This window comes from Felis catus, chromosome A1 (genome assembly GCF_018350175.1).
Source record: "Felis catus isolate Fca126 chromosome A1, F.catus_Fca126_mat1.0, whole genome shotgun sequence".
Classification (NCBI taxonomy): Eukaryota; Metazoa; Chordata; class Mammalia; order Carnivora; family Felidae; genus Felis; species Felis catus.
The window spans coordinates 150,725,542-150,869,720 of NC_058368.1; the positions used below are offsets into that span (position 1 = coordinate 150,725,542).

Below are 144,179 nucleotides of genomic sequence, written 5' to 3' on the forward strand. Positions count from 1 at the left end.
CGTAGGGTAGTTCTATTTTTCATTTTTTGAGGAATCTCCATACTGTTTTCCAGAGCAGCTGCACCAGTTTGCATTCCCACCAACAGTGCAAGAGTTTTCCTGTTTCTCCACATCCTCACCAGCATCTGTTGTTGCCTGAGTTGTTAATGTTAGCCACTCTGACCAGTATGAGGTGGTATCTCATGGTGGTTTTGATTTGTATTTCCTGATGATGAGTGACATTGAGCATCTTTTCATGTGTCTGTTGGCCATCTGGATGTCTTTGGAAAAGTGTCTATTCATGTCTTCTGCCCATTTCTTCACTAGATTATTTGTTTTTGGGTGTTGAGTTTGGTAAGTTCTTCATAGATTTTGGATACTAACCCTTTATCTGATTTGCCATTTGCAAATATCTTTTCCCATTCCATTGATTGCCTTTTAGTTTTGCTGATTGTTTCCTTTACAGTGCAGAACTTTTTGTCCTGATGAGGTCCCAATAGTTCATTTTTGCTTTTAATTCCCTTGCCTTTGGAAACATGTTGAAGGAGAACTTGCTGTGGCTGAAGTCAAAGAGGTTGTTGCCTGTTTTCTCCTCTGGGGTTTTGATGGTTTCTTGTCACACATTAGGTCTTTCATCCATTTTGAGTTTATTTTTGTATATGGTGTAAGAAAGTGGTCCAGTTTCATTCTTCTGCATGTTGCTGTCCAGTTCTCCTAGCACCATTTGCTAAAGAGACTGTCTTTTTCCCATTGGATGATATTTCTTGCTTTGACAAAGATTAACTGGCTATACATCTGTGGGTCCAGCTCTAGGTTCTCTATTCTATTCCATTGATCTATGTGTCTGTTTTTGTGCCAGTACCATACTGTGTTGATGATTACAGCTTTGTAGTAGAGGCTAAAGTCTGGGATTGTGATGTCTCCTGCTTTGGTTTTCTTTTTCAACATTATTTTGGCTATTTGGGGTCTTTTGTGGTTCTATACAAATTTAAGGATTGTTTGTTCTAGCTTTGAGAAGAATGTCAGTGCAATTTTAATTGGCATTGCATTGAATGTGTAGATTGCTTTTGGTAGTATTGACATTTTAACAATATTTATTCTTCCAATCCATGAGCATGGAATGTTTTTCCATTTCTTTGTGTCTTCTTCAATTTCTTTCATAAGTTTTCTGTAGTTTTCAGCAAACAGATCTTTTACATCTTTGGTTAGGTTTGTTCCTAGCTATTTTATGTTCTTGGTGCAATTGCAATGGGATCAATTTCTTTATTTCTCTTTCTGTTGCTTCATTATTGGTCTATAGACATTCAACCAATTTCTGTACATTGATTTTGTATCCTGCGACTTTGCTGAATTCATGTATCAGTTATAGCAGTTTTTTAGTGGAGTCTTTTGGGTTTTCCATGTGGAGTACCATGTAATCTGCAGAAAGGGGAAGTTTGACTTCTTTGCCAATTTGGATGCTTTTATTTCCTTTTGTTGTCTGCTGAGACTAGGACTTCCAACACGATGTTAAACAATAGTGGTGAAATCATGTTCCTGATATCAGGGGGAAGGCTCTCAGTTTTTCCCCAATGAGGATGATATTAGCTATGGGCTTTTAATATATGGCTTTTATGAGTTAAAGTATGTTCCTTCTATCCTGACTTCCTTGAGGGCTTTTATTAAGAAAGGATGCTGTATTTTGTCAAATGTTTTTTTCTGCATCTATTGACAGGATCATATGGTTCTTATCCTTTCTTTTATTAATGTGATGTATCACATTGATTGATTTGCGAATACTGAACCAGCCCTGCAGCCCAGGAATGAATCCCACTTGATCATGGTGAATAATTCTTTTTATATGCTGTTGAATTCGATTTGTTAGTATCTTGTTGAGAATTTTTGCATCCATGTTCATCAGGGATATTGGCCTGTAATTCTCCTTCTTTGTGGGGTCTCTTTCTGGTTTGGGAATTAAGGTAATGCCAGAAATAAACAATACAGAATCCAAAAAAAAAAAAAAAAACAGTAGAACAGATCAATGAAACTAACAGGTGGTTTTTTGAAAAAAAAATCAACAAAATTGATAAACCCTTAGCCAGACTTCTAAGAAAGAGAGAGGACCCAAATAGATAAAATCACAAATAAAATTGGACATATCACAACCAACCCCTCAGAAATACAAACAATTATCAGAGAATACTATGAAAAATTATATGCCAACAAACTGGACAACCTGGAAGAAATGGACAAATTCTTAGACACCCACACACTACCAAAACTCAAATGGGAAGGAATAGAAAATTTGAACTGACCCATAACTAGCGAAGAAATTGAATCAGGTATCAAAAATCTCCCAACAAATAAGAGTCCTGGGCCAGATGGCTTCCCAGGGGAATTCTAGCAGACATTTAAAGCAGAGTTAATACCTATCCTTCTCAAGCTGTTCCAAAAAATAGAAATGGAAGAAAAGCTTCTGGATTCATGGTATATCTATTTATTTTAATTTAATTTTATTTTTTAAGTGTTTTTTTTAAAGTTTATTCATTTTTCGGAGAAAGAGAGAGACAGAGCGTGAGCATGAGAGGGGCAGAGAGAGAGGGAGACACAGAATCCGAAGCAGGCTCCAGGCTCTGAGCTGTCAGCACAGAGCCTGAAGCGGGGTTCAAACTTACAGACCGTGAGATCATGTCCTGAGCTCAAGTGGGATGCTCAACCGACTGAGCCACCCAGGCACCCCTATATCTATTTACTTTCAAATGTTTATTTATTTTTGAGAGAGAGAGAAAGAGCATAAGCAGGGGAGGGGCAAAGAGAAAGGTGGACAGAAGATCTGAAGGAGAATCTGAACTGATAGGCTGACAGCAGCAAGCTTGATGGAAAGCCTGAACTCACACACCATGAGATCATAACCTGAGCCAAAGTCAGACACTTAACCAAATGAGCCACTCAGGTGACCCTGGAAAAGCTGATATTACTTTACTGCTCAAATAATTTATCTTTGTATTGTAGGATTTAAAAAGATAAAATACTGCAAAAAATAAAATCAAATCGAAATATTTGCCACAACCTCATAACAGTTAAACACATCCTCTTCTCCTCCTCCATCATCTCCCTTTTACTTTTACAGTGTATCCTCTAAAAAGTAACTATGGTTTTTTTTTTTTTAAGTTTCATTTGAGAGAGAGACAGAATAAGCACACACACACACACACACACACACACACACACACGAGCAATAGAGGGAGGGGCAGAAGGAGGGAGGGAAAGAGAGAATCCCAAGCAGCCTCCACACTGCCAGCACAAAGCCTTATGTGGGCCTCCAACTCACAATCCATGAGACCATGACTTGAGCTAAAATCAAGAGTCAGATGCTTAAACGACTGAGCCACCCAGGTGCCCCTAAAAAGTCATTATGTTTTATGTATTGATAGTAGAATACCTTAGGATGAATGATTTGATTTCAGCATCAGGAAAAAAAAAGAGGTAAAAATTGAAGAAAGAATTTTGTTAATAAAACACATTCCCTAAAATTTTATTCCAATCTTAATTAGATTTAACACAATTTTACAAAGGATTCATACCTCACAAAAATATGTTTATATATGTTTGAGGTGAAAGTGGTAAAGCTGTAAACGTAAGAACAATAGAAGGCATTCTGTCTGAAAGAATATCTCGCATTAGCACATTTGATTAAGGCTAAAATATCTGTTATATTTTGACCAGAGGAAATCTTTTCTTACAATTACCGAGAACTACGAGCATTATACATAAAAACTTCCTTATACCAGTCTCTCTATTTCATTGCCTTAGTCACTAAATTAAGGTTGTTAAAAAAAAAATTCCATTCATTTCCTTCAAACACCTCTTTCTTAAGTTAACCAAGAATTATCTATGCCATGCTGTCTCTAACTCAGGGATTAAGAGCTACTTAGCTTTTGCTAACTGTATTTTATTCCTGTGTACTTTTCACTGATTACTAAATTTTATATGTAAGCCAAATCTTTACCTTATATCCTTAGGAAAGTGAGGAAAAAAGAATCCAGGGAGTGCTTCATAAAATAGATGAAATAGACTCATACCAAGACATATCACTGTAAAATTTTAGTACCCTGGAAATGGTGTTCTATACAGAAAAAAATAGGCCACATAACAAGAATCAAAAATCAAAACAGTTGCACACTTCTCACAGAAGAGAGGAAGTTCAAGGCCAATTGGGGTTCACCTTCAAAATTGTGAAGAAAAATTACTTCCAAGCTAAAATTCTAAACCAAGAAAATTTTCATCAAGATTTGGGGTAGGATAAATAAATTTCAGCCAGGCACATTCTAAGAAATGTATTTTCCATGTTCCCTTTGCTCAGGAAGCTATTGAAGTTTGAGTTCTACCAAAATGAGGGAGTAAACCAAGAAAGAACTGCCAAACCGAAACAGTATTTCCAGCCTAACAGAGGGATGACGTTAATAACCATGATGCTCAGAAAGGGAGATCTCAGGATGAAAAATACAGGTAGGGAGGATAACCCAACCATACTGGAATATGGCAGAGGCTTTGTAAGAAACTCCATTGGGAAGATGAAAGTGATGGAATATCTGATAGATTTGAGCATTTTGAGAGATTTAGATAACTTGTGAAAAGTTTGCATGGAATCATTGATAAATAAATGGAAAATTAAGCAAATAAGAAAAGGCAATTATTAGTTCTAACTAACAGAGTTAAGCAGTAAAGGAAAAGTAATCATGATTTCCCTTCCTGGCTCAGGTGGGAATAATGTTTAAATTACAGTTGTGGGGTTTTTCAAAAAAAAATTTTAAGTTTATTCATTTTGAGTGTGACAGAGACAGGGTGAGCAGGGGAGGGGCAGAAAGAGAGGGAAAGAGAGAGAATCCCAAACAGGCTCTGCACTGTCAGCACAGAACCCAACAAGGGGCTTGTGCTCACAAAACCATGAGATCATGACCTGAGTTGAAATCAAGCGTCAGACACTTAACAGATTGAGCCACCTAGGCACCCCTTATATTTGTATAGCAATTCAAGCTCTCTTTTAGTTATTGTTTCTGTGGTGTCTCTGTTTTCTATTATTTTACTTCCAACGTATTTGTATCTTTGTGAAGTGTGTTTCTTTATATGGCACATGGTTAATTTTTGAACCATTGTGCCAATCTTTGTCTTTTGATCAGAAAATTTAATACATGTACATTTAATGTAATTACTGATAAGGTAGGATTTATGTCTACCACTTTGATATTTGTTTTTTATGTCTTCTTTGTTACTTTATTCCTCCACTACTCCCTTTAATTTGTATCTTTAAATAGATTTTTTTAGGGGGTGCCTGGGTGGCTCAGTCGGTTAAGCGTCCGACTTCGGCTCAGGTCATGATCTCACGGTCCATGGGTTCAAGCCCTGCGTCGGGCTCTGTGCTGACAGCTCAGAGCCTGGAGCCTGTTTCAGATTCTGTGTGTCTCCCTCTTTCTCTGACCCTCCCCTGTTCACGCTCTCTCTTTCTCTGTCTCAAAAATAAATAAATGTTAAAAAAAATTTTTTTAAAAAAATAGATTTTCTTAGTATACCATTTTAATTCACTTGTCATTTATTTTATTTTATTTTATTTTGAGTTATTTTATTTTATTTTATTTTATTTTATTTTGAGTTGTTTTATTAGTGGTTGCCCTTAGGATTCCAATAAACAACTTAATCTAATTTGGATTAACATCAATTTAAGTTTTTATTAAGTTTTTTAAATTAAGTTTTTAATTTTAATTCCAGTATAGTTAATAAATAGTGTTCTGTAAGTTTCAAGTGTACAATATAGTGATGCAACAATTCTAAACATTAGTCAGTGCTCATCATGATAAGTGCATTTTTAATCCTCATCATGTATTTCACCCACCCTCCATCCACCTTCCCTCTGGTAACCATCAATTTGTTCTCTATAGTTAAGAATATGTTTCTTGGTTTGTCTCTCCCTTTTTTTCTTTGCTCATATGTTTTGTTTCTAAAATTCTACATATGAGTGAAATCACAGATTTGTCTTCCTTTGATTTATTTCACAGTATTATATCATCTAGATCCACCCATGTTGTTGCAAATGGCAACATCACATTCTTTATGGCTGAATAATACTTCATATGTATATGAATATATATATATATATACACACACACACACACACACACACACACATACACACACACACACACACACACACACACCATATCTTCTTTATCCATTCCTCTTTTTTTGGACACTTGAGCTGCTTCCATAGTTTAGCTATTGTAAATAATGCTGCAATGAACATAGGGGTGTATATATCCTTTTAAATTAATGTTTTTGTATTTTTTGGTAGTAGTGTGATCACTGGATCATAGGGTAGTTCTATATTTAACTCCATACTGTTTTCCACAGTGGCTGCAAGTTTTTATTCCCACCAACAGTGCACAAGGGTTCCTTTTTCTCCACATCCTCACCAACATTTGTTGTTACATGTGTCTTTTATTTTTGCCATCTTGACAGGTGTGAGGTGATATCTCACTGTGGTTTTCATTTGCATTTCCCTGATGATGAGTGATATTGAGCATCTTTTCATGTGTCTGTTGGCTATCTGGACGTCTTCTGTGGAAAAAGGTCTGTTCGTGTCCTCTGCCCATTTTAATATTGGGTTATTTGTTTTTTCGGTGTTGAGCTGTAGAAGTTCTTTATAAATTTTGAATACTAACCCTTTATCAGTTATATATATGTCAGTTGCAAATATCTTCTCCTGTTTAGTAGCTGTCTTTTAGTTTTGTTGATTATTTCCTTCACTGGCAGAAGCTTTTTATTTTGATGTGGTCCCAATAGTTTATTTTTGCTTTTATTTCCCTTGCTTCAGGAGACATATCTAGAAAAATGTTGCTATGGCCAATGTCAGAGAAACTACTGCCTATGCTCTCTTCTAGGATTTTTATGGTTTCACATTTCATATTTAGATCTTTAATCCAGTTTGAGTTCATTTTTGTGTATGGTGAAAGAAAATGGTCCAGTTTCATTTTTTTGCTTGTAGCTGTCCAGCATTCCAATATCATTTTTTGAAGACATTATCAATTTCTCATGATATATTCATTCCTCCTTTAATTGACCATATAATTGCAGGTTCATTTCTGGGTTTTTATTCTATCCCATTGCTCTGTGTGTCTATTTTTATAGCAGTACCATACTGTTTTGATTACTACAGCTTTGTAATATAATTTGAAGTCTGGAATTGTAATACCTCCAGTTTTATTTCTCTTTTTCAATATGACTTTGGCTATTTGGGTTCTTTTGTTGTTCCATACAAATTTTAGGATTGTTCTACTTCTGTGGAAAATGCTGTTGGCATTTTGATAGGGATTGCATTAAATCTGTAGATTGCTTTGGGTAGTATATACATTTTAACAATATTTGTTCTTCCATACCATGAGCATGGAATGTCTTTCCATTTCTTTACATCATCTTGAATACCAATTTAATTTCAATAGTACACAAAAACTTTGCACCTTGTTGATGTACAGCTTTGCAACTTCTTAGATGTACAGCTCTGTTCCTTCTTCCCTTCTTTGTGCTTTTATTGTTATATAAATTACATTTTTATACATTTATTGCTTTTAGTAGTTGTGTTTTAAGTCAGAAAAAAGAAAAGGACTACAAACAAAAATATATTTGTTTTTTCATATTTATTTATGTAGTTATCTTTATAAGTCTTTGTTTCTTTGTGTGAACTTGAGTTACTGTCTAGTGTCCTTTCATTTCAGCCTTGAATACTCTTTTTATTATTTCTTGTAGTTTAGTCTTTGTATTCACAGATACTTCTAGTTTTTTTCTGGTAATGTCAGTTGTGTCTTCATTTTTGAAGGATAGTATTGCTATATATAAAATTCTTAAATGACAGTCTTTTTTATTCAGCACTTTAAATATGTAATCCCTCTGGCTTCCATCATTTCCTGTGAGAAATCAGATATCTTATTGAAGATCCCTTGAAATGATGAGTTCTTTTTTCCTTGAATTCAAGATTCTCATTTTGTCTCTTTGACAATTTGACTACGTTATATCTATGTGTGCATCAATTTGAGTTTATCCTACTTGGCATCTGATGAGCTTCTTAGATGTATAGACTATTGTTTTTCAAATTGAAGATGTGTCTGGTCATTACTTCTTCATATCTACCCTCTGCTTCTTTATCTTCCTCCTCTTCTTCTGAAACATATGTTAGATGCCTGATGGTGTCTCATGGGTCTCTTAGGCTCTATTAATTTAGACATGATTTCCTTTAGTTCTTTAAACATATTTATAATAGGTGATTTATTTTTTATTTTTTTTTAATTTTGTCATGTTTGTTTATTTTTGAGAGACAGAGAGAGACAGCGCGTGCATGGGGGAGGGGCACCCAGAGAAGGAGACACAGAATCGAAGCAGGTTCCAGGCTCTAAACTGTCAGCACAGAGCCTGATGCGGGACTCAAACTCACAGACTGCAAGATCATGACCTGAGCTAAAGTCAGACGTTTAACCAACTGAGCCACCTGGGTGTCCCTATAATAGGTGATTTAAAGTTCTTCTCTAGTAGAAGTTAATTTAGTAGTTAATTTCTATTAACTATTTTTCTCCCTATGTATAAGGCCATGTTTGCTGTGGGTTTTTTGAATGCCTCATAATTTTAATTGAAATGTGGATATTTAAAAATATATAATGTGGCAATTCTGGAAGTCAGATACCTACCCCCTCCAGGGCTTATTATGATTGCTAAGTTTTGTTTTGTTTTGTTGCTCTTTTTTGTTGTTTTTAATGACTTCTGTGTACTAATTCTGTGAAGTCTATATAACTTGTTCTGTTTTTGTTACTTATGTCACTCCTTGGTTATCTTTGTAGTCAGCTGATGTTTGGACACAGATTTCCTTGAGTGCTTGAACTAATAAGTCTTCTATCTTTTGTTTATGGTTTCTATATGTATATTGGGACTCTGACAGTTTACCATCCTGCCTTCGCCTTCACTTCTTGATTGCACAGGCCCTCTTGGTTACACAGAGGTGAGAAAGAAGGGTTTTCTCACTTTTGTTTTGTTTTTTTTCTGGACATGTATATAGTCCTGCACAGGCATGGCCCTCTAGAATCCCAGAAATATGTTGGTGCTTTTCAAATTCCCCTATTAACATCTCATTTCCCAGATATTCTTTTAAAGTCTTTTGGCCATCATCTTGTTTGCCTCAACTGGTATTCCTGCCTCAAATAGCTTCAAAGTTAAACAATTTACTGTGATGGTTTTTGATAGGCACCCTGAGAATAGGGCTCTGACTGCTTGAACAAGCTCAAAGTCTAGTCAAATAATGACAAGTGCTATGAGTAAGGATTTTCTAGCAAATTCCAGATTTGTCAAATAGTGACAATTTTGGGGGATGGAACATTTTAAGGAGCTTCAAACCTGGTCAGCCCCCTTCAGTGTCTGCTAGGCTTCTGGGTTTCAAGGAGACTGTGGAGCTGTCAAGAGAAGGATGGGAATAGGGCAAGTTTAAATACTGACTGTTGTAACCAAGTTTCAGCAGTTTTTCTCGAATAAAAACTCCTTGGATTCTTTAAAATTAACTTTCAAAGTTCTAAAAAAGTTGATTTTGATAATTTTTGCCTATGTTCTCACTACTCTTAGGGAGGAGTGAATTTTTAGAGGTCCTTAACTCCGCCATTCTGGAGGTCTCACTCCCCCAGTAGTATTTAAATGATAAGGTAAACATTGTTGTTTTAACCAAAATTACATCGTATTGGCAGAATGGGGGTTGGGAAATAAAGGTTTGAAGGGTGCTTTCATGTGATATAAGCCAGGGTAGAGAGAAAATTAAATCTTCATCTTTTTCAGTGGGAATTTAAGAGAAAATGCCCAAACTAAAAATCAGAAGTTCGCATTTCAACAGTATCATTTAGAGACAATGCAAGGAAACACTAAATTAATCAGCTTAAGTCCTTTTCTCCCTGGCTGCTTGAAGCTTGGCTGCCATCATGAATGACATGGTAACTATTCAGACCAGAAAGTTCTCGACCAACTGACTACTTCAACAGAAACTACTTCAGCCACTGATATTCTTCATCCTGGAAAGTCAACAGTACCTAAGATAGAAATTTGGGAAAAACCAGTCAAAATTTACAAGACCATATGAGATGTTATCTTTGTATTTGGATTCAGAAGCCATGTTGGTGATGGCAAGACAACTGGTTTTGGCATGATTTATATGGTTCCTTGGGTAAAAAAACAAAACAAACAAAAAAAAACCCCACAGACTTGCAAGGACTATATAAGAAGAAAAAGATCTCAAGAAAACAGCAAAGGAATGCAAGAACAGAATGAAGAAAATCAGGGGAACTGCAAAAGCCAATGCTGGTGCTGGCAAAAAGTGAGTTAGAGACTGGACAACAGAAGGAGTAAAAGATTCTGCAGTGACTTTCTCTGTGGCGACTGTGAAGGTTTTTTTATGAGGGGATTTATAAACCAAGAATATTAGAGTAAACAAAAAGGGGGACCTGGGTGGTTCAGTCAACTGAGCATCTGACTTCAGCTCAGGTCATGATCTTGGTGTTCATGAGTTTGAGCCCCACTGCTATCTAGCAGTTGTCAGCACAGAGCCTCCTTCAGATCCTCTGTCATCCTCTCTCTCTCTGCCCCTCCCCTGCTTGTGGTCTCTCTCTCTCTCAAAAATAAACACTTATGAATGAATGAATGAATGAATGAATAAATAAATAAAGTAATCAGCTTGAAAAGGTAAAAGAGGTTGCATTTTAGAGGCTAGCATGCAGGCATGAGATACATCACCAGCAATCTGTTCAGTGCTACTGCTGATGCTTCAGTTAGATCACCTGATGTCATATGTATCATTACAGGCCACAGAGAAAAGGTTTTGATGATGATGGGGAAGTGCCTGGTGAGCTCCATGACAAGAATCATGTCATTGTGGCATTCTGCCTAATCCACTTCTGAGGATTGGTTCAGTGTTCACTCCTGGTTCCTTGTGTTGCACAAAGAAGTAACCCCCAAAGTTCCTTGCCTCATGCCTTAAAAGAAAGAGCCTTTTACCTCCTTCCCCTGGGCTCATCTCTGGTGCCAATGAAGTGCAAGAATCCACTGGATCTACCCAGTACCCATGTGCCCTCAGAAGCTTATTGCTTCGTAGGTCTTGCAAAGTACAGCTTGCTAGTAGGCAAGTGCCATTAGCATAGAACCACTCACAGGCTGACTGTGTGCTCTGTGGCTTAAACTTTAGATGTTACCACTGCATTCCTAGATTCTGGCTTCCCCAGTAGCTGCTTGGACAGACTAGATGGCACAATCTGAAAATGCTGAGGAGTTGATATTTAGTGAAGTAAACTTGACCATTCTTTGACAAGAACTGTAAGATAACTTCTTCATTGTTCCTATGACTTCTCTGAAGACAATCCCATAAAGCCAAGCAATCTGCTGCACTTACCACAAAGCCAAGACCAGCTAGGTAATGAACACCCTGCTAATCATTCCTCATGTTTCACTCCTTTACTTTATTTTTTCCTACTAGATTCCTAGGATTGCATTACAAAAAGATATATAGAATATAAGTTTTTCCCTTGAACCCTGTTATCTAGGGATCCCAAACAAGGAGATTGTGGTTTTTTCTTAACATGTCTATAAAACTATTATTCTTTGTACAGTGGGGACATACATAATGTTGATTAAAAGAGAATCTTAATATTAAAGAAAAAATGGGAGAGGAAAAAAGATACTAGAGAGTGTGCTGCATCTAAATGAGAAAGTAACCCAGAAAGAAGATAATTGATTCAAAACACATGGAATTGATCAGAAGAGCAGTCCTAGAAAGGTAACTGAGGCATGGCTCTAGAGTAGAGCAAGAAAATGGAGGTCTACAGGAGGGAGGTCAGGAAAATGACTTTTAAAACTGTGTACATTTATTACTTTCATTGTGTTTAAGCTAATTAAAATAGGTGGATCATTTCCAGATGTTTGCTGAACTATATGGTATAATTCTAGAATTGGGCAGTGGCATGCAAAAGTACAAGACAAGTGGCCAACAGAGAGCCATAGTGAGCATGGCAGGGCCTTCTAAGGAGAAGCAGAGCAGCATGCAGTGCGTCAGTATGAGTTGGAGCAAAACCATCACCAGGTTCAGAATTAACTATAGATCAGAGGTTCATGGACAGATTGGAAATTGATGGGTAGTGTTTCAGGGCTCAGACAGTGAAGCTTGACATAGACTAAGTTGCCACAAAGAGCTGAGATGGACCAGACAGGTTCCCCGGCAAATGTTTTGAGTACCAGAAAGTCAGGGATCTAATTAAGATTAAAAATGGATCAGGAATTTAGGCAAGGAATCAAATAACAGGAACACAACACCCTTGACAAAAACAAGCAAACAAAACAAAATTTGGCATTCTAAAGATATTGTGACTCAGGTCAGGGACTATTTCTGAACATAGGAACCAGCCGCCTTTATTATCTACCTTGAAGCTTTCAGCTGGAGTCCTTGAGGGTAGGTTAGATCTCTTGACTGGAGTGGGGAATGAGGAAGCAGCATTTCTGGTATAATATAAATCATATCTTAGTGATGTATGTCATAAACTTTCAATAAAATGGCACAGTTAACATTTTATGTGTTTGATAAATTGAAGCTGGTATTCCTTCCATCTCCAGAAGTGTATAAGTCACTATTTTGAGCCAGAAGGAATAAAAAAAACCCATTTTCTTTTGGGATATTTTTCTAGAACTGATGGCCTCTACAACAATAATCAAAATTGCTTTCCCACATAGTTTTATAAGGGACACAGTGGAGGGTGGCAAACCTTTATCTAATCTAAATCACCCCTTCTGGATGTGAATGTTATTCGTATGCAGAAGTAGAAGAATAATCTCTATTGTGACCTCTCTTCTCTTGTCCCAATTCATTCATCCATGGAAATGATGGTCAGAAATGGATTCTTAGATCAGTTGTCCATCTTCACAGGGAAGTTTAAGTAATTAAGAACTTAAGACTTAAGTACACCTCTAAAACATTCTAAAACTCTACAAGGGATCAGGGCTATAAGGTAAACAGGGCATAGTGACTGCCCTCAGGAAGCTCACATTCTAGTGAAGAATGGAGGCAAGAATACAACCCTGTTCCTCACTGTGATGAGTGCTCTAATTAGGATAAGGACATAACGTTTTAGAATCCCTGTGGGGAGTGTCTAACCTAATCTTAGGGATAGGAAAGCTTTTTGGAGTAGATTTTATTCAAAAGGGTTATTGCAATCAGGGGAAGGTGACTGTTGCAATAGGGAGAATATGTAGACTATAAGATCTTAAAGTTTATGCAGTATTTTTTTTCTTTTTATAGGGATGGGGGAAAAAGCTAGAAGGAATCAGGTATGGGATAGTGGGATGAGTTAAGTATCATCAGACAATTATCAGGGAAGGTCTTTTCTTACAATCAGCTGATCATGTGGAGAAGTTGTTAAGGAGGGTTGTTTTGCCCCAAAGCCCAAGGGTGAGCCCAAAGTTCTGCATATAGCAGAAGAAGAGAAGCCTGACTAAAGTTTGTCAAGTGAAGCATTTTGTACAGATTGGCCAGTGGGGACACACAGTTCAGCTAGTCATTTAAGAAGCAAAGATCAAGAAGAGGAGGGTCTGTCTCTAGCCTTGTCATAGGTAAACAAGGAGGGCGTCTAAGAAGAAGAAGACTGGCTCTTTGCAGTAAGCCTTTTCCTGGAGCACAAAAGAATTGGAGTTGGGGGATTTATTGTATCTTTTTCTAGGAGTAGAAGGCTCAGGTAAAGTTCAATATTATCAATGCCTGAACTGATACTATTAAGCATCAGGGGAAATTTGAGATGGGGGAGCAGCCTTGAGTCAGGATAAACATGGCATATTAGAGGCATATGACAAATTGGTGCAGTTGACCTTGGAAGTAGGAAATTGAAGTCTACTGCAGTAATTCAGAAAGAAATGTTCACTTGAATTAAGGAGTGGTAGTCAAGTGCCCAGATAAATGTTGGCCTATAAGATGGAGTAAGCTGTTGTAAAGGGAAATCTAGGCAATGTTAGCTAAAAAACAACCAAAGATTTACTAAGGAAGACTGCACCTCAGTTGAGAAAGCAGCCAAAGGAGTAATCAGATCAAGAGGGTGGACGCTCCGCTCGATCTGAAATAAGATATCAGATCTTTATATCCAGAAGGCCAAGAGGCAGAACTACATAAAACAAATCTATTTTCTGGGCAATGATTTTTTTCGATATGATTCCTAAAGCACAGGCAACAAAATAAAAAAAAAAATGACAAATGGTTAAAAGCCTCTGCACAGCAAAAGAAACAGTCAACAAAGTGAAAAGGCATCCCACTGAATGGGGAAAAATACTTGCAAACCATACATCTGATAAGGTGTTAAAGTCCAAAATATATAAGGAACGCATACAATTCAAGAACAACAACAACAACAAAAACCCCTAGTAATCCATTTAAAAAGTGAGCAAAAAAGTGAATAGACATTCTCAAATGAAGACACGCAAATGGTCAACAGGTATATGGAAGATTGTTCATCATCAGGGAAATGCAAATCGAAACCACAATGAGACATCGCCTCACACCCACTAAAATGGGTACTATCAAAAAGACAAAAGAACAAATGTTGGCAAGGATGTGAAGAAAAAAGAACCCTATTCACTGTTGGTAGGAATGAGAATTAGTACTCATATTGTAGAAAACAGTATGAAGGTTCCTCAAAAAAATTAAAAATAGAACTACCATACAATGAAGCAATCCCATTTCTAGGTATATATCCAAAGGAAATACAATCAGTAGCCAGAAGAGATATTATCTGCACTCTCAAGTTCATTGCAGTATTATTCACATTAGCTGTGATACAGAAATAAACTAAACAGCTACCTACAGATGAAGGGAAAAAGAAAATGTGACATATACATACTATGGAATATTATTCAGCCTTAAAAAAGAAAGAAATCCAGTCATTTGTGACAACATGAATGAACCTGGAGGGTACTGTGATAGATGAAAGAAACACAGAAAGACACTGTATGATGTCACATGTATGTAGAATCTAAACAAGTTGAATGTTCAGAAACAGACAGTAGAATGGTGGTTGTGAGGGGTAGGGGAAATGGGGAGATGTTAGCCAAAGGGTTCAAAGTTTCAGTTATGCAGGATGAATAAGTTCTGAAGATCTAGCTTATATCTAGCTTATAGTCATAATGACTATAGTTAACAATGATCATATTGTCACTTCAATTTTGCTAAGATCTTAAATGTTCTCACCACACACACAAAAATAACTACGTGAAGTGATGGATATGTTAATTAGCTTGCTTGTGCTAATCATTTCACAATGTATACATACACTAAAACATCATGTTGTACACTGTAAATATACTTAGTTTTATTTGTCAGTTATACTTTGATAAAACTGGAAGATAAGTTTTTTTTTTAATGTTGTAGACCTACTTTAAGGTAATTAGATGACTATGAACCCACTGTAATTTGTCATCCTTCACCACCATGTTCACATTCTCAGTATCAACAGCTTTGAATTAAGCAATGCAGTCACTGTTAGTCACATTTGAAGACTTAGCTAAGTTAATATAACCAGTACTAATCCAGAGCCTTAAGTACATAACTCATGCTAGAGCCAAAATGATACTGTAACTAAGAAATGAAACTCCATCTTACTGGAACTTCCACAAAATCAGGACCACATTTCTTCCAAATAACAAATAAAATGAATTATTTGCCAAAATCTGTTTAACATAGTCATTGTCAACAAATATTAATATTAAGCCTGTAGAGTTTCGTGAGATATAGGGTTTTTGGTATTTGTTTGTTTCCTTATTTATTTCCTTTTTGTATTGATGAAATTAATTGGGAAACTCTCTTAACATTGGATAGATTTTGCAAATGCTAGAGTCTCTAATAGTAATCTTTTTAATAGACTTTTTCTCTTCCATTCGTCCATCCAGCAGTTAGTGAGTAATTATGATATGCCAGGAAATGTGCTGGGTCCCAGGAATATAAAAATGAACAAAACAAGGCTCTACACTTAAGGATTTCATATTAATGAAAAGGACAATCATCCATACAGTTATAATACATTATATACGTATCATGTACTAATTTACAAACTATGATGTGAGCTCATACATTCCCTAAAATCTCATTCAGCCCCAGGCTTGTTTTGTATGGCTGGGGAGTTAAAAATGTTCTTTACTTAAGGATAAGAACAAACTGAGGGGTTGATGGAGGGAGGCGGGTGGCAGATGGGCTAGATGGGTAATGGGTATTAAGGAGGGCACTTGTGATGGGCATTGGGTGTTGTATGTAAGTGATGAATCACTGAATATTCCTAAAACCAATATTGCATTGTATTTTAACTAAATAGAATTTAGATAACAATTTAAAAAGAAAAAAAATGTTCTTTACATTTTTAAGGGTTTCTTTAAAAAATAAATAATGACAAAGAATATGAAACAGATACTTCATGTGCCCACAAAAGCTAAAATATTTAGATGTTACAGAAAAGTCTGCTGACCTGTGCTCTAGACCAGTGATTCTTAAATGAAGATTTTCCTCAAAATTATATGTGAACTTTATTAGTTGTTGTTAAATACACATGGTGGATGGGATCCTGGCATTGGTATTTTTACTACAATCGGGTGATTCTCATGGGTTGAGAAGCTTTGCTCCATACACTTTGCCTAAGACAGTTTTCAGAACATTGACATGGGTTTATAGAGACTCTTAGTGAGGACTTTTTAAAAATAACACAGTTTACACAAAGAATATACCCAAAGAATATTCCTTTTACTTTATTTTGCATGATTTAGTGGAATAGCCCCTACCTCTTATATAATAACATTTTAAATTAATATATAACATTTAAATTAATACTCTTCTTTGAAAGGCAGAACACACATTCACATCTGTTATATAATTTGATCTTAATAACAATATGGCTTAGAATTACTGCTTTACAGATTAAAAAAACTAAGGTTTAGAGAAGTCAAGTGCTCAAGGTCATATAGGGCTTCTGATTCCTACTTCATTGTTCTTTCTCAACACTGTCTCCTACTTACTTTTTCTGATTCCCCATTGAAATAGACTACACAGTCTATTCTTACTACCCAGTAGCAAAATTTCATTACATTCCATAAATCTGTTAGCTAAAGCACGTAATTCCTGTTTAACTTGAGAGCCTGTATGTCTTAAGGCAGACTTGTGTTACAATAATTCCTCTAATTTGCAAGCACTTTTTCACATATATTATGTACTTGAAATAAACTAGAAGCTAACTCCTACTCGGGTATAAATGGAGAAAAAAGTATCTCTCTAGAGCATTATTCAACACAAAGCTCATGAAATAATTTGCAGAGGCACAAGGTTCATCCTGCCTAAGCAAATTAAACAATTTTGTTAACCCTGATGTCTTTTGTTAGAAGTAAAATTTATGATAACTGTATTGGCTCTGCACTACATAGCACCCAGAAGTCTTTGCTCTCAGCTAGAGCTATTTTTACCCTAGGATATTGATATTCTTCTACTTAAAAAATATTCCAACTAAAAATAAATATAAATGCCACATTCTTCGAATATGCAAAACTCAAACAATGGAAAAATAATCAAAGAATTATTTACAAATATTTTGGATGTTTTCTTCCTTCTTTCCATGAGTCTTTTTATTTTGGACCAATCATTATATTCAGAAAATATCGGAAGAGAGATAATTCAAACACATCCCTTATTAGATTGTGTATTTGTCAGTCTCATTGATAATTATTGATGTTAGAAATGAAAGAGTAATGCATTTTAACCCCATACTGGCATAACTTGGGAGGATATTCAATACTGCTCTATAGGTAGTATGATATCCATCTTGCTGTCCAAGGTGGGAAAGGGGGGGTGGTTAGTTAGGAATAAATTTAGAAATTCATGCCAAAGCAGACAGTGGAAAATAGAATTCTATAACATCCACTGTGTGCAGAACACAAAGGCCAGTTATCAGAGGATTCTGAGCACACTTTTTAAAAATAGGCTTTAGGGGCACCTGGGTGGCTCAGTCAGTTGGACGTCCCACTTCGGCTCAGGTCATGATCTCAAGGTTCACGAGTTTGAGCCCTACGTCGGGCTGTGTTCTGACAGCCCAGAGCCTGGAGCCTGCTTGGGATTCTGTGTCTCCCTTTCTTTCTGCCCCTCCCCCAGCTTGTTCTCTCTCTCTCAAAAATAAATAAACATTAAAAAATACACTTCATTTTTAGAGCAGTTTTATATTTACAGAAAAATTGTAAAAGTATACTCCTCCCCTCCCTTCACTGTTTCCCCTATTATTAACACCTTGCAAAGGTGCGGTACATCTATTACAACAGTTAAAACCCATACAGATACATTACTGAATGCAGTATCTGGAGACAACAAGTTCAAGTATGTAAAAAAGAAAAGCTATTTGGGGCTAGTGAGTAATTAATAATAGGCATTTTGAAAATAATATTGGAAGAAGTAAAATATTATAAAGAGTTTGCTTATTCAAATGAAAGGGAATGAGATAGGGTTTTCTGGGTGCTTCTAAGAAAGAAGTTTCTTCACTTTTCTGTGGTAGCTTCCAAAAGCTAGCCTCTCTTTCTACAGTCATTTTGCCACCACAAAAGAAACTTTAAAAAAAATTTTTTTAATGTTTATTTATTTTTGAGAGAGAGTGAGAGAGAGAGAGAGAGAGAGAGTGAGAGAGAGAGAGAGAGCAGGGAGGCAGGGAGGTGCAGAAAGAGAGACAGAGACCTAGAATCCAAAGCCAGCTCCAGGTTCTGAGCTGTTAGCACAGAGCCTGACACAGGGCTCAGACACACATACCATGAGATCATGACCTGAGCCAAAGTCTGATGCTTAACCGACTGAGCCACCCAGTCACCCCAAAAAAGAAACTATCTTTAGGATGAAGATGACAATGTAGAAGGCAGAGAAGAGAGAACAAAATAAAACAAACTTCGTTTTGATATCCTGGAGTCACTGAATCAAACCAGTACTAAAACCCACAATTACTCTACAATCAGGTGAGCCAATAAATCCTCTTTACTATTGAAGTTAGTTTCAGTTGAATTTTCATTACTTGCAATAGGAAGAATTATAAATGATGTTGTATTAAATTATATTTAAGATAACCGCAGGATTGTGTTGTTTTTCTTCAGTGTTCCCATCAGACACTGTTATGGATGGATATGCAGACCAGGTGGGTGTTTACCTGACTGCTACAACCAAGATTCTGCAAACTGGTGGCAAACTAGGTAGACTGCAACTCATGTGCCAAAATTTCTTCCCTAATGGTTTTCATTTCTGCCTGGGAGTAGCTGTACTCACACAGGGTTGTTAGCTGAGCTGGGAAAGATCACCATGTCTGAGGGCACATTAGGAATGTGACCAAGGGCCCAAGATGCAAGGATATTTTGAACACTCTTCACCCCCACTTAACCTCACAAAATATATGAAAGAAGAGTGCTCATTGCCTAAATAATTTGGTACAAAAAGCTGAGGTGAACACATACAATGTGATACTTTTTTTGTAGAGTTAAAAACAAAATAAAAACATGGTTTTAACTAGTATTTACAAATGCATTGAACATACAAAGGAAACTAAAGGAATTATGACACAGGAGGTAGAAGGAGGGCTATTCCAGTTGGGAGATGGGTTGGTAGAGACCCACAAGGTTAATCACAAGTTTTCTGAATGGTCCTAACTTTGGTGTTGAGGAGGTATTCGCAAGAGGCTTATTACTTTATTGAAAATACAACACAAAACAAAGCATGAATTAAACGATAAAACTTTGAAAAACTACAGGGTAAATTTGTATAAAATATGTCAATATTTTTTGTTTCCCTTCTAGACTTAGAAAACATCAGAAAACTCAATAACAAAGGCCTAAGTCGGAGACCTACTTCCAAAGAACTTTTCAAATGACTTGTCATTTTGTGGTGTAACTCTGCTTTCTTTACCTACAGTTAAGGACCTTTGGTCTGCCTCTTTGCTTAAGGGTGAATGGGACAAGTAATGGTTAATAAAGTTAGGTTGGTTGAATCAAATCTACTCCTTTCTTTCCTGCTCTCTTGTCTCCCAGGGTGCCTAGGAATATATTTTCAGTGATACTTCACATTGCTCAGGCTTCCATAGCAAAATACCATAGACTGGGTGGTTTAAACAACAGAAATATATTTTCTCACAGTTTTGGAGGCTGGGAAGCCCAAGAATACTGTGCCAGCATGTTTGGTTTCTGGTGAGGACCTTATTTCTTCCTTGCAGACAACCACCTTCTTGATGTGTCCTCACATGGAGGAGAGTGAGAGCTCTCTGGTGTCTTTTCCTCTTATTAAGACACCAGTCCCATTGGATCAGGGCCTGCTCTCTGACTTCATCTAACCTTAATTACTTCCATAACAGCCCTATCTACAAATGCAGTCACATTTGGGGTTAGGGTTTTAAGTTGTAAATGTGGGTGGGACATAAACACTTAATATGTAACAGTGACCAATTCCCTGAAATCCTTTTTTCCCCCCTTGGGAAAACTACTTATCTGGTTATCTTAGTCCTTTAAGTTACAAGTATAAATAGCTTCTTCCTATTTTCATATACAAAGTCAGAGAACATTTTGAGAACAGCAGATTATCAGAATGAAGAATATGCTTGGGTCTCTCTGCCAATCTGGCCACCCTGGAGGTGACGCATAGATGTTGGTGTTGGTGGTCAGATGCTCTGCCCGTAGGTACAGACAGGGTCTATGAGGCAAAGACTCAAATAGAAACAGAATCTACAAAAAAAAAACTGTAACCACAAACCAAAGTCCACTTATCCACACATCTGCATGTGAGGATAGTAATCAATGTCAATAATATTTTCTTTTAATGTAACAGATAACTATATATGTACATTTGTACATACATACAAAGACATACACTTAGTCTGTTTCAGAAATCATTAATTTTCTCTTCAACTAATCACTCTTTCTCTGGCACCAAAATACCAAACCCCCTTTTATGAGGTACTAAGGCCCAAACAGGTTTTCCAAAACCCGATTTTTAGCGTTGTACTAAAATCTCATGTCTGAATATTCATAAAGTAACTTTCTGCATTTTAGGCAAGCAAATGGCAGGCTTGGGACTTATCTTTTGATAACCAAGTATGAAAATTACTCTCTCCATTTCATTTGTGAAATAGCTACTGTTCCTGTAAAGCTAACTTTTAATTTACTTATCAATGGTGAAGCCATTTTTCTATTCTGAATTAAGAATAAAGTTGTTGAACAAAAAAGGTGGATTCTTGCTGAGAAACGTAGGATGTACAGGAAAAACCTGCAGTGTGTTATGACTTCGTTTAACAACTAAATACTAACACAGTTTCAACAATAACTCTCATTAGAGGACTTTGCTTCTTTTGAAATACATATGAGAGGTTTGGATACTTTTCATATATAGCATTTGGGTTGGTTATTTTATTTCAAAAAATATTTACAGTTCAGGTACATTCAAATCCTTTAAAACCAGTATTTGAGAATGACAATAAAAATTTAATTAAGTTAAATGTAGACTATTTTCTCACTCGTGGCCTGCATCTATCAAAGTCTTAGCATGAATATGAGAACTTAAGATTGAGAGAACTGTTCTAGATATGTAATGGAGAAACTTTAAAGTCCTTTTCTGTACGTCTAGTTAATAGATGTGAACAATAGACTCATACCTGCAGCGCATGAATGGGGAAAGCGGCTTGTGCAGGGTGCAGGAACAGTATCACCGAAGGTCTTATGGGTCAGAAATGGAATTTTAAAATTACTCCACTGCTTCACAAGGAACCTGTATAAAGAATAAAGTCAGTACAATGTGCTCTGAGGCTAGGGAGCGAGTTAACCACCTGGTGGCAACTGCCTTCAAAAGCGGTGCAGAAGTGTTCTCGCTCTCTAATGTATTCCAAGGTTGGGGCATGGCATCCCCACCTACTGATCCTCAATTCTGATGAAAATACAACCAAAGGACTTTGCTGACCCTGAAACCGGCTTCTTTGGGTGGCCCCCAAGGTTAAAGTGGAAGGTTAAAGAAGTTCTAAGGCTAGACACCCATAAATAACGACTTGGGCCTCACAACTCAGCATTTTTGCAAACTGCGGCAGGCTGTCTTTGGTTTCTTAAGCCAGCGACAACTTTAGGCACCCTTAGTTTATGGAAATTGTCATAACCTCACCTCTAACTGACAATTGAGAATGGCTGAAATGGAATAGCACGATTATTTTTAAGGAGGTCAACTCTCTGTTTAACTCTGGGGGATCTCTTGTTCCTAACTCGTAAATTAGTAGTTATGTGTTAACACAAAAAGTGATTTAGAAAGGTCCTCCTTCACTAATAGGATTTGCTCAAATGCTTTACTTATGCCACACTGTAACAGTTAGTGCTTCAGTGGGGGTTAAGTAGGAATATTTGAAATTTTTCAGTGATTAACAAATCAAAGCCATTAAAGATTTTGGTTGTTTTTTGTGTATTTCTTGCTTTCAGGATTAGTATTAAATGGAAGGAATAAGATCCCTTTTAACTTGGAGGCAAGACTGAATTGATCTGATATGGACTGACTAAGGAAAAGATTTTTAGATACATCTCAATATACTGAAAATAAGATTAAGAAGAGGAATTTAAATTTCTTAAAAGGATGAAAAAATTTATATTTGCCTGGTAGTCATTATAAAATTATCCTCAGAGCAAAAATTTCAGGAAATAAACTATTTCATAAGAGTAACCATTAGTTACTAGTAAAATGAATAGCATAATCTAGTTTCTGGCAAAAGAGGCTAAGGCAGTTGGTATTTTCATGGGAAACTACTCATTTCTGGATTACAATTGAGTTTGGAGAGACCTTTGAAAAAGCAAAGTGCTTTCAACCATGCCTCGGTGTGTTATTTTGATTAAAAAAATAGCCCCTCAGGTAAAATTTAAATATACTTTCCAAAAAGTCATGTTATATGTTTTCTAGCAAATTCAAATAATTGCTCAGAAGTACACTCATCAGTTTTAGCAATTATTAGTAATAATGGCGATTAAATATATTTATATGAACAATGAGCACAATTATTTCCCTTTAAAATTTACTTTGTAATCAAGCAAGCATACTCTCCACCTGATAAACTGTGCACTGGTGAGTGAACATTTTTTCATTTAATATCCTTATTCGCATTTTTCTTGATGCTTATTTGTATATTTCTATTGATATAATAGTTTGCAAGAAAAAGAGCTCATGTCTGTGCCTGAAGGTGGAATCTTATGAATATGCAAATAATGTTTTGATGTGATGAAGTTTTTCTTTGGAATGGAATTGTGCCTCTTAAGTGATATTGAATATTAGCCATAGCTTAGGAAGGACATAAACCACGTGAAGACTTGAGGTTTTAAAGAAAAAAATATTTGAGAAATAGTTATAAAATTTCTAGTTATAAAATGCTGCATTGTTGAAGCTGGTCTTACTTTTGGTTAATGCTTTGTTGTAAAAAAAAATAACTCCATTTAATTTTTATCGTAGAGAGGGTTAGTGAACCAGTAATATGCAAAGATGTATGGATTATCTACCCTGTATGTTATAGTGCACTTCTTAAAATGCAAATTCGGGGGCACATCTATTAATAGTTTTAATTTAACTGGTATAGAGGCACCTGGGTGGCTCAGGTCATGATCTTGCAGTTTGTGAGTTTGAGTCCTGCATCAGGCCCTGCACTGACAGTGAGGAGCCTGCTTGGGATTCTCTTTCTCTGCCTCTCCCCTACTTGTGTGCGCTCTCTCTCAAAATAAATCAATAAACTTTTTAAAATATTTTTTTAATTAAAAAAAAATAAAAATTTAAAAACCTTAACTGGTATAACATAACCAGATGGTTTTTAAATGGCTTCTTTGATGAAATCTGCAGAATAAACTAGCTTTTCATGGTATGTTGTACTGTAAAAATATTCTACTGATGTTTAATTTCAACCCTAGACAAAAATTATGCAAACAAACCTATGGAAGTATTAGGTTGGGGACATAGCAAGATAGTAGCATTGGCTTTTGAAATTATATCAGTGTCTAAAGAGGCTGACTGTGTGTTTTCTATTTAGTGTTAGACTGGCCTTCAGCTCCAAACACCAAACCAATGGTTCTCAAACTTTGGCCAGTAGTATCAAAACATTATCCAAAACACCTAGAGATCTTGATAAAAATACAAAAACTTAAGCCCTATTTTAATTTAATAAGCACACATTATTGTGCTCTTTTTTGCCTGCCTGAGATTCTGATATACACCAAATTTGGGGAACCACTACACTAAAATAAACTTTAAAGAAAATATTAGGATAGTAAAAGGAAGCCTATGATAGTAAAAGGAGGTCAACCAGTTCTAAAATATTTGAAGTTTGACTATAGCTAAATAACATGATATTTTTAAAGGACAGAAAAGTATAGGAATTTTATGAGGGAACGAATGAAGTTGTCTCTGTCTCTCACTTTAAGACTCTGAAGGGGTGCCTGGGAGGCTCAGTCAGATTAAGCATCTGGACTTTGGCTCAGATCATGATCTCCCAGTTCGTGGGTTTGAGCCCCATTCTGGGCTGTGTGCTGACAGCTCAGAGCCTGGAGCCAGCTTCAGATTCGGTGTCTCCCTCTTTCTCTGCCTCTCCTCTGCTTGTACTCTGTCTCTCTCTCTCTCAAAAATAAATAAACATTAAAAAATTACAATAAAGAATTTGGAAATAAGATTGCCCTCTGAGGGGCGCGGGGGGGACTCAATCTGTTAAGTATCTGACCCTTGATTTCAGCTGGAGTCATGATTTCTTGGTTCATGGGTTAGAGCCCCACATTGGGCTGTAGGCTGACAGCTCACCTGGAGCCTGCTTCAGATTCTGTGTCTCCCTCTCTCTCTGCCCCTCCCCTGCTCATGCTCTTTCTCTCTCTCAAAAATAAATAAGCATTAAAAAAATTAAAATGAAATAAAATAAAGAATTTAGAAATAAGACTGCCCTCTGAGGGGTGCCCGGGGGACCCAGTCTGTTAAGTATATGATCCTTGATTTCATCTGGGGGCATGACGTCCTGGTTCGTGGGTTGGAGCCCCACACTGGGTTCTGCACTAACAATGTCGAGCCTGCTTGGGATTCTCTCTCTCTCCCTGTTTCTTCTGCTCCTTCCCCATTCCCACTGTGTTTGTCTCTCTCTCTCTCAAAGAAAATAAACTTCAATAAAAAAAAAAAAAAAGATTTCTCTCTGAGATTTAAACTAACACAAATTTACAATTAAAGAAGGAGATCAGGCTACCATAAGTAATCCAAGATACTATGTCAAAAGGTGAGACAGAAATATGGAACATTCTGAAAACACGGATCAGTATAAATTCAAACATGAATGTAATTAAAAAACATGAAATTCTGTCAATAATATTTCACTCCTTCTAAGGAAAGGCAGGTTAAAACGAAGAATGGACTAAAGATATTCAGATGTCACACACATAAGAAGATGCTCAACAACATTTGTCACTATTGAAATGCAAATTAAACAGCAATGAGATACTACTAAACACCGATTAGGATGGCTAAGATCCAAAACACTGACAATATCAATTACTGGTGAAGATGTAGAACAGGAATTCACAACACAAAATGGCAGAGCCACTTTGGAAATCAGTTTGGCAGTTTAGTACAAAGCTAAACATAGTCTCGCCAGTTTATTACAAAGCTAAACATAGTCTCGCCATACAATTCAGTAAACCATGCTTCTTACTCAACTGATTTGATGTTCATACAAATATCTATATGTGAATGTTTATTCATAATCACAAAGAAGTTGAAGCCACAAGATGTCCTTCAATAGTTAATGGATAAAGAAACTGATGTACATTCATAAAATGAAATACTATTCAACAATAAAGAGAAACGAACTGTCAAGCCATGCAAAGACAAAGATGAATCTTAAATGCATATTGTTAAGTGAAAGAATTCATTCTGAAAAGGCAACCTGTATGATTCCATTTACATAACTTTCTGGAAAGGGCTAAACTATACAAATAGTGAAAAGCTCAGTGGTTGCCAGCAGTTTGAGAGGAGAGAAGGTTGATTAAGAGAAGCACAAGGGAATTTTAAGGTAGTGAAACTCTTCTGTATGCTATTGGAATAGTAGTTATGTGATACCATGCATGTGGTGAAACCCACAGAACTTTATAGCACAAAGAATGAACCTTAATATATGCAAATTTTAAAATACCATTCAGGAAGTTAAGGGATCCCACCATGGGATGCAGACCACGACATAATCTAATTGCACTACAAATGTATGAAACATTACCACTAAAGGCAGTTGGGGAATAAGTTGCAGACCTAAGGAACTTTGGAACTGAGTTTGTAAAACCAAAGGCAAAAACAACTATGCATAAACACTGTATTCTAGTTGATCAAGTTGTTTTCTATGGTGGTATGGGTTAAAATTATGAAAACACTATACCAGTATACTGGATTGAAAAATTAAGTAATGGATGATGGATGGTGGGAGCCAGGTTTCTCATCGTTGCAGTGAGAAATAGCAGATTACCAAGGAGAAAAGGCTAGAATGACCCATATTACAATAAATAAGGGTTGGCAAGTTCAATATGAACAATGTTCAGTTTAATATATAGATGGATACATATAGAGATATTTATAGATATGTACATATACCCAGGTTAGTATACACACATATATTTCCTTGTTCTGTTAGCTAAGAGAATCTAGAAGCAAGGACACTGCAGCAGAAATGAGTACATGTAGAAACTAGATCTTGGTTTTTAATACCACTCCAATAAAAGGAAGCAAGTCTCCTTGCAGAAATAGTCAGTTCTAGAACTGGGGCAGGAAATATCGAATGAACCTGGAGCATCTTATAGTCCCAAAAAGCAAAGAAGTTCTGAAAAAAGAAAAGTAGAACTAAAAAAACATAATAAGCATATGTCAAGAAACACAAAATCTAAATGAAAAATGGCCAAACTGGAAAAATTTGAGCAACGAAATAAATATAATAGTATTGGATTATAACAGACAGTATAAAATAAATAGCCATGAGTCCATCTAGATATAGATATATAACTATATATGATGAAATATTTGAAAAACAAAAAAATAAATAATAAGTAGGAGGAAGTAGCTAAGTCTCCTGTGCAGAATTCCAAATAATTTATGTAGATACTCACCCTTTAAGGAGAGAGAGCTTAGCACCCCACACTATAAGTGTGGGCTATAGTGACTTCCTTACAGAGTGAAGCATGGAAAGGGGGGGAAAGAGTAACTTTAGAGTACAGAAACCTGACAAACATCCCTTTAGCCAGATGATCAAGGTCAGCATCAATAGGGATTATACTGACATTACGTATCCTTGATAGGATGTGATGAGAATGACACTTCCCCTCTGTTGTCTTTTCCTTCAAAACCATAATCCCAGTCTAATCATGAGAAAAATATCAGACAAATTCCAATTAACAGACATTCTACAAAACAGCTGACCAGTACTCTACAAAATTGTCAATGTTATCAAAACCAAGGAAACCCTAAAAAAAACTGTCACAGCCAACAAAAACCTAAGGAGACATGACAAATAAATGCAGTGTGGTATCCTGGAACAGAAAAAGGATGTTGGATCAAAACTAATGAAATCTTAATAAAGTATGGGCTTTTGTTAATAATATGGTATCAATATTTATTCATTAATTACATGAAATGTACCTACTATAAAATATTAGTAATTAAGAAAATTGTGTGTGGGGTATTTGGGGATTCTCTATACTACCTTCATAACTCTTTTTGTAAACCTAAAACCGTTCCAAAATTAAAAAGTTCATATATTTAAAAACAACATGGACTCTGGAATAAAAAATAAAATAGCAATAATCAGATCCTATTCACATCACCTTTTATTAAAGGTTTGGGGAACCCAAGGACAGGGCAGATAACCTCATACTGAATTTTCCCATTCCACTCTGCCCTTCTAACTAGTCATCTTCTCTTTCTCCCCTACTTCATTCTCTGCTGTCTCTCCAGCCACAAGTTCTTGTTCATTTCTAAGGCAGAGCCATTCATTTGTGTGGTTGTATCCTTTTTGCCTGCTAATCTTTGACCTCAGGATCTCACTTCCATCTTAAAAAAGACACTACATTGACCAAGGCAACTCTACTGCCCCAGAAGCTTCTTTACCTTTTCTCTGCTGCCTACAAAGCCTACTCCAACCAGCCCACTATGTAAACATATTCTTTCTTCTGATTATCTTTAACACATTAATTTACACTTTTATTTTACATTGATTATATTTCTGTCATGTTTTCTTGAGATTATAGCCTACTTCTATTTCTTGGATAACAGTGCATTGAGTCATTTGTTTTCTGTTTATTCCTTTATAAAAATTTACTTCTAAGTAGTCTATCTTTCATTTTGCAATAGTTTACTAATTAGAAGAACTGTATTAACTAAAACTAAAACAAACATATTTCCATTTTGCATATTTCAAGTAGGAAGCTCTAGCTTAGGAGGGGTTCTTTAATATATACACTCTCCCAGAAACTAGGTCCCTTATTCCAGGCAGAAAGTCAGTTTCTTCATTGGTGTAGACTAGGCTATAGTAACAAAAAGACTCTGAAATTTTCTTGAATATACTCAAATTTGCTGAAGCACAGTATTTCTTTTTTATATAACAGACCAGGGCAGTTGCTCAGAATGGCAGGATGGCTCTACATGTATTTATGAAGGATTCTAGGCTACTTCCACCTTCTGGATCCACTTTCCCCTAATGCCTCCTCATCCTCTGCATCCAGATGGTAGAAAGGAAAAGTACATGGTGCAGCATGGGCCCAACCTGGGAGTGATACCTATTTCTTTCACTCAAGTTCCATTGGCTAACCTATCTGCATGATGGGGTAGGAAATGTCTTTCCTTTTGCCCTGAAGGAAAGAATAATGGAAATCCAGTAGTCTCCTCTCCATCTGGGTAGAAAAGTTTGTTCTATTTAGCAAAGTTTGTTCAGTAGAAACCAGAGCTGGATGGTCACAAGGGCCACATAGTTGAGAATGTGCTTGAAATCAGCAGGGCAGTAGAGGTTCTCTATTGGTGAGTTCCATTAAGCATTTGTGAGAAAGACTGGAAGACTTTGATACCACATTTGCCATGTCATTCCTCATTGAAGAAAAGAAGAAATGTCTCGGATTCATCAATGCAGCGATATCAGAGCTGACGAGGCAGCAATTGTTCCACTTCCCTTATAGATAGAAGTCCATTCAAAAACATAGCTTTACTTCCAGTTGTATCTCTTCCAACGAGAGAAGGTAATAAATCAGTTATGTAAGGTGCTCTGCTACTTCCAGTGGGTGGCTCAATCCTACTTGGATTTTGAAGGGAGGAGGAGCACCTACCATATGTAAACAATATTACATCATTTGGCTTTTATTTTCTCTTAAAATCACTTATGTAGGTTTCTTTTTTTTTTTTTTTTTTTTTTTAGATAGAGGGAAAGTGTGAGCAAGTGAGTTCAACTGGCATGGGGCAGAGGGAAGGAGAAAGAAAGTGAAAGAAAGAGAGAGAGAGAGAGAGAGAGAGAGAGAGAGAGAATATCTTGAGTAGGCTCCACACTCAGCACACAGCTCCATCTCATGACTGTGAGATCATGACCTGAGCTGAAACCAAAAATTGGAGGCTTAACCGACTGAGCATCCCAGGTGACCCTGCTTCTGTAGGTTTCTAACGTATATCTTTGTGTGCTTCATGAAGAATATCCTTAACTTCTTTATGGGGGCCCCTTCCTAAAAATGTAGCTTCATATTATGCTTCAAAGACAAAATACTTTTAGAATCCTTTTCCCTTTTAAAGTCCCCTTTGCAGCTAATTCATAAACCATCAAAAATATCAGTGGTATTAGTTTATTTTTAAACCTTAATTTTTACCCAAAATAGCTTTAGTTGGCTTGACCAGTCAAATCTAATGTGATTTCAAATGATTCCTGGTTCTTTCAAAATATTAAATCCATGAATTGACACCTTTGAAGTTATTTAAAGAAGTTTGCCACAGGCTTTGAAATTCTAAAAACAGTTCCAAAATATTTCAAGTAGTACAACAACTTTGGACTGTCTCACTTCTTAAGGGGAAAGCTCTGAATGAAAACGTTTACTTGATGCGAAGTTCTGGTAAACTTGATTTTAAAACAACAAAATGAACATTACTTTAGAGTGAACTTAAATAAAGAAGTAAATAGTCAACCTATCTAGTGTGAAAAGTAAAGCAGTTATACAGATAATTTCTTTTACTAATCACGGCTATTTATGCTTATTTATTTTATATTTTTCATTGGAGTCCTATATGAACAGTTTAAAATATAAAATAGATTTATCAGCCTTATTATAGAGAAATAGTAGTCTCCTGCCTTCTCTCTTCCTGTTCTATTTCCTCTTTCCCAGAAGTACTTCCAACATTTTTGGTTGATGTTTTGCTATTTACCTCCATGTCTCCAAAAAGCATGCTGCATAGCCTCGTCTTGTTTTCAGTTTGGGGTATTACCTATAGATCTAGTGCAACAGAAGTAGAAGTTCTAGCTCACTACTTTCCTCATGCTCCTATAACACATGCACAACTTTCACTTCCTTATTCTCCATATATATTTCTAGCTCAATTTTGTGCTGACATTATTATTACTATGGAAATATTATTCATAGCTGTGCTATGTAGTAAATCAGGATTCCTTTCCCTTTCCTGTACAACTTTTGAATTAGTCATTTTGTGCTGTTTTCCTAGTTTTCTCTGGCTTATTTATCACTGATTCAAGTCCAAACTCTATGTCAATTGCCTAAATTTCTCTCAAGTACGTTAAGATGCTAGAAATATTCTACCAATTTTATTCTGCATTCTCAATTTCATCTTACAAAAGAAATCTTTCTTGAAGTCTTCTGAATTTTCCCATTCTGGTTGTGGTTTTCTCAATCCTGCATTATGGTTGTTTGGGATCTTCTTCTACCATAATTTTTGGTTTTTCTTTGCCTTACTCTGCTAATTCTTCTATATTCTCCCTCTTAATTTTTTCTTCTTTCTGATGGAGCAAATCCTCAGGCATTCTTCTGAGAAAAGGCACACGGGAAATAATTGAGATCTTACATGTCTGAAAATACCTTTATTTTGTCCTAAATTGATAGTTTTCTAAGTATAGAATTAAAGTGTAGAAATCATTTTGCTTCATAATCTTGAAGACATTGCTCTATTGCCTTCAAGATTTAAGTAGTGCTATTTAGAAATTAAATGCCTTCTTCCTCTCTGATCTTCAGTTTGTGACATGCCCCTTCTGGAAGCTTATCAGACCTCTCTGTGGTCCACAGTTTTCTGACAGTCTGGTGTGGATTTATCTTCATTTTCCTGGCATTCATTCAATTATTTAAATCTAGAAAATTAAGTGTTTTAAGTATGAATAATTGTCTTGTGTTATATACCTCTAGTGATTCCCTCTCCTCCTGTGGTATGTAGAATTCTACACTGGCCCCCAGGATCTCCACTCAATAGTATACACGCCTTTATATCTCCTTGAGTATAGATAGAACTTTTAAGTTACTTCTAGCCAAAAGAGTATGGCAAAGGAGATGAAATTTCACCCCCTCCCCATGATTATGCAATGTTATATAGCAAAGCAAAGTGATTTGGCAAATGTAATGTAGATCCCTAATCAGCTGACTTTAAATTAATCAAAAGATTATGCTAGGTGAGGCTGACTTGGCAGGTGAGCCTTTTAAAGGAGAGTCTAGAGGTAAAAGTCTCTTTTCTGCTGGCCTTGAAAAAGCACACTGCCAGGGGTTCCAATGCTATAATGAAATGAATTCTGACAAAGAACATATGAGCCTCTGAAGAGAACCCAGCCCTCACCTATCATTTGTTACAGCCTTGTGTGGCCATGAGCAGAACACCTAGTTAACAGTACCTGGTTTCCTAATCCATGAAAACTGTGGGATAATAAATGTAAGTTGTGTTAAGGTGCTATGTTCATGGTAATTTGTTATGCAGCGATAGAAGTCTAATAGAAATCCCCCTTCCCCCACCCCTATTTGTTTCTTTCTGTTCTCAATATTATCTGGATTTAGGGTTTCCTGGGCTAGTCTTTTTTTTTTTTTTTCATCTGTTCTTCTGTTTTACTTTATGGGAAATGTCTTCAGAAATTTTTATCTTCTAATTCTTCTGATCTGTTTTTTCATCTGCTATTATACGTATGTGTGTGTGTGTGTGTGTGTGTGTGTGTGTGTGTGTATTTAACTCCAATAGCTTATTTTGTTCTCTGAATGTTTTAATTTTGTTATAGTATCCTATTCTTGTTTCATGATTGCAATATCTTTTTTTTTAACACCTTTAAGGATATTAATGATGTGATTTAAGTTTTTTTTGTTTGTTTGTTTGTTTTTGGAGTTTGATTCTCCAGGTAGGGCATGTATTTCCTCTAAGATGCTTTCATCTGTTTGCTTTATTTTGGTCTCTTTACCTTTCAAGTTAAAGATTTCTCTCAGATCATAAAGATAACAGGCATCTGTGTGTCAAGAGGTGTTGGGGTAGAAGTGGGAAAGTAACTTCCCAACAGTTTTACTTGAGGGTGATCTGGCTTGGCTTTTTACTTGAAGAGCCTAGAATGTCAGTATCTTTAAACCTTTTCTTCTGAGCTTATCAGACTGTGTAGGGAAAGATCTTCCAATCTCCTAGTTGAAGTTAAAAGTCTGTCAACTACTATTTTGGAAGGTAAAGAGAGTTAGGGTTTTCAGCATTTAGCATGCATATTTCTACTTATTTCCCCCACTTTCAGTATCCTGTCCTTACCTTCAACCCCACCTAGCCAAGAGCCTACGTCTCACCCTCCTCAGAGACTAGATCTCTAGTCCTCTGCCAGGGTTGGGATGGGGGGTTGGTCTGGGGAGGAGAGGGGGCAGCACTTTCTTGGATGCTGGGAATTGGGGACATAGTTAATGGATCTGACTGCTTTTTAACTTTGAGTGTATCCTCCTATTTTACCCACCTTCCTTCAAGCCCCATTTCCAGAGACATCTAGTATTGCCAGTCTCTACTGTAAAATTAAGTTAGTTGACAGTTTTCTCTTTGCCAGCTTTGGATCTGTATTCTCAGGTCCATTAAGTTCTCTTTACCGCTCATCCACTTGCTTTCTAGCCTCTAGGTTGTTTGCTTATTTGCTTGCTTGTTCTTTGTTGTTGTTGTTCTGTTCTTCTGTTCTCCCTGTCCTTATTGGTTTGTGCTTCCGAGAAGTTTCTTAGTGCCATTTCTAGGGTTTGGGACGAAAATAAGAGTAGATGTATATATTCAACTTGTCATGTTTACTAGTAAGTCTGTTTACATTTTCCTGGGAAAATTTTATGGTTTGGTGGGGAGAAGATATTCCAGATAATTGCTCTACTGAAAAACAAACACACCAAAGACCCACGTGCTTAGTCTTTTGTGGGATCTAAGAAAGTACATTTCTTTTCTCCCTCAAAGCTTTGATTCAGGTCGGTAAATTGATTAAACAATTTTAGAGAATGGTTCTTTCCTCTGGGGAGATAAAGAACATTTATTTGTCAATAAATATATGGGCTCTGAAAAAAGTAAATGCCTTTTCATTGATAATTAATTTTTCATGCTCACATAAAACCAGCAACTTCACTCACCAAGAGATTATTTTGGAACACTGCTGCTTGAAGCTGAGGTTTCTCTCTGTTAAGCACTGGCTTTATTCCATTGTTGACAGCCCAGTCCATCAAACCAGAAGAGCTTCTGAGAAAGTGATGAAGAACCGGCATTGCCTTTATTTTGCTTTTAGTATTTGTTCACACAGCAACTACCCAAAACAAAATTGGAGCCAATTTGTAGTTGTAAAAGAATATTCGTAAATTAAAGAACTATCTCCCTAAAAATGTAGTCGTACGTATTTGACAAGTATAAGGTTGAGAACATCACCAAAAAGAGGATCACGTTTGACATTTAAAAATCTTTTGTCTCTAGGGGCATTTTAACATCTGTTGGATTCTCTCAACATTCCTAACCTTGGCAGAAATGGCACTGCAATATTTGTTTTTATTTTAAGAACTCTTATGAAATTCACTTCCCTGAGCAAGGTGTCCCAATAGTGTACCCGAGGGATTTTTTTCTCTAAGTCATAAATCTCCTATGTCTCTGAGGAACGTGACCTCCTCAGATAAGCCTTTCCTGCTCACCCTATCCCAAATAGTCTCTTGTCTGCAGCCTATAACTCTCTCTTTCGTTTTCTTTATAACACCGATTGGTATCTGAAATTACACTACTTATTATCTGCCTACATTTAACTGTGTAAATACCCCAACTAGAGGTAAACTCCACTAAGACAGGGGGCTTGTTTGTTCTGTTCTCTGCTGGACCCCCACCTCTGTACAGAAGCCTTTGTACTTTCTTCTTCGGCTCCAGCTTTCCCCCTAGCTTTTCACATTACTTGCTTCTTCACATTCTTCCTGCCCCAGTGCAAATATCACCTTCTCAGAGAGACCTCCCTGACCACTCTGTCTAAAGTTGATCTCTCCTAATTACTGTCTGTTTTCATCAGGGCCTTCGGTTGCAAGCAATCAAAGATGACTTCAGTTGGTTGAGCAGAAAAGGAGTTTAATAAAATGATATTTTGTGGCTTACTGAATTGTTGAAAGGGCTGGAGAGCTAGGCTTGAGTTAAGCTTCCAGACTGGCATCCAAAATTATGTTGCAGAACGGATTTGATAAAGGAGTAATTCCAGCCACTAAGGACAAGTGGACTCTTATGCCATGTATTACCTTGTAGCCCCAGCTACTATTACAAGAAAGAAGGAGAGGGAGGAAGAGAAATTACCTGAATTATCCTTTTTTGCATCACTAGCATCTGATTCAAATGCTCACATGGGTGTATCTAATTGTGGAACTCAAGTCATGACTATGCTCTAGTCCAGACCCAAAGGGGTACATTATAAACTATAAACTGTAGGGGGAGCTAATCTTTACCTAACACTAAACCTCAAACTGTGGAGCATTCACAAAGCTTTGAAAAGTTTTCAGATGTGTCCATCATAGTTTCATACCCAGCCTGCTTTATCTGGCAAAACTCTATCAATAGCTCATAAGATAAGTGGAGGGCAAGAATGCTTTACCCAGATTCATTTCTACACCTGCCCAGTGCATCATGCTGGTTTTTCTGACCTGAAAACCTGGGCCCCATATTTTCCACCTCTCCTGAACATCTGAGCCCATATCACTGGCAGTCAGATATAGATCATAGAAAAATCCTTACAAATTTGGGGATCCAGAAAATGATGGGAATCCTGAGATGGGTAATCACCTTACAAACAAACGTGAAATGCACCCATTTCAACCAAATCATGGTATTGTGACTGCTCAGACAAGTGAAATCTCACGTTTAGTATCATCCTCAGTGAAACCCTCTGGATATACCCATGTGTGTGCAAGCATGTGTAGGCAGACTGAGATCCACACGGCAATCATGACATTTCTTCCCAGAAAGTCAATTTTACTAATAGCAAGTCAATTCAAGCACTGTTTTCTTGTAAAAGAAACATGGGCCTATTATGGGGAGGCGTATAACAATTACTCAAATTTTCAAAGAAAACAACCACAGTATTTTAAAGACACTTCAGACTTGCTGGTTCAGGTTACCTTTAACAGTTGCCCTATTCTCTTCCACAACTCGTGTAATTCTATTGATGAAGTTCTGCTACCCCAAACTTCCTCCTGTACCACCAGTTAGGGGGTACTTTGATGGAAAATGACAAGAAAACTGCTCTGAACCCACTTCAAATACCAATTATCTGGCTTTGAATACAGTTTGCACAACTACGTACAATAGTCTTCCTTTTTATCTTTTAGGGGCTAGAACTATCACCATGAAAGATCATTTGAAGGTGATATTTGGCAGATATCACTCAAGGCTGGTAACATCCAGAATTCTCTACTAAAGTTTATATGGTCACAAATTCCTGGGTCAAGAAACTGCTACCAAAATAACTTAGGCAAAAAAGGAAATGAAGCTTTCCTTGGTCACTCTCCTACCTACTTTTCTCTACATATCCAGAACAAGGTAACCACAAACTTTCTACTCTGGTGTCACATTCTGGTATGCCCTCACAAAATTCTCCATGCTCTAAAATTACCTCTCACCTTTAATTGTTCCTCCTTGGTATATTACCCTGAATCCTTACCATAAACAATAAAAATCAGCTATTACTAATTAATATCCACCTAGAACAAAGAATCAAGAAAATTAATTATTCATCCAAAGTAATTCATACCAAAATAAGACTGGCTGATAAGTTGCTTAGGTTTTGAAAGTAGAATAGTTATCCAAATTAGCTCATTCAGTAGGGTGGGTATTAGGTCTGTTTTGTTGACTCTCACGACTCTAACAAACACAGTGCCTGAGAAGAAATGAGTACTAAATGCTAAATATTGGTTGATTGGGAGAATACTTGGCGGGGGGTGGGGGTGGGGGGTGCCTGGGTGGCTCAGTCAGCTGAGCATTTGATTTGATTTCAGCTCAGGTCATGATCTCACAGTTTGTGAGACTGAGCCCTGCATCAGGCTCTGCACTGACAGTGTGCAGAGCCTGCTTGGGATTCTCTCTCCTCTCTCTGCCCCTCTACAGTCTCAAAATAAATAAATAAACATAAAAAAAAAAGAATATTTGGGGATGGCAGCTTTGAGTAAGGAAAACATTTTAGTGCCCCTGTTTTTCTTCAAATGCCTACATCCCTACTTAATTTTGACAGGCAGAAAAATAAGACCAGTGTTTTGGGTTTTTTTTTTCTTTGCTACTTGTAGCTAAAAATTTGCTTGCACATCAGCACATCATCTATATTATTGTATAATAACAAATACATGGTAGGGTTGTTTGTAAAGTTTGGGTTGGGGGGGCAGGCTTAACTTAGAATTTCTCCTTCCTACAAAAGATGTTTAAAAAATTTCCTTCTAGAGCTTTTGGGCACATACCCTAATAAAAGAGTAAGCCGATGAGCAGGGAATTCCAATGCGATCCTCTATAGCACTTAGCATTGACAGAATTGAATGTAGGAGACAATGTGTAGCATGCAGAGTTGGAATAAAAGTCCAAGGGTCTGATTCAGACTCAGCCAGCTGTGTGATCCCATGCAAGTCATTTAACTGCTTACATGGGTTATTTTCTCCCACTATATCCAAATTTTTTTTTTTTTTTAGTTTTATTTTTGAGAGGCAGACAGAGACAGAGAGCGTGTGGGGGAGGGGCAGAGAGAGAGGGAGACAGAGAATCGGACGCAGGTTCCAGGCTCTGAGCTGTCAGCACAGAGCCAGATGCGGGGCCTGAACTCACGAATTGTGAAATCATGACCTGAGCCCAGGTCAGATGCTCGACCAACTGAGCCACCCAGGCGCCCCTCACTATTTCCATATCTTACCCCAAACCTGCTAACCTGTGAAGCTTAAAATTTTTAATTAAAGTTGCAAAGTAGTCCCTCTTGTCAGCAGGGATTTGATCCAAGACCCCCAGCAGATTCCTGAAAGCATGGATAGTATGGGACCCTACAGATACTATGTTTCTTCCTATACATACATACCTATGACAAAATTTAATTTATAAATTAGACACAGTAAGAGATTAAGAGCAATAACTAAAAGTATAATTGAACAATTATAACGTACTCTAGTAGAAGTGATTTGAACGTGGTCTCTTTCTCTCTCCCTTTCTCGGAATACCTTATTGTACTTACCCTCCTTGTGATGATGTGAGATGACAGAATGCTGACAGATGAGATGACGTGAGATGAGTGACGTAGGCACTGCGACCGTAAAGTTAGGCTGTTTTTGACCTTCCACTGATTTGTCACAAGGAGGATCATCCGCTTCCAGCCTACTTGTGGTTCACTACGGGTAAGTGAAACCACAGAAAGTGAAACTGTGGGTAAGGGGAGACAACTTCACAAATCTGTTTTCAGGGAAAATAAAAATGTCAACAATGACACCAATTATAGAGGTTATAAGTGTGTTACATTTCCAGAAGGAGATTTAAGATGCAATATATAAAATATCAGTTATGTAGCTGCAATGAACAATACAAGAATGTAATCCTACTATATTTTTAAGTGAGTTCATCCATGCAACTAGTAAAAGCTAAACACAGACTATAACATGGCCTCATGCTTAAGGGGAAATGCATAATAATGCCCACTGGGGAAATAGAACAATGGAGATGTAACTCTAAGAGTGATCCTGCTTACCAGGCTTTTCCTGTCCACCTTCTGCCTTTTGTCATCCTCTTCTTCTGGGGGTACACTTTTACTGGCAAGGAGTATAAAAAGCCATTACAAAAAGAAACTGGTAAAGTGATAAAGTATTGACCCAGTGGGCAAGGAAATGAATTATATAACTATAGAATGGTGTGTGGGAAAATATGTACAGACAAGAGATGAATAAAAAGAGGCACTGTACATGTTATTAACTTGGACAGGAATAAAAGAAAAGGATCTTATCATCTCACTTTTTCTCTGCCTTATTTTTCTGGATAGATTTGACAGCACGGAATTCCTCAGTGACTTTCCCTTCTTTGTTTTACATCTTTTGGTTCATCTTTCTTCCCTTCCTCTCACAGTTTTCAAGCCCCAATCTTAAACTTAAAAAGAGAGAGAGAGAGAGAGAGAGAGAGAGAGAGAGAGAGAGAGAGAGAGAGAAAATAAAAGAAAAAGGAAGAAAAACCCTGGACCTGGAGCTTGCTTACTTCGGAGGAGTCTCAGTTTCTCTGCCCTGTGATTCTGCATCTGTAAAGTGGGAATAATAAAGCTTGTCCCAGCCACGAAACAGGAACATGTGATTAAGAAGCAGAAGGACATTAGCAAAAATCAACCTCTCAAGCGTCATCATTGCTGATATTTCTCCTCTGACATCAGTTCTTATGCGGGAGAAGCCTTGGTGGTTCGGCACCTTCGAGGCCCGTGCCTTTTCTTCCCACAGCCACCACCACCCTTTACTCACTCCATAAACACTGTTTTACTTGCCTATGCTGGCGTCCCATTTTATTCTTTCTGTTTCTCTCACATTTTTCGTTGAAAGGAATTAATAGCTCATCAATATCTATAATCCATTTATCTATGATTTTTAAAAACACATAAAATCTTAATCCTGTGCCAGATTAAAATGCCAATTCGAATTCTTCCTTAAATTGGAACCATGGGACATTTTCTTTAAAAACCTATTAATCATATTTATCAATAAGAAAGCTTACTTTTAATATTCTTTTATATCCACTACAGTTAATGATATCTTTTTTGCTCTCTCTGACCCTTTTTTGAAACTGCCCTTTAAAAAGTCCCCACGGTATTCACAGAAATAAGGTAAGGAGGACAAATCCCACAACTCCTAAAAATTTATGTAGGGAACAATTTTTTCTGACACTGTCCACACCACATGAATACCAGAAAACCTTGTTCCCTTTCATACCTACACCCTGAAGAAGAAAATAAAAAGTTCGATTCCCACATTATTCAAGAATATAAATTTTCTTGTGGGATTTGGAATTTTGTAACACCTGCTGCAACACAGTCCACACTTTTCCTTGTTTAAATCTTTACAATTATTGTTTTTAAGAAAGTAAACAAAGCAAATGGTAACATTGGACTGTAGTTCTCTAATGCAAAATTATAGATCTCAGAGGGTCTTTTAAGTATGCCTTACCTAGTTGCTGTTTGTTTATTTTTTATACAAAATTTTTAAGTTTATTTATTTTGAGAAAGAGAGAGAGAGAAAGAGAAAGACTGCACACTAATGGGGGAGGAGCAGAGAGAGAGGGAGACAGAAAATCCCAAGCAAGCTCTGTACTGACAGTGGAGACTGGATCCCACGAACCAGTGAGATCATGACCTGATCCGAAATCAAGACTTGGACGCACAATCCACTGAGCCACCCAGGCATCCCTCTAGTTGCTTTTCTTATCAAACATACCTAAATGTTTGTAGCGTATGAATATTTTACAGCAAACCTATCAGAATGTCTGAGTACAGAGTTAAGTCAATAGTTTGCAAACATCCCTTTGTTTCTTTATATGCATTTAGCTACTGATATATCTTTTGCAATGAATGAAGCAGACCTGAGCACATACAATAAAGGAAAGCAAAAATTACCAGGTTTGGACTTCACTTCACGGCCAGAAAGATTCTGTTGAGTCTGCCAGCAGGAGATCTTGCGTATTAATACTCTACCTGGAAGAGCTGACATGTTGAAAATGAGATTAACACCTTCCTGTTTTACATTAACTAAGGCTAAAGTGTCATTTGCCTTATCAGGAGAAAAAATTCAACACTGAAATGATAGGGTTGCCAGCAAAGTATGGTTTTAAGCAAATGTTAAAATACTAAGTGGGATTTTGTGGTGGTGGTGGTGGTGGTGAGTCTTGGAAGATAAATACCTCATTCAAATAAAAGCCAAAATAATCAGGATGACTCCAGGACTAACTACAAACAGATGTAGCACAGGAACTCCTTTTCAGGCCAGCACTAATTGACATTTGGCTCACGGTAAACAACTTGTCAGAGCACTTAAAAAAATAAATAAATAAATGAATGCCGGATGTCAACGAGTACTGATGCCTCGGTATTTGTTGCCAATTCCAAACCAGCCTAGAAGGAGAAGAGCTAATATAAATGATTTATTTGTTCAGATATAAGATAGCACTTTTTAATTCCCTCACTTCACAATCCATCTAGTTATGTATTTACTAAAGATGAGCACTTAGATGAAAAAATATTAAAAATTCTAATGTGAGGAAGTCTCAGAATCATTGTCAAATACAAGTGGAAATGGGGTGGGAGAAGTGGGCCAGGAGTGGCTTGATTTCCCCACCTCCAGAAGTACCCCCGACAGGAATGGGTGGGCTTCTGTCGGGCTGGGAAGGCTTGGCGGTCATCCACCGTTCATCATCCTCAGGTGATGGCTCCCTTCTACTGTGCCAGACACTCTTCTAGGAGCGGCAGGAGTCCAGAAAGGAGGACATCTTTGTCCTCCAAGCCCCATAGCCTAATTTTGCAGACAGGCACTAACACTAGCTGGAGTATAACGTGAACTCGGATCGGAGCAGAGGCAGAAGACCTGAAATGGGAAGTGGCGAGAGGGACGGAGAAGAAATCTCCTGGGAGGATCTGGGACTATTTCCCGGAGGAGATATGGTGTGAGCTGGATCCTGTAGGAGGAAGAGGATTTTAACAGGGGGCAGGAGAAACTGGTGGAGAGGCCTTTCTAGGTAGAATGGGCCAATTCATTATATTTTGGCACCATGATCACAAAGAGCATTATGGTTAAACAGACACCTAAAATACATCAATGGAAAATATGTTATTGCAGAAAACGCTGTCAGCAATCCACTTAAAAAAGAAAAAAAATACTACCTATACATGTGTACTGAATATACAAATGGTAACAGAAAGGGGAAAAAATGAGACTTTATTCCGCCCGCTAAATGTCTATTATTCACACCCTGCGAATAAAATATACCAGTAGCTATTGTTTCTATTCATTTCGGAGCTTCTAATTGCAGCTATCTTAGGGGGTCTCAAGGAGAAGGAGGGGGGGAGGAATGAAAATGCATGAGATTTTCAGGAATGCCAACAATGTGAAGTTGGAATCCCGATCCAACTACTTTCATTCATTGTTCCAAAGGTGACACTGGTCCTTGTGTTCAAAGGCAGCTGGAGTTTTAAGGTAGCACAAAGGAAGGCAACTTAATGTCTCCTTCAGGAGAAGCTGCAGAGGGCTGTGCTGGTGGGGACAATGATAGTAGCAAAAACAGCAGTAAGAGAAAAAGGAGTGGGGGTGGGGTGGAGTGGGGAAGGAGTCCTGCTAACTGGGAATGAGGTAGGAGGAAGAGGCGGAGGTAACCTGCACAGGTGCTTGAAGCGGATTTGTAAGTGACACAGACCCAGGGACAACAGAAGCAGTGAGGCAGGGTGCGGGAACAGATCTGGGGAGCTCCCAGGGATAATGGAGAGCACACGTTGCATCATCAGGATCACTGAGACCCGAATCCTCTGGGGAAGTCATGTCTTTTTTGTACTAAATGTTTTGAAGCTGAGCTTGGGGGTGGAGTGAAAGAGGAGGGGAAAATCACGGGGAAAAATTAAACAGTCTGAAAGGAGTGTAAGATTATGAAGATAAATGTTTACCTCTCTGCTGCATTGTATCTCTTGAAATAAAACTGTTTTTGAATAGTGCTGCATCCGTACGGCAAGAATGTGGGCATTGTGAACAAATTGACTGTCTCAGATGATTTGACACATTTTGATTTCTGCTTAGGAAAATATCTGTTAATCCTATTAGAAAGAGAAGGAGAGGGTCCTGAGTAGGAATGTGAGAGATCAAATCACTTACCATCTTGCTCACACTCTCCCAGTGCCAAGGTCTTAAAGTCTCAGCATTTCCACAGACCTGGCGCCTCATCCCTGCCCCGCTTGGCATTGCATCAAAACCCCGTCTCCGCTGCCCCATCCTCACCATGGCACTAAAATCAAGACAAGATTGGATGGCTGCCTTGTCCCTGGCAAACGAAAGCAGAAAAGACCTTGTTTTCTGCCTTCTTTTCATGCAATTTTCCTTCTTTTCCTCCATCCTCCCTTCTATTCTCCTTTGTTTCTTCTCCCTCCCTCCTTCCCTCCCTTTCTTCTTTACAGGGTTTGCTGTTTGCTAATATCCAACTCCAGACCATTCTTTGTATTTGGCAAAGAAAGCAGTTTTATTGTTTGGTAACTCCAGGGGGGATATGGTGTCTATGATGTTGTCTAGGCCAAGCCTCCCCCAGGAGGGTTAACTACCTCTAGCTTACTCTCCAAGGGGGGAAGGATGGCAACCACACACTTGAGGTACCAGCCATCCCATTTTGCCAGAAAGTGGATCTGGGCACTGGCGCCCAGGACCACTACACCTCACAATGGTGTATCTCAGTGTTGTAATGCAACTTACTGGGACCAGTTATCTGGAATCTGAATCTATACAGTACAAATTAGGAATAAGGGAAACAGAAGACATTTTCCCCCAACTACTTCCTGCAAAAGGTTCTTTTTGGAGCAACACCCAAGTCTGATCAAAGGATCTGTTCATCTGTCTCAAGAGCCAACGCTGGAGCCCAGCATGTAGCTAAAAATATGCACTCACCGTCCCAGAAAATTGTATTCATTAGACTCTACCTACAGGTCCTCACCCAGAATCTGCTCTGTGCCAAAGCAGCGTGCTGCTGTTAATCCTCCTTTATAGATTAGGCAGTAAAATAAAGAGGGTGGGGCTGAAATGCAGGGGAAGTCTGCACACGTGTTTGGAAAGGAAGAAAAGGAAAAGCACAGGGATTTCTTGTTCTCTCCTTCATGTTCTGAGTTGCCAGGGTTGTCCAGACACCACTGAGAGATGCAGGGCTTTTTCACATTTACAGTATTTTCACTTCTGCAGGGTTAGCGCTACATGAAAAATGGGAATTTAGAGACAGATCAAACAAATGCTTTTCAAACTGTGGCACATTATTATTTTTGGACACCCCCCCCCCCGCCTTCTTTGTATGCCAGGGAGGAAATAATAATTGCAGCTGACATTACTGAGCACTTACTATGTGCCAAGCACTGTGGCAAGCATGTTATGCAGTTCCTTCTTCTAAGACACCTGGAAGGTAGGTCCTTCTGTCACCATCACTTTGCAGAGGATGACATTAAGGCTGTGGAAAGGTGACATAACTTGATCAAGTATGTGGCAAAGCTGGGATTTGAACCCAAGGCTTCTAAAAGTCTTGCTCTTGACATCCATGCCTTAATGCGATCTCTAAAAACTTCCTGTAAAAATATGTTTTACGGCTTTCATTTAAGATTTTGGTGACTGCACCTTAATAACAATTATGTTATTATCTTCCTCTTTATGATCTTCTGCCATCAAACGGTAGGGTTCTCTGAAGGCAGGGACTGTATCTCCCTCACCTCTGCAACCCTTAAAACAAAGTATCTCGGACAGAATAGGAGCTAGAGAATCATTTGTTGAAATGCACTTTAGATTACCTCTGTATCTAAATACAGCCCATCTAAACAAGTCCATTTCCCAAACACTGGGGTTTTCCTGTTCTTTGTAGCCATCCTCTTCTTGTTTTGTTTTCAAAAGGTTGATTTTGAACTGGAGGGACATTGCAGTTGTCTTGTCACTTAGCGTGATTTGAAAGTGAGAGTCTGTGTAGTGCTTTAGCCTGCCCTCAGCAATCAGGCCTCACACTCACAAGGCTCTGATTGTAGGAGTTGCCTTATTTGCATTGATGAGGATGAGCCAGCTGCTAGAGCATACAGAACTGCACCTGACACAATCACCGAGTTCAGGATTAGCGCGGGGAATCAGGAATCCACTGCGCTGCATGGCAATCTCAGACCTACATTAGAGTCACTCATGCAAAATGACCCAAATTTGCAATGAGCACAATTAGCAATCCAAAGATGCATGTTAATTTGGGGGCCGATATTTTCCTACATTTGCCTAAATTAAAAATAATAAATATACTCTTTCCTAGTTGAGTCTGGGCATGAAAATAATTCAGGGGATTGTGAGTTTGTAAAAAATGTGTAAACCCTGGAAAATGTGGATTTCTTTGGGTAACTAGCCACCCCCCCACCCCACCCCACACACACCCAAGGTATTAAGTTTGGCATCAAATATGGTAAGATCTTTGTGGTGTCATGCTCTTTTTTGAATCAATAGAAAACAGCTATTTATAAGGATAAAAATCCTAAAAATAGCAATAGCTGTAATACGTGGAAAAGGAAAGTCGAAGCTCTAAAAAGGGGATTTGATATTTTATATTATGTATTAATATTTCTGAGGCTATGTTTGGGTCACACATAAGCACAGATATACTCAGTGATTTCAGGATTTTCTAAAAGTGCAAGAGATTATGTTGAATTTTTATTAAACAGAGTCTATAAATCAAATGGAACATTCTCAAACCCTGAACTGTGTTTCCATATGCCTGTAGTCTATAGGTATTGAAATGCTCACCTATACTTTAGGAAAAAAAAAAAACACAACATTTTGCAAAAATTGAATAAATGATCATTCGAAGCAAAAGCATGCAGTTCAAAAGCTAAACCTCCCATTGGAGAACAGAAAATTTAATGAGCTTTTAATGGAATGCAATGCTCAGAGTAGTAAATTATTTGTTAGTTGACGATGCAATCAGCATGCTGATTAAGGTTGCTTGGTTTTTTACTAAACATTAACTGAATGAAAACGGGTAGTCCTTGTTCTGCTTGGGGGGCTTTAAGGAAGCAAATGGACTTTCAGAACAGAGATTGTCAATAAAGGTGAGTGCACTCCAGGTGTCATTTGAATATGATGATAAAATACTTCTGATAAATATTTAAAAGCATTTTAAATCCACAATGTTCGCCTAGTGTATTGTGGACTCTGTTTAAAGAAACAGTGGGCCTTAGCAGGCCTAACAACAATCCCTCTATCTCTCTCTAGAAAGAAATATCTAGATCTGCTTTCTTTTATTGCAAAAGAGAAAAAAAAGGGGGGGGGGGGTGGTATGCTTTGAAAATATAAGCCAGCATGGACTCTGAGACCAAGAACTGTTTGGAATGTGAACCTAAAAAAAAGACAAAAAGGACAAAAATCAAAACAAAGGAAAATATCCTGACAGCAAATAAAGGAAGAGACATCTGTTTCTCTGGATAGATGAAGATAAAATTTTAATTAAGCAGTTTCGATATTCTGATGTTTTCAAATAATTGCTGTTAGAATACATATATATTTTTAAATTTATAAATGACGGCATTCTGAGGGCAAGAAGTATTGTGAAATCGGAGTTATATCCTGTCTAATTTAGGAGGTGTGAAGGAGGGAATAAAAGAAAAAGAACAAAAATTGAAAATAAATTATGTGATGCTTCTTTTTGTTTTAAGATGGTTAATACAGAATTTACAAGGTCTGTCATTTACCATATATTAATCAATATATACATTAACTTTAAATATTGTTTCTGAGAGAGATTTTGTTACTAAATCTGTTTAAATTGCTAGATTTCTTTTCCCCCTCAAAAAGAAGGGTGGGTTTTTTTGTTTGTTTTTCTCTCTACCAATTGCAGAATGATGGGTTTGTAGGTTAATTTTCTTTGAACAGCTACAAAGTTCTTTTTCTATAAATCCTAATTAGTTTCATCATTGGTGATTCTCTGGCAATGATCAGGTACCCTTAATATCCGATAAATAACTACCTCTCACTTTTAACTATTCCTGTTTATGACCCAAGAGGTTAAAAGCCTTTGACTGGCATTTGACTTCTGACCTCATATAAATGTTATCTTATCAGTTCCTGCTTGTTAACTTGTATTGAGTGCTTGTCCCTGATGGCTTTTAGATAAAGGGTTGTGGGCTTTTTTCTTTTTTTTTCCTTTTTAATATATTTCCTATAGGAACTAAACCATTTGCTTTGTTCTATGCCTAGTGCACTCCAGTCTAGAGAGTAACCTGCTATAAATCTGTTATAAAGCCCCAAATATACTTTTATTTATTCTTGACATGATTTTAGTTTAGCTTTATGGGTGGGATTTTATCACCGAGAATATATATTTATTATAATTAATAGCAGTAATTACCAGTGATCTTAATCCTTTAACATGTTAGTGAGGAACCTGGTTAGCTTGCTATTCTCTCTTTTAAAAAAATGCAAAAGTAAAAAAAAAAAAAAAACAATTTTAGCGTTGCATTTTGTACCAGCATGAGATGAGTTAGAGAGATAATTTATGGAAATCTTGTCTCCCCAGACTTTAGAAGTCTGCCTAATGAGAGAGTCATCAGAAAGATATATCTTTTTTAAAAAATCGAATCCAGACCATGAACGGGGTATTTTCGAACCTTTGGGGAGGAAGGAGGTGGCCTGGCGCCCTCCTTTGCCCTCTGTCCTAAGAATTAAGAAGGATTTCAGCCCTTTATTCCATTTGCAGCTGTGTGTGTTGTTCATACATTCAAGTGTGTATGTGTGTGAGTCTAGCCACTGTGTACAAATCTAAATACATTTGAATGTTTGCATTTTAATCTCTCCATACCTCGATGGCATCGTGAGAGTATTCTAGGCAGATACTGGTGCCTCTGAGGCTGCCTCATTTGCAAATGACCTACAATGTGATTTCTAAACAAAATATTACATTAATTTCTATGTGGAAAATAGGCAGAAAGGAGGGGGAAGAAGGAAGAGGCAGCCATCTTGGAGTCATTTTGCCTTTTAGCCTCCTTTCTCCTCCCAAGGCTCGAGAGTTAGAATATTACCTTTATTTTTAATTGGCCTTGAACGTAATGCAAGGAAGCACATACAAGAGACCTTTGTATTCGTGTTTGGGGTAGAAAAAAGTTGTAACCTCTTTGGACTTTAAATAATAACTGCGACTATAGACAAACTACACCTATTATTCTCAATCCTTCTAAATAAATATACATATAAATGAAGCATATGCCACAGCTTGTAAGAGACCTGTACAAAACCTATTAAGGGAAACAAATGTCTATTTGGACCATTCATTTACTACTATCTAAAGAATTAATATGTCAGTAAAGTTATCTGCCCTTCCTCCTCCCCCATTCTTTCTTTTCTCTCCAAACACACTCTCACATGCACATACACAAACACACGTATTCAGATACCCCCAATCTGGAGAAATGGCGACCTTGGAAAGTTGTTTTTTGTTTTTTGTTTTTTGTTTTTTTAAATAGGGATTCCTTTTCTCTCAGGTCTTAAGTATTTAAGAAAGTAAAAAAAAAAAGAAAAAAGACCAGCTTTTTATTTTTTATTTTAATTTTCTGTGTGTGGAGAGCTGCTCTGGGTCTGTAATGTCCTAACACTGCTTTCATCATGCTCATATTCTGGCAACACACAGGTTTAACACAATTTGTCCTAACTTTTCATTTCAACCATTGCTTTTCTCAAAGTGGTCAGAGTTTAAAGACTGCAAAAGCAAAGGGAAAAGAAATACCACGGCAGGGGGAAAAACAAACCAACCCCCAAACTGGTGCTGGTATTCACAGCATTGACACATTCTCAAATGTTTTCTCTGTAGTTATAACACAAAAGCGCTTTCTTCCCTGTTTTGATGTGTTAAAGACGGGAAAGAGAGAGGACACTTGGAAGTGGTAAAATAAGTATTCGGAAGCACAGAGAAGGTGTTTCTTTTCTGAATATCCAGCATGTGTCAATAACATGGAGATGCTTATAGTTTCATATTAATTAAAAATTTTTAAAACGGAGAGGGGATGAAAAGTTAAATTTAAGCAAGTTGTGTCAGATCCACTGAACTTTGAGCTATTGCCTTTCTGTGTGTAATTAGAAGTTCTGTGTGTAATTAGAAGTGCATCCGAAGCCAATCATTCTGCTATCTCTGAAATAAGGATATCCAGGATCCTAAGTCCCTCTGAAAAGGGTGTGAGGGGATCAGTAACAAATTAGTATCTAATTCTGGTATTTGGCAGAAGAAACCACAAACTTTATTTTTACTCCTTCAATGTCAGTAATCTGAACTAATTTTTCTAGCCAATATTATTTGCAGATTGTTTTACTCAGTGAAACAAATACGGATTTGAAAGACAAATAATGACCTGATTACTAAACACTCTCTCCTATTCTGACGGCCAGATTCTCTGAGTTGAATCCCAGAGTCCTTTCCTATTGTATTTTGTGTCCTGGCTTTTTTAAAAATAAGATTTAAACATGTAAGCTAGGTCATTTCAAAATTGGTATAAGTTATACTACCGCTTTTTTATATTTAATTATCAATATGTAGTGATAAGTCTTGGTATACCCAACGCAAAAAAAAAAAAAAAGTGTTTACTTACACCAGTTTCTATACCAATCAAAATGAACTCCCCCAAACACTTTTGGTGTAGTATTTTAAATCGTAGTTAGAGGAAGAAGATGAAGGGGAATCAGGCTTTTGGTTTTTCTGTAGAGCTGCCTCATCAAGATTTATGAAGTTACCTAAGGGTGTATTAAAATATATTGCTTTTGTACATTTATATGTTTATAAACTTACCTTAGGAATATATTAAGAAATACAGCCCATTTGGTTCCCCCCCCCCCCCCCCCCCCCCCATTCCCTGCCAAAAATCAAACCTGCTCTGTCTGGAAAAAAAAAAAAAAAAACCAGAGACTTCTGTGATATCATGGACTTTTTTGTATTTCAGCAAAGAAGTAGAGCACATAGAGTCAGAAATATCAACATTTTTAGGACCTAAATTATTACTGTTAAGGTTTTATTCCTTCCTTTGGCAAGACCGATGGAGACGGATTTCTAATTTCCTTGGTTTCTGTCCTCTCTTTCATGTGTTTTCTTTATTTGTATAAATTAGCTTTGTCCTTTCTTAGTAGAATGTTTAATTTGGGCACATGCTTTCCCAGATAGATTCTCATTCCCACTGCCTCCAACTTGTGTTGGTTTTGGAGTGGGAAGTGGTTTTCCTCATTTAAAAAGCTTTGTAATTCAGACTCAGAGGGCCAGGACCTCTTTCTATCCATCTGGACATGCTCAATGGGTCACACCCAAGATCAGAAGCCATGTTCCTATCTTCCTTATGGGAAAATGATAAAATAATATCCACAAGCATCTGATACCAGGGGCACAGACTGGACACACACACCTTGCCCTCTTCCCCTTGGCCTTGCATGCCCTGAAGAATGAATACATCCATCTCCAAAGCTGATGCTTCGAAGTGACCAGTCAGATGCTCGCAGGTCAGCTGGCTGTCCTCTTGGACAGGGGGTCCATAAATCAGAGAGATGTTGGTGTGGTTGAAAGAGGAAGGTAGTCTAGCCTGAGGGAAGCCACGTAAATCTCTCCCAGAGCATTGTTCCTGGTAGGGAGTGGGGGTGAGAGTTGGGGTAGCTCCTGGGGCCTCGAGCTGTTATTAATGCCCTGGCCCTCCTGCAGTGGGTGCTAACTTGTTGTGCATGAGAGCTGCCGCCACCCTTCCCAAACATCGGACCGCTTGGAAAAGTCAAGCACTGCTGAGCCCTGATTTTCATTTAATAGTCAAAACCAAGATGCATTTGGGCTATGATGATAGGACAGCTCCCTTGAAAAGATTATTTGAACTACAAAGGCATTCATTTAGGGCTAGCGATGTTGCAAAAGGGCCTGCTAGAAATTAGCAGCCTGTCCCGGTATTTGGAGAGCAAGAGTGACAACTTATTGGAAGTTCTCAAGGAATCATTTATATTTCACACTCCACTAGGCAGCTGATTTGAGATTGTCTGTTAGCATAACAAAGGCTCTGAGCCTGTGAACTTCAGAAACCTTTCGACCTCTTAGCTGCTGGCATGAATAGCCCCCAGTCCTGCCTATAGAGATCTCCCAAAGCTCCCCTGTTCGTGGCTAAATTGTTAATCAGGGTAATTTAATATAGTTTTCAATATGCCTCATCTCTTATTGGGAAAGGTATTCACAGCTTCCCTACCCCTGAAAAAAAGTTCTTTTATTCAAGTGTGAGAGGGGCAGCTGCAGACAGACCCCCATCCCTTGCTGCTCCCCCCACTGCTCTGTAGCAGCGGCGATGTTCCGAGCAGCAGCCCTAGCGAAGGGCCAGAAAAAGAAACTCGAACGATGATGCCTTTGCACGCACTCCAACCTGAACCTGAGATTCCAGCCTATTTACGCTAGGAACCGACAAAACAAAAACCCAAGGCTCAGCCATAACTGACATCTCAGAGCCAACACACACGCGCGCACACACACACACGCACACGCACACGCCACACCCCCTTCCCCTCCCTCCCTTCACCATGCTTCCCCTCCCTCCTCATCTCCCAGCTAAGCTTCTCTTCTGGCTCTCGACAAAATGCACCAGACCCCAAGGCCTGCTAATTTTCATTGCTCTCACTCTTGGAGGCAGCCCACACCGTCCTGCACGCTCCTTCATAGTCACCCTCAGCCCGGAGCCCGCATCCTTTCCCTGTGTCACATACACTTGCTCTCACCGGCTCCCTCGCACACTATCAATTCACATGCACATTAGTTAGCTGAAAAGAGCCAGAGCACAAATATATTCATTTTAATCCAGTTAAGACCTAAGAGGTCTCATAGGATATTATTCAATAGTTTGAGAATCAAGTATAAAACTCAGATTTTGCCACACTGTTTCATCTCAGAGAGGCCTACAGCCTGCCTTTCTTTCACTTTCCGCCTGCACATAATGTAAAAAAATAAAATAAAGTGATTAAAAAACAATCACAAGCAAGCCACCCTGTTCTAGGCAATCACTGTTCAAATATCATTATTTTGTCTTTTTTAAACGACCTGTTTCTCATACCCATGTACAAAGTCGGAAGAAAAATATCATACAAAGAAGGAAAAAAATATGAAGTCGCTACCTTTAAAAATTAAAAATGAGAAGACACAATCTCTTAATCTTATTTTTTCCACGTGAGAATTTTAAGACTTTTATAATCTTTCATCATTCATTTTTACATGAGAATTTTAAGACCTCTGTTAAATGTATCTGAATATTTCCTGATTGCTTTAGTGGTGATTTTCTGTGCAATTGTGCTCTGTCTTTGTGCGGGTTGAGGCCCTGTGTCTTGCTTCTTCCTGGAACAGCCATTTCTCGTTAGCCCAGTCTTGGTTGGTGTACCACTCTCTCAGCCTCCTAAAGTTGGATAAAGCCAGGATCTAGTGCCTGAAGTATTTTCTTTGAATTTGCTCTAGTTAGAGTGGTCCCTGATGAGGGTGCGGACTTTGTTAACTCACTTGAGATCCTAGTCTACCTAGCATCTCAAAACTGCTGAGAAGGGAGACAAATTCTTTCTATAGGATCAGAGAAAGGATTACTAACCTCCAAACAGGAAGTACAAATATACACCCATAATTAATAAAACAAAACAGCCCAGCCTCTTTCTCAAGATAATTTTTCTTGGAATTAAAAAAAAAATTAAAAAAATACATTTCCTGGTCAATTTTAATATCTAAACAATGCCCAGAGGTGACACTTTGGAACAGAAAATAAAGTGAGTGTATTTGGTTATTGTTTCATATGGCAATCCCAAAATCTGCATTTTTCTTGAAAATAAATCTGACCACCTAAATTTCAATGGTGTGGAAGTTTTTAGATTATAAGCATTTTCATCAATAATGTATGCATTATTCATTTTAATGATAGGATGTTTAGCTTATTTTACTCTGTAAGTAGTGCTTTTCATTTTCGTGATGTCTTAAACCAGAATATTTAGAAAATATTAATTGATAATTACCACAAGTCACTGAATCAATATTTCTGGTTTCTCCTTTAAAAAGCCAAAAAAATTGAAGCATTCATATATAAATTAACAGAAATTTAACTTTCAAAAGATGGCTAGAGACCAAAAAATATTATGGCTTTTAAGCCCAAGAAAGAAAAAATACACAATTTACATTTTTTCAGTGCTTTTGCTTAACATTTTTTCATTAGCTTTTCCTTCATTAGAATTTATGATCCATGTCCATCATTACACTTTCACATCTCTGATTTCTGTTAAATTTTCTAACAAAGGTTAATAAATATAAAGGAGTAAAAAGGTCTATTTACTTTCATCTGAAGTGCTCAATATTTCAAGGTTATTTGTATTTGCATGTAAATTTTTCCATGTTCTAATTTAAATTATCAAAATTTGAGTGGAATTAATTCTGTTTGGACTTAGGAAGTAACAGGGATTTTTTTTTTTTAAGAAATTGAACAATGTGATTTTGCTAAATTATAACATTTTCTTGGTGTTGGGCCATCTAACATTCTCTCTAGCATGGCACAATTTGGGCTTCACATTTATGGAAGGAAAAGGGTTGGGGGGAGAAGGATATATATTTGGAATGGTGTTTGACAGGGGGAATGAACGCAGACACCAGAACAATTATATTACAATCCCATTGGGAATGCCAGCACCAAATTTAGCCAGACTGATGGGGTACTGTCTAGACGGTCCCTTTTGTGTATCAGCTGTTTTTTCCCTGCTTTATTGCACTGCCTGAATGTGTGAGTTGAAAATGCATATGGATCCCCAACATAACCATTCCTGCAACTATACATTGCTATTAAACTTCCTCTCATTTGGCTGAGAATCAAGGATTGTGTATTCCTACTGTATTTCCTTTACAATATTTTGTAATTAAAATGCAGCTTCCAGAACTAGTGGTTTAACAAAGCTTCTAAGACAAAGTAGAAGGTGCCTAGGCTGTTTTATTATATGACAAAATAAATGTACTAGGTAAACATTTCTATCTCCTCAAACATGTCCACCTCTTTTCTACACAAGTTAAAGAAAGCCAGGAAGAAAAGAAATAAAACAATGAGAAGAAAAAGGCATAGCACATGTAAATTACCACCTTTCCTTTTGAAAAGGGCAAGGATAGAAAGAAAGAATATTTATTAAATGTTTACAGTGTAATTAATTGCAGTGTGTGTGGTTTTCCTTTTTTTTCTTTTTTTTTTCTTTTCTTTCTCTCTATTTGGTAAACCAAATAGAGTTCAGTAATCAGGGTTCTTGTGAGGGCTTAGAAATAGATTCTCAAACTCTTTTAAATACATGTTTACAAGATTACTTTAGTGTTATTGGGCAGATAGGAAATCCCAGAGACCTTTCACATCTGGGCAACTGTCAGGATTTTGTTTTGTTTGTCAAGATAGTGCAGGAAGGTTACTTCTTACTTATGTCTGATTACAGTCTCCACACAAAACACTCATTGTTCAAAGGAGCAAGAAGGCACCCCTAAATAGGATACATTCCATGGGTGATAGGTACTAAGGTTGGATGCCTTTGCTAACAACCAAGAATTTGAAATGAGCACAAATTAATTATTCCAATGAGAAAGTGAGAAATAGAAAAACACATAATGCTCATCAAAGTAGGTATCAGATCTACCTTTGTCTACGAAAGGTTAATCAGCAACTTTTGTCTACAGTCGCCAAGAATTGAAAGGTATAAGAAGTTGGAATTCCACCAAATACATCAGTATAAATAAAAATCAGGGCACAAATGAACCCACTGTTTAGAGAAGAGAACCCCATGTTTCATAGCGCAGATAACTTCTATTAATATGCACACACAAGCAGGAATTCTATATTCCATTTGCTGTAATTTTTTTCCCTTAACAAAAAGAGAAATGGTAAAAGTGTTTGCCCTTATTAAGGAAAACAAAAGCAAAGGTAAAGTTGGTGATAGAAAAAAAAAATTAATAGATACATTCTGATTTCTTGAGCTCAATTTTGTCAGTGACTAAATGATGGAATTTGGATTTAAAAAATTTTCCATACCTTACCCCTGGAATTCAATAACCACCACCTACTAAGAACAATGAAGATTTTATCCATCTTTTGAGGACTGTGCGTTGAAGAAGGCTAGAGGAAAGAGAAAGTAAATTTTATTCCCAATTTTAATGAACAGGAAAAGGCTAGAAATCACCTCCTTTTTGCTTTGAAACATCAGATTACAAATCAACCATCATAAAATATGATGATGGACACAGGATTGGGGAAACTTCCTGGTTGGCAGAGGTTATGAGTCTTGACCAACTGACATTGAACATGGAGACCTTAGGTTGCACTTGTAGGTATCGATGCTAACAAACTCTGAGGCCTAAGTTTGGTATGACTGAGAAAAAGAAAATACAACCAAAGGCAGTGACAGAGAGCAAAAGGAACCAAGACTGGGAAATAAGCAAGCAAGAGAAAAATGAGGTGGGCTGGGGGAGAGCGGTGGTTGGGGGTGGCGTGCAGGGTGAGTGAGAAAGAAAGAGCAAAGAATGAATATTCTAAGCATTGTTTTAATCTAAAACAGAGATGCTTCCAGGAGAATGCATTTCAATGGAGCTGAGCCAAAAATAATTATAGAGATTTTCTTGTTTTGTTTTGTGAATGAAGAGCATCTCTTTTCTCTGGAGATGCGAGAGAGAAAGGACCAGAGCCAAGAGATTGAAGTGATGCCCCTCTGCCCCTTTGCTTCCACACAGCACAGTAGCAGACCTTTCTTTCTTCCCTTTTCCAAAAGCTATTGGCACTGGATTGTGCTAGGAAGAGAGGGAAGTGGCAGCAGGCCCTCAGACCTAGCTGGGTTTTCTATTCTAACAATAGCTTGTTTACTCTGATAAGGCTGAAGTATTGAAATTGGAAGCGAGATTGGGGTGGGGGGGGGCAGAGATACATATTTTAGGTTCTAGAAATAAAACTGAGCTATTTACAACTAAGAATATTCCCCTGTTTGAGATACTTGAAACTTCCCTTGGGGTTTGTTTTACCAATTACATTTGTTTCCTTGTTTTTCATCATCAATAGCAAGCTACTACAGGAAATAAAGTATTCTCTCAATTTTCCTCCATTTTTTTCTGTGATGTAAAAATCTTTATCTTGGAGCCTTTTTTACAGGGAAAAAATTGTCATATGTTAAAATAGCTTGGGCTGTGACTGAATTTTTTGTGAAAGCAACATACTATACTCTTCATGAAAACTGGAAGAAAAAATTTTAGACTAATATGAAACATACAGGATCGGGGGGAGAAACCCACCAACATTAACAGACTTTGGGGAGGATGGAAGTAATTATAACTCAGAACTAATACCTAAAGACTGTTCATTTTCTTAAGTCAAATTGATTTGCGTACAAATCACACTATTAAGTACTGTCTGAACCTGAATACTCTCTCCAAATCTCTTATTTTAGCTGTTGTGCCACGCTAATGTCCCTGTTGTCATTTTTGTCATTCATAGATGTTAATTCTACAAGTAGGTTTAAGGTACCACTTTTATCTTTGTATTACCTGAATTTTTAAAAAGCAATTTCAGAAACCTAAGAACCAGTTCCTTTCCTCCACATCATATTTCACAGCTTGTAAAAACTGACATTCATTCTTCATAAATATTTGACCTGTTAAATTGAACAATTTTGGCATCCAGTAGAATAGCATAGCGAGCTTAACGGGTTAACACCATATAGGTAGACTTAACGGGTTAACATCAAAATGACCTTGATGTGAATTTAAAACAAGAAAAACTATTTGTGTTGCATTAGTAGTCAAGATTATCTTTTGGCTTAAGTATAAACATCTTAGATAGTAGCAAAAATGGATATAATTTTCTTAAAAACTTTTACATGTTAAAATTGTTCTGTTTTTTCTGTCAAAAAACTATCGAAATGTATAGGAGATGGCAGTAAAGTTGTATAATTCTATTATGTTGTTAAGGGGTTTTTTTTTATTTCTTAAAGATGGAAAATATCTTCATGTACATGGGACTTTATTTAGGGATTTTCAAAACATGTTTTAAATGTCACTGTGAATATATTGTGTAAATCTATGAATATGAGTTTTATAAATCCACATTTAATTTAATTAATCATATTGATTCACTTGACATTTTTCTTCTCCTAAATCTCCCTTTCCTTTTTTTCCCCCAATCTCTCTATTAAAAGCAATTCATTCACAGTGGTAGACTAATTTTTGAAGCAGATTTTACAAAATAAAACCGACGATGGTTTTGGAAGAACTTTTAAAAGCATTCAACTTAAATTTGTTAGAAGTGGTTAAAATGATTATTTAAGAATTCAAAGTACTTAATCACACTAATCTTAACATTATATTTAAAACCCAATACCCCAAATGAGCAGATCTACTTTTTTAAAAGAGCACTTGTTAATATTAAATAATCAGAAAAATCATTAACATGCTTTAAAGCAAAACAAGCGATGAGATTAGCAACAAATGTTTATTTTGCCAAGTTTTAAAAGAAAACTTTACCCCTTTTAAAATAAAATAACTTGTAAAAGAGCAAAATATTTAGTGATATTTAGGATCTATTAAAAACCCCAATATACACAATTTGAGAATATATATTTGATTTTACTGCATCGTTGAAATTGTCAATGGAAAATATTAGTCTAGCAAAACATTTAGAATATGGTGTATAATAATTTATTATTAAAGGCAAAGTGATATACCACACCAACATATGCATTTACTATCAAGCTCTAGAACTAATTAGGAAATGAAGAGATAACGACAGATTTACAATTGATAGGTGTCCCAAAGACATTAGTAATAATAAGTAAGCTAAAATGAATACAGAGCCCTAGGTACATGCATCAAGGTTTCTACGTTTCCTAAGAGTATATAGATACATGTGTACAGATATGCTAAATGCAGATGTATTTGTCATTTATTTGCACTGGTCATCACATTATAAAATGGATTTTTAAAGGTCCTATCTTGACCAGTTCTTTCCTAGCCCCAAATTACTAAACCAGTTTCAAAGCTTTGCTCAGAAAAGTTATATTTCACTTAAAACCAACCACAGATATTGCCCCAAAGGAAGTCTTGTTTGCTTGTTCTTTTCATTTTGTAGTGGTATGTATGGAGTCCAACAAGCAACTGTGGGGGGCGGGGAGGGGGAGGAAGCAGCAAGAAGCAATCAAAAGGATTAGGATGGAAACTTCCTCAAGCTTCACGGGCTTGTTTGCTGGCCACAGATGCCATTATGGTGTATAGATAAGATATGTTTAATATGAAGACTTTAAAAAGAGCCTTCACACTCCTGAAAATTCAGAGGCAAAGCCGAGCCTCTTTCTTTAGCCCATATACTTCACTACATTGGCCCAGGAAGCCTGGCTAAAGATAGTTTCATCCAGCTCACATGCTTGGGTTTTGTCACTTCATGTCATAACCTCCACATTACTTAAATGTAGTTTTAAAATGTGTTAAACGGAAATGCTGATATAAGCCTAAATGTAGCTGCACTTGCTGTTTCTGCTCTAAGTTCATTCATGGTAGTGGATTTAGTTAAAGGGCCCAGAACAGCCATGCTTAACATTAGGGAAACAAAATCCTCTTGGCTTCAATGGGGGCTAGGTATATGTCAGAGCAGTGGGGACTCACTGTAGATATTTGAGATAAGTACCTTCTGTAGAAACGTACACATTTCGTTGATGTCCCATATAATGTGAAGAAAAATATGCTGCATTACAAATAAAGCCCCATTAGCTTTTTTTTTTTTTTTGATACTAAATGCTTTTGTATATATCTTGGACACAGAGAATATGCAATAACATTTATGATAGTAATAGCTGACTCCAAATAAGAATGGCTAGTGATCCTAGGTGTCTATTGAATCATAATCAAGGACTACCTGGTAAGCATTAAGTGACAATAAAGGGTATTCTTACTAAAATATTAGATGAATTGATAATAAAGAAAATGGTCATTTTGACAGAAAAGCCAACAGAAAATAGCAGTAATTATGTGTGCCTTGTACACGAGCACACTGCATTACATGCAGTATGCAATGTGCTATTATAAAAAAAAAAAAAAAGCATGGTACCTCTTCTGGATGATACAGCTGCATTAGGAAGTTTTATAGAATGGCTTATTTTCCAGAACACAACATTTAGCTTTTCCACATGCTCTTTTGGTAGAATTTCTCCTCCCAGTTAAAAACTGGTTTTCATCACACAACTGCATAATTATTTTTCTGCAACTAGCGATAATTACTTGTTTTGTGTATCTCTACTAGAGTGATTCAGTGTTTGCTGTTCTACCTCATAAAATGCATCTGTATTAGAGGCATGTGAAAAGGAGTATTGACCTTATATAATATATTGCTATATTGGTAGGGGCACACAGCGCTAATTCTTTGTAAGAGGCACAAAAGTCTATATTGCTTTGAGTTTTCCTTTTTGAATGCTATGTGAGTTTTCTGACTAAAGCATAAAACTGGAGGTAACTGAAGACAAGAAACCTCACAACATGGAAATTACTCAGTACACAAAGAAATTCCCTCTCAGATAAATGTACAATGGGTGGCTGAATAAAAAAGGCCGTTGGAGGGATTTGTTGATAGTGGCATCACAGAAAACTCTGGAATCAGTGTTTGTGAGATTTGTCACACCAAAAAATCAAGAACGGATTCCAAATCATTCAAGAATATCTCATCATTTTATGTCACTCACAAAGCCCTCCACAAATAAAAATGAAAATTAAGCAGAGCCCCTCCTGCCAGTCTTTTTATCTTACAACAGCCTTTCTCTTTCTCTCTTTTCCTTCCAACTCTTATTTGTCTGAGGTTCTCCTTTCTTTCAAGTTTTCTTTAATCCTTGCTTTCCCCATGTCCCTGTTTAGTCTTATTCACCAGTGATGCCAACAAAAATAAACAGTCTGTTTAAAACAAGTGAGTCAATGCCAAAAAAGACATGATTGGTGTGTAGCTTATTTGTTATTTTTATTTTTTAGTGAAACTACACCTGTGGCATTGTCTTACTTAATTTTTTCTTATCATTTAAAAAACACAACACAAAGAAAATAGCAGAGAATTGAAGGGCTATTTAATGTCTTTGGATTTATTTATAAATATATGTAATGTTAAATGCAGCGAAATCCTTGTGAGACTACTTTCGTGCTTACTGATCCCAGGGTGCAGAAAGAATTAGCTTATCCAGGAAAACTCAAAGTCATAATTAGTCTTGTGAATTATAATAATCGGGTCTCATCCTACATTTCTTTCTCATGTGGTACTCCCAGTGGGAGTTCTGCATGAAAAAGGACTACAGGATTGGGCATTAATAATGGTATACCTGCGAAATATGAGCATTTTCCTACAGTGCCAATCAATGAAATTAGAAATCTGCCCCGTCTCAGTCCTATGCCCTTCAACCAATTAGAAGATTAACATCAACAGATTTTTCAAATTTCAAAAGGAAATTTTATTCTTAGTTTTAAAAATACCTCTTAAAATTATAAAATAAAACAGAAGTTTTTCCCCCTAATGAAATATATCTTTCACTCCTGACTTACAGGTATAAGGCTGTAATTAATATTTTTATTTTTTAATTTTTATTTATTGTTTTAAATTTTTTCTTAACATTTATTTATCTTTGAGAGAGAGAGAGAGAAAGAGAAAGTGGGGAGAGGCAGAGAGAGAGAGGGAGACACAGAATCCGAAGCAGGCTCCAGGCTCAGAGCTGGCAACACAGAGCCCGACACGGGGCTAGAACTCATGAACCCCAAGATCATGACCCGAGCTGAAGTCATACACCCAACTGACTGAGCCACCCCGGCACCCCTAATCTTTATTTTTAAAAAGTTACCAATGCTTACATTTTGGATAATTTCCTCAAACAGATGGAAACAAAAGAGCAAGTAAGGAAAGAATCCACGAAACTCAGGAAAAAGCTTTAAGTAACTTGAAGTTTCTCAGATCAGCTATTTTTCCTAAACTGTTTCCTCAGGGTTGACTGACAGAGATGACCGATGGTTTTAGTACACAGACCTAGCCTAAATTCAAGAAAAAAAAGGGTAATAGTTTACCAATCCTGAGGTGTTTATATTTTGTCACAGAAATACTTCGTATATGATTTACATTAGGATGAACTAGGCTTAAAAAAGTAGGCAGAACTCAATCACAACTGTACATGCATCTAAAGTCTAACTTGCATGGCTCTACCTTCAACAGGTGAATGAATAAACACCATAGTATATTAAAACAATGGACTACTACACAGCAATATAAAAAAATGAATCACTGACACATTTTGCAATATGGAAGGATTGCAACCTAAATATGCTGAGAGAAGCTAGAAAAAAAAGAGTACAAATTATTTATATAATAGTCTAGGAAATTCAAATTAATATATAGTGACAGAAAGCTGACTGGTAATTGTCTGAAGGAGTGATCAAGAGGTGGGAATTAGAAAGAGGTATAAGAAAACTTTCAGGAGTGATGGATGTATTCACTGTCTTGACTATGGTGATGGTTTCACAGTTGTATACAAATGGAAAAACTTAAAGAATTATACAGTTAAGGGGTGCCTGGGCATCTCAGTTAAGTGTCTGATTCTTGATTTCAGCTCCAGTCATGATCTCACGGTTGATGGGTTTGAGCCCTGCATCAGGCTCTGCACTGACTGTGCGGAGCCTGCTTGGGATTTTCTCTTGTCTCCCTCTTTCTCTCTTCCCCTCCTGTGTGCGCTCGCTCTCTCTCTCTCTCTCTCTCAAAATAAATAAATAAACTTTATGAAATAATTACACAGTTAAAAATAAGAAGTTTGTTATATGTTCATTTTACCTCAATAAAGCTGTTAAAAGTAAATGAACTGATTAGAATGGATATAGCAACCAATCACCAATCAGAATGGATACACCAATCAGAATTTGAACAATAGGTTTCAGGATTATCCAGGTAATTGGGACCATTTAGTTGACCATGAAGTATGTAGAGATTGGGATGGCCCTCTTCATCCCCTCCCTGATGTTTATGACCCCTGGAAAGCCATTTTCCACCTTCTCTTGCTAAAGCCAATACAATTAGGAATAACGTGAGCATCACAACTTTTACATTCTACCTCGAACAGTGCCACAGGCCATGTGACTTAGGACAGGTGACAAAACTAATGTCACAATATTACTCGACAATTGTTTGCAGTAGAGGTAAACTGCAATATATTTTCTTCTAGAGTAAATGGGATCCATCTAGAAAGTATTTCAGTTTTATAATTGTCTATTTTGCCATACCATCTCTATAAAGATTTTATCCTCCCTTTTTTTGCTATCATGCACGTGATAAAAATGGAGTGGGAAGGCGAAATTGGGGATACTGTTATCAAAACAACATGAATGACCCAAAGATATCTGTCTCAGGTAGATAGCCTATGTGACATGATCAATTTCAACTCAATTCAGCAAAAATTTATTAAAATACACTGTAAGGTACAAAATCACCATATTCCAAAATCACTCTATCCTGGAATGGAGGACAACTGGCTGAATGCCTTGTGTAGAATAAAGGATTAAGATAACTCCAGGTTATTATTTTTAACTGTTCTATTTTATTTATAGTGAATGTTGTGTTTATTTACTTACAACTGAATTTTTAGATGCATAACTTGAGTTTGACGAGAGCCCATCTCAGGGACAGAGAAAGAAATAGTCCTCCACAGTTTTTAAGACTCTCAGTGACTAAACTGAAAGAAAAACATATGGGGGGAAAAACTGGAAGCAAATTGAATACATGTGCAAAAGTGACATTTTACTAAAAGAACATGCTTAAAACTGGGTTTCTTGAACATATGTCAATGAAATTGAAAATGAAATGTAGTCAGTGAGTAGAATGTATTTCTGAATGCAGAAGAACACGTGTGTTACATTACCTGAAATGGAAACGTTTTTTCATCTTGTCCCACTATGATTTTTTTATCCTAATTTTAGAGATACGATATTAAAAATATGTTAAAGAAAACAATTCTGTTTAGGGATTTATGTACATTTTAGTCTTTAAAAATCTCCATCGTTTTGCCAGGGTCAATCCTCACATCTCATAGATTTCCAAATTAAAATTTGCAAAATGAAAAATGTGCCACTGATCTTGGATTTAAACTCATAACTTATGTTAGTATGTAGCTAATTCTTGAATTTTAAACCTGTGTACAACAGCTATGGTTAAATATTTTTCTGATGTTTTTTCAAAATAGAAAAAAATAAGAGAAGTTCTACTTTGTACTTTGTTCATTTCTCCTGGTTTTCTTTTTCATGTCTTCTTTCCTCTGTTCTTCCTTCTTTTTCTGTCACTTCATTACTTAGCTTCTGATTTTTTCAGCTATTGTTAATGTGGGTCAGTGACCAAGACTTTGTCTTAACCTTGAAGATGCAATTGCTTTAGGCATGTCCTCACGCTATTTCTCCACTGCGCTTAGACGTTAAAAGAGCTCTTCAGATACAGTGTCTGTGAGATTGTTTTCTTTTGTTACCATTCAGCACTGGATTTTAATTTAACCAGGACCAGTTTGGTCATAAAAGAATTCAAAGGGTTTTGAAGAAAAAATAATACAAAGGAAACAGTAAAATAAAATAAATAAAAAACAAACAAAAGCTTTTTAAGAGGTCCCACCACTCCATCTCCCTACCTAATTTCTGATGTTCCATATAATCTAGTCAGATGAATACACCTTCTTCCCTTCATACTTTTTGGTAAGAATCAAAAAAAGCTGTCTGGAAGTGGATACATACAGGGGAAACCCTGTACTTAGATTCCTGGAACTGGGGACTCTTGCTAGAATAATCCAACGAACCTTTGGTATAGAGACAACTAAAAGAGCAGATTTCTTTGCTCTGTGGAATAATCTCTTGGTGTTCAGCGATGGCTGCTTGTGGTTGAGATGTTCAGTCAACTTCTATTTCTCTTGCACTCCTTACCTGAAGGGAAATTTAAAGTGGCCATGGTATTTTATGGCCACATTCCAGATATCTAGGTGTTTCATCTGTATACATTGGCAAAAATCCACCCTATTCATCTCATTGTATTTTCTTTAGGGCCCAATGTGGTACTGTATGTGAAATCACTTTGCAAACTATAAAAACGTGATAAAAATGTGAGTATTGTTTACTGGAAACAATAGAACACTAGAAACTGATGTGGTATATATATAGCATTATCAGCCAGGTACATATCGATCAATTCAGGACCTTCATTTTTTAGGTCCTGACACAAACACCTTGTTTGTGCAGACAGACTTTTTTTTAGTTCACAGAAAATCAGATCATTAGGTAGGGCTAACAAGCCGCTCCTTGTGATGTTTTCCCATGTAATCTGGAGGAAGTATTGAGAGAGTCTGTCAGCACTGAGCCATTTGGACATGGGAAATCTTATCAGAAAAAAAAATCTTGTCTTAGAGATATGTGAAAAATGTCCATGGACAAGCGATTTAGGTGATATTGCTAATAAACCCTATCCTCTATTACCGCATACCCATTCTCCAGCAAACTTACAGACCCTCCTTTTCTCTCATTGATCCACTAACATAAAGTCTTTTTCTAATTCACTATTATAAGTAATTACAATTAGAATGGATTTATTAATTAATGTCTATTATAATCATCATTAATTAATCTGAACTATACAGTATTTCATATAATCTGTTCCATAACTCTTCATCTTTAGAAAGAGAATTCAGAGTTGCCTCTGAGACAGTGGAACTCATGAAATCAGTTAGGGACTATAGACACAACAAAGAAATAAAACTATTTAGCACTTCAAAATGAAGAGCCAAACAGGAATTGCAAATCCCCATGTTTATTTTGCCTGCAACAGGTTAAATCACTTAAAATTGGAAAAATCAATGCCATCTTCAAATTCTACTTTGTACAGTGTTTTTATTCATCAACTATGCAAGGAATATGATAATCTCAAAGTTTTACTCAGAGATCTATAATATTTAGACAACAAAAATTTTATTTACTTTCACTCAAATTTTTGTAAAAAATAAAATCAAAAGAAAGTAGTTTTTTAACTCAGAGCCTGACACTTATTTGCAAGAAATGGATGTTGATCGGAAAACAAAATACTATTTCAATCTATGTCTGAGGAAAGTTAGGAGAGCCTTTTAGAATATCCAAGTTCCATGTATTTACTTTAAAATGGCAACCTTTGCTAACTACCTTATTTACCTGCAACGAATTATTTTTACAAGTGTTTACTGTCCTTTCCAAAGACTAACATATCACGTCAACACTTTTTCTAATATAATGTCAAGCGGCAAGAATTATACAGAATACTGTTTCAAAGTAAGCAAACTTATACTGTGGGGATGACTGATGTAACCTAAGCAGATATTATAAGCAGAGACAGATACAGGCAAAGTTTTTGCCTTAAGAGATCCTAAAATGAAGTTGGATTAGAGGAGATACAGAAGACATAAAATTACACCTGTAATTTACCTTTTCCCCAAATAACTAGCTCTGTTATTATCTTCTACTGATAATTGATTTATGTATGGCTCAATCCAATAATTTCCTACTTTTATATACAGTGGAGGGTAGTGGCTTCCTAACTTCTATATACACATATAGGGCTTGAGACCATGTATCTCAAGAACATTGCTGCACGACATCTTTTAATATGTCATTGTTTAAGAACCAGCAAGTACGCACCTAGTCTGCTAAAAATGGCCTGGATAAGAAATGGGATATTCTGCAGAATCCTACATATCTCTCCACTGCTGCTTCCCGGGTTCTGTGTGTAGGTTACCTTGGTTGGTTAAAAAAGTCACTGATCTTTGGTTCTTGGTTTTACTTCAGTCCTTGGCATTTCCTGTATGACTCGCGGTAATCAAATTTAGGAGCCTGCCATAACCCACCTGCAACTGATCCCACATGTTCTTTAGTGGTATTCTCACTGGCTCCTCCCCACAGTCTTGCTGCACCAGTCCCATAATACGCATGGTCTGACAGCTATGTCCGGTGTTTTCTTTTATCTATGCTAGCATACGTATTTGGTCAATTCAGAAAAATAAGCAGTTTATTTTAATATTTAGTTGACCATCTGGGTGGCCAATTAGGAAATAACTGCATAAAACAGTCAAAAGACTGTAAGACTCAGAACTAAGACGATAGCAGGAGGGTGGAAATATGATGGGCTTAAGAGCTACTGAAGAGAGAGAATCAATAGGATTTGATGACTGATTGGCTGAAAGAGATAGAGAGGGAAAAGCCATGGATCATACCTTATTTCTGGCTCTAGAAATGGAGGTAATCATGAAGCCATTTATTAAAATGGGAGACACAGGAGGAAAAGCAGATTTTGGGTGAAGGAGATGTGATGAATTCAGTTTTGCATAATTGAATCACAGGCTTGTCTGTAAGACATCTAAGTTGTGATACTGATGTTCAGTTTATAGTTAAATACAGGGTCTACAGATCAAGCAAGAAATCTAGCTTTGGGATGTGCATTTGAGAATACGGTATTTAAAAAAGCTAAATGGTCTAAGGTATTTTAAATAAAGTGAAGAAGTAACATACAATAAGGTTTACTACAAAAGGCTGTTGATGAATATGGCTAGTAGAGTTTTAGTAAAATGATGGAACAGAAGCCAGATTCCGATGAAGGAGGAGTAAATGGAAAACAAGGGAATGGAATCCTTCATGCTTACAATGAGAACAGCTACTTTTTCTTTTTTTTTAAATCTCAGGATTAGAGGGGCGCCTGGGTGGCGCAGTCGGTTAAGCATCCGACTTCAGCTCAGGTCATGATCTCGCGGTCCGTGAGTTCGAGCCCCGCATCGGGCTCTGGGCTGATGGCTCAGAGCCTGGAGCCTGTTTCTGATTCTGTTGTCTCCCTCTCTCTCTGCCCCTCCCCCGTTCATGCTCTCTCTCTCTGTCTCAAAAATAAATAAACGTTAAAAAAAAAATTTAAATCTCAGGATTAGAGCCAAAATTAGTTATATATTTTCTAAAAAATTTAAAATGAAGTCTTTTACCTTTCTTTTGTATCTATTCTTTATTCTCTCAGGTATCTGTGCTGAGGTACTTTATTTTCAAGAGACAATGTATATGAAATGTTTAGCACAAAGCCAACATAGTAAATGCTCAAGTAATATAACTGCAGGTATTCCTTCCTACATATGTGATTCTAATCCACTTCTGAAGACGTGTGGGAAAGCAAAATTTTTTGTTGCAAGAGCAAATATTGCATTATTTTAAATAGGAAAAATAATAATGCATTCTTAGTATAAGCGAAAGCCCCAACCAGTTCCCCTAAACATCATTTATACACTCTTACACATCTATATAATAATCTACTAAGGATTTATGCATTATAAAAATACATAGTTCTTGATTATTTAACGTTTAATGAACACACTAGTGATTATGTTGGTGTGGATGAAAGACGTTATGAGATTACAGATTACAATTTGCTTCTACACTGCAATGAATATGCGTTCTAACGTAAATAAGCAAGAAGATATGTAAAAAATACATATTAGATGCAAGTAACAACAAAAATATAAAGAAGACATTTTGGCTTTAAATGGTTACTCTCAGAATAAGATTCAGTGATGAGGGAGACCTTTTCGCTTAATAATGCATAACATTGTTGAACAAGGCCAATGTTTAGCACTACGCTATTCAGAGAATATCAGAGATATCAACACATTGTTTTCTGTATCCTGTGCAACTCTCTGAAAGTTACATGGAAATTCATGGTAAGAATTTTAGATTCAAACACTAAATTTGGGGTAAATGTTTTTAAAAGTTGCTCTTACAACTTTTAGTATCATGTGGACCCGTGATGTGGGTGTGCTCTTGTTATGGACATGTGCAAAGCAGAGCAGGAGTTCTCAGCTGGGAGAGATTGTGCCTCCCAGGGGATACTTGGTAATGTCTGGGAGACATTTTTGGTTGTCATAAAACAGAGGTCAGGGATACAGCTACACATCCTACAATGTACAGAACAGATCCTCATCACAAAGAATAACCCAGCCCAGAATGTCATAGTGCTGAGGTGGAGAAACCCTGAAGGAGAGAGAAAAGAATGGAATCAAACCAATATTTCAGAGGGAACCTCAACTGGAATAAGGAACAGATTGAATATTGCAAAATCAGAAGTTGGAATGAGTTGATGTTATTAGCTTGGGGAACCATGAAGCTGATCTTTTCATCAACAGCACTAATAAATCTAAGAAAAGGAGCTACTTGGGGAAGGAACTGTGAGAAAAAATATTAAGTTTAGTTTCTACTATGTTATACACTTCAGGTATGGGTGAAACATTCAAATGCATGAAATAATTTTAATTCGTGCAGGAGTTTTTGTCTAAGTTTTCTAGTCAATTATTTTTTTTAAATAAAGTATTTAAATACTCTTCAGGTTATAAGTCTGAACTCTAACTCAGTCCCATACATCATACCTTTTTCACATGTAAGCTCAGCCTTCAAGAAACTACAGAAGAATGAGATTACTACCCCATTTAATGGGTGAGAGAGATGAGGCTTAGAAAGGTTAAGCAACAAACGTGATACAGCTACTAAATCATCATATTAAGATTTAAACCAATGTCCTCTAAGTCCCGAGCTGTTTCTAAAATAATTTTGTTTTAGTACTCAGTTGTGCTCCAATTATTTCAGACAATCCCCTGCAACCACATCTTTACTGACCTTTATAAGTAACTTCCCCCAGCTACACACACACACACACACACACACACACACACACATACACACACACTCATGCACACACACTTTTAAATACATTTTTTTTTGTTCTTATAAAAGTAATATATGTCAGTGCAGAATTTTGGAAAATATAAAGAGTAAAGTCAAATGGATAAAAATCATCATTACTTCCACCACTTAGAAATATCTACTAATAAATAAATTTTAGGTAATGATTTGAATTTGTATTGTTTTTCATTTTCTCCGTTGACGGTTTTGCTGATATCCAGTGCTATTGCTAAAATTAATCACAAGGAATTAGAAAGAGGAGATAAAGGGAAAGATGGCACACAAGCCAGAGAATTTGCTCTCAAATTCATAAAGAAGAAACTTGGGTGAGGTGGAGGTAGAGAGGGAATATCTAGAGTCTCTCTTCGCCCAAGGAGTACTAGGCACTTAATAAGTCTTAGTTCATCTGTCATCTCTATGCTCCACTAATGACAAGATTAAATTGAAGCTGCACATTCCAGAGTGCTTATCATTTCCAGACTCGGTACTAAGAGCTTTACTCACATTATCTCATTTTATCCCTGCAGCAACTTCAAGTAGGATATTATTATTTCCAACTTAGAGAAGAAACCTAAGCTTCAAGAGATTTTAAAAACTTGCCAAGTTCCACATCCAGTAATTGGGGAAGCAAGGATTCTACGGCAAATTTGTCTGGTCATAGAGGCAGTGTTCTTACTCTTTGCCTATGCTGCCTCCTCCCACTGCAGAAAGCCAGGTGTGGACAAATACATAATTCAGGAAAGTGAGAAGAGAGCACAGAATACTGTCTCATGGTTTCTAGTTTCAGACTTCCTTTTTTTTTTCCCCTCTCTCTCTCTCTCTTGATAGGAGTAGGCTGACATATGGCCTCCGGAGTATGGTTCCAGGATTCAGTCACTAGGTGTTTTAGATTTGATTCCATTGGAAAAATACAGTGTGATAAGTAACGTGCGTGAGAAGATTAGTATGTGCCCGACACAAGAGTTCGCTGAATGAATGATCAGAAGAAAGGAGCTCCACCAAACTGAAGACCCTTTCTCAGGAGTAACTCTAATACCAAGTTGAGTCAGACTCCTACCAAAGTTTACCACTTATTGACTTGGAATAGTTGCATTTCAACAGAGAGATGCTGGCTGACTGAAAGGACTATCACATGCTTCTTTTCTTGAGGTGAGACTACTGCTCATGGAAAAGAGATGAATATCAGAGTTAAAAACTGTGGGATTAAAAATGAGCACATTTGGGTTTGAATTTAAAATAAATAAGCACAATTCCCTTGTTTTTGACAAATATTTGGAAAATGTAGTCTTTGGCTTTTAGTTTTAGGCTGTAGGATGGAGCTGTTGTAGAAAAGACTAAATGAGTAATATTCTGGCTGCATTTTCTCAGCCAGCTCTCCAGGTTGGGAATATTCTGTATCTGTGGAAACATGCTCTTCCTGTAAGGCTCAATGTAGATCATTGGTTTTACATGAAGGCCTCTATTAATCTAGTCATTCACAGACATTTTTATGCATAATTGTTGGGTAATAGTCTGTGTTTATTTTTATGATAAATGTTTCAAAGCTACTGTTCTCTGGGGTTCTCACATAAAGGAAAATATTTATCTCATTGGAATTTTAACCACACTACAATTAAAATGAAATGCAATCGATAAAATATTAATGCAGGTATGTTTGAAGATCAACTACTTAATGATTAGGCCCCTATCTATCATTCCCTAGCTTTCTGAAGGTCAATATATAGCAGAGTCAATGAGTTAACCAGCAAATCAGAAATACAATATCTGTCTAATTGTGGGTCTATTATTAATTTCTTAATGAAGTGTGTGACTTGTTGATGAGAGTTTATGCTGCCTATTCTTTTTAAAATCTCATGCCACGCTGGGTTGTTACTTCAAAGTCTCAGATAATTGAACATTATTTTTTAATGCTAGATATCACTGTAACGCTATAGGAAATAGAATCATAGGATGTGAAGGGAAGAAATGGCTACATAGGTCTCTTCTCACCCTTTCTTTTGGAGAAAGTGACACTGAACATCACTAAAGACAATAGAGTTTCTCAGTATCACATGGTTAGTGGTGAAGCTGACCCAGAACCCAGGTCTCCTGATTCCCAGGCCACTGCTCTTCAAGACTCCAAGCCATTGAATCTCAAGATTCCAACCCAGGGTCTGGTTCTGCAGATGCTGTGGGTAATTTGCCGTGCAAATTATGAGCCTGGCCTTTTATTTCCTGTACTGTTTTCTAAGCAAAGTGAAGTAGGAATTAAGTAGGTAGGTAGAAAGGAGCAGCAGTTTCACTAACTGGAAATTTTCTCTCATGGTGGCAGGAGCCAGGTGCATTTTTGAGGCTACTTATGGTGAGGGTGAGCCCCCACCTTCTACTTGTAAGTGAGTATCTGAAATGACTAGCACCAACTTTAATCTTATAAAAACTACCACCTCTAGGTCTCAGGCAGAAGGAAGAACTCCTTGGAGTTCCTGCCAGGTACAAGGGATTACTGAAAAATAATGATATCTCAATTGCCATTATGGTGTTTTATGTCGGTAATAGAAGTCAAAAAATAACAATGAATTTCCCCACTAATTTTCCATGGCTACTTTCTATATGAGTCAACTTTAATAATTCATTTTACTTTGTGCTGGGTAACAAAACGGTTCTAAGCTTTGGTCATTTGTGTGACACTAGCAGCACTCCGCAAAGGAGGAAAGAAAGTTCTTGAACTGAGGTTTTACTCTAAGTGTACAAAATTATAGCAAAAAAACAAACACAAACAAAACTCTAAACAGAAATGGCTATTCATTTCAGTTTTCACTGGTTTTCGTAAAGGGCGAGTGTGAGCAGGGGAGGGGCAGGGAGAGAGGGAGAGAAAAGAATCCCAAGCAGGCTCCACACCCAGTATGGAGCCCAACTCTGGGCTAGATCCCTTGACCCTGGGACCATGACCTCAGCTAAAATCAAAAGTCAGATGCTTAACCGACTGAGACACCCAGGCACCCCTCATACCAGTTTTTAAAACATTTACTTTCATCATGTAAATGGTCACTGGGCAGTCAGAACAAGGTAAAGAAAATTAAGCTTGGCAATATTATCAAAACGGCATCAATTCTCTTATCAAAATAGAGTACCTCTGTTAAACTGATCCCAGAATTTGACCTTCAGCACTGCTCAAAAAAGTTTCAACTGATTCAATGACATTTTTCAATTTGATGGTTAGATAAGGGGCAACAGCCAAATCAGACGGGCCAGCTGAATCCTAATTCCTCCTCTTATCCACCCACATTTCCTCATTACCTTCTCATGTGTGAACAAGTTAGCCAGAGTCATGGAGTAGAGAGAAGAGTCAGTTCTTTCTACAAGAGGTTTGTGTCTCAGCTTTCGAAGCACCGGAAGAGAAACGTACCTCTGTGTCTTTTACATGTCTACAAACTGAAATTCCTGGTTTGCAGTATAATCAAGTGTGATAGCAGGGCACCTGGGTGGCTCAGTCAGTTAAGAGTCTGACTTCTGCTCAGGTCATGATCTCACAGTTTGTGAGTTCGAGCCCTGCATCGAACTGACAGCTCAGAGCCTGGAGCCCGCTTTGGAGTCTGTGTCTCCCTCTTTCTCTGCCCCTCACCCGCTCACGCTCTCTCTCTCCTTCAAAAATAGATTAAACATTAAAAAAAGAAAAAAAAGCTATAGCTGGCAGAGGTCTTGGACAACACTCAACTCTGTGTTTCCCAGGTTGAGGGATATATATGGACCAATGGTGTATACAAGATAATTTTAGCAGGCATATCGATACCAAAGAACACAATAAGAAAGTTTGCATTATTTCAGGTTTTTTGAGACTTCTAATTATATCTGGAAGAAAGTCTCAGACTGGGGCAGACAAAGAACTCTCTACCACTTTTCTCTTGCTTTTTAAGAAACAGAAAGCAAGCCTCAGGCTCAGTCTTCAGCAGACAACTCTGTGGAGCTAGAATTTAATAACACTGTATGGTTTCCACTAAATAAATTTTGTCCATTTACTTATGGCGGAGACACAAAACTTTCTTTTAAGATACATTTAGTTAAGTTAAAAAAATTTTTAAGTTAATTCAGGACAAAAATTAAGTAAACATTAGTTCAGAGAAGACAGCAATGCAAATATTACATAAAGGCTATAGTCATTGAAACAGTAAAAGTCACAAAGGTGCTGGGGAGCTGGAGACTGACTCACTGGATAGGTGGGAAACTCAAAGCCTTGAGAGGGCAGAAAATCCCAGTCAGGACAGTCTGTAGTCCACAGGCCATTTGCCAAGTAAATGTCACTTCTCTTTTTGAATCATTTCCAAAAAATTACTAATTTGAATCATTTTGCTTAAAATGGCTTTTTGGGGGCACCTGGGTGGCTCAGTCAGTTAAGTATCTGACTTCGGCTCAGGTCAAGATCTCACGGTTCATGAGTTTGAACCCCATATTGGGTTCTGTGCTGACAGCTTGGAGCCTGCTTCAGATTCTGTGTCTCCCTGTCTCTCTCTGCCCCTCCCCCACTCACACTCTGCGTCTCTCCCTCTCTCAAAAATAAATAAACATTAAAAAAATAAAATAAAATAAAATGGCCTTTCGGGGCACCTGGCTGACCCAGTTGGTTCAGCATCCAACTTTGGCTCAGGGCATGGTCATGTGGTTCATGAGTTCAAGCCCTGTGTTGGGCTCTGCTAACAGATCAGGGCCTGGAGCCTGGTTCAGACTCTGTCTCTCCCTCTCTCTCTCTCTGCCCCTCCTCCACTCATGTTCTGTCTCTTTCTGTCTCTCAAAAATGAATAAATGTTAAAAAAAATTTTTTAAATAAATAAAATAAAATGTCCTTTCCCCTATCGCTTTGTGAATACTACACATTAACTTTGAGCTTGAAAAACAATGAATGACAGGAGTGACTTGATAAGATTATTTCAGAGGAACTGTAAATATTAGGAAAATTAAACTATATTTGTGAGACATGGGCTAGCTGAGAACCAAAGTGGAGAAAAAAAATTCCCCAGTATAAAACTTTTTAAGATTAAATTAAAAGCTAAACTTGTGTTTTTTCTCTTTTGAGGCTAGCGTCTGAGTAAATCAAAATATGTTTTGTTTTAAATTTACAAGTCGTAAATACTTGTAAACCTAATGACTAATTTCCTAAGCAATATATATCTTTTCACATGAATAGGGTCTCATTGAAATACAAACCTAAATGCTACTAGAAAGAGGTTTGAATTCAGGGAAATTATGGGTCTTAAAGATCTTAAAAATATTATAGTGAAACTTGCAGTTTGAGATAAGAAATCTACATGTCTTTGTGAAATCCAGAGATTCTTGACAAAGTATTTCTGTGAGGTCTGAGGGGGATAGAGGAGCAAGCTCCTTCTACTGACCAAGACTCACGGCCTCTTAAGGTACTGGCCCCTCCAGCTGACTAGACATTCTGGAGCACAAGGAACAGAACTTCAGAATGACAGAGTGGTCACCGAACTACTGACTTATAAAAAAAATAAATAAATAAAAGCTTTCCTCTTGTCCTCTTGTCCATGTATTATCTATGAACTGAAGCCAGTCTCCCAGTGGGAAAGCGGGGGAAGAGAGGAGGTGGGTAGCAGAGTCAAGCTGGTGAATTAATCATTTAGGTGTTAAAATCTATGCTGTATATGGAAAGAGGTGAAACAGAGTAAGGCATTTAATATCTTTAAGAATTCCAGTCAGATGAGAACGAATTCCTTAACTTTGCTCTGCCTCAGTTTCCTTTATTCAGATGTTGGGGCTAATAGGCATCTGTGTTATATACTGGGTGTCTAAAGAAGTAACTAACATCTATTAATGAAAGAGAAAAGTCCAAGGGCTGAAATGGGAAACAATTACACTGATTCTCTCTCTTAATGTCTAAATAACATTCAGGTTGTTTAATGAGGTAAAAATAAATTCACCACCTTTTCTAAGTTACTAATACTCTCCCAAATTGAGGATTCCCATTTTCAGACCCACTTCTGACTCTAACGTGTTCATTCTTGATTCTGAGAGCCCAGCCAAATAGCCTTTAGAGAGGCTTCAGTCTCTGAAGAATTCCAAGGGACCTCCCCCCCCCGCCATTCCACGCACAGCACAATATATGTGGAAGGGAGGCTGCTCAGCATAACTCCCCAGAGAAGGAAGAAGCTGCTGCACCCTCTTTGATTGTCTTCTAAGAATTCCTGAGCAGATTCGTTTCTGATGCAGAGTACCTGAGCAGAGCGAAAATGATCGCCATTTGAAATTGGGGATCACTTGCAAACCATTCTCACGAAGGCCTGGAACCCATCTCTACAACCCCTTGGCTCACTCATGAGACTGCTGTGCATGACATGGTCTCAGGAGCATTCTGTCCTGACGCCAGGAGCATCCTGTCATGCACCCTGCGCCATTCAGGATTCATCTCAGGTACCCAGTCGTTATAACTTCTCTCTCACAATCCTCCCTGAAACAGGGGTAGGAGAGTAGACTAGAAGCCACACTACATGTGAAGATTCCACAATGCCTCTTTAGCAATTCATGTCAGAGGGAGTCCGTTTAGTTTATGCGACTGCAGATGGTTTTTATGACTTTGCTCTTACTTATAGGTTTCAATTGTTTTATACTTCCTGAAAAACCTCCCCATTCCATCAGTGAGGAATCAGACAGAAAGAGCTATTTACTTACCAAAACCAAGTCATCCCATAGCTGTGTGGAATCTACTCCAACATTCAGCTTCCCGTTTGAAATATAATTCCCAGTAGGGTTCTCTCTCTTAGCTTTCCCCTTTCTAGGTGAGTTCAGAAAGGGTTGTTATCTCAGGTCTGCCTGTCCTCATCATTTATCAAGGATGTTACAGTGGTCCCACTTACAAATGAGGGCACTGAGTCTCAAGAAGACTAAAAGACATACTCTAGCTGATGGAGAAGACAGCTTAGTTAGATGTATAAGGTATTGATCCTTTTCAGTAAAAAAAAAAAAAATCACTTATCTTTGTTTGCAGGGTTTCTGACCCAGGGGTCTCCAATCTTTGTCAAGCCTCTTTAACTGGCCTACTTCTTGATTCCTCTACTCAACAAATATGGGTCACATGATTCAGCTGAATTGAAGTCACCTGGCAGACTGTTTCCTGCCGTCATCAATAGCACACATACCTTTGCCCTTTAACCAATCACAGAATTTTCTTATTCTTTATTATCTTTTAAGTACTTAAAGAGAGCTTTAAATAATTCTTCAAAGGAAGCCACTATCATTTGCAGCTTTAATAATTCATTTATAAAAAATTAAAAATTTGTAGTGAGACATTATAAATTGAAAACGTTATTTGATCCTTTGGTTTCATCATATTTGCTTGAGGAAATGACCAGGAGCTTAAAGTCTATTCTAACATTGACAAGCTCAGATATATAACCACCATGGAAAGAGTGAAGAACTTGGAATTGTTGGCATTTGGTTTTGTGAAGACAGATGCTTTCACCTTGTATATGTTTTTCTCTTCCTTATTAGTAGTAAAAGAAGCTAATTATAATAAAATAGCCCAGTACCATGAAAATTAAATTAGCCTGAATAATAACTGTTTGATGTTTGCCGACTTTGAAAGAACAAAGATGTGACCTCTCCGAGTAAGACCCAAGGAGAAATTTTTCTTTCTTCCATCCCTCCTTAAAGAGTAGTTTCTTTAATAATAATAAAAAAAAATAACAAATTTTAATATCACTTCCTTTTTCATGGCTTAATTCTACATTCCATTCCAGGAAGAAGGAATTGAAATCTCTGAGAGGTGGTTGCAGTCATTAATTATTTACACTTAACATAATGTTTGCTGAGTATCTACTAAGCACTAATCAGACACTCTCTTCAATATTATATAGACATGAACATGAATTAGACACAGGCCTTAGAGTTTGCCCAAGAAAATATGTAAGAAAAATCAATCACAAGCACATGTTGACAAAACTGGGAAACATTTCCCAGAGGAGATCACATTGGATATAGTCCCAGAAGATTTGAGTTGCTATCCCAGAGGAGCCAGGAAGAACATTCCAGAAAGAGGGAACAATTATTCAGAAGTGTAGAAATAGGAAAGTTGGAGATTGTAAGTTCGGGAGGTAAATAACTCGGACTTAAAATTTGAAGTCAAAGTACATCAGAAAGGTTTTCTCTCCTCCAGTCCATTCAGGAGCCTAACTGGCTAAGATAGTGATAACACTTTAATCCAATACATCACTTAAGTTGCTTTGATGAGTGGACTTAAATAGTCTTTTCACAGTATCCCTCTTCCACAATCTCTGGTGGGCCAGAAAGGTGCCAAAAGAGAAGTGAGCTGACATTAGGGGGCCTGCATGGTGACAGACTGGTCACTTTCTCCAAAACACAGGTGCTCAGGAAAAGCATGTTGTAAGATGTTGAGCACTGTAGAATAGATGCTATTATAAAACCACATGGAATTGGTTAGCGAAACCTAAGGTTAGTGGGTCTAAATCTTGGGACGAAGAGGTTTTTAAACTCATAGAATTGCATACGTAAGGTGGGGAGGCGATATGAAAGTGGGGGCCAGTGTTTCTGCAAATGATTATGTGGGGTAGTGAGCTTGTCACAGAAGGACTCTATATCAGGAGCCATCTTGGCATGTCATGAAGTGGTTGTACATTTTTGAAAAGCATTAGGATTATGTTTTTTACTTTCTATACGATAGTAATTTTACATTTAGGTAATCGAGTATAACTATACACCAAATCATCTACTTTAGGTGTCTCCAGGCATTGATTCAAATTGATTCTATGGAGCACACTCTTAGGTGCTAGGGATACAAAGAAGGAAGAAAAGAGGCCACAATTCCTGCCCTTCAGGCTACTACTGTGAGATTGAGAATACATTACTGTGCCAAAAGGCAGTCTGAAGACTATGAACCATGCTTCCTTTGGGGAGGTACTACAGCAATGGGAATGGTTAATGCTCAAAATTAAGAGAAATCATTCCAATGTAAATTGCACCCCATATAGTCATTTGAAACCTATCTCTTTTAGAAGGTGTCAACTTTTTTCTCTTTGGATTCAGGATCAGTAAAACAACAATTTAGGAAATCTCAGGCGGCTACAAAAATGGGTGTCCCAAGAACATGAGTCGAAAAATACTTGAATCCTTACACTACTCGGATAAAACTAAAGAATCCACACCCTACTGCTCCTACCCCAGCCGTACCCATCAAAGTAATTCATCAGAATTAGTGCTCTTTTTGATGAGGCAATAATGAACTGACATCTAATTTTAGTATATATCATAAGTAGATTATTAGCTCATGCCAGCACAAAGAGTGTTGCCATTGCCACTGATATTTGATTAACCTTACAAAGACCATCCACAGGCTATGTGCAGGATTTTCATGGAACTCGAGGAGTTCTTGCATCACATTTTGAGAAACACTACTTCATTATACTTTATGCTGGTGTCGTCTTGGATACTGTTGTGTCTAGGATACACAGATGGACAGTTCATGCTTCTAGAAAGGTAAGAGATGAAAACTTTACACGTGCAACTTTCAGGAAAACTTCAGAAAACCATCAGGTTAATACATTCACACTTTACTTACTAGATTGCTTGGAAATGATTTTTGGTCAGAATAGGTTTTGGGGGGGATTTTTTTGAAAGTATAGGAAGTTGCTTTTTTTTTTCATCTGTGATATTTAGCATTCTAGCCATATATGCACACTTTTATCAGAGATGCTTAATCATTTTTTGGTTTACTTTTCAAGAAGCCTGAAATGAGTTCGGGTTTTCTATGACTTTGGTAAATAAATATGTAGTAGAGGGAAAGTCCAACTCATTTTAAATTTGCATTTTTTCTCCACAGAGAGCATATTTACCAGTCTCTATTCTCCAATTTTTGTCATCACTGCAATAGTCTCTGGCTGGGCACATAAATAAACCACACACACACACACACACACACACACACACACACACACACACTCCCCTATGCACATCCTTTGTTACTGTGACATAAAGTTTTGGAGTTTGTCGTTCTAATGGCCACTGGTTGAAATTCCCATTTCAAAAAATTATGAAACAAATTGAAAAATCCTTAGATTTTACTTCATTCATGAACCCAGCAAGAGAGAGAAACTTAATTTGAAAAAAAGGTGGTGATGGAGACTAGATTTCCTATCCAGCAGGGAGCTTTACAGCATGAATAAGATGCCAAGAAATGAACCAATAGGGTACTGTGTGTGATCATTTTAAAAGGGGAAAACTATTCTACAGGACTCATGAGCGATTACTTCAAATGTTTGTGTAAATATGGTTTAGTTCATCATCACCTTTTCCAATTATGTGTATGTTCAGCTCTAAAGTACAGCCGCCTCTTCCTTGTTTAAAATGCCACCAACAGAACTAGCATTTTCATTAATACAATGTTTATAATGCCCACAAATGATGGTAGGAATATAGGAGTCTTTTGTTATTTGTAAACTAAACACATCTCAAAGAGGTGCCCCATTAGCTTTAGCTTGGCTTTTTGAACTCAGCCTTTTAAAAAATTATAGTTTTTAGGTTCTTCCTGAAATTTTCAGATTTCTCTAATGATTATTATCATCACGTAAGTAAAACAATATATTTTATTCCTATATTTTATGCAATATAATTGCATACCAAAAGAGACTAGAAATTAAATCATAGTTTAATAAAAACAATTTGATTTTTCAGGTCAATTATGGACCCACTAATACCTGAAAGTTACCTATAAGTTTGTTTGTAGTGAAATTTTATTCTTAGAGGACTGTCAAATATTTTAACTGCATTAAAGAGTTAAGCAAGGCATCTTTGTGTAGTGGTTAAGAGCAAGGACTTGGAGAAGATGGCCTGGTTTCACTAACTACCTGCATGACTTTGGGAGCCTGCCAGACCTCTCTGTGCTGTTTCTTCATCTGTAAAATGGGGATAATAATAGATCCTATCTCAGAGGTTTGTTGTGGAGGCTAAATTAATAGATATATGTTAGAAGAGTGAAACAGAAGTGTTTGCTTTTGCTAATATGCTATATCACAATAGTAAATAGGGGTTCAAGAAGGAATAAAAGGAGAACTATGTAATGTAGAGCACAAACAGAAAGAAGCCTTTGCAAACACTAGGTTTTGAAGGATGCCTTTACATCGTTGGCCCACTCCAGGAGTCAGAATGTTATCTATAAATATAATTGAGTCTTTCTGATTCAGGTATCTTTCCTTAATAATATCTGAAGACAATGTTTTTATTTATTTTTTATTTTTTTTATTTAATTTTAATTTTTTTTTAAATATGAAATTTATTGTCAAATTGGAAGACAGTGTTTTTAACACTTAAGGGGCATCAAAAACTTGGGGCACCTCAGTGGCTCAGTGGTTGAGCGTCTGACTCTAGATTTCCGTTCAGGTCATGATCTCACAGCTCATGGGTTCCAGACCCACACTGAGCCCTACGTCAGGCTCTGCAGAAACAGTATGGGGCCTGCTTGGAATTCTCTCACTCTTCCTCCCTCTCTGCCCCTCCCCGGCTAGCATGCACACTCTCTCTCCTTCTTAAAATAAATACATAACCTTAAAAAGAAAGAATAACTGAGTGCTGAGTGCCTTTGGCTTTTATTGTCACCTGTATTGTCCAGGGTCCTTTAGTCTTCAAGGTTGATATGTTTGGCATTTAAGTCTTTTTCATTCCCATGTTTAGCTATTGGCTCATTTGGGCTTTCTTTCTGTTCATTTTAATTTAGTCCCAGCTTGAATTATCATCTTTCTTCTTGGTTAGCTACTGCTTGCTGCTCTATCTGCTGCTCACCCTAGTTCCACTTTTTCCAAACTCAGAAAGATTTTTCAAAGGAATGTATGCTATCCCACCTCACCTGATTGCTTATATCCAGCTGTCCTGCTTCAAAAAGCACAAGAGACACACCATGTGTCACTGGAGTGAATGATGGTTACTGCCGTGCAAGTTCTCAGTGGTAACAATCCTAGTTGATTCCTCACCAGCATCTCTAAATCAAAATAGGAAACAATGGTTTTATGGTACAATATACTAGTTTAAACACATTGGTCTGCTCTTACTGCTTAAAGTCATAGGTTAGAAGAGGAGAGAACCATATATCTTTGGATCTGAACTGGCGCCCAAGACATGAGTTCCAGCATCTGTTAAATATCCCAGAGCTATTCTAGTCCTTAAAGTGATTCCTCACTGCTCATTTGAAAACAGATGTTAAGAAGGAAAAGGACATACTGAAAACCAAGCATGAACTAAAGACCTTCAGAAAATTGCTTTAATACTTGCTCAGTGGGAAGACTTGTTCTGTTGAATCCATACTTTATCAGAATGCCTTCTCAGAAGACATTTAAAAAAAAAAAAAAGCCTTGTCAGCAGAAAGCATTTAGATCTAGTAAAGGCCCTTTGGAAGAGCCAAAGATGGTGTTTACTCCATGTCACCATATCTTTTGTCCTTTTTTCACTGAAATTCAGGCAAAGTAGCATGGCAGGCAGAATGTGGTGGTATACTGAAAGGTGATGGTGATGGACTGGACTAGACTAGGTGATGAAGTCAGAATTTAAGTCCAAGATCTGTTATTTGGAAAAGCCATTGCTCTCTCTAAATGTCAACATCTATTCAGGTAAGGAGGCAATAACATCTGTCTCACAGAATGTTGTGAAGATTAAATGAGACTTTTTTATACTATTAATAGTATTATTGGGCATTATTGATTTTTTCTTTTTTATTATTTTTATTATTTTTTAATTTTTTTTTCAATATATGAAGTTTATTGTCAAATTGGTTTCCATACAACACCCAGTGCTCATCCCAAAAGGTGCCCTCCTCAATACCCATCACCCACCTTCCCCTCCCTCCCACCCCCCATCAACACTCAGTTTGTTCTCAGTTTTTAAGAGTCTCTTATGCTTTGGCTCTCTTCCACTCTAACCTCTTTTTTTTTCCTTCCCCTCCCCCATGGGTTTCTGTTAAGTTTCTCAGGATCCACATAAGAGTGAAACCATATGGTATCTGTCTTTCTCTGTATGGCTTATTTCACTTAGCATCACACTCTCCAGTTCCATCCATGTTGCTACAAAGGGCCATATTTCATTCTTTCTCGTTGCCACGTAGTATTCCATTGTGTATATAAACCACAATTTCTTTATCCATTCATCAGTTGATGGACATTTAGGCTCTTTCCATAATTTGGCTATTGTTGAGAGTGCTGCTATAAACATTGGGGTTGTGGAGGTTCCTCAAAAAATTAAAAATAGACCTACCCTATTATTGATTTTTATTAGCAATTAATAATTTTGACATTATAGATCTGAATAATTAAGGTCTCCAAACCTTGTTTTCCACCAAACTGGATGTCTGATTTCCTTTACTTTTTTCTTTTTTCTAGAAATTCATAGTCTGCATGTCTTCTGGGATGCAGTAGGTAGAGTGTGAAGAGCTCCAACATTGGAATATGAGAGATCTGAAGTCAAACTGTGATGAAGGCACTCTGCATTCATTTATTAGTGCCAATCAAGTCTTTGATGGCTGGCTTTCCTTTCATAATATGGGGCTAATGACACCTATTTTGCATAGTTGTGAAGATGATTAGTGATGATGTATAAAGGAGCCTAGCATAGGGAATAGTTCACAGTAAACAACCATTATACTATATTTTTTGCTTTTTCATGACTTCCTATTATTATGGACGATATGGGTTTACCTTTGTTCAGAATTACTTTACAAGTCTTCAAGTATTGTGTTCAATGGGTAGTAAATGCTGACAAGATTACACCTTGAAAAAGAGGAGGCTTTAGACTTGATAAATCATTAAACGGTCATATGGGGGCCTCAAAAGTTATTTTCTCTTTAAATACCTTAACTGGACATTTTTTAGAAACTCAAGTTCTTGAAGAATTAAACATTAATAAGACATGGTTACTGCCTTCAGGAAGCTTATATCCCTCTTGGAGGCATTTTTTTCACTAATATCTATGTCCAACCAAATGTTATCTTTGTATAGGGACTAGACTGTGAAGAAAAAGAATGCTTTCAGAGATTAGACAGAAGTCTTTGAAGTCATCTTTCTGTCAAAGGGGATGGGTAATGGGGAGCTGGGTGGGGGTCAGAATTAAAATCTGTTAACTGTATTCTATGAGTCAGGCACAGCACCAGACAAGTTATATTCATTGTTTTAGTTAATCCCAAAACAATCCTATGAGAAGGGCTGCAAAATGTTGACTTTATATATGAAAACAACTGGTAATCTCACAGAGGTGAAACAACCTTATCTCTGGTCATACACCCAATGAGTGTTGGAAATGGGATTCCAATCATTAACAGGGGGAGGGGGTGCGAAAGTGGGTTTTGTTCAATTTCACAGAATTTTTTTTTTTAATCTGAGTGTCTCACTTTTTCCAAAAATGTCTTCTTTTCTCCCCTTGATTTTCTCCTTTCCTTTTCTGTTGGGCCCAACAATGAATTCAATTCTAGACTTTGGCACCCTCTGATCAGGGCTATAGCTATTCTTTCTGTGCACATAGCCCAGAGGGCTTGTCTTATTTTTTAACCTACACACTTAGAGCAAAAAGAACTGATAGCTATTTCAGATGTGCTTGTGTTTAGTATTTAAATAAAAGGAAATTCACCCAGCATTAATTTAATTGTAGAAATACAGAACAGAATATACCTCAATTAAAATATACAGCTCAATCATTTATACTTTTATTTAACAAATATTAGTGACTATTTCCCCCAGTAAGTCACAAAACTTTATAAAGCAGTTTTAGGTGATCAGTATAGTCAGCCACAAGGACCAAATTAACATGGCTTACCAGAAGGATTGTTTTTTCTTTTATGTATCAACCAATCTGAAGATGGATAATCCAGGATAGGTAAAGAAGAAGTGTGGAGGGGTGAAAGGACCAGGAGTCTGTTTTTCTTGCTCTGTGTGTGTGCATGCGTGTGTGTGGTGTATATATGTTGTATAGAATACTTAACATGGGGTTTACCCTCTTAGCTAGAGACCTACCATACCACTGAGTTTGTCTCTTTAAAAAAAAAACATTCTGCAAAACCTAGCTAGCAACTTCACCATACATCTTAGCCAGAATCTATCACATGGTCACTCCTAGGAGCAGGAAGACCTGTGTTGTGGTTCAGAATGTAAAAATTAGAAGAAAAAGTATTATCAGAAAGACATAAAAAGGTCTTTGTAGAATGTGAGGAATTCTAGCCTCCATAATAGAGAAAGCAAGGTGGAAAAGGGCTACAAATAGCTTGGAAGAAGCTATCAGCTCATCTACAATGTCAGACACAGGAAGCTACTGGTCTTCCCTGAGCCATGTTTGATGCCACAAAGGACATTCTGGTTCTACTATTTACTGTGAAACTGCGTTCGAGTTTCTTGACTTCTGTCGAGCTTAGCTTCCCTGTTTATAAAACACAAATAACTGAAGTGTTTACTTTAAAGTATTCTTGTGACTATTTTATGCAACAGTGAATTTTTTTAAATTTCATTTCAGAATTTAACTGCACAGATATATAGGATTTTTTTAACCAAATATCACATTATATAGTCTGTGAACTTTTGTGTTCTTTTTATTTAACATGACAATTACAGACATTACCTCATATCATGATTTTAATGGCTACATAGTGTTCTGATTATGAATTTGACATATTTCTAATTCCCAAACTATTGCCCCTGTGGAATGTTTCCATTTGTTTACTATTGTAAATAATGCTATAGTGAATATTTCTTAGATATAAATCTTTTTTTATTTGTCTTATTTTTTTGACATAATATTTTTTATTTTTTTATTGAAAAAAATTTTTTTTAATTTACATTCTTGTTAGCATATAGTGCAACAATGATTTCAGGGGTAGATTCCTTAATGCCCTTTATCCATTTAGCCCATCCCCCCCTTCCACAATCCCTACTGTAACCCTCTGTTTGTTCTCCATATTTAAGAGTCTCTTATGTTTTGTCCCCCTCCATGTTTTTATGTTATTTTTGCTTCCCTTCCTTTATGTTCATCTGTTTTATATAACAGTGAATGTTAAGGGCTTAGTATTGTACCTGGCACACAGTAAACTTCAATAAATACGTGCAACTATAAAGATAATCATTGATATTATTGAGTATACTTCTACTTCTCCTTCACTAGAGAAGTGCATTATCTGCATATTGCCATTGGTTTTCTGCTTTTTTTTTTTTTTTTTTTTTTTTTTTTTGTATTAGGAATACCCAGCCTGAGCTTTGGATGTGTCCTCTGAGGAAGTACCCATGACACAGACCACACTGGACACCAACTCTGATATCAGGGAAAGGTTCCACAACAGTTGAGTGTGAACATGGGATCACTGAGCTCCTTGGCGCAGAGCTGCTAATGTCCCCTCTTGAGCTGACGGAGGCTGGTGCTGCCTTGAAGCATGCCATGCCAATTCACAGCAAGGTCTTTATTGTTGAAACTCTTGCATAATGACATCTTTATTCATGTGAAAATACAGGATGAATTTCAACTATATGATATTGTTTATGTTCATCAGAAATGTTATTTGTCTTTACAAAGTCTGGTTTCAATGAACCGGCTATGTAATGGATATTAAATAAACATGGAATTTTACACATTCATAATATTTGGTTTCTTGTTGTGATTTTGATGAACTACACTTTCAAGCACTGTCAGTTCATCCTTATTTACAAACGAAACATTTGCTTGTAGCAGAGTGATATAGTGACTTGCTTTATTTTAAGATAAGTCAACTTTTCTATTCAATGTTTAATGTGAAACTGACTCAAAAATGTTCTTTTAGGCCACATTTACATTTCTCGCTGTATAACATGTATTATACTATTCTAACTTAATGCTGTGAGCTATATAAACCAAAGACATTCTAATTCTGTTTTTAATGTATTTTTTCCAAGATAAATAATTTATAATGTACTAATAAAACTAAGGAGCTCATATTAAAAGGCTTATATTATATGACCTACTGAAATTGATCTATGGAAATTGACTCTCTTTAAAGTAATTTTATGAAATTATTTTGTATAAAATTGACTTTCTTATATGAATTCTTGACAACAAATATAAAACAAAAAGAACTTGAAATTTCTCTCTCCATCCTTCCACACACTAAAGAGAAGTAATGAAATACCTTCTAACTTCATGATTTGGGATTTCTTAGAAAAAGAAAGCAGATGAATAGTAAACATTTTAGTTACACATATCAGCTTCTGGTTGCTTCTTTAGAATAAAACTCCTTTTCAAAGTATACCTAGTCTTTTCACATCTTTAAAGTGATCAAGTTTTATTTGTGGATTTATTTGTAAAATGTTTTCATTTTGCCATCTAGGGGAAGAAATGTCTTTTTTTTTTTAACCTGAAAATAAATAACCCTAAGCCCACATTCCTTCATCCTGATAACCTCTGCTCATAATAGGCACCCTAGAAGCACTCATATGTATCACATGAGGGAAGGACAGTTCTGAAAGGACAAATGAATATTCCAAACATCAAGGTTCCGTTTACCTTGAAAGTGCTTATTTAAAATGGGTACTCATGGCATACCGTGCACAACTAATGTCATCATGTAGGCATGTATTTGACTCTGCCTTTATAGGGAGGCACCAGAAAGATACTGGAGAAGGGAAAGCTGACTAGCTTTTAGAGAGGGTTTCTAATAACAAGGTGATAGTGTCTTCATGCCTATTGTCTGGTCTTTAGTTTCGAAGGTTGGAGTGGCGGGGAGGAGGGAACTTAAGAAAGAGAAAAGTAGAAATGAAGAGATGGACGAAGTCTATAGGAATTTTCATGACAGAATGCTGATTACTATAAGCATACTTCAGAGCATCTAGCCCCAGCTTGCCGAGGCCAGAGAGATTATTTAGAACTTTAAATTCCATAAAAAATGCTTTTCTATGCCATTTTGTGGATCGGGCTACTCTTGTGGGTGACTAACCTCACCCATTCCTAGGATTCTTTCCTTTTGACTAGTTCCATTTTTCAGGCATTGACCTTTCCCTGACCTCAGCCCGAAACTCTGGGTCACCTTGCTAGAGCCTTGGTGTGGCGCTGAATAGAGGGCTTACCAGATTGTTGGCACCGGATAAGTGGTACTGAGCACAATCGTCCTCTTTCATGAGCTAGAGGGAAGTTGCCTTTTCTAGGGTTCAGAGAGCTGAGCTGACTTATGCCTCCTTTTCATTCTGTTGCCCAGTAATTTTCCCTCTGGCCAGATCTGCAAACTGGTTGCCTCGCAGGAAGGTGACATGCACCACTGATGCAAAAAGGGGGGAAAAAAAAAGACTACTGGCATCAGGACAACATTCAACAGTACTTCAAAAGTTTCATTTTATGGTAAAATAGGTCAATTATTCGCTCCAAATAATTAAAAAGTTTAATGGCTTAAACTTAATCTCAGATATCGTTATGTTCCTATGTTGTTATTTAATTACACTCCTCTTCTGAGTGGAATCATTATCTGAACACCTGCTTTGCCAGTTTCCCAAATTATCCTAGAGAAGAACCTTATCGTCTTGAAAAGAAAAACAACATGTATTTCCCAAGTTTTTAAACACTAAAAAAAAAAGTCTGATTATACCTCGGAGACTCTAAATAATCTCTACCATTGGCCTCCGTGTCACCACATAGTCATGGGTTCACCACATAGTCATGGGTCCACCAGCAGGCTGGTGATTTCTGATGTTCTAGACTGTTGTGCATCTTTTCTAGGAAAAAAACCAATGGGTCTCAAAGCCAAGATTCAAGGGCTACAGTGAATAGCAAATTCTTGCCTTATGTCACACGGTAAGGCAAGTGCAATGTACCAGCCTGTCTCTGTCAAATGAATCCTATGACAATATTGATAATTCCACAGGCTACCTCTCTATATTCCGTATTTGCTCCCATTCTAAGAATGTAAGTGCCAAAAAAGGACCAAAAAATAAGAAAAAGAAACAGAAACAGGAAAAAAAAAAAAAAAGGATCTCAAAAGCTAATGGGAAACATCAAGCTAATCCCTTATCTTGCCATCCAACTTGTCAGTTCTTGGGAAAATAGGGCTTCAAATTATTTTTCAAATGAATAGACTCATGTCTTATATTTGGACATTTAGTCCTAAAGGGGGAAAAATGTGCAAGTTTTTAATACCATTTTGCTATGTAAAATACTCATGAATATTTCCACCATATTAGGTAATTCACTCTCAAATATACTTGTGATTCTGAGTGGCTTGGCCTCAGTGCCGCAGAACGCAACCATCAGTCACTGTTGGCTCCGCACAGGACGCATTGTGCCCTGTGAGCTCTAAAGCAATCAAACGAGTCTGCAAATGTTCTTCAAAGAATACATGTAGAATGTTACTTCGTTAAACATCTCCTTGGCATTCATTCTATTTTCCACTTTGAATTGCTGCATTTAGTTTTGTAATGACCTTCTATAGCAAGGAGGTTTTATTAACTCTTTGATCTTCCAGCTTTGGGATGAAAACAAAGAAAATATAAATGAGCACTTTGTACACTGTCTTCTAGAGGAGAGCAGAAGAAAAAAGGAAATATGTTTTCATCAAACAGATTGGTCTGTGTGGAGACTTTCAGCCCTTCCTGTTCTTTTCTTCCTTTAAGCAAAATGCTTATCAATGTTGTACATGTGTTTGTTTTAATGTCGTCTGTATAACTAGGTCTTTGTTTCTCTTCTTTCTAGCTCCTGTAGCCGAGGTTAGGGTCAGATATCTCTTTGTGGATTTTCTTTTTTAAGGCATTCTCCATCCTTGGTTTCCTCTAACTCTACGTGCAATTCTTGGGAAATTTGCCATCCTATTTGTGGGACACTGGCAGCCCTGCTCTGTTTCCAACTGTTCCTTTGTGTGCATCCATGTGAGTGGAGAAGGGGAGGGGATCCCTGGTCAGGTAGTTGCCCAATATTGCAATGTGAAAAAGACTGCATCTAAATCCTAGGTCTGTACTTCATTGTGACTATGTCTATGTATTCTGGAGCAAAATCCCAAAATTTAGTTATCTTGCTCCTGAAGTCCTAACCTCAATATTATTAATATATAGATAAGACACTGCCTTTCACATTGACTGTTTTTATTTTTTATTATCCTTCATTTTGCTTCATCTTACATACTCATTTGATTCTACCTTTTGAGACTTTATCACAACTTTGGAAGCAAAACTTTAGGTACAATAGTATAAAATACCAGTATTTTATGATAAAAAGTAAATCCAAAGCATGAAAATAGTTATCAGAACAAATCTTTTCCCAATATTATAATCAGCTACTTATTACATCATAAACACTTTCTTTAGCATCTTGAGATTTGAAACTCTTATTTGTTGTTAAATCTAAAGCATCCTGAACTGAGAGACTGGAGACTTTCTGGATTTCTCAATTTAGACTCTAGAATAACAGGTGGTTTCATTGTATGCCGATAATGTTATCTGGTCCCCTTGCAGTGTCTTAGGTTCATTGGAAATGGAAACCTGTTGTTTACCTTGAAATGGATTCATTTCGTTTTGGCTAAGTTTTTCTTTTACTTAACTCATTTAACACTTACCATTTGTTGTGGTAGTGATGTGTTAAAAGTGTTCACCTATGTAATTTACCAGCCTTACTTCAGAGATGAAAAAACAATGAGTAACCGTTTACCTAGGTTCCCTGTCCAAGGAAAGGAGTCCCACCATTAGAACATCACTTTTTCATTCCTTTTCTTTCAAAGTTTTAATTTGCTTTTCTGGGTCAAAGAGTGGGAGGAAATGATCAATATTCAGCTTTTCATCCTTGGCATTTTCTCAATTGACAGTCCTGTCTCTTAAGAGAAGTTGCAACCAGCTTGGTAAACCCCTTTCTACATCCTCAATTGTTGCCTTTGGGTGGTTTTTTCCTTCTGAGAACATTCCTTCCTCATCTTAGCAATTCTATATCATTTCACATTTCTTTGTCTAGTCATACTTAAAAAAAAATTTAATGTTTATTTTTGAGAGAGACAAAGACAGAGAGAGTGAGTGGCAGAGAGAGATGGAGACGTAGAATCCAAAGCAGTCTCCAGGCTGTCAGTACAGAGCCCCATGTGGGGCTTGAACCCACCAGCCATGAGATCAGAACCTGAGCAGAAATCAAGAGTTAGACGCTCAACCCACTGAGCCACTCAGGCATCCCTGTCTAGTCATACTTTAAATTATAATTTCCCAGAGATGAAACCTTGTGTATATATTCTAGAATACAGTCTAAAAATATTTTCCAATAATATCAATAACTGTAAGTTGCTGAAAACCCTGAGACTGCTTCTGTTAGGACATTTGAAATTATAGATAAATAACTTACTTTGAAAGGGTACCAGTCTGGCAGTTGTGATCAGTCTAACAGTCTAATTTACATACACATTTGGAATATTTCTAAATATTTTATGGAAATACTTCTTAATCACAAAATAAATAACAGAACAATCGGAATTTACATACATGCAATGCTTTAATCTTACGTACAAAAAAAGATGATAGGCAGAAAGAATAACAGAATTATTAAATGAAAATTTGATAAACATATACATTGAAGAAATGCTAAAATTTGACATTTTGAAATCTAATCGTTTTAAATGGTCCCAGAAAGACTGGAAAAGATTGATGGGAAAAAAATCAGGTTACTCACAAAATTCTTTTCTATTTTTACCTTTTGGTGGCCCATTAAAAAAAGGGGGAGTTTAAACACCATATAACATTTACTCAGTGGCTAATAGCATTTTAAACCTGTTTGATATTTTACACTTCTTTCAAAAAAATCTTAAAATATGTAATCATAGAATAATATTGTGGAGGGTGTACATAGGGTGTACTATTAAACAGCTGAAGAGAAAATGCTTTATAGCAGACAATTATTTATTTAGATTTTTTCAGCCATGTTACTAGATCAAAGAGTAAATTTGTTTTTCTACTTTGCCAAATGATGGGAGAAAAAGAATGTAAGGATCAAGGGCTCTTGTGAAAAGTCTGATTGCCTTGGTGCTTTAGAGAAAAAATCCTAAGGAGCTCTTGGTTAAAAATGGTGAATTAATTACATGCACTCATCTCTTCTCCTTCTACAACCTCTGCCAAAATGATAGCAAAAGAAAAACAAAGGTATCTGCCTACAAGAAAAGGATAAAGAAAAAAAACAGAGGACATGGGATTTCAACAACTATTTAGAAAAGAAGCAGGTAGAGAAGTATAGGCAGATCAGAGGGACAAAGCCAGGAGGTTGGGTCAAAAAGTCCTGAAGGGCTGAATATAGAAGCAAGGATGAAGTGCAGCGCTAAAAACCTGAGGAGGGGTAGAAAGTGTGAGTATAGACAAGATGAACCCCCCGCACCCCCGCCTACACAAACACATATATATACACACACAATACACGCACACAACACACACACTACCCTGTAGGAAAGAGGGGATTATTCTCCAAAGAAAATGGACTATAGTGGCCACTAGTTTTAAGGATCTCAGGCATAGCAGAGGCTGAGGCTAAAACACAGGACTAAAATAAATGAAAGTTTAGTACTAAATTGTAAAACCTCCATCCCCTTCTCTGGCTCTGCTTTCAAAATGTTGACAGCAAGGAACAGGCCTTTCTAGGTAGGAGACTTCAAGACACCTCTCTGAAAAAACTGAAAGGACCCCAAGGAAAGACTCATACAAATTGAAATCTGGGGTTCACCTAGGAAAATGCTGCCTTACTAGTAAATCTCCCTACAGTGAACTTTATCGTCAGCAAACTCCGACTGTGCTCTGAGCTTTCATTCAGCTTAATTAAGTCTCATTCTTAAAATGTGATTGGTAACTAAGAATTACCAGACACAGAAGAAAAGTCTTCAACATGACAGATGAGGACAAAAAAATCTAAACTCAGAGGGAAAGATAGTGACCCAAAGAATAGAGAAAAAATTCAAAATTATCTATAGTTCTATACCTTCAGATATATGAGAAAATAATGCATCCAAAAAACAAGAACAGAATGTTATTTAAAAAGGAACAGGGGCACCTGGGTGCCTTAGTTGGTTAAGTGCCCAACTTTTGATTTCGGCTCAGGTTATGATCTCACAGTTCATGAGTTCGAGCCCCGAATCAGGCTCTGTAGTGACAGTGCAGAGCATGCTTAGGATTCTCTCTCTCCCAATCTTTCTGCCATTCCCCCTCATGCTTGCCGCCCCCTCTCTCTCAAAATAAATAAACTTAAAAAAAAAACTTAAAAAAAAAAGAATTAGCATCTATCTCAATATAATGAACATACAAAGAAAATACATTTCTCTTGTAATTGTATTCATGAGCTAATGGTAAATATCCTGTGTGGCCAGGGTTATGATTCTCTCACAAATTTTGCAATGGAAGAAAAAAGTCCACAACTTATAATGAAGGGACTTCAAAGAGATGAGAAATGGCCAAGCTCACTATGTGCCAAACTCAGTACAGTCCAGACTTCACACAATTTCCCATAAATTCAAGGACTCCAGATTGACCCAAGTCACTCATAGTACTGAGCATTCTAGGAATGGTAGCAAATTAATCAAAGAGACTATTACAGGGATTGGGTCAACTTCAGGGTCTTAGAACCACCCAGGATCATTAATGAGATACTAAAATTCTAGGGCTTCATACATTCATCCATTCACTCCTTGATTCTTCAAACATTTAGTTACTAACATTCTTTCCTCTTCTCTGTGCTCTAAAACATTTGTCTTTAATACAAAATAACAAATAAAATTAATTATCCTTTTATTACAATAAAGTTTATTGTAACCTTTTTTTGATCCTTCTATATTCTCACCACTGCATTTTATTCCCAGCTTACCCACTCCCACCTTTGCCAGAAAAAAAGTCACATTGTAAGTCTGTCTCATACAGCACTGTGTATATAGTGGTTTATTATAGTACTGTATATTCATGTCAGTAATACTTGATATTAATTTGAATACATATGGTGGCATGTGTGCTGTTGGCCAAATATTCTTCCTGTGCACACAGCAGAATTATATTTCCTTTTCCTCTTTGAAGTTAGCTATGCCCAATGGAATTTGAGCAAAAGTGAGTATAAGTTGCTATAGCTTTTTCTCTTTGCCATGGTGACTGGAAATGTTCCAAGAGCTTTTATCTTAGACTTAAGTGAGGATGATACAGAGTAAACTTCCAAGTAAACCCATGGATAAGTAGAGTGAGCAAGAAATAATCTTTGTTTTATAAAATCTCTGAGATTTGAGGATTATTTACATTACAGCAAAATCCACGTTTCCTGATTGATACAAATATAATATAAATATATTCAGTTTTTCCCTTATATCCAGTAAGCCAATATATATGATGGGTATCATTCTAAGCTTTCAGTTGGTGAGCATTCATATGCCATCTTGTGTTTTCCCTTAATGGTACCTCCCTCTGTTGTTGTTTAGTTACTCCATTAATTTAGTTCTGGTGAATAATTTTGGCCCATACTGATGATCAAATGTTGCAAATGGTTGTTCTGGAGCTTTCACCCAAAGTTCCTTCCTTTCCTCAAAGAAATAGAGGAAATAGAGGCTGGAGGCCAACAGGGAATTAGAAATTGGTGGAAGACATCTGACATTATAAAACCCAAGCAACATTGCAAGCTGGCAGATGTTACTAATAGTATAAAAAGTAGCTTCAAGAAACCATGGCCTTCATAACATGACATAATTAAGGTGTTCTGAAGAAAGAGAATATTAGTTTTCTCTTGCTGTGTAACAAATCTCCCCAAACTTAGCAGAAATTCAGAAGTGGTTTAGATGGTGGTTATGGCTCAAAGTTTTGAGTCTGAAGTGCTCTCTGGCATAATAGTCTTATCATGGGGCTTCTTGAGTGACCTCACATTGTAACAGCCAACTTTTCCCAGAGCAAGTGATACAAGAGAACAGGATAGAAGCTTTAATGTTGTTTCTACACTTAGAAGTTATACCCGGTCATTTTCACAATATCCGGTTTGCTACACAGCCAACTCCATTCAGTATGGGACGAATCAACAGAAGGGTGTCAATACCCAAAGACAAGGATCACTGGAGGCCATCGTGGGGGCTGGCTGCTACAGTGGAAGAACCATCGTTAAAGAGGAACACAGCAACTGCATTGCATCTTGGCAAAGGGATTCTGCTACAACGGACTTGTTGTTTATTTAGTGTTCCCATTCTAGAAAAACAATCTATCCCATGCCATCTGCATTTACCCAATGGGATGTAATAAGTAAACATGTTTCAATAATATGAAAAATGATTGATTGAGACTCCTCATGAGCTACTGGCTTAAAAAGATATTTTACCCCAATATTCCATAGTGTTTTCTCATCATTTGTGTAAAATTGTAAATAATTAAAAAGATTGAACTTTTGGTCTTTCAACTAAGTCTTTCTTTGTGAAAAATACTATTTATCTATTATGTAAATATCAAGATATGTTAACCAAGTTAAATTATATTTTTTCTAATAGTAAAATCTGAAAAAATAAAGAATAATTATATCATATAGCATTTACTGCCAGCTGCAACTGTACTTTTGGAATAATTATTTCCTCAGATTATTCAGCAATGATTGATAATCACCATTTTGATTTCTCTTCTTATGTCTTTAAAATTGGAAATATTATTTGAATTTCATTATAATGCCAAATTCATTATATACTTTAAGAATTCCTGTTTGAAGTTTTTATTATTGCATAAAAAGATGAATATAATGAAATATTTCATTTGCAAATTTTTAGTGAAGACATTACTTCCACCTTTTTTTGAAATTTTAAAATTTATGTTCATTTCTTTTTTTACATATAAAAAGCAGCAGAAAACATCTAGCATGATGGTGACAAGACCATGACCATCTAAATGGCACCGACATTCTTTTCTTCTCAAACAAAAATGTCCTCTGTTGACTTCCCTAGTTTACTGAGGGGTCTCATCTGAAAAGTTCTTTTCTAGTTTGGTTTGTTTGTAATCTGGAATGTATTTCCCATAGAAATAGTGTTAAGTATAGTAATGAAATAAACAAATTAGTCCTCAGAAGCCCTCTTCACCAGAGAATTCCTCAATTTAGTATTCTCCACCTAGAGAATCCCTTATATGGAAAAGCCTAAAGACAGGGGGCTTATTGGAAGGATGTACTACAGCTTCTGTGGTTTAGAGGAAAAAATAGTGGTCATAAGCTTCTTTCATTTTCTTCCTGGTGACCTACACACGTCTTTTTTTTTTCCCTACTATTATTTCCTTTGCTTCCACTCAGCGTTTATGTCCTTCCTTGGTTCACAACAGACACAGAACTTTCCTCTTAGATAACCACCATCACCACCACCACCACAACAAATAGCCAACACTTACTGAGTGCTACTACAAAGTAGATGCTGGTCCAAGCATCCTGTGTGTATTCTCACTACATCTTCACGACAACTCAGGTGGAAGGCATTCTTATTATTCCCCTTTACAGCTGAGATAACTGAGGAATACAGAAGTTGAATAACCTGTTTAGAACCATGCAGTTAGGAGATGGGATAAGAATTTAAACTTAAACAGTTTGTGGATTTCACCTCTTATTACCGTGAGAAGATAGAAAACAGACACACACACACACACACACACACACGATTTTTATTTTTTCTCTACTAAAACTGAAAACAAATGGAAATAAAACAATACTTAACTTATGATTTTAATTAAGCAGCAGTGGGAAAAGCAAGGTCTCGGAAATCAGTGATAACTTATACATGTCATCTCCATTTCAAGGGAAAAACCTGGCTTTTTTTTTTTAATTTTTTTTTCAACGTTTATTTATTTTTGGGACAGAGAGAGACAGAGCATGAACGGGGGAGGGGCAGAGAGAGGGAGACACAGAATCGGAAACAGGCTCCAGGCTCCGAGCCATCAGCCCAGAGCCTGACACGGGGCTCGAACTCACGGACCGCGAGATCGTGACCTGGCTGAAGTCGGACGCTTAACTGACTGTGCCACCCAGGCGCCCCAAAACCTGGCTTTTTGAAACCGAGGCAGTAGCTCTGAGTAGACAAGGAAAAAATAAGTACACTCTGACAGTGGGTTCTGGCCTGGGCATGGAAGGCACAGCAATTTGTTGGAAAGATCTGAAGGGAGCACACCTTCCTTCTCCCATTGTGGGACCATCTGGTCCTCACAAACCTTACCCTGAAGTAGCCTTCAAATATCACTGGAGAGGATGATACGGAGGCTTTTGGGTTCTGAGTTTGCCAGATTGGGAGGGAGCCCAGTGTCAGGATGCACTTAGGTTGGCAGTATGAAGAGCAAAGAAGAGGTTAAGAAGAGAGAGAAACACCAGGGAATGCATTTTGCTTCTGTCCTTTCAAAAAATAAACAACATGTAGAAAGTGAAATTTGCAGGCATAATATTTTAATAGACTGTAACTCCAAAAATTCCTAAGTTCATTTAGTGGTAATGTATTATTTCACTTCTTTAATCCATTGCTGATATCTGGGAACAGAATCAAACATCACAGACACCTCTTGAGCAAGTCATGAGTGGCTGTGAGACTAAGCTGTTCTCAGTCCCAGAAATTAGAAATCCTTTTCCATTGTGCATTCTTATATCCTTGCCAGGAAAACAGATACTTTCCCCCCTAGAAGCTGAACAAGGTCACCTTGGCCCAGGTCATCAGAAACTAAAACAGTAACAGACACTTGTCTACAGGAAGATGACAATATTGTTATTAAAAATTTCTGACATTTTTTAAAAAAGACATAGTAACATGTGGAGATTTGATTAATATCTAACAAATATGAGATGGCAATTTAGTTTATTAGTGCCAGCTAAGTACTTTTGTTGTATTAATGTTTATTTATTTTTGAGAGACAAAGCATGAGCGGGGGAGGGGCAGAGCAAGAGGGAGACACAGAAATCGAAGCAGGCTCCAGGCTCTGAGCTGTCAGCACAGAGCCTGACGCGGGGCTCAAACTCACAGACCATGAAATCACGACCTGAGCCAAAGTCGGATGCTTAACCGACCAGCCACCCAGGTGCCCCATATTGTTTTTTTAAAAAGGAGAAATGAATGAGTAAATAAATAATCAGTCCAACAGTCAAGTAGTCATTTGACTTTCTGTAGCTAGATAGAAAAGGAGAAGTTGCAGTTGGAAGTAAAATCCAGATGGCAGTTGTTGGGGCACAGATAGGGACTGGGCATGTTGTCATGGAAGGAGGTGTTGAGGTGGCCATTGCAGGGGAAGTAAGACATCTCTGATGAAGGTGAAAATTTTCATCAATTCAAACATTGTAGTGACAGCCTGGAATTTGGAGATTCATTGTTGATTCTGAAATGAACAGCTTTGGGACCTTGAGAAAATTAGTTTTCTTCTTTGGGTCTTGGTTTCTTCTATAAAATCAAGGAGTTGGGGGAAAAAAAATCAACAACATTCCCTAAAGAGTATGCTTTCAAATAGCAGCTCTTTGGGATATAAATATACACAATAAAAAAAGCCTGAGGTTCAGTCAAATTATGTAGTAGTTAGGGCTTCTTAAGTTGCAAGTGACAAAATACCTGACTCAAGGTGGATTGAAGGGGAAATGGGAGTTATCCTCTCAGTAGTTGAAGAAGTTTAGGCACAGAGCTGGCCTTTGGCATAGCTGATTCTTTGGTTTGAGTAATATCATTAGGACTTGTGCCACAGGCTGAATAATGATCCCACAAAGATGCCCACGCCCTAATCACTGGAAATTATGACTAAGTGACCTTACATGGCAAAAGAGACTTTGCAGATGTGATTAAGGTTTGCAATGGGGAGATTATCCTGGGACCAATCTTACCACATGAGTCCCTAAAAGTGGCAGAGAAGAAAGGTGACATGGGAAACACTTAACCTGCTGTTGCTGGTTTTGAAGATGGAGAAAGGGGACCACAGCCAAGTACTGGGCCTCTACAAGTTGAAAACGGCCCTTGACTCAACAGTCATAAAGAAAATGAAGGCTAAACAGGGGAAGAGAAAGTACATTCTAGGGTCTCAGCTCAGGGCTCTTATCAGGCAACTTTAAACTCGCAGAAAGAAGGATTTTCAGTGAGGGGAACAGATGAATTCGGGGAGACGGGCTGGAAGAACAAATAGAAAGATGACAAAAGGGGAAGGAATTGTGATGGAATATGGTTTGTGGCTTGTATTGCTAATGAAACCTAACTTAGCTGTTTATTCTGTTTATTCTTATTCTTGGAGTGCCCCACATGGTTTTCAAAGTTGTTTCATATTGCACTTGATTCTAAAAACGCCTTGAGAGATAGGTAATGCAGGTTTCTTATTCCTCTCCCACACATGAGGAAACTAAGATGCAAAAAGCTCAATTCTAAGTGTTAGAGCCAGAGAATATGGAATGTGATGGGCCAAGGAGGGTTCCTGCCTGTAAATTCAGGTGCCCATCCTAGCAATGTCACCTAGGAATGAGTTACATCCAACCACTGAGCCTCTGCTTGCCCAACTGTCAAATGGAGCACATATCTGCCTGCCTCATCATGAGGATGAACCAGGACAAAATGCACCAACACCTAGGATTACAGCAGAGGACAAACAACATACATACACTCCCTTTACTCTCTTCTCCACCTACAACCCATGTTCAGATTATCCGACTCCACACTGATAATTCTAAACCACATGGCTGCTATGGTCATTCACACATTTATTCATTTTCATATCTATGTAAACTTTGGTTTAATGAGAATCTAAGAGAGTTACTCATTAGCAGTTAAGTTCCTTACTTGTTTTTCATACAAAATCCCTCCAATGATGTCATTACACTTTTGGAATACTTCTTGTTAAAAATTACCAATATTGCTTCCGGTATATGTACTAAGAGGGCTAATAGACTTTTGTGGTTTTCAGGGAAGAGGGAACAAAGAATGCATTACTTTTGTGTTACACTACAGTACTATCAAGAACTAAGAATTGTTTCAGAATTTATAGCTAGTATTTTATTGTGCATCACATGCGATTCTATTTATGTGATTACAGCATAAAGATTGGGAACAGGCTTGGAAAAAAGATTACTGTGCATATAATCTAAGAAATTATTATAATTTAAACATTTTTGCAAAACCAGGGATGCCTGGTGGCTCAGCCGGTTAAGCCTGGGACTCTTATTCTTGGTTCAGGTCATGATCTCGCAGTTCATGAGTTCAAACCCTGCATGGGGCTCTGTGCTGACAGCACAGAGCCTGTTTGGAATTATATCTCTCTCCCTCCCCCCCCCCCCCTCTCTCTCTCTCTCTCTCTCTGTTCCTCCTCAGCTCTTTCTCAAGATAAATAAATATTTCTTTTTTTTGCAAAATCAATGAGTTTAATAACTTTACCATGACATATATATAAATTTATATACATATACATATGTGCTGATCAGGTGTTTGAGTGTCTTATTAGAATACCAGAAATATTGCTTATGAAGATATATTTCTGGTAGCAAAATATATAGGATTTTTAAATTGATACTAGCACCATAACTCCAAATTGAGAGTAAACACAACAGGAATATTTTTTAATATTTTTCATATTGTAGTGCTGCAGACATCATTATCCGCTGGTCATGTTAATCTCAAAGTGCACAGTCTATTTGTATGATCTGTATAATGTGCACAAAGTGTTCAAAGATGTGATAATGTACAGCTTTGGGTATTTACTATCAGATCATCGTAATGTGCATCTGCTTTAAAGAATCTGATCTGAAAACAATATGTACCTTTTTTACAATATTGTGTCACACAGTGTGCTGGAGTGGCTATAGAGAATTTTGTCTGCATTTCTGGGTCTATGTAAAAACTCACTTGAAGCTAACCAATAAAAAAAAAAGAAAATTTGTAAACAGCTGGTTTATATAGATTTTTCAAAAGGCTTATGTTCTGATCCAGAAGATGTGTGGAATTTGTATTAGGTTTGGGGAAAGAAAAATGGAAGTTACTACAGTTGTGAGTCAAGAAATTAATTCTAGGGAAAAGAAATAATATTTCCTTTCTTAAAAGATAGCAACAAAATATGTTCTTGGTTTGGATGAGTTTCTTGATTTTATGTTACTGGCTATGAAACATACCTGCCTGGAAGAGCAATATCATCTAATATGAAATTATTAACCTATTTCATAACTCTAATATGGGAACATCCTCCCCACTCATAATGTTTAGTTTATAAAGTGACCTCAGTGGAACTCATCAAGGAAGTAAAGAAAGGTTTTACAGATTTGCAAAAATTCTTAGTGTGTGTTTGTTAGTTCATATAGTATAATGTCCATGAATACTGCATAGTAAAGTGAAGCCTTGTTTTGGGGGGATAAGAAAAGCATAGCACATAATTTTGCATAAAATAAACTCATTAGAAAGAATCTTGTTTGTTAACAAATTTAGTTATTCCATGTTAAAACCAGTTTACCAGTGTTGTCACTGTATTTCAGAAAATGTATTTACTTGGGTTTTATCTTTATTCCTTAAACCCACATTTGAATAGAGCTCTACTATATCATTACATTAAGCCACCATTTACAGATGTTGTAGGTAAGCATTCTCTATTCCTTTTCCTGGTCAAAATTTTCCAAAGGCTTCATTTTTACTACACATTGCAATATATTTTAAAATATATGACTGGATACAAGAATAGCTTCAAAATATGGTTCCTATTAGTTCCCTCTGTTACTAGGAGATCATATGGATTTATAACTTTTTGCCAATTTAACTATAACTGAAAGCCCCAACTACAGTGTTTCCGTATTCAACAGACTGCTAATGAAGATTCTGTATAAACTTTACAGCTATCTCTGACAATAAAAACTTCCACAAAAATGTGATTTTTCTAATATTATGATTATATGGTAGAACCATAACTCAGGAGTCTAAAAATATATATACACCAGTTTCTTTTAGTAAAACCAGACCTAATTTATTGTTTTTAATTTTTTTTAATGTTTTTTTTATTTTTGAGAGAGAGAGAGAGAGACAAAGCATGAGTGGGGGAGGGTTAGAGAGAGAGAGACCCACACAGAATCCAAAGCAGGCTCCAGGCTCTGAGCTGTCAACAAAGAGTCTGACGTGAGGCTCAAACCCACAAACTGTGAGACCATGACCTGAGTCGAAGTCAGATGTCTGACTGAGCCACTCAGGCGCCCAAAAACCAGACCTAGTTTAATGATTACTTCAATATTATATCACTGTGCTGATCTGTTAAAAGACACTTTACGTAACTTCTATAATCCTTTATTCTAATGACTGTTTCTATTCATAAAAATAAATGATACTTCCTTATTCTTCCTTTACATGATATCGTTATTTGAAAAAAAAAAAAAAGGATACCGAAGAATAAAAATTAATGTGCTGATATTATCAATAATAGCAAAAAATAAAAGTCCAGAACTCTAATTACTGGAGACTGGTTAACTAAGTAATATATATTCATAGAATAGCATGCAGCCATTTAAAGGATGTTGCAGAAGAATATTTATTGAAATGGGAAATTGGTTATAACATGACTGATAAGAAAAGTAAAAACAGAATATATGGTATAACCTAATGGTCATGACATACCAAGGTCTTTCATTTTTTAAAAAATGTTAATTTTTGAGACACAGAGAGAGAGAGTGCGCATGAGTGGGGGGGGGTGCAAAGAGAGACAGGGACAGAGGGGACAGAGGATCTGAAGTGGGCTCTGCTGAACAGGAGAGCAAAGAGCCCCATGCTGGGCTCAAACTCACAAACCATGAGATCATGACCTGAGCACAAACCACACCCCATGATATACCCGGATCTTTAAATTTTTTTCCCCAATGTTTATTTATTTTGAGAGAGAGACAGAGACAGAGCACGAGAAGGGGAGGGGCAGAGACAGAGGGAGACACAGAATCAGAAGCAGGCTCCAGGCTCCGAGCTGTCAGCACAGAGCCCGATGCGCGGCTCAGGCTCACAAGCCATGAGATTATGACCTGAGCTGAAGGCAGATGCTTAACTGACTGAGCCACCCAGGCGCCCAGCGATACCTAGATCTTAACAGGGATCATATTCTGGTAGTCAGATTGGTGATGGTTTTTTGTTTTTAAAATGTTCATTTTTCCTTTGTGCCTTTCTATATTTTTGAAGTTAATCTGCCTTGGCTATTTGTTATTTCTGAAATTAAAAGAAACCTATTAAGTTATTCTCAATAAAGATGGGGGCATCTGAGTGGCTCAGTCTATTAAAGCTTCTGACTTCGGCTCAGGTCATGATCTCATGGTTCGTGAGTTTGAGCCCCCTATCAGGCTCTGCAATGACAGTGCAGAGTCTGCTTGGGTTTCTCTCTCTCCACTTCTCTCTGTGCCCCTCCCCACTTGGGTGCACACACACACACTCTCTCTCTCTCAAAATAAATAAATAAACTAAAACAAAAAGATATTCTCAATAAATAGAAGATAAAATGAGTGCAGAAGCCATAGCCAGTATGCTTTGTCAGCCAGCATGATGCTGCATTCAAGCTCTTCTGTCCTCTTTTGCCACCAAGTTCCCTTGGTGACAAGTAAAAGCAAGGAAGACTGGTTAGAAGCCTATTCCTAAAATACTCTTAGGCTTGATTATGAATGCTCAAAATTGTAGAAGAAATACATTATCTGATGCCCATTATTTACTTTTTCCTCAAATCTTGGGCTTAAATATCCCCTTTTACTATTAGACATACACTAATCTGAACTGCTTTGTGACTATCAAGTGTATAATAGTGCTTTTACAGAACATATATAAAAGCCACTAAAAAGCCAGTACCTTCATTTTAAAGCCATGCTTTGTAAAGTATTTTACAAAGGCAAAAAGCATTTTTGACTTATTTTGCAAACTAAGAGGAAAAGATCGTTTCTGTTAACCTTTTATCTTTACTCGATATTAAATCATCTGGCACATTTGTCACTTACCCCGCGTTTGGCATTTTCTGCACGTTGTTAATGCTGATTCTATCTGGTCATCTGCCAAAGGGAAATCAGGTGTCAACAGTCGTTTCTGTGTTCCAGAGTTCCTAAAAGAAATAAAGATATGTATTTTTGGTTAAAAAATATGAAAAAGTGACAAATTCTTGCAGCATATTTTAAATATATTTCTTTAATTTAAGGATGCTGTAGTTACAGTATAATTTTGTTAAGGATACAAGTTCTCCATAGTTACGTGGGCCCAAAGAATAAACATACATCTGGAATTTAAGTCTACTTCCTTCAAATATCAGGATTTTTATTAAATTATTATAAGTAGAGTGTTGGAAAAAATTGTCCAAACTTGTTTTCTTTCCTAACAGGTGCTTCCAGAAGACAGTGGAAAGGTAATTCAAGTAAGAAAGATAATCACCTGATAGAGAATCTATCTATTTAAACACTTCTAACTAAATTGGTTTGAATTATCCAATGATGGATGGGGGGAAGTACTCTTCTTAGGAGACTGTGACCCTAGGAGTCAAGAGCCATGCCACTTCTACCCTAAGCCAATAGTGTGACCTTGAGCAAAACCCACAACCTCCCGGGTTAAAGTTCCTTAGTCACCCTGTACACAATAATTTTGATCATGTTTGAGTACATGTTTAATGATAAAACTGAGAATTTATGCCTGTCATGATGAAAGACTGCACTAGATTATGTCAGGTGCATTCTAGTCTGAAATCCATTTGATTCCATATGTGTGCATATGTTATATAGATAATATTTATAAATTTTAAAACATAAAGTTATGCTAGAAATGAGAGCTTATATATCAAACTGCCCTACTTTTCTATTTGCAGCCAATTACCACCCCAATCTAATGTTTCACTGTATATAAATTCATTTATTCTCTCATTCATTTCAAATATGTGATGATATAGCTATAAAATCAACATTTGGTTATTTTGAATAAACCAAAATAGCAAATAATTTAAAAATCACTTCCACTTGACTTTGGAATCTATTACATGCATTGTTTTTCCAGAAAATTTACCTCATAATTATGTTTTGTGAGAGCGAAATGAGTTTCTATTCCAAATTCACACATTGCATTCTGACTGCTGGGTGATGAGGAGAGGCGTCCCGGGGTTAACACTTGCCATGTTGCCATGGATAATTAGGGGCGACTGAGTGTGTCTTTAACTCTAAACTTGGTATCAACTCTTATGAGTCCAGGTCACCATCTTCTGTTTTATATTTTTTTGGACCTTTTCAGGCTCTCATATTTTTTTCCATTTTTTTTTCAAATTTATACACTGTGTATATTGCTTTTGGAGATTTTGTTTTCCATACTCTCTATGACTATTATTTTTTCTGTTTCTGTGGGTTACCTACCATGATCAAAGGTGACATTCTTTAAAAAACAAAACTCTTGGGATCCCTGGGTGCCTCAATCAGTTAAGTGTCTGACTCTTGATTTGGGCTCAGGTCATGATCTCACGGTTTGTGAGACTGAGTCCTGCATCAGGCTCTGTGCTGACAGTGCAGAGCCTGCTTGAGATTCTTTCTTTCTCTCTCTCTTTCTACTCCTTCCCCCCACCTATGCACTTTCTCTCTCTTAAAATAAACAAACACTTAAAGAAAAAGAAAAAAGAAAACTCATCCTAATGCTTACTGCACTTATAAGACATTATTATTACACAAGTTAATTCCTAACCTTATCCTTAAACCTTTACTGTAATCAAAACTCATCTCAATTCAGGTCAAGCCAAGTAAAAAGTCTCTTAAGGGTTGCTCTTCTCACTTGGTGCATTTCCACCTCCCTGGTTATCCTTCGTCATCAGAAGTTTGAAGCTCATACTCCATTCACTCTATACATTTGCACCCTTGTCAGCCTCTCTTAACTGATCTCTACATTTTTTTTAAGAGTTCATCTCAACCTACAACCTCAAAAAGTTTGAGCTTTTGGATTACAATTCTTCAGGGATTCAGTTCCCACAGAGAGTACAATGTATTTTGACCACTGAAGTGCTATCACCTGGATTTATTAGGCCCTTCGCAGTTGACACAATAATTAATGACTGCACAAAAGCTCAGCCTGCTGTTACTTTTAGTATAGTGTTACTCATTGCTAAATTCTGAAATATACTTATAAAACTTCTGGACTGCATTCATGTATTTATTCATTCAACAAATATGAGTGGTAACTAGGGACGAACACTGTTCCAGCTGCTATGGATATTGTGGTTGAGGTAGCAGACCAAATGCCTGTTTTCATGGAGGATATTTTTTCCTTGAGAGAGTTGGACAATCCACTAAAAAACAAAGTATCATATTGTGATATGAGCTATGAAAAAAAACAATAGGGTAATGGATTAGGTAATGGATTCAGGTTAAGATTTAGATTAGGTGGTCATGGAAGACATCTGAGGAGGTCACATTTGAGCTGACCCCCAATCATCACCCCATCAAAAAAACCCAACCAAATGTGAAGATCTGGAATATTAGAGGCGATTCAACTGCCTTAAGGAGGCGTGAGCTTGGTGTGTTCACAGGTTGGCCCATGACATTCAGAATGTCAAGAGAGAGAAAAGTGGAATGAACTGAAGTTAGGGAGGCAGGCAAGGTACCAATCGCATACAGCACTGCAGACTGCGGAAGGAGGTGGTAGTGGAAAGCCATGAGAGGGTCTTATTTACTGAATGTACACTCCAATTTAGATCTTCAAAAGATTATGTACCGAGTAGAGGATAGACTACAAAGCAACAAATATGGAAGGAGAGAGATCAGTTTTAGGAGGCCTTTGCCTCCCAGAGAGATGATGGTGGTTGAGATCGAGGTGGTAGCTGTGGAGGAGCTGAAAGGGGACCCAGTCAGAATGTGTTTTGAAGGCAACACTAATAAGACTTCTGAAGAACTGTCTGCACAAAAGGAATTAAGAAGTAAGGAATGATTCCTAGGTTTTTTTGTCTGGCTTGCTGGGTGGATGGGCAGTGGTACACTTTGCTACAAGGGAGAGGGCTATGGGAAAGGAAATTGTTGGAAGGGGCAGGGACAAAGCCTTAAGTGTTGGACACGCTAAGTTTGAGATGCCTATTAACTTCTAGTGGATCTGTCAAGCAGGCAGGTGGCCTTTGAGTCTGGAGGTTAGATGAGGTCAGGGCTAGATATATAGATATGGAAAGATATATGAGATCAAATAAAATCATACAGTCAACCTTTCGATTTTTAAATGGCACTCAATATGATCTCATTTTCCATTTTTTGGGTGGGGAGGATATGGAAGGGAGTCTAATTATTTTGCTCTGAAAGTAGCAATATATGCAGAATGCCATCCCCTTGAGGTAGCTCTTTTCCAAGCACATTTATTTTAAGGATGGAACATTCATCACAGCAACTTCATTTTGATGTGCTTAGATGATCAGGAGAAAAAGAACCTTCTCCTCACTCTCAGATTCTGACTTAAGAATTTCTTCAGGAAAAGCTGTTCACATAGTAGCTGCAAATATTATTGACATCACAGTATATCATCCAAGAACAAGGGTCAGAAATTCCACAAGTTAACTTATTCTTGTAAAATTTCCTGGCAGATATTATAGACAGAAAAGTTCACTTAGAATTCTAATAAGTAGATAAATTCCAATAAGCAGATCTGCATGGTTTTCTATGGAAAACAATACAAGTTTTATCTTTAAAACTGCCTCTTTGCTTATTATCACTAGAGGAGTGATATCAGGGCCTAGCACTCAATAAATGTATGATAACATAAAAAATTGAATGACCACTGTCACTACTTGACATTTTTAGTGAAGTCTCCTAAGTATTATTGCACAGCACTTGGTATCCTACAAAATCATGCTAAAGACTGTCATTCCATATATTTTAAGTTCCACAAGAATTTCTGTGTGCATACTGTCCAAATTTTGTGTCTTAATGTTATACATTAAATGAAATACATCTTGCCCTATTAAAATTTTTTAGAAAGCATAAATGAAGTTTCATTCTTCAATGCACCATTGTTAAATATATCAGAATCACTTTGAAAAGTTTCACTGCCCCTTTTGTTATGACTGAAGATTGAGTTGGACAGATAAATGCCCAGTTCAATGAATTTACCCAATGGTGTATATGTGTGTTGTTATTTATTGAACTATGTTTTGTTTTAGCAAAGTATTGAGTCCTTCCTGAGGGGTCCACTGTAACCCCCAAGGAGATAGGAAGTAATGAAAAGTATAACCATTGCAACCAAAGAAAACTGTCCTCGTTCTCTCTCCCAGCCACATCCTTTTCACTCTGTCTTATAAAGTGTCAAATAGCAAGCTTTGAAGTAATGGAGTCTTCTGTCAGTAGAACTGATTCAACCAATTCACTGCTCTCTCCTTTCTTCTAATGCATATAATATTAATTTGCATCAGGATCCTTTTTAGTCTAAAAAAAATTCTTGGGGCGCCTGGGTGGCGCAGTCGGTTAAACGTCCGACTTCAGCCAGGTCACGATCTCACGGTCCGTGAGTTCGAGCCCTGCGTCAGGCTCTGGGCTGATGGCTCACAGCCTGGAGCCTGTTTCCGATTCTGTGTCTCCCTCTCTCTCTGCCCCTCCCCCATTCATGCTCTGTCTCTCTCTGTCCCAAAAATAAATAAAAACATTGAAAAAAAATTAAAAAAAAAATTCTAATGCCATAACAATCTCACTCATCAATGTTTCAAATTCTAGGAAAAGCATTCTTGTTATTACCTGACATATGTGCAACATTTAGTGTCTGTTATTTAACTGCTGTTTATTTGCTCTTTGCATTTCAAATGAATTGTGACATTTTCTTTTCCATTGTCTTAGTAATAATATTCCAAATGCATTGTGGGGAAAATAGTCATCTCTATAAGACAACAGAAAAATTCCAATTCTTATTGTACCAATGGAAATTCAAAATGAGACTAATATATTTGGGTAGATAATAAAAAATCATTCATTCATTCAATGCATGTATTAAGTCCCAATTATTTCCTAGTTATTGGGGATATAAAGATGAATATGATAACAGTCCCTGTTCCCCAAGAGGCTTACGACAGAGTGGAGGGGCATGGACGTATAAAAGAGTAAGCACACCAAAGTATTTCATTAACTGTGATGGTAATATATGTAGGGAGAGAGGACTTTTCAGTTGTGCCATAATAGTCTTCATAGGAAAAGTGTCTTCTTAAAAGCTTTGTGTTATCAAGGAAAACAAATCATCTTCAGCATAGGCCTTAACCTTTTACTGAATAGTTTTATTTTTTAAAAAAGCTATCTTTAACAATGTTTTGCCTTTATGATTCCAAAGCAATCCTTCAAAAAGTATAAACAATGGATTCTTTGGTTTACCAAGATGATCTCCTCAAACCATCTAGTCAGTAATTACAATAGCTAGTTTCAGAATGATTTAGACAGTCTAGACTTTGGCCAGGAGGTTTCACACTCTCTGAAGTTACAAAGTTTCTTGCCATCGTCTAGCCAGGTGATTCCCTCAGTAGAACTGAATTCAGTTCAACTATCATGTCAGGGCTGACTTGTAGCTATGGAAATATATGTCTATAAGTTTATGTTTGAAGACCCAGTGCAAATTCTACTGCTTTGGATTTCTATGTAGGCTTAAAGACAAGGTTTTGCTTGCAGATATTTCCTCTGATTTTTCTTTTAGAGAAGAAACAATGTCACTAAACCATAAGGGGGGAATAAAGAGGACTTCTAACAAAAACGAAAGAGTCCAAGAAAGGCTGAAAGTTGATTCACCTATTTGAAAAAATACAAAATGAATCCTGGTTATTAATCTTGGAATTTACTGAGCTATCGGGTTTTCTTAGTTCAGAGTTTGAGGGTCCCCTTTCTCACTTTGCATTTAGCGCTTAACACAAAGATTTCTGCTTCCTACCAGTTCATTACAAATTGCTCTTGACAAGGAACCTTGCAGATAAGCCCAGTGGACCCTTTCCATCCTCCTTTTATTTGAGTTTTTGGCACTATGCTTGAAACATTGTTGCCCCTTGACTTACAGGACCAACCTCACCCAGGCCCACTATTTTCTCTCTCCTGACCTACTTCAACTGGTTCTCCTACCACCAGCTTTTTGTTTTCCTACAATGTATTCTCTGTATCCATGCAAATGCAAACTTGCTCATGTCACTTCCCTCATCCTTCTATTCTTAATTAGATCTATTATCAAACCTGGTTTATGGTGAGAAGAGAGTTAATACGAGTGTTTAACTGGCTCTGTGGAATCCTCAAATCATTCACTAGAAGGACATGGAGCTAACATCTTCTGATCTCATCCTAATTTCCGCCTTATATGATAGGGGTTGTATAACACCTGCCCTTCCCAGGATTTTATGAAAAAATGAGGCAGTAACAATCCTAACAACTTCCATTTGCATAGTGCTTTACAATTTACAAGATGCTTTCATATATGTTTTATTGCAATAAAAATGCAAATACTTTGAAACACTGATACTACAAGATAAAAACACCTTTTTATTTTCCATATGATATTTCACATATGAAAGTCACTGAGAATCAAGGTGATAGGACAGGAGAGGAAACTAATGTTTCTGCCATCTGACCCTCAGAGTAAGCTCTTTCCAGCTGTCAGCAGACTGCCCTGTGTGTAACTAGAGGTCCTCCCGGAGAGCTACAGCCCCTCCCATCCATAGATGGGCTGGGTAATTTTAGCGTCTAGACTGCCTACACTGGCCCTTGGAAAGTCACATTTAGTTGAATCTTTAAAAAGCATCCTCTTTGTTCAGAAACTATTCCATCTGGAATATGATCTCTCTGTGACTTCGCACTACTTGTGGCAGTAATTTTATCTTTTTAGTAGAAAGCCTGCAATAATATTATGTCCTTGGAGGCAAGTGGGAAGGGAAAAAATTCCACATCACAGTAAGTGACTCAAAAAATACCAAAAATTAATATAACAAAACCTTTAGAAAAGCATAGAAATGTATATATAAAACTGCTCTTTTCCTTTTTTTTTTTTTTAAGGGTTTTACTTGTCTTTTATGGGAGATTTTGAAAAGACTGAAGCAAGAGTCTTTCAGCTTCTCTCTAAGCTCCTTCAAGCTGGCTGTATGGAGAAGACAGACTTTGTAGTCAGAAAATACGGGTCTGGAGTAGTTTAATCCTTCCCTTCCTCCACAAAGTTTGACCATAGCTACCAACTTTGTCTGAAAGCGCAGGCAAAGGAAAAAAAGAAGGGCACAGGAAGTCATGAAAAGTTCTTGAGGGCAGTCTGTATCCTGTCTGTGAAAAGAGATTCATGTCACCACCAAGAAAGATCAACAGGGCCTTTGCACTGGAAACAGAGGTTCGGAGAGTAGACTTGTTGAGTGTGGTAATGTCATGAGTCCAGGCTATACCAGCATCTACAAAACTGTCCTGGCATGGAGATAGAGGTGCAACCACTTCCATGAGGCTAACATTGCCAGTTTTAGGGTCATCAAGGGGGTAAGTAGAAGGTCCTTATGACCCGGGACTCACAGTCACAAAAAAGTCAAATTTAGACTTTTGACATTATTTTCAAATGAGGTCACACATGCAGCTGCAAAGCCATACTGACAGGATTGAAAGAGGTTCATTGTGTCCTTTTAAACTTGTGCCTTGCCACTGAGACATCAATGTTGACAGTCTAAATCAAAGTCCCTGCATTTTCCACCTGAGTTACTGTGAGAGCCACTGAAATTGTCTCCCTGCTTCCAGTCATGCACTCCTACCATTTATTCTCCAAAAAGCAGCCAGAAAGATTTTTTTTCAGAGTGATGTTTTTAATGCAAATATCATAACCCTGACTGCAACCTTCCACTGCCTTCCCATCAAACCTAGAATAAATCTTAAGTCCTTAGCACAACCTATACAACCTTCTGTGATCTAACTTTAGCTGCCTCCCCTACTTCATTTTAATCAACTTTATTACTCTCCAAGCAGACTGACCTCCTTGCTACTCCTGGAACACAGCAGGATGTCCCCATCTCAGGGCCTTTGCACTTGCTGATCCCTTGCTTAGAAAACTCTTTCCCCAGGTATTTTATTGCTTCTTTCTTTCATTTATATCTTTCCTCAAAAGTAATTTCTTCAGAAAGCTGTTCTTTGGACAACCTATTTAAAAGAATACCTCTGTCACTCTATCCTTTCAGGATGCCTTAATTTTCACACACACACACACACACACACACACATTTATTTTGATTATTTGCTTTTTGTCTTCTTCTCAGACTGTAAGTCCCATGAAGGCTGTTGAAAATAAACCCCAGCCAAAGATCAGTTTATTTGAGAAGAGCGGAGAATTACAATATAGGAGAAACAAACTAGAGCCAAACCATAGCCAAGTCCAGAGAACAAAGGAGAGGAACATCCTTTTATCGAAGAAAGGGGGAGTTGGGAAGGGCTGTTATAAACAAATATTCCACTGGAGTAAGCTGAGAGTTCTAAGTATAGTGGCTTCTCATTGGTGGAGCTGTTAACTGTCTCCCATTGACTAGGCCATTGCCTGGGGAGGAAGAAACGTTTCTTCCTCTTGCTGAGACAGTAAAGTAGTATCCACATGCAAGATCCCTCTCTTCTTGTTGGGTCTGTAATTGTTGAAGTATGCTAGGGCATGAGAACTCCCACTGCCTGCCTCCTGACTCCATTCTAAATGTTTCCTTTTATTATTTTTCACATATCCCCCTTTTGATAAAGTTTTTCTTTGAAAGAATCACTAATGAATAGCCAGTTTCTTTATATGTAGTGGTATGTTCTTAAGTAACACGAAGGACCTTTTATAGTCACCATGTTCTACGTCAGAGGGAAAGTATATACCAGTTGGAAACCAAGGAAAGCCACATTTAAGTAACAAGGAAAGTTAGGAGGGAGAAACTATCAAGTACTTCAACCTCAAGTCTGTCTCTTCCCAAGATCATAAGGGTTGGAGATTATCTCAAACCACTGAGCCACATTTTTTTTTAAAAAGTTCAACAGTCAACAAAATACAAAAGTTAAAATAATTACACAAAACACAAGAAATTTAACAATTCCAAGTTGTATGATGACTCTAAACCAGGGCTCTAGGTCTGAAAGTAGTCAAGTGAAATATTTATTGACACTTATTCCAACTTAGGGGAGAAGGCTTCTCCTTATAAAAGCAAATCCAGAGTCATATATGCCTCCTGAAGCTCCATGAAAGCAGACGACTGAATGCTGCCAAGAGCTCAATGAAAAAATTAACTGAGTTCTTTTAGGAAGATATAGTTCAGGTATAAAGATGAAGCGATAGCTGATGAACTTTTTGCAGAATAGCAAAACCTCTAAGATGTTTTAAAATGTATTATCTCAAATAACTGTTTGGAACCAAATATCTTTTCGATAATGCATCCTGTAAGGTTGCAAATTCAGAGACCATGAATTTGGGTAAGAATCCAAAATCATTTAATAGTTCAGATGAAACAAGACTTTTGTGAATTGTGAACCTTCTACACCTTCAGAAAAAGCAAGTGACAATTACCTTGTCCCAGGATCACAATGAGGCTGTTTCTGAAAGGCCATAATCAAAAAAAGGGGTTTCCCCTTTTCACAAGGGCCTGGGAAATGCATACAGAGACATGGTTTTTCCACAGAAAAAAGAGAAAACAATAGTGAGAATAAGATATCCAGACCTGGTCTGAACATCTTGGGAAAAACATCTCATCAGATGTCATCTGCTTCAATTCCAGGAAATCTTTACTTTCAGGTCACCAGATGATATGCAGGTCCAGTCAGTGTTGGGTGCTTTCTTTAGATGCATCATGTGAATCCTGGAGTCTGTCCCTAGAGTTTAGCGGCACAAAGATTGGCTAGCAGTTCCTGATGAGGCCTTCCCAGAGAGGTTGAATACTCTTTCTGGAGTTGTCTTTTCCAATAGATAAATCCCCTTATACTTAAGGTCATCATCTCCCCAGAGTGCACTGTGTAACATTGCTCTACCCAAGTACAGATATCTTTAACAGAAGCAATTAGCAATTTTACAATATTGAAGTATATCTCCTTTTACTAACTATGGATCAGAAGAGGCAGGGGCCAAGGGCATTGGCACTTGACAATCTCAAGAGTGACTATCTCAAAGGGTGGCAGCCTCAGGTCCCAAGGGGGTAGATCTGAGAGTTAGAAGGACCAAAGGCTATGCTTTCAGCCAACCTATTTGGAGCGTCTCTACAAATTTTGCCAGTTAAGTTGTAATAGAGCTGTTAGTGCATGCAACAAACTCAGAGGATTAAGGATGGAATGCACAATTAAAGTGTTTTAAAAACCAGGCAAATATCACAGACCTGTTGAAGCATCTGACTGGTAAAATGGGTTCCTGATCACTATGAAGTTTGAGAGGGCTCCCCAGGTAGGGGTAATCTTTTCTAACATAAGAAGCGTTGGCCTGTCTACAAGAGAAAGAAAGCTTTGGGCCTGTCAGAAAACATACAGAGCATGACTAAAACATTTATATCCACGAGATGGGGAAGCTGTATGAAATCCGTTTGTACAAACAGGTTTCCCCAGATTATACTTTGGACAGGTGGGACAAGGGATATCACCACTTCGTGATATCCAGTTAGCTTTTTCCCACCAATACTGGTGGGATACATGAAGGCGATCATTTTGTTAGTAGACCAATAGTTTAGTGCATGTACAGGTGTAAGTATTGGGAATTTTAGGATTTCTAGTAAGGCCAGATTGTCATTTGACTCAGTGTTCTTTTTTTAATCAAGCCAAAAATTATTAGATTTTCATATTGTTTTTCCCTCTCTGGGGACAATTTATAATTTGGGAGACTATCCCTTTGGATCATGCCAGAGGTTTGGCTATAGGCCCCCCTGAGAGAAGCATTTCTGGTGGAAATATCAGCAGAGTAGACCATTTTGGCCCCCAGAGAGTCAAGTCTGGAATGCCCAGAAAGCTTAATAGCCAGAACAGCTGGCCAAAGTATAACATCTCACAAATTTTGAACATAGGAGCCATTCTGAAGGTAATGGACACCTTTTTCATTGGAGGTAAGAACACCTCATTGTTTCCATAATATTCCAAGACGCATGCCAACTATCAGTATAAATGTTTGCGTTTTTTCCCTTGGCTAAACTATGAGCCTGAGTAAGAGCATGTAACTCAGCCTGTTAGGCTGAAGTAGCCAGTGCTGGCAATCAGTACTGCCTCAACAACTTTACACGGAGTTGCAAAAGCACATCCAGCATGATATTTACTATTTTCATCCTTTAAATAAGAACCATCAGGAAGCCATGAAAAATGTGCATTGGCAATGAGTTTCCTATAAATTGAGTCAAAAGTAATCTGTCAGTTTTAAACAATGATGAGGGGTTTCATGTGGGTCCAAATGTAGCCCTTATTCCAAGATCAGATGCCCTAAGTATCGAACCTGAGCTTGAGCTAACTGCACTCTTTCTTTGGAGACTTTCTGTTCCTTTAAAGTCAAAAGTTTTAACAAGTGGATGCTCTCTTCTTGTGAAGAGGTTTGAGGAGGAGAGCAGAGAAGCAAATTATCTGTGTATTCTAACAAAGCAAAACCTGAAGATAACTTTGTAACATCCAAATCAGGTTTTAAGGTTTGTGAAAAGAAGGACTCTCTGTAAAACCTTGGGGAATTACTTACTGTCCAGGTATATTTCTGGTCTTGTCAAGTGTGAAGGCAAAAAGATAATGGTTATTGTTATCAAGTGGAACAGGAAAAATCCACTGCATAGATCAATTACAGTAAAAAATTTGCTTTCAGTGGAAACGGGTGTTAGTAGCATATGGGGGGTTAGGAGTATCAGGGTGCCAAAGGATAACAGTGCTATTCATTGCCACAAATACTGGACAAACCTTCATCCTCAGCCACTGGATTTTCTCACGGGTGAAATAGGGGCGGTACAGGGACTAGTGTGGGCATTAATGAGGCCCTAAGTCTTGTAATTTTCTATTATGCCCTCAAGAGCTTTTATAGGACATTGATTAATTATAGGAAGAGTTTTGAGAGATCTATTTGATTCTTGATGGGACATGCACTGAGGATTCTACCAATATCAATTAGGATTTTGCGTATGAAGAGTATGGTAAGTGATCCAAGAGGAAAAACTGATCAGTGTCCCCAGACTCCACTATAGTGCCATCAGACACAGAATGAGTGAAACATGTCAAATGGTCATTTAATTCCCCTAGTTGGCTATTTTGATTACTGTTGTCAAATTCTAGAATTATTTCCCCCTTCTGGAAGAAAGTGTGGCATGATACATTTCTAAGAAATCTTGGTCCAATAAATGAATAGGGGTGGAGTAATCAAGAAGAAAAAGGGCAGCTCAGTTAAGCGTCCGACTTCAGCTCAGGTCATGATCTCATGGTTTGTGGGTTTGAACCCTGCATTGGGCTCTGTGCAGGCAGCTCTGTGCTGGCCTGCTTCAGATTCTGTGTGTTGCTCTCTGTCCCTCCCCTACTCATGCTGTCTCTCAAAAATAATAAACATTTTTTAAAAATCCTAGCCCAGTAAGTGAACAGGGATGGAGTAATTAAGAAGAAAAGGAGAATACGTGAGCAGCTCAGGGGGTTAAGCATCTGACTCTTGGTTTCAGCTCAGGTCATGATAGCACACTATGTGGGATTGAGCCCCTAGCCCATGCTGATGGCATGGAGCCTACTCAGGATTCTCTTTCTGCCCCTTCTGTGCTTGTGCTTTCTTTCTTTCTCTCTCCCTCTCTCTCTCAAAGTAAATAAACTTAAAATAATTAAGGAGAAAAGGGGTGAGTAGCTCTCAAAGGGCCTAGACTAAAGGAAATAGGTTCAGAGACAAGAACCTGTTGAGGTTTATTAGAGACCCCTACTTTTTGAAGTGTTTTAGGACTCTGAGGCAGGGGCTGCTTTATAGCAATGGGGCTAAGCACCCAGAATATCGCTTCATCGTCAATTCAGACAAGAGAGAAGTTAATTCCCCATCTGGAGGGTGCTTTCTCTACACTGATGAAGAGGGAGAATTGGGAGGCGCCTAGGTGGCTCAGTCAGCTAAGTGTGTGACTCTATCTTGGCTCAGGACACTATCTCACAGTTGGTGAGATTGAGCTCCACATTGGGCTCCGTGCTGACAGCGCAGGGCCTGCTTGGGATTCTCTCTCTCTCCCTCTCTCTCCCACTCTCTCTCTACCCCTCCCTTGCGTGCCCTCATTCACTCTCTCTCAAAAGTAAATAAACTTAAAAAAAAAAAAAAAAAAGGAAAATTGGGAATAGCCCCTGTTGTTCCTCGTAGCCCTGTCAATGGGAATCAGAACATTAGAAAAATTGGCTAGAGAGTTGATGGTGCCGGAGGTGCTTAAATTTGCAAGAATCTTTTTAATTTTTTTTAACGTTTATTTATTTTTGAGACAGAGAGAGACAGAGCATGAATGGGGGAGGGTCAGAGAGAGGGAGACACAGAATCCGAAACAGGCTCCAGGCTCTGAGCGGTCTGCATAGAGCCCAACGCGGGGCTCGAACTCAGACCGCGAGATCACGACCTGAGCTGAGGTCGGAGGCTTCACTGACTGAGCCACCCAGGTGCCCCAAGAATCTTTTTTATTTAATGCCGTCTTTGTAATAATACCTGAAACCAGAAGGTTTGGGTTTTGTTTAGAGACCTTCATTTGTTGGAGTTGAAAATTGAGAACTTCAGCAGTCTTTCTTTTAGGTGACTCATTTAGCACGCTAGCAAGCTGGTTTACCACATTAACCCCCATTCCATCCTGGTTATTTTATCTTATTATTTTTTTTTTTTTTCCATCCTAGTCCTTTTAATTAAAAGAGAAAACTCTTGGTTTGGCCCATTAATAAACACAGAGTTAAATGCTACCCAGGTGGATTCGACATTAAAGACAGACCAGAATTTTTTAAAGACAATTTGGAGTCAATTCTAATCATCATGGGCAGATTCATTGGGCTTTTGTGTGCAAGTCTGAATTTTGTTCCAACCAACCAAAAGACTTAGGGAAAGCTACTGTAATGCGTGGTGGAGATTTCCAGCAAGGTTTCTAGTCTCTTGACAAAAGCAAGGGGTCTGTTTCTCTAAATTCCTTTGAGGATGCTCCCATTGGGCTAATTTCATCCAATGTTCGTCCTGGCCCACACCAATAAGCACGACGACTAATTGATATAAATCTGAGAAACCAGCTTAATAAGCTTGAATAACTATGTTAAATTCTTCAGCAAGATCATGGGGGTCCTCAGCCACTTTAAGAAACTTTTTAACTATGGTTTGCAATTTGTCCTTAGTCCAGGGAACATAAGAAACTTGGGTTTTATTAAGACTCTCAGAACACTTAACTTTAAAGGAGTGGTTTTAATAGGTTCAGGAGCAGAGAGTGTAAAGGGAGTTTCAGAGTAAAAGGGAAATTTGACAAAAGCATTAGAATGGGGGCCTGGTGGGTACGGAGGAGATGGGGGGAAAGCAGAGAGAAGAGAAAAAGATGGCACCAAAGGTGGGGCCTGAGCACAAGGTGGCTGCCAGTGTCTGCAGATAAAGAAGATGGGGGAGGGGGGGACGGAGACCTCAGAAGCCATTGTGACTTCTTTCGATTGTTTGCCTCAGTTCCTTTAGAAACACCATTTTGCAAAAAGGCAAACGTAGAATCCAAAAAACATCTGGAAGCTTCAAAGTACCATTTAAAATAGGCATCCCATTCAGGTTTTTTGTTTTGAAGCTGCAGCTTCCAAGTTAATTTCGAGCAAAACAAGTTTGGAGAGATTGAAAATTCCCCACGATGGCCAATGAAGTTCTCCAGTACTTTTGGTTAAGTCAGTCCACTTAGTTTTCATTGTGCATGTGGAGGGACCATATCTTTTAAACATAAAACAGTGGAGAGGGGTGCCCTCAAATCATTTTGACTTATTAGCGGTTTTTCTCTAGACCAAAAGGAAACACTAAGAACACAGTTTCTACAGGAACAGCCTGGTTCCAAAAGGAATCAGACCGAAGTCCAGCATAGTTCCAGAAGGAACAGTCCAGCTCTGAAAAGGAGTCAGACAGAAAGCCAGTTGAGTACTCTTACAGATTAAAAGAAAAAAAAAAAAAAAGAAGAAGGTTTTAAAACCAACACCGAATAAAGTCTGGAGAGCTCAGACATAAAGCATGAAACTCAAAATCCAGGAGAAAACTTACCGTCTAACCCCCAAGGCCAGAAAGAAGGCAGTGAGTCCCATCAGCTCTGTGGGTAGCAGCACCTGTTTACTCACTAGCCCCGAATCTTTTGGGGCTTTTCTCTGCATCCTACCTCTGATCGCTAAGTAATGTTAACTTTAAAAATAAAACTGCCAGTTATTTTACCGGCTTCTACAAGAGCAACAGAGAATAAAGATCCAGGAAAAGCAAACTACACCAGAGCATAAAAGAGGAACACTCTTTCACAGGGGAACGGGGGAGTTAGGCAGGACAATTATAAGCAAAAAGTCCATTGGAGTAAGCTGGGAGTTCTAAGTATAGTGGCTTCTCATTGGTGGAGCTGTAACTGTCTCCCATTGGCTAGGCTGTTGCCAGGGGAGGAAGAAATCTTCCATCCTCAGCTGGGATAGTAAAGTTGTGTCCACATGCAAGGTCCTTTCTCTTCTTGTTGGGTCTGCAATTGTGGCAGTGTGGTAGGGTGTGAGAGTTCCCCTTGCCTGCCTCCCAACTCCATTCTAACTGAGATTTCCTTTTGTAGTCCAAAATTTCCCCAAGTATATATTTTTTTAAGTTTCTTCCTTTTTTCTCTAGTACACAATACACAGAAAATTCCAATTCTGCTAATCACTCATTTTCCCACTCAAACTGAAGAAACCTGTTTTGAAAAAAAAATTGCCTTACAAAGTTAAGCCTGGATTTATTCTTTTAAAGTGGACTCATTTCATTCTGGCAGCTTTGTTCCATTCTCAAAAATGTATTAAACAGTCCTGCATGGATGTTGTGTGAGAATAAACACAAAGTTTGTATAAAAGTGCTTACCTGTCTTCAAAAATGGTTTCGGGTCTTCCTTCTTACTCTTTGCCTGGCAATAAAATCTAAAACCTGAAAGGATCCTCCCAGAAGCTTTTGAGAAACCAGAACTAAGGCAAGAATAGGTTTCATAGCACCTCCAGGACTTTGGGACTTGATTAAGTTTACTTAATCATTAGTTTTGTTTGTTCCTAATTAGCGTTATATTGTAAACTCGATTCTTCATTTCACAGAAACTTCTAATAATTGGCAGCTGTCAGTCAGGCAAGTCTGACACATGTTATTCTGAAAGTGTGAAGACACATATTCAAGCACACATTCTCTCTTGGGAATGAGTGTGCAGGTTAACAGAACACCATGTCTGTTGTTGTAAATTTCCTCTCATTCTCATAAATGTGACATTTTATACAAAGATATTGTCTAAGTAAACTGAATTGTTATTTATGATCTATTAGCAATCCCACATGCCTTATCCAGAATGGATTTTTGCCCTTGTTTGGTCTAGATTCTATACTCTAGAATTTTCACGTATCTCATAGAGGTACATACTGTATGTTATTGTTCTGTGTATCCACACAACCTTATGGATTTGTAGTAAATCCACATTCACATTTATATTATTGCAAAATATTTATTCAATTTCTAAATGTTTATTTTCATAAATTTTAAGCATATTTAATATGCACAGGCAATTAAATCCTTTAATATCATTTTCTAATAGACTAACTGTAATGAGTTTATTCTGCAGGAAAACAAATGGAAACATTATAAACTAGTTTAATTCTATTTATATTGCCTATAAGGAAGATTTATTTGAAGTGAAAAGAAATTGCCTTTGGAAAATTGGTGAATGTGTTTCACTTTCAGTAGAATATCAGAAAGATAATAGTAATAGTTCTATGATGAGATCCTTTTTTTTCTTGGAGATTCATAAACTTCTTTAGTTGGATCCCTCTTTTTTCATAAATGGCATAGATCTGTAGAATATCATTGTTACTGTCACGTTCTATTAAATATATATTTTAATTTCCTTACAGCATAGCATCATAAATTGAATTGACAGACCAAACTGTCACTTATCCTGAGCACTCATTTGTGTGGTCCAGAAAAAGTAGCTCTCCACAAAGAAGACATATTTCATTATAACATTAGCTATTATAGAGTAAAAACAAAACTTTCAAATTTAAAATAAAAGACTGGTAGTATACGATTATCTTAGCCTATATCTAGATGTATTGACTATACTTATTTAGGACTTTTTTTTTAATTCATTGCCCAAACCTCAAGTTCTAACAATTTAATACATCTCTGCATTTTCAAGAGAGATTTAATATGTTGTTGAAAGAATGTGTCTTAGCAGAAAATATCATAACAATTTTTTCAAGAAATAAACTTTACCTTTGTCTACCTGGTTGAATCGGTTTATGAAATTACTTACATGTAAAAATCAGTTCAGTCATTTATACTGTTCTCTCCCTCAATGTGCCCCATAGTTTTAGGATTCTAGACTTTCTAATACACTAACTGTAATGAGTTTATTCTACAGGAAAATAAATAGAAGCATTATAAACTAGTTTAATTCTATTTATATTGCCTATAAGAAAGATATATTTGAAGCAAAAAGAAATTGCCTTGGCAATCCAGAACTTTGATTCTTTAAGGAACCCGTGTTCCGGAAGCATAACGGCCTTGCATTCCTAGTAACGTTTGTCTGGTTAACAAGACTACTAGAATTTCCATTGGAAATGAATGAAACAAGAATAGTCCTAACTGCTGCACTGTTCTCTGTGTAACACGGATGGTGGCCAAACTACCACTTTCGGTACTGTAGGATTCCAGCTGGTATTACTTTGTTTTGTATTGGAAAGAGGGCTTAGAGGAAACAAAGGTTCCAATAATTATGGGAAAATATGAATAAAATAAAGGATTTCTCAGATCCACTTGAGTGGAAGAGGCCTTCCTGGTACATGAAGATGTCTATTATAGCTCAAAGAAGGAAAATATAGTAGGCAGTGTTTCCTAAACCTATTTAACAACAGAACCCGTCTATTGAAATACCTGTTAATGTCTCTCTGAATCAGGGCTTAACACACGGTAGATTCTCAAAAAATGTTTGGATGAACATAAAAAGGAATGAAGGAATGAACAGAGTGAATTTGCAAAGTGTTAACAGACAAACATACTAAGTTAGGGAATTTTTCTAAAGTCAGAGAGCACTTCTAATTTCTAATTTTCAGGTGCCTGCAGCATCGATTATTTTCATATAACCTATGAACACAAAATAAATCTTTGCTGTCATTATTGAAAAACAAAATGAAGAAATTTGATTTTTACCTGTATTTTTAAATGGCATACGAGGGGAACCCAACTGCCCTTTACACTTGTTCACTCACAAACTAGCTTTCCCAAGAATCTATACAGGTACCTTCATAGTTGCCATCGTCGAAAGTGAGTTGGGTTAATGATACAAAAAATGAAAGGGACAACTGCATCTAGATAGTACATTATCTACAGCTAATATTTTAACTATCAAAAATAATAAAGAAACATATTCTCACAAACGGACTGCAGGAAGTATATGATATTCTGAAGCATTCTCATTGAGGCTCTTTTTGGTGGGAATAGGGAGAGATATCCTTGACTTCACGTCCATGTTTTCTCTTTTAACATCCCATGCCCCGGCTCTGAGAAGACCACGGAATGGACCCAAGTGGGTATTGCCCCGCCACCTCTGTCTCTCCAAAAAAATGCCCCAGAGCGCACAGGATTCATTACGGCCTTGGCAAAACACCAGCACACACCAGCTGTGTGTGGGGCTGCTCAGCCTCCTGCCCAGTGGAGAGGAATAGAAGTCGTCAGTCTTCCTCTGCAGGTTTTCATTAACTCTCTGCTAATCTAGAGCATTAATTCTTGGACTTCTGGGAAAACAGAGTTGTTTAATCCCAAGATCTTAAAGACAAACATCTTTCTTTTCAAATCTACTTCTGGAATTTGTGAGCATTTGAAAGTAACATTCACAGCAGATTTGAAATATCCACTTTTTGTAAAGGACGAGTTAATGGTGTGAGTTCCATCTATTACCTGTGATCTGAATGCACTAAATTAGAAGGAAAAATAGGGGGGCTGGCATGGGGGGCAGGGTGGGAATCTGTTACTTCAGTTAGATTTACAGGGAGTCCTTGTAAACAGGGTGCTAAAAAGTGTGTTGGATTTTTTTTAACCTTTTGTGACACACAACAGAGCTGTGAAATCAGTGAATTAAATAGTTCCAGTCCCCTGGGCACACATGAGCAATAGCATAAAAATGGACAGCACCCATTATAACATTACTGTTATGGAGCAGATGGACAGCTTCGGTTTCAGCCTTTTGTCCTTACTTCAGAATGGGGCAGAACTGGGAAACGACTGTAAATTTTCTCAAAAGAGATGAATAGGAAAGCTGTTAACTTTTTTCTTATTAAAAAAAGAAACCTGGAAAAATTCCAAATTACACATTTTGCAGCTCTTTGACTGCAATTCTTTAGCTTTTGCTGCAAAACATCTGTAGGTGGTTAAGCATTTCCCACCCTCATTCCCCAAAATGGAATATCTCATTCCTGGCAAGACATCCAATGCCCGTGAAGACATATGTTTACCAAACCAGTTCACTGCCATATGTGTGCCACAGTTTCTTCAGAGCATGATGTGTGTGAGTTCACTGGCTTAGCATAAGAGACTCCAGAAAGGAGAAACAAGCAGGAAACAGATTGAGAAAGAAGTAAAAGATGGGAGAGAGTAAGGGAGAGAAAGAAGAGAAAGGGGAAGGAAAAGAGAATTATTTTTCATTATGCTTTTAAAACTTAATTTCTATTGTAGTGAATGGTGATGAGAACATTTTTCAGTCGTATCAGAGTAGTTTTTCTACTACTGGGTAATTTCTGAAGATATCGAGTGTCAAAATAACAAGGGTACTAAATAGATAAACCTTTAGACTTGGGGTATTTTGTATCTGGTCATCTTCAAGTTTATTTCTATGATGATAAAATTTCTATGATAAAATTATCAAATGAAACATTAATAACCATTTGAACTTAAATTTTAATTTTGGACTTAGAAAAAGTTAGCATATTTTGAAAAAGTCCAAAATAGAACCTCAAATACAATATAATCTTGTTAGACCCAGTGAGTAATTCTAACCATCAAAGGGGGTGGTTATTTACATAGTATTTAGATTCACTGAGATAACTTTAAATTTTAAGATAATTCTGTAGAATAATAAGCTTACCCTTTCAACAAGCAAAAACAAAAACCAGGTGGAAAGAAGAAAATGTGTACTTTATTTTTCAAAAGTTTCTGTTATGCATATTCATTAAAATATTCTAATAAAAACCTAATATATCAATAGTGCAAACTGTTGGTAGTAAAGAACTTCTAAATGTTAAGACACAAATACATCGATAGTCCCCTGGAGTAGAACACACTTTCATTTAAAAGAATTTTACATTAGAGAAATAATTTGGAGCATTCAAAAAAGACAAAAGTATACAAGTCTGGATACAAAATTGATATTGCTAATTATTCAGTCTTGACACAGGCAAATCACATTATCTGTATTATAAAAAATCTAAGAGAATTTGCAAAGTTTTATCTATTCTAATTTTTCTACCATTTGGTACTATTATGGTCAATGGGTAGACAGAAGTAGAGGCTTGAAATAATAGAAATGTGTCACCACAAGCAACTGTTACGTGTTCCCATAAAGTTTAACTTTCAAAAAGCTTTTGCTATTTTATAAGACTTAGCTTCTTACTTTGTTTAAAAAAAATGTAATGTTTATTTTTGAGAGAGAGAGAGACACAGAGAGAGAGACAGAGGGCAAGTGGGGAAGGAGCAGAGTGAGAGGGGGACACAGAAACTGAAACAGGCTCCAGGTTCTGAGCTGTCACAACGAAGCCCGACGCGGGGCTTGAACCCATGAACCGCGAGATCATGACCTGAGCCAAAGTTGGACAGTCAACAGACATAGCCACTCAGGTGCCCCTTAGCTTCTTACTTTTAATCTCATATTGCAGTTGGGGAAAAAAGGAAAAAGAAAGAGAAGAAAGAAAAAGAAAGAAAGAAAGAAAGAAAGAAAGAAAGAAAGAAAGAAAGAAAGAAAGAAAGAAAGAAAGAAAGAAGAAAGAAAGGAGGGAGGAAGGAAATAAAATTAGCACTGTTCTGCTATGTTGCTGTGTTGTCATGGATACATAAGCATGGAACATGACTACGACCAGTAAGTAAACAAGATTCTCAAAGAGCACTTGGTAGGATATACTAACCTTGTAGTATTATTGGCCGCAGAGAACTTTAAATAAGCAAATGGTTTGTGGCTTTAAAATGACACATATCAGTGGAAGGAAAGAAGCTAGACTAATATCCACTTTCTGTATGTGTTCATTCAATAATTTTTAGAGTAATTTAAAATTGCATAATGCCCTTTTTTCTTTACTTTCATATTACATATCAACTATTCTTGTATCGTGAACATTGTCGTTAGAATGATCAGCTTCTGTTTTCTATGGCTATCATAGTACTTTACAAGTACTAATTTTTATAATGGGAATAAAACATGTTCTTTATGCTTATAGGGGTCTTTCAAGCAGGTATTAGGAAGACTACATTTAACATCACAGCCTTTAATGATTTTTCATTTTTGTGTTTATTTGTTATTTCCTTGAAAGCAAAGTTTACTACGCATTCAGACTAAAAAGTTAAAGTTTCACTGTAACAATGAAAACAGGGTGCTTGATTATAACAAATCAGTGTCTTATAAGGATGAGGGGATGGCAATTAAAACCTTTACGTTTGTATTTCAAAAGAGAGGAAAAATACATAGATTATTTAGAATGGACGGCTTAGTTCTGTGTATTAAAGTTAGCAGGAATAAAAGTTTGTCCCAAAATTAATTTTGCCAACTTGAATGTGATGGAAAACATTCTGATAATCGAGATAGCTTAAACTGTAAACATGTTTACCACAGACTAATGGGTTATTAGGTCTGTGTGCATCCTGTGAAAAAAACCTTGCACACATTGTTTTTGGGGCAAGTTTCTCCTCTATGTAGTTACAGAAAGATCCCAAAGCAGGACATTTTACACATTCCACTGGGCTTTTTTAGTTTTTTGTTTGAATGAATGTATCAACAATTTGAAAAGTTGCCCAAAAAACTCAACTAGTGAGTTTTGCAAACTTTGTTTCAAATATGCATAAAGCCATGCAGATTAGGAAAAGAATAACTGTATTCCATTACAGAGAAGAATGGAAGCTGGTATATTATATTCAAAGAGTCTGAGTATTGTACAATTTTATAAATTATCCTACTCTAATTCTCACAGTGAAGAATAATTAATCTGGGGGGTGGAAGGAGGGAATGGGGTTAGTACCCTAACAAAGGTAAAAACCTCGCTGAAATGCATATGTGCAAATGTAAAGATTCTGCAATAAACCTGAGTCTACAAAAATGGCATGTGAAAATACAGATTTGTTTCTCATCATTCCAAATAGATCTTCTCGATTTAATCTGTGAAAGATTGTTACACTGCAGGCCTCCATGAGAACTACCGCAGTTCCTTGAGGGGACCGTCTTATTTCTATTTCCCAGATCCGTGTTTTCTCCTTTCTCAACTATTTTAAGAATTGTAAGTAAGCAGGGCTCTAAAATTCAAGTTCAGTGTGCACAGAGTTAATTTAAATTTGATAACAAATGGCTCTGCTTTTGAAATGAATGTAGCCTGGCAACTTCAACTGGGAACCCTTCAGAGGGCCTCAATTATGTATGCAGCTTCTTTGAGAAATAGTTTCACACCTCTGACCCAAGGACCACTATGTTGTTGCCATGAAATAAAACTGTACGTAGGCATTGTTTCATTTCTGTACCCGCTATACACTGCCAGACTCCACTCCCTTCTCCCACCCTGCGCGTGCATGTACACACACACACACACACACACACACACACACACACACCACACCACAATCTCTCCCTCTCAAATTCCTTTATTGTCATTCTGCTCTATTTTTTCTAGTAGAGTGAATGCATCAATATAATTATCGTAAGCATAATGGCCCCTGATTACTTTTTTTTGTTATAAAAATATTCTGATTCTAACTGCCAAACTGTTCCAGTCAAAATCAGGAGTGGGAAACCTAGGATAAGTAAAGGGTTAAACCACCCACACCATTCCATTTTTTTTTCAAAATGGCTGCTTTGTCTGTGTGCATACACCAATAGCAAATGTCCTTCTGTTATTGTACAGCCAATTTGATGTGTCAAGTATTCATATGCTAATAACGGTACAGTTTCTCACTTTTTCACAGATAAATGGTAAAGATTGTTACAGACAGTGAAACACAAGAATAAACAGCTTTTATTTCAGACGCGATAAATTACTTTCCATTCAAATAACATGCGACACACGCTGCTGACCATTTTGTTTCTATTCACTGTTAGTTTGCCTTCTGGGTGTGTTTTTTTTAGAATAGTTTGAAAATATTTAACAGATATGGACAGAGTTGTTACTAAAGACTTGATTGCATTAATTTGCCTTGTAGTCATTTCAATCCCTTGAAGTTCATTTTTATGCTCGGTTATTACAGGCGGAGAAAGTTTGTTGGAAAATCTGACACTGTTTCCCTAACATGGTACAATCAAGTCTTTTTAAAGCTTGGTAATGATAGTATCTGAAGAATGGAGATCTTCCTTTCCAGGTTAGCAGAAATGTCATTTAGTAAATAAAATCCCTTGCTAAGAATATCACCTAAAAACAGGCAGTTGAAGGAAATGGAGGTTATTCTGTCAGAACAAAGTGGAATCATTTTGGTTTTCTGAGACATAAATATGTCCTTCACAAAAGGCTGAGTAGGTTAAATATATATGATTAAACCATACTGGTATATTGTTAGGACAGACAAATTAATGCAAAAACGGGGGCAAAGAGTGCTGAGTAACAGATAATTAGCCAGTCCTCAGAGGAAAAATTTTAAAAGAATGTACTCATGGACTTGCATGCATTGATGACAGAGTTGTAAATCAAAAGAGATATTTCTGATTCACTTTTCATCAATTTAACAAAAATATGCTTTTATACTCGAGTCGTAATACTTCCTTTTAGGAAAGAAAACTTAGAAATAAACTGATGATTTTTCTAACTACTTCCTCAATTCACTTTCCTGTGTCAAGATCATTTGCCTGAGTGTTACACATGACCACCATTTAGCTTATATCTGGTCCTCTGTAACCGTTACCTATGCATGGTTTAGTGGCTACTTTTCATGGGAAGGCATACAAAATAAAAAATAAAGACGAAAACATAGCTGGACTCACTAGGCTGAAAGATCACGGCTTTTTAAAAGTAGGTCACACGAAAGTGTTTTTTTTCCGAATCACTCGAAATTAAATGCACGCACGTACATGCGTGCACGCACACACAAAGATATCCAGCCACAATCACATGAGAGAATTTTCAGAAGTACAGGCCTTGATCATGTAATAGTCTGCCTTGAGACATTAAGAATTCCGAAGGTAACTATGACATCAGGTCAATGAGGCTGCAGCTCCCTAATAGCGTAATCAGCAGATTGCAAATTTTTACGTAATTCTAGCACAAAAGCTAGCCATTTAAAGGCAGTACTATAATCTCAGACCTTTCCTCTGAACTCCAAAATACCAGAGATGACGATTATATCATATCAATGAGGAATAATGAACACCGAGTGACCACTTTTATATCAAACATGGACAATCAAGGGGTTTTCTACTACAGGTCTATACAAGGAAGCTAATAAAACTTATTCCCCTCTCTTCCCCTCTGATGCCATTGTTAAACTTATAAATTAATAAGGCCACTTTCAATATTTATTTTAAGTCTTTTATATATGTTAACATCGTTTTGCTACAAGAAGAGTAGTTAATGGCAGATGAGATGCTACTAATTTTTACTTTAGGGGACACCCATCAAAAAGTGACTGTAAGCCAATTTACCAAAATTGAAACAAAGTAGGACACCAGTAACTATTTCAAGAATTAATTGAAAATGTGATATATGCCACATAAGCTGCATTACTCAGATTGTGTTATTAATTTAAATGTTTCTTAACTAATTAGAGACTAAATGGAGAACTTTTTCCTCATTGTTTCTTTTCTTCTCCCATCTAGTCTCTCTTTATCTATGTAAATACAATTAGGTGTCACAGCTCTTTCTCATCTGTATTTTCTCCCTGTTAATTCTTGTCTTTAGTGTAATTAGCACCTTGGACACAAGCACAGGAATACACAACAGGAGTTTACTTTCTTAGCCGATTTCCATATTGTTTCCATCACTGCACCCTCAAACGCTATTTTCATTTGTTTTGGGAGCTGCCTTTTTAAGTACGGAGATTTAAATCACCAACTCCAATTTTATATAGTGGACACGTGGTTACTAAGGACTAGTATGGAAGGTGTCAGCTACATGTAATATTTGCTCTTTCATAATATACTCCTTCATTTAAACTCCAGGCAAAGTGATCTGCGTTCAGATAGTGAGTGGCATTCCACCCTTACTCACAATGGGTTCATTATAACTGAGGTTTCAATTAAAAACAAACAGAACAGAGTGCCAAAATTCGAGGGGCTGCTAATGGGCCAGAGGAAACAGGCTTTTTTTCTTCTTGTCTCAGAAGGTACAGGTTTTAGGCGTATATCATAAAACATTCTGCAATTCACCCTGGCTGCCTAATTTTGAGAGAAGAACTGTAATTTTCTTTTTCAAAAGTATGAGAATTGTGTTGTGAGTTTTTGGGTTTACCTGTAGACAACTTTTCTCACTCATTTCTACTCTCTGCCACAAGTTTTCAGCCTGTCACTTAAAAGGAAAAGTATTATATAGGCAGGGGGAGCAAAAACATGAAGGCATGGTTGAGTGTCACACAAAGTCACTGAGCTTCTCAGTTCCATGAGTAAAATTATGTTCAAGGACTGAGGATACTCTCTGCCTGGAATTGCCCACATCGGCAGCTGCCAGCTGAAGGAAACAGGGTAACAGGCTTACTTGTCTTTCTTGTAATCAAATCAACCACGCGGGGTTTCATGAGACTTTGGCACAAATGACATTCTACAAAAATACATTATCTGTACTCGTGTGGCCTCAGATACATATTTCTTGGGTGTCTGTAGATGTAGTAGTGTTTTGGAGCATGGTACCAGGTTAGATCATTATTACACACAGAAAGGCAAATGGGGACTGAAGGCAACAATTGACATAAATCGGGTGGGAAAACAAAACCCTCACACCTGACCTTAAATATCTGTATATTTTAAGCAAGAGACTTATTTCACCTTCATCTAGAAGCTGATTTAATTTTGGATTTTTTTTTCTCCACAGGCTCTATGTTATTAAAATATTGTAAATTTAGAGATGTGTGATTATAAATTGTGTCTCAAATAAACAAACTGCAGTGTGAATTTAAGTCCATGACTATTAGGATAAGAAAACATTTCCATTAAAACCAAATCTGCAAATGTCACATGAAGTGAAGAATTGAGGCATTATCTTTCTAACGCAAACTCTGCAGTGACTCCTGAAATAGGCAGTTGGGGCCCAAGTGATCTAGATCATTGTCTTAACTATTCACTTTATTTGTATAGATCCATTCTGGCCAACTCTATCTAAACAGATTCACCGGTGGTGTAAGATTCATTAAACAGGGTGAACTTCACACACAAGCATGTCCCTCACTCTTTCAGACTGAGATTTTCTGCATCTGTTTTTGGAGTCGCAAAATCCCTACCAGGAGAGATTCCCTCATAGGCGTAAGCAGCAAGAGATCAGGTTCCTATGTCCAGTGTTTGCCATATATAAAACTGATGACTTTGGTGGTTTGGGCTATAAAATGAAAGTCACTTTTTTTCTTCTACTCAGTCAGGGGAGTGACGAATACTGGTGAGTCAACAACAAAGGAGAGCAGGGCTAGTGAACAGAGAGTAGGGGCCTTCTCTGATGGCTCCCACACTGATGCTCCACCCTGGATAGCTCATTAGGGTACTCAGCAGCATACAAAGAGTCTTTTAAATAAAGCTTCCTTGTTCCAAAAGAGTGTATTCATCACCTCATGCATATCCAGGAAGGGAAGGCTCTTTCCCTGGACTCTGAATGAAATAACCTGTAATCATTTGTACAGAGATGTTGCTAAACGTATTTGTAAGCTCAAAGAAGTCCTCATTCATTGGAACAGGAACAACCCCAGAAGAAATGGATTTTCCCAAGAGTACCACTTTTTTTTTTTTTTTTTTTTTTTTTTTTTTTTTTTTTAGTGTTAGTACCTTCGTAACCTATTGGACTGAGGACACTGTGGGAACAGTCTAGAGAGACTTTGCCCTTTACACAGAGAGAAAGAATCTAAAGGACAGGAGCCTTGTGACAAAAAAAAAGAAAGAAAGAATGAAAGAAAGAAAAGGACAAAAGTGACTCATGGCCATCCAATGGAGCAGGCACCTAACTAAGCAATAATTACATCTTTTCCACGATTCAGTCACAGACTCGATTTTGGCACAGAGTGTTAGTGTGTGAAATTGAGAGTTACTCTAAATAGAAGGGAAGCCCAGGAACACAAGGTAGCATTCGTGACTTGGATTATGTTAAAGGCAACATGGCACTTTGAGTTAGATGAACTAGATTCATTTATGTCTTGGCCATGGCAGGCTGTGCTGCTTTCCTCTTTTAGGCTTGAAGTTAAAAAGCTATAGGATTAGTCTTACCTGCCAGAAAGAACAATGGGCTAAAGTGACACAAGCCAGGAGACCTTTCTCAAATAAATGATGCCGTGCTCAATTTACAATAGCTTGAAAATAACAGTAATTATTACAGGTGGAGAAGGAGACATTCTACAGCACGGTGCTGAAAAGTCGCAAACCTTCCAGGACTGGCAAAAACTCCTACAGAGGTTCTCAAGTTCAAGTGCACGTAAAGGACTCAAATCATGCGAGTGATCTCGCATGGGTGCAATCTCCAGTGATCAAGAACGTACTTTAGAAAAATCGTTCCATTAATTTAATTTGGGACTGGATTTAGCAACTTCTTTTGGCTGCTCCAATACACAGTGATGTTACGAATCAACTCCTGTTTTTTCATCGTTGAGGCCAGTAGCACGTAAGAGTGCTTGAGGAGAATCAGAATGCAGATACATACTTTATATGTCATTTTTAGATTGAAAACTTACAATATTCTTGTTAAAAATAATTGTTTAGGGCAGTATTGATCAATTGTCTTCATTTTTGGATAAGCTCCAAAGCAATTCTAATGGAAGAGCGAGGCATTCTCTGCAGTGTCCTCCTGCTGCCTGGGCCTGAAGGGCGCTGCTGTTGCAGAAATTTCACCTGCCCACCCTACCTGCACGTCTTTACTTCCAGGAAGGAGAGTTTTGCACTTGAGCAGATGCTTTACATTAGCAGCTGGACAAGTTATTGGCTAATATTTATCAACGTTCTTATACCAACTCAGCACACATACTCTTGAGGCAATGTGAAGCACGACAGAATTAAACATTCAGTTGTTATCTTGCTATTTACATTTTGCCGTAATTAGAAAGGAGACATCAATGAAGACTCTAGATGTAACTCTAATTCTAAATTTCAGTTAAATGTTCATTTTTCGATACCAAGGAAACTAATTAATCCTTAAACCATGTTGCTGCCTGAATACTGGGAAGACTGGGAGAATAAATTCAGTGCTAATAAATTAAATATGTTTGGATACAACACACGTGTATATGTAGTTATAGCTGCAAGTAAATGTACATGTTGAAATAGATACATAGAGAGTAGAGATATAGTATTTTGTTATGTTAACTTTAAATATAGATTCTATTTCAATTATAGATCTTAAAGTCTGTCCACCTATGTAAAAAGGAAGAAAATCAGCAACCACTCATTTATTTTTATTTGGGAAATAAATCCTTACTGAGTTCCTAAAACTTGGATTAGTTGCTACTCGTTGTGGATGTTTGTATGAGTGTGGATAAGAAATCCTATTCTCAATGCCTGAACAACTGAAAAGTATTAGGTTTTACACGTGCAAATTTTTATTCTAACATTGTTATTGGGATAACAATAATACTAGAAACTGTAAATGTGAGCTGCTAACGAAGAATGCACATAACTTTAAACAATCATAATATTATTTTTTTATCTTTTTAAAAGTTTATTTATTTACTTTGAGAGAGAGCATGAACAAGGGAGGGGCAGAGAGAGAGGGAGACAAAGTCCCAAGCACTGACAGTGCAGAGCCAGATTCAACGCTCCAACCCACAAACCGTGAGATCATAACCTGAGCCAAAACCAAGAGTCTGACGCTTAACCAACTGAGCTGCCCAGGCTCCTGTGAACAATCATAACTTTAAAGAATCGTATGACTTTGAGAGCACAAATAAATTTCTCTTGGACTTCTCTCCTAGCTCAATGACAAAAAAAGGTAAGAAGGGGTTTTTGTTTTGTTTTGTTCTTTTAAGAAATTCAATAGGCACAAAAGAACTGCCTCTTGTCCAGTAGCTTTTGGATGTCTGAAAGGGGAACACAGCTAACAATAGGAAATATTTTCCTCAGTGACTTAAGAACCCACCTGGAGGAGGCACTGAGAGGAAGTGAGGAAGACTAATGGAGATGACTGTGGGAGCTCAATATGTAAATGGCTTGTGTAAAGCCGAAGGGAAAAAGGAACCCATATTCTCAATTGCCTTGCACCACACAAACACATGGCCCCAAAATCTTCTCACATAACTTTCTAAGGTGGATACCATGAGAAAGAGATACCACAGGAGCATAGGGGGATAAAGCCCCAAACCCAAAGCTCCATTTTTGCAGGGAAGAAGAAATCCTGATCCCTTAAACTGACAAAACAGCTGGAAACAGCTGAATGTTTTTTAATGTTTTTAATATAGACAATTGTCTGCAGTTGTGTTTTTATTAAAATCAACTCCAAGACTGGCAAAGGTATTTTAAACACTAAAATCCTAAAATTCTTTTGGGTTGTGTTCACTCATTTTCCGAATCAATCATAAAACTTTTAAATACAAAGCTGAATTTAAACCCAGATGATGAAAATAATGGAAATATCTTTCCGAGACTGGAAGTACATATACTTTGGAAGCTAGCTACCTCTTATTAATAATACATTCAAATATAGGAAGTATTATAACATGCAAAGTCTTCCAACTAAAAGAGCTTTCCCGGAGGTATCTAATTTAGAGACAGTGTTGTTAACAATGTTGACATTTAGGTGGCCATAGCTAAAGCATTGCAAAGAACATTCCATTACAATAAATGTGAAAAACGACAACTTTTCTTGGTGTTCAACTTAACAGAGTATAAGTGTGTTGGTTGACGTGTGAAGGTTGAAATAACTAGAAATGACTTTCATAACTAGAAAGTTTACCTGGTAATTTGAACAAAAGGGGCTCTTAGAGAAAAGCTTTCAATACAAGGGGACTACAATATCAAGGGGAAATTTATGGCATACCAAGTCTATTTCCCTGAGCTTCATATCTGAAACCAGGGTTAGCTGTACAAGCCCATGCTTTCTCCTTCACAGAACTAGTCCACTTCTGCGACTCCAGCCCTAGTGTGTTATAAGACTATTATAATTTGATGCTCCATGAGATTAGACACGATTCTATACCGGAGTGGATCACATCATCCACAATGCCTTTACCCACTCGAGCCACCACCCTCAAAGAAATTCCAAACTTTCTCCCCTGTCTGACAAACTATTATATTCCTGTTGGATCACCTGATAAGTACAGGTCTTAATATTCTGTAGTAACTCGCTTCTTGACCTTTAATCCATGATTGTCATCATACTCAGGTTATACCCAAATTATTGACATTCCTCGAAGCTGTTCTCTTTCTCCACTCTATTCAGCTCTAGAAGCCACTGACAAGTTAATCCCCCAGAACTTCACTTTTAGTTGGTAATTCTTCAGCTAAAAATCCTAAGTATCTATTCATTGCCTCTTAAGCCTGGGAAACACGGACTCCCACAAGCAACTTATTTCCTCTTTCTTCTCATCACCATTGCCTGACTATAACTTCCAAGGCCCAAGTCTCTGAACATGCCAGGCCATTCCCAGCTCTCCTTTTTTACACAGCCCACTACCCACCCGCCACCCTTTCCTACCCTCTTTGCTTTAATATCCCACTAGACTACATTCCTTTATGTATATTTTGCTGACAACGTTAGTCTCGTCTGTCTTTTATCTTACTTCATATATAAGTGTCATCAGGGCAGGGACCTTGCAATTCAGAAATTACCTGTGGGGCTTCATCCACTGGAATTAATCAATATTTCTAATTTGTTAATTTCATTACAGGAAAACATTTTACACTGTTATGATTTCAAAAAGCAGCGAGACCTTAAAAAGTAATGTAAAATGGCACTTTACCAATTAAATCATTATTTAACATAGAGTAGAGCTGACTGATTAAAGGAAACTTTTTTTTTTTAATTTTTTTTCAATGTTTATTTATTTTTGGGACAGAGAGAGACACAGCATGAACGGGGGAGGGGCAGAGAGAGAGGGAGACACAGAATCGGAAACAGGTTCCAGGCTCTGAGCCATCAGCCCAGAGCCCGACGCGGGGCTCGAACTCATGGACCGCGAGATCGTGACCTGGCTGAGGTCGGACGCCCAACCGACTGCGCCACCCAGGCGCCCCTAAAGGAAACTTTTAAAAATAAAAATAGGGGCGCCTGGGTGGCTCAGTCGGTTAGGCGGCCGACTTTGGCTCAGGTCATGATCTCGCGGTCCCTGAGTTCCAGCCCCGCGTCGGGCTCTGTGCTGACGGCTCAGAGCCTGGAGCCTGTTTCAGATTCTGTGTCTGCCTCTGTCTGACCCTCCCCGTTCATGCTCTGTCTCTCTCTGTCTCAAAAATAAATAAACGTAAAAAAATTTTTTTAAATAAAAATAAAATCATAATGTTAATAATCATTAGCAGATAGATATATTTGGTTTGCTAGAAACTTAAATATTCACAAAAAAGTTTTTAATTTTTATATATTTAAGAGAGAGAGCGAGAAAGAGAGAAGATGTGACCACAGGGTGGGGAGAAGGGGCAGAGAGGGAGCGAGAGAGAATCCCAGGCAGGCTCTACACATTCGGGGCTCAAACCCATGAACCGGGAGATCATGGCCTGAGCTGAAACCAAGAGTTGGACGATTAACTGACTGAGCCACCCAGTGTGCCCCTTACAAATAAGTTTTAAATATTGAATCATAAGGTATAATATTCAACAACTCCATGATCTGATTAAATTTGGAAGTTAAGCATACACTTCATAGGAGAAATTACTATTCATCAGAAATTATGTTTAGATTATATTTTAATTTTAAAGATTTTAGTGATAATAATGATACAATATTTAATAATTTTAATAAAATTTTAGTGATAAAAATTAACATTTTTATAATAGACTTCTAAAAAACTCACTTTCAAATACATTATTTAAATTGGCCTTCATAACAACATTTTAAGATAGTAAAGAATGGAATTCCCAATTTTATTTTATTTATTTATTTTTTTAATGTTTATTTATTTTTGAGAGACAGAGAGAGACAGAGCACAAGTGGGGAAGGAGCAGAGAGAGGGAGACGCAGAATCTGAAGCAGGCTCCAGGCTCTGAGATGTCAGCACAGAGCCGGATGTGGGGCTTGAACTCATGGACCGTGAGATCATGACCTGAGCCAAAGTCGGCGCTTAACCGACGGAGCCACCCAGGCACCCCGGAATTCCCATTTTAGAGATGAAAAAACTAAAATCAAAGAACTACATATATACATAAGCTAATTTGATTCTCAACATTGAAGGCTTACTGTTCCTGTTTTTTTATTGTAGAGAAGAAACAACTGAGCTTGTGAGAAGTTAATTTATGTGTCCATAGCCACTACATTGTAAAGTAGCACATTTGTGATTTATAAATCCCAGTCTGTCTAATTCCAAAGTCTCTGTCTTTCCATAGTTCTCCCAACATGTACCATGTTATAGCACAAAGAACACATACCATGACTGGGAATAAAAATATTTTTTATTGAGTATCTACTTAACATATCAGACTTTGTCATTTATCTTGATAATCCTTACAAGTAGTTTTATTTAGAGTATGAGTTTTTAATGGCATTTGATGTATGGCAGGCGTTACATTAGCAGATGGGGATAAAAGTTTGAGAATACAGATGACAAAACACAGGACAATCCCACCTACTAATAGGTGGGAGACAGGATTTGAAACTGTATCTATAAGAATCCAGAGATTCACATAAAATTTTCCTTCTAACTTTAATCATTGCCAAAAGAAAATATAAAATCTGTATCTATTTGTATAACTTTACTGAAATTTTCTCACAAGTATAATTTTCATGATTTTTTTTTTGCATGAGATGATTATAAATTATGAGCCTATAAAGCTTTGATTCTCCATTAAATACTATGTTGGGAATGTAATAATTGGATTCTCTTTCCTCCGTTGACTATTCCAGGACCAGCTAGCTATTCTGGTGTTGAAAATTATTCTTTGTTAGCTAAACTTTTTTGCATACAACTTCAATTATGTTATCATTTGAAGTTATTATGATTTAACCACACTGGATTTTATATTACTATATTGGTAAGAAACATCATTCTGTCTGCAAAATGTTTGAGTTACAAAGCACAATATGTGAAGAAGAAAAACACTTTTTTTGACATTTGCCACTTTCCTGGCACCCAGTTCAAATATGAGAAGGTCAAATTATGTTGGAGTGCCTCTAACTCCAGTGAAGTATATTTTATGAAAGCAATCTCCATGGCTGGATCATAATGTATATATATTTCCTAAATAACCAGAAAATAGTTGTATTTAGTTGACAAGAATGCAGATAAACGAGAAAAAAAACCTTGAATTGTAATCCTGATTCTATTAAAAACTTGCTGTATGACCTTAAGCAAAAAAACTCTGAACCTCAGTTTCCTTTTTTTTAAATAAGATAATGGTGGCATTAACTTCTACCTATGTAAAAATGGGAGGTGTACACCTTAAAAATAAACATTAATAGGCGCCTGTGTCTCAGTCTGTTGAGCATCTGACTCTTGATTTCGGCTCAGGTCATGATCTCACGGTTATGAGATGGAGCCCCACTGACATTGCAGAGCCTGCTTGGGATTGTCCTCTCTCTCTCTCTCTCTCTCTCTCTCCCCAACTCTCCCCCCCCTTACTCTTCCCCCCACCCCACCCCCCGGCTCACACATGCACGTACACTAGTGCTCTCTCTCTCTTTCAAAATAAATAAACTTAAAAAAAAACCTTAATACTAAGAAATCTACTGTGCCACTTTAGAAAAGAGCACCATATACCAGTTCAGTTTATATTAGTCTTCCAGATAAGTTAGACACAGCTGAGGAGCTAAAGAAGCAAAGAAGAAGCCAAAGCAGAAAACGTTGTTTCCAGACATTTCTATACTTCATTAAACGATCATGGGCAGGTTATTTAGATTCTCTCTGTCCAGGTGTGTCCTTCTGAGGTGTAGGAAGCTGTGAGAATCTCTTTCCCTATTTTTCCTTTTGTTGTTGTTGTTTAATTCTCCCAACCCTGGAAAAATGAACTATCTTGAAAAGCTCCAAATAGTCTCATCAGTAATTTTACAATAATTAAAATCATATAAAATCTTTCTTCCTTCCTTCCTTCCTTCCTTCCTTCCTTCCTTCCTTCCTTCCCTATTGTGTTTGTTGTTGTTGTTGTTGTTGTTGTTGTTGTTGTTGTTTTACAGTTCAGTGGCTATAAAGCTTTGGTCTAGAGTAAACAAAATCAACTCAACTCAGTGAGAAATTTTAAAAGTCAAATTGGCCATTTTATATTGTATAGACTTCCTGACCCATTAATTTGCTGACTTATGTGTGAGGTTTGCATTTATTTATTTCCTTATTTTATCCTACTTTTCTAAAGCCAGACCTTCCACTTATAGCAGATGACTGTGTTACTTCCGCCCTCAGTCTTGACCATTTCTGCGTATGTTGGCCTGACTGACAACTGCCAGCATCTCTTTACCTAAGGGCCTTCCTGGCCAGTAAGACCTATTCTTCCTTTGCTTGTAGCAGATTGGAAATGCCTAAGAGTTCATGGCACCCCTGAATACCCTCATCTGGGGCTATAAAAACACCTGAGTCCCCTCTGAGGCATGGGTTTTGTTTTGTGTTCGAGGCATAGGTTCTATATGTTTCCCAGAGTTCTCTAACGGATTAAGCCCCAGTTGCCCACACACTTTCTTGAACGCCTTCTTTTTCCCTGCCCCACCTTCCCACTTCTCTAAGGTATTTTCTTGGACTTGCCAAATAAACTATTTAAACATGAATCTCTGTTTCAGGGTCATTCTCAGGGGACCCAAACTATGCAGGGCCAGCTTATAAGAGCTGGTTTATGGGTTATGGGTTGGTTTATATCCCAGTTCTGCCTCCAAAATATGTTTAAGTGTTAATTCCTAGTATCTTAGAATGTGACTTGATTTGGAAATAGTAATGCTGCAGATGTAATTAGTTAAGATGAGGTTATCAGAATGGACTCCAATCCAAGATGACTGTGAGCTGTAAGAAGAGACGTGGAGGGAGAGACACACACAGAGAAGGCCATGGTCAGAGTGTTGCACCTGCAAGTCATGGAGCACCAAGGGTGGAGCACCACCAGAAACTAGAACGAGGCAGGGAAGGGTTCTACCTAGAGCTTCAGAGACAGCATAGCCCTCCTGACACCTTGGTTTCTGGCTTCTTTTTTTTTATTTTAATTTTTTTAATGTTTATTTATTTTTGAGAGAGAGAGTCAGAGAGACAGAGCTTGAGCAGGGGAGGGGCAGAGAGAGGGAGGCACAGATCTGAAGCAGGCTCCGGGCTCTGAGTTGTCAGCACAGAGCCGGACGCAGAATCGCGAGGTCATGATCATGACCTGAGCCGAAGTCGGATGCTTAACCAGGCCACCCAGGCAGCCCTTGGTTTCTGGCTTCCAGCCTCCAGAGGTATAAGAGAATAATTTTCTGTTGTTCAAGCCACCCTGTTTGTGGTGCTTTGTTACAGCAGGAAACTAAAATAAGCTATAATACTTATTCCAGGTGTTTCCCAAAGACCATCTCAACTGCTTGTTTGTTTTCTCAATTAGGGGTGCCTTCTTTTTATCTCCCTGGTACTCCAAATCCCTGGCTTTATATTTTGGCTTCAATGCCTACCTCTGTTTCTCCCTTAGTTTAGGGACATATTCATTACTATTCTTGATTCACAGACCTCGATCTCCTATTTAATTTTTAGCCTTGCAGGATACTTTGAATTAGATTTACCAAACTTTCATATCTATCCGAATCTCCCAGCAGGCTGTTTAAAACACAGATCATTGGACCCCCCCACCGCCGACGTGCTGATTCCGTAGGTCTACTTAGTGTTTAGAATTTGCTTTTCTAGCAAATTCAAGTTCCCGGATGCTGCAGGTCTGGAGCTACGCTGAGAACCTGATTTTAGGGAGTTGTCAGAACTTCCCATTCTAAACCACCATTGCTGGCTCTCCCTCCCACTCCTCCAGACAGTGATAGGCTGTACCCACCCCCATTTTCCAACATCTGCAGAGGTTAAGTCTCATCCAAAAATATGAAGATCTCAAAGTTTTGTAGTGCCAGAGGTCATCAGGAGCTCCTCAGTATGACTCACTGCCTTGCTATATATCTTAAACATTGCAGCCAGACTCAAATTTCTAAAGCACAAATATGATTGGATAAATCCTCTGCTTATTTTTTCCAGGTTGAAATTTAAACTCCTTAGCATGATATAAAAGATCTATGGAAGTCTAATACTTGCCTAACCCTCCAGCCTCATCCTCCTTCTCTGTCCTATGGTGGGGGTAGTGTAGACACCGGGGAAACATTTATTGGGCACATAGTATAATCTAGCTTATACTAGCTGCATTATATGTGTTATCGCATACAGTCATAGCACAAACCTACAAGGAAGAAATTACTTCCATTTTACAGATGAGAGGAAATTGTCAGCCAAATAACTGACTGAACACAGTCACTCTGCCTCTGACCATCCAAGACTTGTTTCAAATTCAAGTCTAAGTGATTCCTAAACCCTTTCTATTCTGTGGCCTCCTCCCTTGGGGTGACCAAACATCCTAGTTTACCTGGGACAGTGCCTGTTTGTTCCTGTTGTCCCAGAGCAATTATGAAAAGCACCCCCATTTCACTCTCAGAAGTATCATCCTGGTTTTGTGGGTGAATTACATGGTTCTTCTGGCCATACTCTAAATCCACCATGTTATCAGCTGTTTCTGGAATGCACTATACTCATGATTCCATTTCCTGCTGTGTGCTATTCCTTCTGCCTAAAGTGTCCTTCCCCCCCCCCCTTGTCTCCTAGAAAAATGATGTCCAGTGCTCAGGACTCTGCTCTTCTTCATTGTCTCTGGGATGTCTCTCCACTCCTCTAGCCGCAGGCAAGGCGTTTGATACACTCCTCTGTGCTGCTCACACCCCATGTTTATTGTTATTTTATTCTAGTTTTTTGAGTACTTGCCGGTCTTCTCTATCAGTCTATAAATTTCTTAATGTTTGGGCTTTACCTTAATTATATCTGTATATCCACAGTGCCTAAAATCTCCCATGGCTCAGCAGGTATTTATTAAATATTTGTTGAATGGCTGGATAAGTGAAATAACATTTGAAAACTCCAGCCATCTGCAGAAATTATTATAAAAAGCAGAAATAGCTCCTCTTTCAAAAGGAGCAGGTTTACACTCTGATTTACTTTATCTGGAGGCTGCTTAATTTCTGAGCAATTGTTTAGAGAGCCTCTGATCTGGCATCAGCATTCCTACCCAGGCTGTCTTATTTCTATCATGTGCCTCAAACTCCACTTCAGTATTTTCCTGTCCTCTCTCACCCTGGTTAGGAATCAGTCTGTCTAGGTTAGAACTTTTGCTCCACTATTTCCTAGCCAGACTAGGAGAAAACCTCTTCAGTTTCTTTCCCAAGAGGAAAGGTACCTTGGTGTGAGCGGGTGCCACCTAAGAGGAAGAAGGTCATTTAGAATTCCTGAGAAGATGTACCAGATTTGTGTCCAATATACTGATTCTCTAGGCTCCAATGTAAAGCCTGGACTGGTGCTCTCTGCAGCAAAACTCATGATCAGTAGGTTATTCTCTAGTATTCTTTAGTCTTCTACTCTAGCTGAATGAATTATGTGCTTGTTAAGAAACAGTTGTGTTGATTCCTAATATTTTCTACCATTAATACTTGTTATTAAAGTTAAGCAATTTCATTAAATACCACATATACTGATGAACAAGAGTGTGAAAATGACAGATATTCATATGAAAACTAAGGAGAGTGTTTTAGAAAGACTTGATAAAGGTAAGTCTCTGTAAAAAGTGCCGTCAAAGTAGGCTTATATTTTTAAGTGGTTTTTTTTTTTAATTGAAGTATAGTTGACATACAATGTTATATTAGTTTCAGGTGTAAAACACAGTGATTTGACAATTCTATACATTACATAATTCTCACAATGATAGGTGTAGTTACCATCTGTCACCACACAATGTTATTACAATATTATTACCTATGTTTTCTATGCTGTATTTTCATCCTCATGACTTATTTATTTTATAACTGGAAGTTTGTACCTCATAATCCCCTTTACCTAAACCCTAAAGGAGAGAGACAAGTGCAAAATGTTTGCAAGGGGTCAATGTAAAAAGCCAGGAGAGTATTCACTCAGAATGCATCTCCCGGGTCCTTACCTCTTTGTTCCAGGGAAAATCACATACAAAGCATGATCTACGTGGTAATGAGCGAAAGACAGCATGGAACTCAGGTTGACAAATTCATATTCAAAGGAAAGCTGTTGGTTAACAACAACAAAAATATTTATTATTTTATACACACCTACTTATTATAAACTAAAACTAATTAGAATTACATATGCAGTATGTTTAAGATTCTTTGTTTTAACCACCTTTTTTGATTTACCAACTATAATCAGAGGGTCTTGATTATGCTGTAGTAACAAACAAGTCTCAGGTCTCCGTGAAAAATGGAACAAACTTTATTTCTTGCTCACCCTAAGTCTGCAGGTCCTGGAAACCTGTCTTCCATGGATGACTGTCTGAAGCATTTACTCTATGAAACATGCACCCTCCTAGGTCAACACACAAAAAAGGAAGAGAAAACATAAAGAGTAATGAACAGGCTCTTTAATGCCACCTACAAGTGGTACACTTCTCTTCTGCACATTAGCCAAAGCAAGACACATGACTGCACCTAACTTCAAGGAGGTAGAAAAACATAATGATTTCATGTGCCAGAAGGGGACGAGAGTTGGAAAGACTGTGGAGTAGCAGTGATGTCCACCACGCCTACCTGCTATTGTACCTAGCATATAAAATAGGAGTGCTTCTGCTTGATTAAGTGAAGGATTTTGAGACAAAGAGATCAGTTTTTCTTTAAATAATTAAAATAAATATTTAAAATTGATAGCTTAGTGATTATATTTTCAAGGCTATACTTTATTTCTGAGAACTCATAACCAATTAAAGTAATTCTAGAGAAGACTTTTAAATAATACTTAAGTCATGAGCCCCCAAAGTTTCATTCAGTCCACATAATTTATTCTTTCATCAAAATGTAAAATATATTCCCCTAATCATGCATTCGAGTTTTTTATCTAAAAAGTAAAGAATATTAATACATTAGAAACCTCATACCAAAAAAATCCATATATTATCAGTTGACTGCAAATATGGTGTAATCTTTAAAAGACCTAAGACACAGAAAATTCAATTTAAAAATATTTTGAATTTCAAAATGATTACAAAATCACCCAATAATAATCCTTAACATTTTTTCTTTTCTTCTTCTTCCTGGGCTTCTCCCTCTCCTCCTTTTTTTAAATTCCATTTTTATTTCATATTTATAGCTATATTTTCAATGTCAACTTTTGGGGCAGATGCATTTAGTAGATACTGTATTTTGTTTTTTCATTTTAAAATACAACATACAAATGAAATACATCTACTTTTTTAAAGTTTTCATTTTAATTCAAGTATACTTAATATACAGTGTTATATTAGTTTCAGGTGTACATTATAGTAATTCAACAATTCTATACATTACTCAGGGCTCATCATGATAAGTATATTCTTCCCCCCCCCCCAAATCAATACAGCTTTCATTGCATCTTTTATTTTTTATTTTTTTTAATGTTTATTTTTGAGACAGAGAGAGACAGAGCATGAACGGGGGAGGGTCAGAGAGAGGGAGACACAGAATCTGAAACAGGCTCCAGGCTCTGAGCTGTCAGCACAGAGCCCGACGCAGGGCTCCAACTCACTGACCGTGAGATCATGACCTGAGCCGAAGTTGGCCGCTTAACCGACTGAGCCACCCAGGCGCCCCTCATTGCATCTTTTAAATATCACTAAGTCTTGGGGCAGCTGGGTGGCTCAGTTAAGCGTCCCTCAGTTTTGGCTCAAGTCATGATCTCACGGTTTTGTGAGCTCGAATCCCGCATGTGGCCCTGCACTGGCAGCATGGAGCCTGCTTGGGATCCTCTCTTACCCTCTCTCTCTGCTCCTCCCCCACTTGCACAGTCTCTGTCTCTCTCAAAATAAATAAGTAAACTTAAAAAAAAATGTATCACAAGGCAATCAAAAAGAATGATATCTTGCTATTTGCAACTATGTGGATGGAACTGGAGGGTATTATGCTAAGTGAAATTAGTCAGAGAAAGACACAAATCATATGACTTCACTCATATGAAGACTTTAAGAGACAAAACAGATGAACATAAGGGAAGGGAAACAAAAATAATATAAAACAGGGAGGGGGACAAAACAGAAGAGACTCATAAATACGGAGAACAAACTGAGGGTTGCTGGAGGGGTTGTGGGAGGCGGAATGGGCTAAATGGTTAAGGGGCATTAAGGAATCTACTCCGGAAATCATTGTTTCACTATATGCTAATTAATTTGGATGTAAATTTTTAAAAAATTAAAAATAAAATTAAAAAAAGAAAAAAAAACATAGATGTCATCCCCAAATTTTCTGATATCCTTGTTTTTAACTGTTGTGACTTTGTGAATCGAAGCAGCTGAGTTTGATACAAATTCAATGTCATTTCCTTCAAGAATTAACTCTTCTTTTTGGGCTTGAGATACTGAACGAGCAATACCTGGTTTCATCTGAACCCTGTGGATGTATTTTTCACCCAAGAAATTTCAAATTTCAATAAGAGAACCATTCTCCTGAATAACAGCATTGATGGGGGAAGTGACATACACAGACCTCATCTTGTAATGGAAACCTAGTGTAACACCCTTCATCATGTTCTGTGCATGACTATAGATAGTGCAAACAACAATAGCCAATTCTTTTCTATTTCCCCACCATTTGTCAACTTGGAGCCTTCTCTTTTTCTTTCCAAGAACACCGAGCTCTACAATGATGTGACTGAAGTCCCTTCACAGGTTTCCTCTAGGACCCTTTACAAAACAGTGGGTCCCTTAAGAGTGATGTCAGCATTTTCTGGAATGTCAATCGTTTGATTGATGAGAATGGTCTTCATTCTCTCAGATGCTGCCAAAACAGTAAGTATATTCTTAATCTCCTTCACCTATTTCACCCATCCTTCCACCCGCCTCGTTCTTGTAACCATCAGTTTGTTCTCTGCAGTTGAGTTTGTTTCTTGATTTATCTCTATCTCTTTTTCCCTTTGATCTTTTGTTTGGCTTCTTATATTCCATGTATTGAGTGAAATCATATTTGTCTTTCCCTGACATTTCACTGGGCATTATACTCGCTAGCTCCATCCATGTGGTTGCAGATAGCAAGATTTCATTTTTTTATGGCTGGATAATATTCCATTGTGTGCGTATCTATATATCTATCTATATCTATATCTATGTCTATATCTATATCTATATCTTCTTTATCCATTAATCTGTCGATGGCCATTGGGTTGCTTCCATAATTTGGCTATTTTAAATAATGCTGCAATGAACATAAGGGTGCATGTATCCTTTAGAATCAGTGCTTTTGTATTCTTTGGGTAAATACCCAGAGTGGGATTATTGGACTGTAGAGTAGTTCTATTTTTAATTTTTTGAGGAACTGCCATACTGTTTTTCCACAGTGGCTGCACCAGTTTGCATTCCAACTAACAGTGCATGAGGGTTCCTTTTTCTCCACATCCTTGCCAGTACTTGTTACTTGTGTTTTTTTATTTTATCTATTCTGACAGGTGTGAGGTGATATCTCATTGTGGTTTTGATGTGCATTTTCCTGATGATGAGTGCTGTTGAGTATCTTTTCATGTGTCTGTTGGCCATCTGGATGTTTTCTTTGAAGAAGTATCTGTTCATGTCTTCTGCTGATT

The 144,179-nt window shown here is 37.3% G+C and overlaps 1 protein-coding gene, 2 long non-coding RNA genes and 1 pseudogene across 6 annotated transcripts; 1 reads left to right on the plus strand and 3 right to left on the minus strand.

Moving 5' to 3' along the window:
- Positions 1–32,082: 32,082 nt before the first annotated feature.
- Positions 32,083–36,051, minus strand: LOC123379046. Its single transcript, XR_006583003.1, has 2 exons — positions 33,637–36,051; positions 32,083–33,254 (listed from the first exon to the last, which is right to left on the minus strand). It is a non-coding gene; the product is annotated as an uncharacterized LOC123379046 (long non-coding RNA).
- A 1,363-nt stretch (positions 36,052–37,414) lies between these two features.
- LOC123379049 lies at positions 37,415–117,352 on the minus strand. 3 transcript variants are annotated; one of them, XR_006583010.1, is made up of 8 exons: positions 116,952–117,352; positions 101,822–101,922; positions 94,282–94,396; positions 79,824–79,955; positions 43,586–43,690; positions 40,125–43,439; positions 38,229–38,289; positions 37,415–37,906 (listed from the first exon to the last, which is right to left on the minus strand). XR_006583010.1 is itself a non-coding variant. In XM_045033445.1 (4 exons), exons 1-4 carry the CDS (start codon positions 117,056–117,058, stop codon positions 79,880–79,882), a joined length of 399 nt encoding a protein of 132 aa, XP_044889380.1. In that variant the 5' UTR covers positions 117,059–117,351; the 3' UTR covers positions 79,458–79,879. The 3 variants fall into 3 exon arrangements, 1 of the variants encoding a protein (XP_044889380.1); XR_006583011.1 differs by lacking the exons at positions 37,415–37,906; positions 38,229–38,289; positions 40,125–43,439; positions 43,586–43,690 and adding an exon at positions 74,359–77,453; XM_045033445.1 differs by lacking the exons at positions 37,415–37,906; positions 38,229–38,289; positions 40,125–43,439; positions 43,586–43,690 and having other exon boundaries at positions 79,458–79,955; positions 116,952–117,351.
- Positions 45,200–84,576, plus strand: LOC109502181. 2 transcript variants are annotated; one of them, XR_002160616.2, is made up of 4 exons: positions 45,200–45,311; positions 68,813–69,133; positions 74,183–74,383; positions 84,181–84,576. It is a non-coding gene; the product is annotated as an uncharacterized LOC109502181 (long non-coding RNA). The 2 variants fall into 2 exon arrangements; XR_002160615.2 differs by lacking the exon at positions 74,183–74,383 and having other exon boundaries at positions 45,203–45,311.
- A 25,379-nt stretch (positions 117,353–142,731) lies between the features above and the next one.
- On the minus strand, positions 142,732–143,670 carry LOC101098433 (annotated as a pseudogene).
- Positions 143,671–144,179: the final 509 nt, after the last annotated feature.

Excerpts from the sequence above, each read along its gene's own strand:
- LOC123379049 (XM_045033445.1), bottom strand. The coding sequence starts at position 117,058 with ATGCAGAGAAAAGCCCCAAAAGATTCGGGGCTAGTGAGTAAACAGGTG. Across the intron at positions 94,397-101,821 it reads CAGAAAATGCCAAACGCGGG|TTATCTCAGCTGTAAAGGGG; the intron begins GTAAGTGACAAA and ends TGTATTCCTCAG. Across the intron at positions 79,956-94,281 it reads CTACTTTGTAGTAGCACTCA|AGATGCTGGTGAGGAATCAA; the intron begins GTAAGTGTTGGC and ends ATTTTGATTTAG.